Below are 144,179 nucleotides of genomic sequence, written 5' to 3' on the forward strand. Positions count from 1 at the left end.
AAGAGAAATCTAAATCGCATCAATATTTGGTGTGGCCAGCAAAGGAGGCAGGTACGTTGTTCCAAACATCTTGGAGAAATAACCACAGATCTTCTGTGGATGTCGGCTTCCTCACATCCTTCTGTCTCTTCGTGTAATCCTGACACACTCGATGATGCTGAGATCCGGGCTCTGTGGGGGCCGGACCATCACTTCCAGTACTTCAGTGACTTTGGCTGTATGTTTGGGGCCGTTGTCCTGCTTCAGAATACATGTGGGGCCAGTAAACAATCATTTATATTTCTGAAAGCTTTCTTTCATGCCTGCCTGAAACCTTTGCACAGTACTGTACATCAGCCATGTAGTTCATATGACGCAGCAGTAAACTGATGTAAGTCAGTGATTCCCTGTAAATCTGAGCTTTGCACTGATGAATGACTTATTGTGCAGTCATTTGTGGACATGAACGGCTAGTCCTGTTTTCTTTCACAGCTCTACTCTTTCAGGATGTGAAACACAAAGATATTTAAACCCAAATGCAGCATTTACGTCTTCATCTCAGCCTAACTCCACTGACTGTGAAAACATCATTTTGTCCGTATGTGGATTCTTTTAGGACTTGAGATGAATTTCGAGGTGGGATCTGTGCCCACCTGCCCAGGGTGGCTGTAGGAGGTAGAGCAGGTCATCTACTGATCGCAAGGTTCGTGGTTCGATCCCTGGTTCCTCAGTTTGCATGCCAAGTATCCTTGGGCAACATACTAACCCTAAATTGCTCTCCGATGTGTCCACGAGTGTGAATGGTAGTTAGGAAGCACTAAGAAACTTGGTTGTGTGAATGGGTGTGACTGGGTGAATGTGGCATGTTGTGTACATGTAAGAATGAGTCCATTTACCCATCGCATACAATCATCCAACATTAGCCTGCAGTGTCGGCAGACGGCGTCTTTCACGTTGAAGGTTCACTGAAGTTTTGTCTTCATATTTGTTTTTGTGCGAAGGTTTTTTTCCCTCCTCAGACTCGATGCAGCTTCATCAGATGTTTGCTGGAACGAGGAGTTGCCTTGAAGGTGAAAGTCAGAGGTCAACCTCACTGTGCAGTTTATATTCTGATACTCATCTGCGACTGCTTTTTAGATAATTACACACCTGCAGATGTGCATAAATGCACTGTGTACGCGTCTGCCCTGCAGGTGTGCACTCTAAAACTAACGTCACGCACAGAGAATCATCAGTTTTAAAGCAGAAAGCAGTCGACAGTTTCATCTTCAGTGTGGGTTTAATTTATTAGAACATGGCATGGATGGAAAGAAAACAGTCACAAACACATCAGGCTGATATACAAAGAGCAAAACATCCTGTCTTTACAGGAAGCAGAAATGAAAACCAAAAAGATGGAAGAATATGTCGTCATAATGGATTTTTCATGTTCGAGTGCAATACAATATTCACAACCGTTCAGCCGTGGGTTCAGGGCGAGCGAGCGTGTCGCCGTGTGTGTTTGTCGTACAGCCTCCAACGAGAGCATTTTTATGAAGCGAGCTTCATCTGGACAAAGTCTCGGAGCACGTCGCAGGAACGTCCGCCTCCACGGTCTGAGTGTCCAACACATTCACCCCGAAGAGCAAGAACTTGACTCTGTTTTGTTTCCCAGGAGACCTGACGACGTGATTTTTCTCTCTGGAAAAACGTCACAGACTTTGAATTTTAATAAGAGTGAAAAATGTGTTTCGATAAAGAATGTGTTGTTAATGTTCACTTCAGAGCAGAAGTGGAATTAAGTCTCCCTCAAAGGATGGATGCTCGGCTAAAATCTGCATCGGTGTTCCTGAAAATAAATCTTTTTTTGTTAATCTAAGGAGCTGCTGTGGATTCTGGTCTTTGTGTTTAAGACTCCAGGACTCAACACGTCTGCTCCTGATGTTCTTCCAAAACATTTTGTTTCTAATTATTACTGCAAAAATGAGTTTTTTGTTAAAGGAAAAATTAATCTGGCACAAATTATTCTTCAGCTCAGTCTCTTTTAATGTGTCTTAAAATGATGTCTGGAGAGTTTTTTTATATATATATTTTTGTTATGGGCCAAGAGCTGATTCATATTCATGCAAATTGAATAATTTTTGGTTCCATCTGTTTTTTTAGTTGATGAGGAAATATGAGGATACAATTAAAAATAAAAATAAAAGTTTGTGCATTTTTAAATGAAAGTGGTTAAAATTCTTACTTTAAAGAAAAGATCAGCCAAATTCAAATCGAGGGCGGTTCACGAGTTTCATGTTCTCAGAACTTTTTGATTCCGCCTTGTTTACGGTGCACTGAGGAATATGTCCTGTTTTTCCCTGCACATCCCTCGTCTACTTCTACTTGGTGCCCCAAATGTAAAGAACCCCTCCAGACCAGGGTTTTAATAGTTTTGCAATTTTCATTAGTTTTTATTTTTATTTAGTTTTGACTTCAGATTTTCAATTTTATATCAGTTTTAATTAGTTTTTATCATTTGTTTGCTAGTTTAGTTTTTATTTTTTTTGAAAATCCTTAGTTTCAGTTTAGTTTTGATTAGTTTCAGTTATAGTTTTAGTTGTGTTTGCAATAATTAAGTGCAACAAAATCCCAGTGTCATCATAGCAGTCATGCTCTTCTGCTCATCCTTGGGTATGTTGCTATTCCAGCTACCATACCCTGCACCCTGCACAGGTCGCCTGTCTGCTGCAGGGCTAACACGCAGAGACAGACATCACGCTGCCTTGCCTGGGTTAGCTTCTGTTTCTGGGATTGAGGGTTGAGTGTGCTCCCTTCTCAAGGTAAGCTAGGTTAGCCTTCTTGTGTGAGCTTTTCAAGTGCACTTTAAGGTTTGTGGGATTTTTTTCCCTTTAGAAATGTCCCTCATAATTTGTCTCTTTCCACTACAAGACACTTGCTTTATCCAAAACACAGTCATATTCAAAGTAATCCCAAATTGGACTCTGGCGCTTTCTCCCGACTTTTCCTGACATGATTCTGCGCGTGGACGCAGCAACACAGACGACTCGACTAACGTGCTGCCACCTGCTGGCATGATGAGACACAGCAAGAAAAAATCTGGAAACTAAACTTCATTTTCACCCTTGACTATTGTAGGACACGCACACATCAATGAAACTAAACACATTTTTGCTATAAATTCAGTTAATTTTAGTTAGTTTTGTGAACACTCATTACAGTTTTAGTTAGTTTTCCTTTTTTTGTTTTTATTTTTATTTCCGTTAACGAAAATGTTTTTTCACTTCTAGTTTTCGTTATTTCGGTAGTTTTCGTTAACGATAATGACCTTGCTCCAGACATCATTCAGAGTACCAGAGTCTGTCAGTTACTCTTCAGGGCGGGTGCGTTGCCAGTCAGAGCCGTAGTCTGCTGTAGCCCTTTCACTTCAGCTGCACGTTACCAGCACGGCGTCTGCGTGAACCCACGCAGGGTTCAGCGCTGAACCGCACAGAGATGAGTTTGCATAGACATCAATTCAAGTCAGACTCATGCAAATGGATGAAGGACACGTGGACGATGAAAAGCAAGGACGACGAAAGTTAAAGAAAAAAGTGGTGTCGAGAGGACGAATGTGAGGAGACGGGTGTCCACAGTTCAGTTCATCAACATTATTTATAAAAATAAGTGAGCTTGTTAAATATACCACATCATCATCGTCATCAGTCTTTTTAGAAACAAACAGAAAGAACAGGGAAGCGTCGACACCCCATCGAGTTGAACGTTGATGTATTTGTTACAGCTGGAAAGTACACACACCCAGATTAGCCGCTGCTGTTGCTCTGCAATGTGTAGCTACTTGTACGGCTCTGTTTAGTATTGCTTTGAGTTCACACTGCCAGTGCAAAGACCGAGGCCTGTGTGTGTTACACTAATTTCTTGGTCATATTTGTGTGTATTTACATGTTTGTGTGCGTGTTAGTGAGGCCAGTCAAACATGCAGCATTAGTCTCTGACACTCTGGGCGTCAGTTTAATCTGAACAAAATAAATTAAAATCAAATAAACTCTTTAAAAATTGCACAAGCTCTGCTACAGAACTACAAAAAGCACACTCACACATTTCTAACAGATCTCATCAGCCGCTGCCACAGACTAGCATAAAAGATGCACCGTATAATGTCCAGCAGGGGGCGACTGCTCTCATACTGTCGTGACTTCAGACTTCCCCAACGACTCGATGGCCTGAACATTAATCTGAAATGGGATTTAACACATGATGTTCATTTTGTAAACTGGTGTCCAGACCGATGTTAAACTATCCGGTTTCAAAACACCGACTTGGTGAAAACGTTCAGCTTCATGCTTTAGGTGGCTACGTCCATCTCTGATAAACAGCCTCTGATCATCTAAATGTTTGTGGATGGATGACCTTACACTTCAATATTTTTGGTCATCGGTACTGATTAGCTTCCTGGAAACGCGTCTGCAGACTTTGTAGTTGATCATCAGAGTAAAACTAATGACTGACTTCTGCTTTAATCACAAGTTTGTCTATAACACGCCTGCTCGTTGTAGAGAACCTCACAGCCAGCGTAGCATCTTTACTCTGACTCGGCTCTGATGGTGTTTTGGTTACAACAGGAAGCTGTTCTCAGAGGTAACACAGTAATACATGAAGGAATCTGTTCCAACTTCTGGATCCAGATTCAGAATTCAGATTTGGTAAAAATCTAATTTCTCTCTCATATACTTCTGTTCCAGAGGCGGGCGTTCATTCAAACACGATCATGAGGTCAGTGTATGGACAGTAATCTCTGAGAGCCCACAGCTCGGCTGCAGACTGCCTGTGATGTCATACAGGGGTGTGTCCTTACATGATCTGTTCACACATTCTGTTTCAGAGGGGCAACCAATGGGAGAGGAGCTAACACAGACAGTTGATGAGATGAGGTGATGCCATAGCTGGACTGGTGGTGGATTGACCAGATGCTGGTCAATGTGTAAAAATAACTCAGTTGTTTGGTGGTGGCTATGGTGGAGCTTCCACAGAGGCCAGCAGGTGGATGAGGGAAAGGGGAGGCAGGAGGAGGAGAGACCCGAGGCAGCCGCCGGTCCGAGTGTCAGGTGAACTGAACTTCAGGTAAGAAGTTATGACCTGCAGTGTATCTGGGTCAGATATAAACCAAGTTTAGGTGGAGTTTATTTTCGTTGTGCTGACTTTTTACTGTCAGTTACAATAACTCGTACTGCGTGCTAGCTAGCATGACGGAGTTTCTGGGCTGGGCGGGTGCTATGATGTTACTGATAGTAAAGTTCTCTAACTAACCTTATGAATAAAATAGTTGCCAACCGTCCCGTAAAAAACAAAATCGTCTCTTATTCAGAGAAAATATTACGCGTTTCGTATTGAGGTGAAAAGAAACAGTTTGTCCCGAACTTCAGCTAGAATGGAAAAGACACAAAGATGGAGTTATTCTGTGTCTTTACTGCACAGCTGCCTCTTCTTCTCCCATTCTCCCCCCTCCCTCTCCTGTTGCTACTTCAATCATGAAACTGATCAATGATCAGCTTTTCTCTCTTGTTTATCTCTCACTTTGTGCCAGAAAGAGGAAACCGCCGGATGTCGCGTTAAACAACAGCAGCACGTTTAAGCTTGATCAGCTGTTGTTAGAATTTATTTAATATTAATTTCTAGTATCAGCTGATGTTTGCTGGAGCCACAGCTGTGAAGCTGCTGGTCATGATGTCGGTTTGGATTTGTGGTGAGAGGGAAACATGAGGATGAAACCAGGAGATGTCCTTACTGAATCATCAGAGCTGAACAGGTGATGGAGAAACAGGTTTACCTTTTAGGTGACATGAATGAGTTGAAGTTATGAACTGTTTCTGAGAGACAAATAACACCAGGATCCTTTTCTAAGTAGCTGACAGCTGGTAACTGTGCAGGGGCGGATCTAGCAAAGTTTTGCCAGGGGGGCAGGTAGGGCATTAACAGGGAGAGGGGGCACAAAGAAATACTTTTCTTTCTTATTCTCATTTAAAAACGTCTCACTTTTATTAAATAATTATCTAAATCTTACAACCAAAGATTGTTGAAGATCATTCAAAGGCTTTATGGGTTTTCCTATAATTTTTTGTCCCAGTCCAGCCCTGGGTGATGCACCAAGTATGAAGTAAACCAGGATTATTTTGAACTTTGAATCATGCAAAGCTAGTCTGGCAGAGTCCAAGAATAAAAACGCTGCTCTGTTGTCTACCTTCAAGCCATCTTTCTTCTAATTGGTTCACAGACAGTTACTGTGAAATGACTACATTAGGGACATCGACTCTAAATGACATCACAGAGAGCCAAGAGTGTTCAGAGCACTCTGAGCCTGAGCTTTTGGCCCACAGGGATTAGATACAGTTGTACTCACACTGAGCTCATCATTAGAGACTCTGGTCATGTTTTATATGAGCATCCACCACAGGAACAGGAGATGAGCAAAAGTGCACAACAGGTCCACTTAAAACTCAACTGCATGTGACAAAATGTTGACTCGGTACTTTCTGACGGATGGATCGACTCCTGGTGCCGAGCTGGATTTTGGCCTGCTTATCAGAGCGTGTCCCCGATATATCTGCTTAGAGCTGCCAGGGTTATCGATCTGTGGTACTCACCCAGTAATGACTTCAAACGTGTGGCTATCAGAAACTGGCTTTTCCAAAGCTCCTCACTGTACACGTTCAAAGATTGCCCATTTTAAAAAACAGTTCTTTTATTCTAGTTCTGTGGATGCTGAAAGGTGAGAAGCAGGGCAGACATTTATAAACAGATATCCCAGTTAGAAAGTGTGTGTGTGTGTGTGTGTGTGTGTGTGTGTGTGTGTGTGTGTGAGAGAGAGAGAGACATAAAATGGCCAGTTGGAGCTCACAAGTGAAAACACTACTCTTCTAACAAAACACCTGGTTATTAGCAATAATGGTACAGTGATATTTTTTTTATCCCCCAAAAAGAAAATAATCAGTTTTGTTCACTCTACATACAGAACATACAGAAACTAAAATACAGTTTTACAGTCTTTACCTGCAGCCATGTTGGGAAATGAACTCTTCTAAAACTGTAATACTCCTCTCAATAAGTTAAAAAATCATTTAAACAACACATTTTGAAAGAGAACATATGCAAAAAACAAAAAAAGAACCCTTTTATCTGTTGTATGTCTTTAAAAAAAACTACACAACAAATACTGAAGGAAAACCAGACAGGAAGCAAACACAAAATAGTCATTTACAAGTCGACATCATCGTATACAAAAGCAGAGTTTTCAGCTCAGTGTTAGTGACCAGTGATTATAAACTCTGAGGGAATATTCCACAATAGTTAATAAATATGCGAGTATACAATAGGACGAAGAGCAGGGGACAAAAAGAGCAGGACACAGACTAGGAGGGGAAAGCAGAATAGTCTCTATGGCTTTTACAGGCTTTGTGGCCCAAATGACCTTAAATATCAGGGGCTGCAAACACCCACCAACCCTCTGAACTCGGAAAAGGGCCGAGCTGCAAAAAGACGCGAGGAAAAATAAAGTCGGGGTGGACTTTTAGAAGTGGGATTGTTGGAAAATGATGACTCAGACCTGCTGATCCTGACTTTTAATTTTAAAAATCAGACAAATAGATGAATTTCTGTTAATGTCTCAAATTATTTAACAAGAAGAAGAACACTTCCACATCAAGGAGCAGACTGGAACATCCTTAAAGCTGTTTTTATGTGGTCGGATGTGGAATAACGACGAGCCAAGTAAGAGTCTCGCTTTCAAAATCCATAAAGTATTATCACATCCAAAGTATCTGAAGTAAAAGTTCTGCTTCTGCAGTGGTGCCCACAAACAATCAGTGGATGAATTTAAAGTTTGCACTGTTCTCTCATCTTTGCTTGGTTTTCTATTGAAATAACAACTGTCCTCCATCCACTGGGAAAACTAACGTTTGGGGGCTTGTCCGGGATCCGGGCTGGGACAGAGACATTAAAGCATCCATAGGTTTGTCTGACTGTATAGCAAATTTTTTTTCCTGAACTTTTTCCAGCTGTGTCTGTGTTTGAGTGACAGGTGAAGTATTGAGGAGCCATTGACCCTGAGTCGTTTGTACGTGGTGAGCCATCAGCCTTAGAGAGCTGCTGTACAGGATTGTCCTATTTTGCTTTTGGTGTTTTTCATTCTGGTCCTACATGCCTCGCTTTGAGGTGTTCAAAGGTTCTGAAACTTTGTTTTTAAAAGTGCTACTCAAAGAAAGAAAAAGCTGTTGGGTATATAAAAAGGTTAAAGAAGCAAGGTGAAGAGTGTTATTCGTCATCCTGTATTTGTTTTTCTTTAATTTATTTCCCACTCTGTGGAGTTGAGACGGATATCTGCATGAAAATCAGAAATCCTCCTTTATTTGATTTCTGAAAGCCGTGACTGGAGCCGCTGCAGTCTGTCAGAGTCCCTCAGCAGGTTCTGAGTTAATTATTCAGCGTTTATGATTCAATAAGAAACTTTTGAATTTACAGAGAGCATGCAGCTCTGTTTTGGGGATTTTTCCTATTAGCTCGAGGTGTAGTTGAGTTAGCCTTTGCAATAGTGCTCAGTTATATTTGTAAAAGTGATCTTGTTGCTGCATTGTCACCTTGGTAGCATGACACTGGTTGCAAACTTACACATACATCATGTTTGGCAGTGGGTTTTGGTCTAATTGCACAAACATGCTGTCTGACATGCAAGTCGTCAGTGCTTTGGGGAAACTGGGCGAAATCTGCTGAGAGACCGTCGTCCTCCCGATCCTTTCATGACAGTAAATAAGACCCTCAGTCGTGGTTTTTAGTTATGCAGCTAACTTTACACTGGTCTGTTTATTTGGTCTATAGCTGCTGATCCACACAAACAGCAGAATGATTTTAACCCAGAAACACTGTTTGAGGAAACTTGTGTTAAAATTGTTATTTTTCCCCTTGATTTCCAAGACTTTGTCAAATCGGTTTATCCTGGGAATACACCCAACCTGGTTGCACAATGTTCCAATACCAGGGTAGCAACCAGAGCTACTTGCGGTCACTCAGGACAATGATTGCAATCCCAGTAAATCCACCGTGGAGTGGTTCACAAGTGTCCGAGAAGCAGGTCTCTGCTCCACATCACTCAGAATAGCACCAGGTCTTTTTATTTCTTGACAGAAGCCACATCAAGCTGCAGAAAGCATATGAGGAGGGCAGGAAGTCAGACACAGGACAGCCGGTAAAGAGCTGGGTCCAAAATAAAAGACCCGGCACCGACTAAACACTTTGAACTGCTCGCAATGTGAAGACGTGATGGAACAAAAACTTGTCCAAGACACGAACCTGCTGTACCCCTGGTTTAGGGTTTGGTTATGACCACAGCGCAGAGACACGGTTAGCTGAACTGCAAGCTTTAAACTTTTGACGTCACTAACCCCACAGCCAAAGAGAAAAGCTTGTTTGCTGCCGTGCACGCCTTCCATGGATGATTCAACATCATTCATGTTCCAACGATCCCACTTTGATTCTTTTAGGCAGTCAGAAAAAAAAAGAAGAAGAAGAGGAAGAAGTGGAGAGGCAAACAAGTCAATGAGTAATGTGCTAAAAGAAAAACCAAAAACGGCCCTTAACGTCTAAACCCGGCCAGGAGCTACCTCTTTGTTTAGTACGGCGCAAACTTCTGTCTCTCCGGCTTCTTCATTCCATTGGTTGAGGACGAGATCTTGGCTGTGTAGGACGCCAGGGCCGCCGCCGCGTGAGCTTGAACCGGAACGGCTGCCGTCGCCGCTGCCGTCTGCACTGACGCTGGTAGCATTGGAGCCCCGATGGCCGCTGCGGCCGCCGCCGCTGCTGCCGCTGCTGAGGCGGGAGGGGTGGAGAGTGCCAGGTAGGGGATGGATTTCACTCCCAGGAGGCTGGAGAGGGGGAAGGCGTAGGGAGCGCCCAGGATTTGAGCATGGGGCAGTGCGGCGCCCATCGCTGCCAGGGGGGAGGAGGAGGAGGACGAGGCGGAGACAGGGGGGGAGGGCTGGGTGAAGCTCATGGTCAGATCAACGGGAGACGGCATGGAGGAGGACTGGGCGGTGGATTTGGCGGTCTCTAAACTGGAGGGGGAGGGGGAGGTGGAGGGGAGGGAAGGGGGGGAAGGAGGGTGGAGGAGGGGAGGGGGTCAAGGAGAGGGAATTTTGGATGGAGAAGGGTTAGAGGGTTAAATAAAAGACATGTTAAAAAAAAATCAGAGTAAAAACGGGAAAAAAAAACAAAAAAAAAACAGGATCTGTAAAAATGAACAAACGGAAATCTGACAAAACTCAAATCATAAGACGGGCGTGTTTGGCTGGAGGTTGCAACAGATTATTGTAGGGGAGTTCGCTGTACAGATGGGGGGTGTGCTGTATAAGTTGGGGTGATGGCTTGGGAGGGGGCTTAGGGAGGAGGGAACAAAACCATCAGAAAAATTAGCATGGACGCTCCGTCAGACAGGACGCTGCTTCAAAAACAGGAAAGAAATCCTTTGTGCGGGTCTGTGCTCATCTCTGTGGGAGCTTCTCACCTCATGTTTTAACTAAAAGAAATGTTCTGCACATTTTAGCATCAATCACCATAAAACAGTGAGAGGTGGGCGGGCACGCAGCCCCGCGTCCTCTTCATATTTCCTAAATCAGTGCAACCAGCTGAAAACATAATCCAATCAGCTGTTTGAATCACTAACAAGCATGATTCAAAGGCAGGACTTTCACTTAAAATCTTATTTAAAATGACATGAACTGTAAATAAGTGTGTGTGTGTGTGTGTGTGTGTGTCAGTATTTTTAAAGGTTTTTATTTCCTCGCATGTTGAATACTCGAGTTTTTCTTGTAGTTGCCTTGGGGCAACGCTGCACGGCAACTGTTCCTGTCTTTGTGTTTGAATGTTATCGCATGTATTTGCACAGCTGAGACTCTAAATGTGATTCAAACTGTAGCTTTTCTGCTTTTAACACAATTATTTCACTGGTTATTAAATGTAAATGGTAAATGGCCTGTATTTGTATAGCGCTTTTACTAGTCCCCCCCCCTAGGAACCCCAAAGCGCTTTACACACCCAGTCGTCCACCCATTCACACACACAATGTAAATGTGTTCATGAAACTATCAGACAGCAGGTCAAACATGAAGCTGGAGTGTTCCCGGCATTAGAAACGTACTGTTAAACATTCCCGAGTGCACAGGAACACCAACAAAGGCCAAAACGTCTGCTCACTCTAAAGCAGGGGTCTCAAACTCCAGTCCTCGAGGGCCGGTGTCCTGCAACTTTTCCATGTGTCCCTGTTGCAACACACCTGAATACAATTAGTAGGTCACTAGAAAGACTCTATAGAACTTGACTGCATGCTGAGGTGGCAATTCAGCCATTTGATTCATGTTACAGCAGCTCATGAGTGAATGAACACGGTGCAATAAAAGTACTTTTAGGAGTACATTTTTCAAACACTTACGAACTTACATTTACTTGAGAAGGGTTAGGGGTTACCACTTCAGCATGCTAATTGTATTCAGGTGTACTGCACCAGGGGCACATGGAAAAGTTGCAGGACACCGGCCCTCGAGGATTGGAGTTTGAGACCCCTGCTCTAAAGTTTCTTGAAGGTGTATGGGTGACACTTTCAGTTAAACGACTAAACGAAGTAATGAAGTGGAATCGAGTACTATTAAACGAAGAATGCTGTGAAGAGTTTGCTTTTGAAGGCTTATGTTACACTCCCTGTTTGAAAGTCAGCAGTGGTTCATGTCACCGGGAGGAAAACTCCCAGGTCACTGAGACCTTATCCTCTGAAAGACTTCCTTCAATGCACAGCTCCATCAATAGGTGATGCCCCCCATTTAAACACTACAGTTAAGGCAACATGTCGATGTTAAACTGAGAACTGCTCATTTTGAACTCGATTCAGAAAAGTTTGACAGGAACATGTTTGCCTCTGAGTTGCATCATCACTTCCTCGTTTAACAACACTGAGCGTCCTCAGGAGAGCAGCGGCTGTAGTTTCCTGTTCTTGCTTGATGTGAGACAACTTTCAGCTGCTTAACACGCAGAGGCCTCCTCTGCCGCTTTAGGACGCTCCAGCTGTTTTTAATAGGCGGACACCCGTTACATTACATTAGCTCCTCTTGTACTGCAGATTCAGCTGCAGGAGTTCAGACTGTGTTTGGCATCGTGTTCGCTTCGGCAAGACCAGCCACAAAAAAGACAGCCGGGTCTCATGGCGTAAACAATCTGTCTGTGCTCACGGACACATTCTGTCTTTGTATTTACTTGGATGGATTTTCCATTCTGTGTGTTGTTGTGTCTCTGTTATTTAAAAAGTGTAGTCATGCAGTGGAAACCTAAAAAGTAGTGCTAGGCCTCACAGGAGGCAGAACAAAGCAGTGATTTCATATTCTCTAACGTCGCCCACATATGAAACTGATTCATGTTTACACATATTTCACTGCAGAAGTGGTTACAACGACAGATATTGTACAATTACAAGTTCAATCTGTAAAGGTTGTTGCTCATGGTGTGGTCCCGATTAGAACCTGACAGCGTTATAAAAAGGGCAGGGATAGCTCAGTAGGTAGAGTGGTGGCCCCATGATCGGAAGGTCGGGGGTTCGATTCCCCTGAACAACTACCCTGAGGTACCCCTGAGCAAGGTACCGTCCCTACACACTGCTCCCCGGGCGCCCAGTGGCTGCCCACTGCTTCACTGAGTGAATGGGTTCAATGCAGAGAGGGATTTTCCCCACGGGGATCAATAAAGTACACTTTCTTTCTTTCTTTCTTTCTTTCTAAAAGCTTAAAGTTGATCACACTCAGGCAGTGACCGTGTCCGTTACAGAGACTCAATATCAAGCTGTGCAGGAAGCATTGTTTCAATGTGACTTCACTACTGTGTAAGTGAAACAATCGGAGGGTAGATCATTTGACAAATGCACCCCTGTCACACCTTTTTACTGCAGAGCTCTGATCGTACCTGATACCCTCACATATCTATATACCGTATTTTTCAGACCATAAGGCACATTAAGCGAAACAAAACAGTCAGATAAGTCAAACTTTACTCAGCTCATTCTTCTTGCTTCCTCCACTTCTGTACCATTGATTCATTAATGTTGAATTCTCTCACGGCTGCTCTGTTCCCATATTGTTGCAGTATATTAATGACTAACCTCGTATTGTGGATGGATTATCTCAGTTGTTCTCCTGACTGAAGGTTGGGCCATTTACAGCATCCTGCCATGCGATTGCATTTGTCCCCAACCATCAGGAACCTTCACGTTAACTTTTATCGAGTGGAAAAAAGTTAGCGTTCATCCTCCAGCTTTACTGTGTTTATGCTAACATAGCTGTTAGCTAGCCACCACGTAGCACATCATTATATACCAGCTAGTCCAACTTCAGTAACCCTACAAACATCACTGCTGTTTAGTTTTCTGTCTTCATTTATGTTGGAAGTGATAGCAGAGCTGTACGTTTTAATGTTTCAGAAATCTCTCAGTCAGAACATGCTATATCATGTTTAGGTGGAAACTAGTGAGCTAACTTCCTGCTAACTTCTAACTCTGTTAAATGTAATAAATCCTGTTTTCATGGATGCCTGGATGTTAAACTTCATTGTTACACCTGGTAAAGCAGCAACGCTGATCATTTTATTAAAGATGAAAGAATTTAGACAGTTTTTAACTCTGTAATGCTCCAACAATCCATCAAGCGGTGCGGCTTCGTAGCTTACCAAAGTCGTACTAAAACATTTTTGACAGATTTCTGAGCGCCGTGTAGCACATAAAATCGGTTTCAAGGTCAGTAAGTACAACCAGAGTTCATACATAAGGCACACCGGATTATAAGGCACACTGTCGATTTTTGAGAAAATTAAAGGATTTTAAGTGCGCCTTATAGTGCGGAAAATACAGTATATATAGACATATATGTCTATATTGCTGGATTCACACAGTCTGACAGGCTGATGTTTCTGGGATGCAGCCGGCTATCTGTATAGACAGGGGTGCACATAAGTGATCCACAGGTGTCAAAATAAAAGACACGCACCAGATAAGAAGCATGTTTGAGTACATATAAAAGGCACTGTTTTTGTCCGCTAGAGTGGGATTTTCACGGCACATTCTGCACCACATCTCTGTGCGTTCATCATTTGTTTGAAGCCAGCTCACCTCCTGCAACCACTTTTCCGAGAATACGTGCTTCTTTTGCGGTTTGGACTCCTTTTGAGTTCATGTGTACTGTCTTTTAGTTTATGGGACGTTCCACAATATCTGTCAGTTTAACTACTTTGGTTTTTTTAAAGAATCCATTTCATATCTAAGGAACCTTGGAGGATATGAAATATTTTGTTCTCCCTCCTGCCAAGGTTTTACTGCTCATAAAGACAATATTCAGATATACTGTAATGTAAGCATCAAAGTTTGTATCTCTGCGTTTGTTAATATTTGAATAAGGCTTCATTATTTGCTGGCAGCCATCTTGAAAGCATCAGCTGACTGAACATAGGGACGGAAACACTTGTTGTGTCTCGTTGGGTTCATGTTCGGCGGGTTTTCTGATTGCATAAGAGGTCCATAGGGAGCGCGCTCCAAGGCGTGAGCGATCGAGTCCCGTTCACATCAGAGCGATCATCCTCCGTTCAGCACAAAACAAAGACGTAGGGTGGAGCGCCGTGACCGCGTCGCGCAGTGCAATCTACAGCTTTTCCATGTGATGCAGCAATTTAAATAAACGCAGGAGGTGAACGTGATCCTGACCTGGTTAACTGTTCAAGGAGCTCCACATCCCCCCCTCCCTGTCCCGTGAAAGCACAAAGATGCGTTTCTCCCACAGACTGGAGAAACTCAGGTTTACCATAAAGCTTCAGAATTCTTCTACAGAAGAAAACTCCAAAAAAGAAGCGCAGGAACTGCTCAGGTGGGAGACGACGGCTTATAAAGGTGCGGGTTGTGTTGGAAGAAAAGCTCCACAGAGAAGCCGGAGTCTGAGTTCCATCTTTTTCCCGTCAACCTGCGAGCGACCGGCTGAAGGAGGACGGAGATTGGATGAGCTCGGGCAGATCGCCGTGTCCGTGTGTAACCGATTAAAGAAATAATAGAAAAGAGCAAATTTGTCAGGGATTCTCCAGCGACTGCTCTCACCTTCTCTGACCTGACATTTCAGACTGACCGAGGCTGACCCGTGCGTGCGTGCGCGTGTGTGTGTGTGTGTGTGTGTGAGCTGTCAGTATTTATGTGTGTGTCACTTGCCTATTCTCCCCGCTGTCGGTGGCAGGCTGAGTGGTAAGTCAAATATCAATTTCATCCAGAGTCCAATGACCAATTTGCATATTCATGCTGGTGGTTACTTGTATTAAAGCGAGCTGGCGGTGCGTACCACATGTCGCTTATATTTCTGATTAAATGGCGAGGAGAAGGCGAGACCGACGTGTCCGCTGCGTTCGATATAGAGCTCGATTTCTTTCTTATCAGGCAGTAATTGTCATGTGATGCATCCTGCAGATGTACCTGACGGTGCATGCACGGCAGAGGAGGAGAGAACACTGCGACGCTGCTCTAACTGGCGAGAGGATCAAACTCATTTACATTTGCTCGACTGCTGCACTTCCTGTGAGAGTGCTGCTCGCCTTTTGCCATTTACCCACCAAACATTAAGGTATATAATGACACACCTCTCTCTGTGGCGTGACAACAGCCTGACTCTTGTACCTACAGCTGCTGTTAATAAAGCAGCGAATCAAAGTGCTGATTTGGGGAAGAAGGAGCGGTCTAATGTGAGGCGTTTGTCTACAGCCTCGTGCTCTCCTGCAGCACTCGTTGCTTCTCATACCCGCCTCTTCCTCCGGATGCTTACCATGAAGTGATTAAATACTGAGCCAGGTTGATGGCGATCGGCGTGCCGCTGATGGTGACGTGGCGGTCGCTGGTGCTGTCGATCTGACTGCCGATCTTGATCTGAGCCCCCGATACCTGCCGGATCTCGTTTATCTTGGTGCCCTGGCGGCCGATGATTGAGCCAATCAGCTGTGAGGAGGGAGACACGGAGAGGATTAGAGGCTTTTACAGGTGGACCGTGGCTTCAGTGAACTCTGACGGTGGCAAATGCAAAGACTTTCAAAGCACTTGGTTGTCTGTGAGCCTTAATGTGATGATTTTCTCACTTGTTGACAGCATGTAACTGGAAGCTCAGCTTACTTACCAGTTTGAGGTCTGTTTTTTGTTTCCCTGCACTTGCTGTCAGACCCTCAGTCTGCCTTTACATCTGGTGTGACGGGTTAAAAAACTCACGGCTCGTAGACCTTCTAACTTCCCCACATGAACCTCCAGCCTTCGTTCTCTGCCTTCAGTTTATTTTCCATCCTTCCATCTTGTTATCTGCTGGTGTCTAATAATATGGGACAGCACCAGGCGGTGAACTCTGACTCATCTGCCTGCCGTGAGCTGGGCGAGGGTCCCGGTGTGAGCTATCCTGGTCTCAGCGGGGGTTTGTCACACAGTAGGTGTCACAGCAACCACAGACAGGTAGTTACTGAGCTCACCTCTGTGTCAGTAAATGTGTCTCATTATTTTTTTTTAAGACGGCAGGCTTGTCAGGTGGCAGCATGTCTGCACGGTGCCAGCTATGCATCTGGAGCTAAATTTATAAGAAATGAAACTGTTCTGTCTGATGCATTTTTGCAGTTAAGAAGGCAAAAAAAGTTGGGAGGTAACTGAAAGATTTTGTAATTACAAGACTTGTTTATCCTAATTATAAGACGAGGACTGAGAGGTCAGGGCTGGAACAGACGGGGGGGTTTCCAGCTATAAAAGTTTGTTCCAGAGGAGGAAACACGGCTGGCTAGGTAAAAGTGCAGCTCTGAACAGATGAACAACGAGCGCTACCCTCAGTAAGTAAAGAGGACTCACATTTCACAAATGTGAAAACTTTGCCATCACTTCTTTCTTCAACTCTCGTGTAAAGTATCTATAAAGTTCCTCTGAGCCATTAAACAGAAGCTCCCCGGACCTGTGACAATCCCAGATCACCTGCTTCCTTTTAAGGAACAGATAAAAAAGATCAAACCAAAGCCTGGCTCTGAATATTTTTAGACAAAGCATTTTAAAGACTTGTTCTTCCTGCTGATATTTTCTCTTTCAGCTCTAAAAATGAGGAGCAGACGAGGTCAGGCGTATTTGGAGGATATAAAAGTTATGCAAAGGAGATAATGAAGACTAATGTCAGCGTGCAGGCTGTTGGTGTCATCCAATTAAAAACATAACACCAATATGATGCCCACTGTGGAAACTGGTAAAGAATGAGCCAATTAACCCTCGGCACAGCTGATTGGCCTGAAATTGATCACAGCAGAAGATGTATAATTGATTAACTTTATCATCTGCAGTGAATTGTTTGCTCATATATTACAGATTATGTATATGTGTCATTTCAGGTTAATGACTTGTTATGACAGGAAGTTTCTTCTGAAGTCCTGACTTCAGCGAACTCGTTTTGACGGGAACGACGGCGGCACGCGAAGGAGCGTTTCCTGTCGTGTTCCTCCCGTTCCAGAGCGCATCTTCAAAACCAGCTAAAGCCATAAGACGCGATTCTGGTCAATCTATGAAATGGAGAAATGCTGTCTGAAAAATAAGGTCTGTTGTTGCTGCAGACTCAACTGGGAACAATTATTCTTTAAAAGCATCACTTGTATCAGCTCACTGAAAATGGGCAGAATTGATATGGGATGCATTTCTATGTAATTTAAAGTTTGGGTTATTACTTGAAGCACTGATGAACCATCAGGAGCATCTCCTTTAATGCCTCGGATTAAAGCAGCCCTCTGTTTGACATGTGGACAGAAGCTCCTCTCTCTGCTGAGCCACCACCATCCTCTTCTTTTTAAAGCATGACTCATCGCTGCTCTCGGCTTCTCACTTTAATCCACCAACGACCCCGAGCTTCCCTTTAGTCACTTTTTGCCTTCATCTCATTCGTTGCTTTATTGCCTCCCTGTAACGGCCTCTTTCTGTTCCTCTGTGCACGAAAGAGTGAGTAGATCTGCACTGTAGAGAGGTATTCTCAGAAAGGTCTTTGATAATTTAAGTGTGTGTCTGTGTGCGTGCGCATTAGAGACACTGACAAACAAAGTGCTGGCCAATGACAACCGGGTTACAACCATTTGCATGAGATCCCTCTTAGCTGCTGTTTGACCTCACAAACGTGCTCATTGAATAATTACCGTCCTCCTGTGAGTCACCACCAGCAGACTGGCAGATATCCAGGGAAACAAAGATGTACACACACACTAACCTTTAAATGTCTCCATCTCTGATTGCTGAACAAGTATTAACACAGTTTAAAGTCATACAGGTGCGTGACTACCTGTGGATGAAGACGTCTGTGCACAGACTCACTGAATACTGGTTAAATATGTTCGTACATCAGGGGTCATCAGTCAGCATGAAGACACGCAGAAAATTTTCACTTTTATTTTGAAAAACTGCAAAAAGTTTCTTATTGGTGAGACTGTAGCACTTTTTCTAGCTCAGGTTTTTTTTTATTTTGCTGGCTAACCTGAGAGTTGCTATCAGCCTGCTTCCCTTGAGTTTAGCTTAAATTCAGTTTTTATTATATAGCACCAACAACAATCCGGTCGTTAAGTCTGACGTCACTAGCCGTGTCTGGACCTAAACTCCGCTGCAGGTCCATATATCAAACGATCACTATGGCATTACTGAGAGTTAAAAACTGTCTAAAGTCTTTCATCTTTAATAAAATGATCAGCGTTCTGCTCTACCAGGTGTAACAATTGAGTTTAACATCCAGGCATCCATGAAAACGGAATGTATGACATTTAACGAAGTTAGAAGTTAGCAGGGAGTTAGCTCGCTAGCTTCTATCTAAATACAATATAGCATGTCCTGACTGCGGGGTTTTGGAAACAAATTCAAACGTACAGCTCTGTTATCACTTCCAGCATAAATGAAGACAGAAAACTAAACAGCAGTGACGTTTGTAGGGTTACTGAAGTTGGGCTAGCTGGTATATAATGATGTGCTACGTGACCGCTAGCGACACAGCTATGTTAGCATAATATAAACAAGCTAACTTTTTTTCCACTCGATAAAAGTTAACGTGAGTGTTGTCGGTGGTCAGGAACAAATGTAATCGCATGGCAGGATGCTGTAAAAGGACCAAACTTCAGCCAGGAGAACAACTGAGATAATCCATCCACAATACGAGGTTAGTCATTCATATACTGCTGCATGGGCTGGGCTGTAGTTACATCGTAAGGTTTTAAAAACTGAGCTTAAATAAATGATTAGCGGTAATAAAAGCCGAGGGAGGTCAACAGTGATCACTGACTGTTTTAGGAGCTTTTTGAGATTAAATAGAAGAAAATACAAAACATTAAACATGTTAACAACACAAAAGCCATATTAAACGCAGACTACTTTAGGCCCGCAAGTAGGATTCGTCGCGTCATCACTTAACGACCAGATAGTTGGCCTATGGTGCTTTACACTGTGAGGTAAAGACAATAATGCAGAGAAAACCCCAACCATCAGACTATGGTTATGAACAAGCACTTGGCGACAGTGGGAAGGAAAAACCCCCTTTTAACAACCTCGAGTGGAGCCAGGCTCTACACTCGCACGCTCTGTGACAGCCTTCAGTGATGTGATGACTCACTTAGTAAGAACTAAAATCACTGCATTTTGTTCTTTGTAGCTTTCAGCACTTGTAGACTTGGACCTAAAAACCAGCTGCTTAGCTTCGTCTAGATTAAAGTCTAGCTCTTCACACCAGAAACTCGAGACCATCTGCTCGTCTGAAGGTGACGGAGACGCCCGTGTCTATTACATAAACCTCCTCGTCAGATTCGGAGACGGCTTTTCACACTGGATAATACACCTTATGTTTTCTGTTTGGTTTGTGTTATTTTCATGTTTGTCATTACTTGGCCTTCATCCTGCGAGGCTCTTTGGTCATGTCTTCCATGCCAAAAGTAAATCCAAGAATTCTGGCATTATGGATAACATGGAGAATTTACATGAATGCTTCAGCTCGCCGACAGCCCGCCAAGCAGCTCATGCAGCTCCTGGTAGAAGCAGTGAACAACAAAGTGGATGCAAACCATGGTTCTGGCGGTCACGCACGCCTCAACTTGAAACAAAGCAATTTCTTTGCATGTGGCTTTGACGTCTCCTCCTCTTATATCTGCACTGATGAAGAACCTTGAACCTTGATGTGAAAGTGTTGACGATGCCTGTCGTTCAGGCGAATACTACCTGCGCCATAATGCCGAACCTTAATGAATGTGGCAGTGATGAGGTGACCAGCACGGTGAGTATACTGGTGGCTAAAGACCTGCTGTTATTTTCAGGAATGAGATGATCCTGGGATTTCCTTCTTTCATGCCAAAACTCTGGACTAAATGAAGACGTCGAATGATTGGGGAGTGGAAAGCCTCCTGTCTGGTACGGTGCCCGAACCACTGATAACACCTAACTCACGAACTAAGTACTTAAAATATTGCTCATATTTGATCTTCAATGTAAATAAAAATGACGTGACGGGAAGGATGAGCGCGGGACGACTGGGGAGACGAGGTTTGTTTTTTGCTCCGTCTCTAAGGTTGGTTGCTCTGGAAATGTGTGGTTTTCACAGGATGCCGTGTTCCCCAGCGAGCAGCTTTGTGTAAGAGCTGGTGGGTAAAATCAGCTTGAAGCCGAAGCGCAGGGGAGGACGAGGACAGGGCGAGGGCTATTTTTGGGCGATTCCCTGCTGCCCCTGTAATTTGGAGAGGTTTACTGAAGGAGAGAGGGGGGAGACTGCTGTTGTTAAATCGCTAACTGTGAGCTATAGGATGTCATTAAGCTGCTCTGCTTGGCTCTGCTCAGTGACTCACAAACATATCACACACTTGCATGCGCCGGGTCTTAAGCTCCTCTCTGCTGTGTGCTTTTGTGCGTCTTATTCTCTCCGGCCAGTCGTCAACGCACACGAGCGGGGCTGCACGTCTGATGCGTTTCTCTGCACGAGTCTGTCCACGCTAACGGCACACAAAGGCATGAATGGAGGCCCCGAGAGGCCTCGAAACTGCGACTTCATTTAAACCTGGAAGGTGACGGCACCTGCGGAGGTGTTGATTATCTTGTCAGAATGGAGATGGAGAGTTTCCGGGAAAGAAATGACCTCGCGCTGCTGTTTTTCTTTTCTCGAGCTGAAGCCACAGAGAGGCCAGTGTGACTGAACACGACTGTGTGAATTCCTCAGGAGAAATCAAGTCTCCTGTTAGGCAATGAGGCATGGATAAAGATAGTGTTATTTCTTTACTAACGCCGGCCCTCATCACAGACTATTATCCAGGTGCAGAAACATCTCATCTTTAACCCTCCTCACTAATAATTACTGCTTTGAATGAACCTGCTGCTCCTTTGCTCCTTTGGCACATCTTTGTATTCACAAGCAGATATTAAAGATCTTCTCTTGATAAACAGATCACAGCAGGCTGATAGCAGCTACACATCAGCCTTTTTCAGAAGCACTGACGAGGACAAAAATATCGAGAGAGCGAAGTGCCATCTGCAGGTTTATACTGTAGTTTGCTCGACCTCTCAGTCACCGGCCAAGGAGCAACCTCTAGAGCTGCAAAACTGAGCCAAGGCACTAGTGCCAAAAACTGCAGTTCCTCTAACGTCCACTCGAGGCTCCAGCAGTGAGTCAGTGCCCAAAGTCTCCTGCGTTAAAACCCTGAACTTCAGAGCAGACACAGGCGGCAGTAGCTGCTAGCCTCCCTCAGTTACTGGAGTCCCTGAGCTGGACCTCTGGACCTTCTGGAGCATTTTTAATCCAATTATCTGATCAATAATATGGCTGCTGTGGAGTTAACGGTACTAAGAGACAATCTCAGAAGTCTGAGCTCCAGTTTCAGGGAGTGAAATTCAAGGATTTCATTTGGATGTTGCTGAATACTGATTGGCAGATATCAGGTCATTCATGGCTCCAAAAAGCTGACGTGTTAGTGACGGTCCAGAAACGTCCGTCCGGCCATGTGAACGTTGCCGTCTCAGTATGCACACTATGAATATGAATGATTCGTGCAGGGAAATGTAAACTGGAGTTCGTTTGAACAGTGATGCATTCACTTGTTTAAAAAAAATCACTTTTTAAACTGAAGTTAATAAAGTTATTTAAAGTGATCCAGCTGCTGACAGGATGTCAGACATTTAAAATGAAGCACTGTGAAGACCCAGAGCCTGTTTCCTGTTAATCATCCCTGACACCCAGTGGATGTAAAGGGTTCGCTTGAATTTGTTGTCCTCATATTAGTTAGTGTGTGTGTGTGTGTGTGTGTGTGTGTGTGTGCGCGCGCAGACAGAGCCGACGGCAGCTCTAAGCAGCTGATGTGTGACAGACTGAATGACTGGCTAACACTCGCTGATGGATGCCGAGAGAGGCAAAGTGGAGGAAGAGTCAAGTGAGGCAGAAAGAGGGAATATATATACTCTCACTGTGTCAATGGGAAAAACACACTGTCTGGCTGTGCTCGGGCTCCTCCCGCTCACATTCTCCTATTTAGCACCGTGTACGTGCAGATAGTCAGTGAACCACATCTAAACCAGCGTTTGGTGCTTTTTATGAACGTTCATGCTGAGCACACACAGTCAGCTTGTTGCTGCTGGTCAACAGCCTTAAACCCGTGAAGTGGACAAGAGTAAAGTGAAGGTAGCTCGCAGGTCAGGAGGTAGAGCAGGTCATCTACCAATCAGAAGGGCAGTGGCTCAATCCTGGGGGACGTAGGTCACGGAAGAACAAAAACATCTTGTGTGTCCTCAGATTTGAGTAGAAAAGTCCAAAAACTAATAGTTAAAAAATGGAAATAAAGACATTTCAAAGTAAAACCAACATGTCCCCATTTCCCGTTTGTGTTGCATTTTTCACAGTTTCACTACAACTCGGAGAGTAGCAGGAAAGTGTCTGTAGACACGTCCATCACTTCTGTTCATTCAGTCTCTTCAGCATACATTGTTACCGTGATTGTCCAAAATCATGGACAATCTCACATGGTCTATAAAACATCAATATTGATTAAAAACAATGCAAATATTTTAAAAGCTTAATATTAATATACAGCCTGGCTTCACGTTTTCAGAAAACGTCCATTATGAGGCACCAACTTCATCTCAGGCAGCAGACTTCAAAGGATTTAACAGGAATAACTAGTCAGCCGTTGGTTCTCCAGTTTCCACAACAGGTTACATTCGAGGCTTTAGCCTCCCTACAGGTACGCTCTAGCTGCAAGCCTCTTTGCAACCCACCTCGATGTGCATAGAAAAGGCAGTGAGGTCGCAGAAACAGACCCATGCCACCAAATATAAGAGATGCAAACAGCAGTCAGAAAACTGTCGTGATCGGACTAAATGAGCAACGTTAATGTCTGAGGTCACAGACTCTGATCTTGGCTCATGTGATTAGGTAGAGGATCATCAGGGGGTCCTTTGTCCCTCTTTGGGGGGAAACTCCCACTGGGTTTAAATCTGGGACTCTCCACCATTTGACCTTAGAACTGAAGAAGCTTCTCGGATGAAGGTGAAACGTCTTCAAGCAACTCAAACAAGTCCAGACGCTTTTCTTTGCAAGCTCCTTAGACGACTCTGACCTTTGAGCACCAAATTCTAATGAGCTCATTGCTGAGACAGACGGACAGACATTTCATCCAGGTGCTTAAAACACTGTGTTTGAGTAAGTTAATCCTGACCTGCTAACCACAGAGAGAGCTCCACAGCTCAGTGTGAGTCACGTTATGTTGTCATAATTTTCCTTTTATCATGCGAGTTTGAACACTCACACAAAGTACATGTCAGCTGTAAGCCAATGATCGGGCATGGAGTCCTATTACAGAAGCATGTAAACAGCTTAATGAGCTGGATCATGGTGTGTAAACACAGCCAAACCAAAGAGAGGGCGAAGCATCAAACGGCTGAGCTCAGGCTGAGGGGGGAGGGGGGGGAGGCTGGGTGGCCAGAAGCTGTCACAGGAACAAAAGGTCGCCGCTTTGACCTCGAAACAGTCGACACGTCCATCAAACGTCACACGTCCTTGAGCACGATACTGAACTGTTAAGTGTCTGAAAAAAAGCCACTGGGAGCTCTGCAGGGCTGCTCACAGAGAGGAACCGGGCGGGGGCGGGGCCAGCAGTCGGGGGGGTGGGGGTTGTGGGAGAACACAGCTGATGATATACTGCAACACCCCTCCAGGTCCAGGTGCTGATTACACTCACAAAACATGATATAAAATCTAAACGCAACCTTGAACTGAACACACGTTTTCTAATGATGGGAAAATATCAACTCGTTAGCTTAATTAAAGCTGAGAAGAAGCTGTGACTGAAGCCAGCGTGTGCCACACATCTGCCCACTGAAACCACTAAAACCATTCATTTGCACTCTGTGTTATCTGCAGCACTTCACAGCAACCAAAAACTGCAGCCGCACAATTTCAGACTCAAATCTCTGAAAAGTTTGGAGCTGCATGTTTACATCTGACAAAGCAGCAGAAATATAAATGTATGAAGAGGCAGAGGAGCAGCATTGATTTCATTTTTCAGACGAAGCTTCATCTCCGCGGCTGGAGGTTGGCGTGGAGTTTGAATGTAAAATGGGGAATGCAAACACACCGACCGACTTCAGCATCACGTTCGCGCTAACATCGTTACACACTGTAAAGCTGCTGTTCTAGCTCAATAAAGGAGGAGGAGGAGCTGCTCTCGATAAGATCAGCAGTTCAAAACCACAGAAAGCCGGAGTGGGCTGAGAGGAGGAGAAACGCTGAAGAGGAGGAGGAAGCTCGTGTAGGAGTGAGCACGAGCTGACCTGTAGGCATGTGTTTTTGTGTAGGTAGAAGGAGATTAGCGGCCGGAGTCACGCTACACTTTCACTCACAAACTTAGAACAGCAAACACGCCTCCTCTGGAGCTGAGCTCTCTCTTACTCACATCGTTGGGAATGAGCAACTCCTGAGACGTGGTTTGGGAATTAGCCTCCATCCCTCCTGGGAGAGAGAGAAGAAAGAGAAAATTCATTTTGAATGATTAGAAAACGTCCAAATCATCAGGGATCAAAACACAACAAACCCCCAATGGCTTCTTTTTCATCACCGTCCTCCACAAACGGGGACTTAGTTTGACTTTGATAAGAGCAAAGTGGGAGGAAAACTGAAAGAAGGGCAAAGCTAGAACAAAGAAGGAAAAACGTTTCAACAAATCATATTTTTATTTTACCCCATTAATAGAAAATGAAGGAATCTCTGTTTGCGCTTTAATAACACTGTTTCTGATTTGGTGAGCACAGCTGGAGTCAGGATGGGTGGTCAGCGTTACTTACTGTACATACATACTCTCCTTTCTTCCTGCTGCTTTCATGACTTTACTTTCAGAAGGAAAGTTTCTGTCAGGGTTAAAACTTCCTGCTGTCCAGTTTATCGTCCCTGCGATCAGGACTCGCTGACCACGGTTTGCAGTACCGATATATTTGTGCCCTGGATGATTCTATCCAACCGGCTAACGAGGAGCCAAAAAACTGATACGCTTTACCCGGACCTTCCCCTCGTTTACGTCCTTTGCTGCAGAAAGGTTTGATCGCTCTGAAACTCTGTGTGTGAGTGTGTGAGACACCCGTCCAACCACGTCTGATGAGTTTTCTACCTGGACTGGGTTGAAATAATCAGTCGCCCCCACGTGACGACTCTCTCGTCGATGGTTCTTTTTGCTGCTTCCGCTTTTCTTTCTTTCCTTTTTCTTCATCCTTTCTCATCTTTTCCTCCCTCCCTGCCTTAGTTTTCATTCTTAAATCTCTTTCATTTTCCTTGTTCCCCATGCCTCACGCACTCATGTTTTCCATCTGTTTCCTCTCTGGTTCTTCTGTTCTTTCTCTCATTTCCTTCTTTCCATTTTCTCCTTTTCTTTATCTTCGTTGTACATGTACACTGACAAAAAACTGGCTATTTTATTCTATTCTATTCTTCTTCTCTGTCCTTTTGTCTTTTTTCTCCTACCTCTTTTCTGTCTTTCACTTCTGTCCTCTGGTCCCTTGTCCTCTTATATAGTTGCTGCTTTCCCTCCTTGAGGAACGTCAGAACCTGATTGGCTCCTCTGAAGAGGTGGAGGTGGAGTTCTCTCCTTTGCTACAAAAACCGCATCTGTGACAAATTATTCAATTTCCTGAATTGAATTGTTTTAACGATGCCATCTCTGCGGTCTTATTATTAACGAGGCCAACACAATCAGCTGTTTGCTCAGTCACACCTTTGATTTCCACCTTTTAGTCGATTAGCAGAGCCGTTCTGCAGAGCGGCGTGGAGCCTCACCGATGCAGCCAGAAATCTGCCGGCCAGGTTCGAGTACAGAGAGCTGCTCTGCAGTCGGCCTGTAAGCTCAGCTGGATGCTCCAAATCAAAGCCACCAGGCACAGATTCAAATTCAGAGCCGCGCTGCAGAATGAAGCTCGTGCAGCATTCATTACCTCATTATGTACTTGAAAAGTTGTCCCACAAACAGAGACGCAGACAGGAGAGAGAGCATTGTGCATTTTAAAGGCTGAACTCGGAGGATGTCTGATAACATTCACACATTTTTACAAACATCTCTGTTGTTTTTGATAAAGAGAATGATGAAACTCGACGTAATGACTTTTCCAAAATGAAAATAAGGTTTTTGAATAAATCCGTCTGTTTTTTTTAAGAGGCTGCAGACTTTGACGTCTGTTTTTAGTCCTTTGATTCAAAGTCGAATGTGTGCAGACTGAACACGTATGCGTCTGCTGACAGCTCGTCTCTCTCGCGCTCACGTGCACGTCACCAACATGTGCTGCATGCACACGACGGTCAAATCGCTCAGAGTTCCCAGAATCTCGAGTGGCTGTTTGAGGTTTTAGGCTCAGGTTTGCAGCAGTGTTATGGTTTTATTGTACGCTTTGTGTGACTGCATCAGTGAGCTGGGCTCTTAATTTCCTTTGGAATGACAGAGGGAACCATTATCACACTCTGACTCCTGAGTCTTTAGCGCTCAGCCTCAGAGAGCAGACGTTATCGCGTCAGAGGGAGGTGGGAATCGTCTGGCAACACAGGACACATGGAGGCGTATAGATTAAAGGCAGTTCCTGTTAAATGGACGTTTTCCAGGAAGCACAGTGGTTTGCAGGGTTTCAGGTTTCACTGAGGAGATCAGTCAATAATGAAACTACAGTGAGCACAAAAGCCTCTGTGGCTCTTTTATTTCACAGATCACAAACCGCTCTGTGGCAACACAAACTTATTTTGTTAACCTCTCTGTGGAGTCTGATTTATTATACGACATATTGAACTATTAATCCGAGCCGGACACCGAGACTGTGAGTCGCTCTTTGTCTTGACTTGTAAACACCTGCAGATTCAGACATGCGGGGGAAAAGAGATGTTAACGAGCAGATCGCTCTGAGGCTAAATATTTACTACAGGTATATGTTTATCTAACACAGATATCAGGTTTACACAGGTCGTACTTCTTTGTAATAAATCCAGCTGTCAGATTCACCCAGAGAACATCTGCTAAAGCAGCTCCATCAGTGTGTGGGAGAAAAGCTCTTATATCAGAAGTTAATGACTCTTGGAATGTGTTTGATCAGTAGATTAGTTTGTGGTAGACTCCGATCAGAAGAGAGTCGGGCTAAGGATGGAGGGGGAAGCCCCAGTGTCAGATAAAGAAGGATTATTTTGAACTGGGACTCATGCAAAGCTGCTCGAGCAGAATCTAAGAATCCAAATATTGAGCTGGAAATAAGAGGTTACCTGTAATTCCTTGTGTGTGTGTGTGCGTGCGTGTGCGTGTGTGCGTGTGCGTGCGTGTGTGTGTGTGTGTGTGTGTGTGTGTGTGTGCGTGCGCATACCAGGCAGTACTTGTGTAGCTGACTGGCTGATGGGGGCCAGGCCTTGCTGCTGCATCGACAGCTGGTGCAGCTTTGCTAACTGACAGGAACAGAGATGGAAATCAGACAGAAACAAGCGACGATATCAAAGATGAGCAGAGTGAATAAAGCAGCTGTTTACCTCTGAGTGAGGAATGCCGTAGTGGCTCTGTACTGCATACGTCTGAAACAGAAAAATACAGAAGGTTGATGTTATCACCTCATTATCCATCCAGCCTGGAGTTCATCATGAGGTTCAGTTTGATCAAAAGTCCAACAGACAGACAAGAAAAGACAGGAGAGGCTTTAAAATGTGGAAAAGTTTGGTGCGGCTGCTTTAAGGTCATTTAGAGCGATCAGACATCTTCCCTCTGATTAGTGAAAGCTGCAGATAAAGTAGATGAAGAGAGTTCTGCAGCAACTGTGTTGAAACATATCGTGCATCATTTATGATTTTCCTTAAAAGTTGTAAGAAAATTGTAACACTTTTTTTAAGGTCTCTCTTTGGAAATGAAGTATTCCCGCCGGCTTGGGAACGCTTCAGTATCTCTGCCGATGAGCTGCAGGTGATGGTCAAGGATGGGAAGGTTTGGACTTCTCTGCTGACAATGCTGGTTCCCCGACCCGGACCCGGATAAGCAGCAAGGCGCTCCGTACCTTCTGCATTTGATCCATCTTTCAGATCTCCATTTGTTTTCAAAGGCGACCGTGGTTCAGGGGGTTGGGGAGCTCATCTGTGACCAGAAGGTCGCCAGTTCGATCCCCCAACTCTTCCTGTCCTGGTTGTTGTGTCCTTGGGCAAGACACTTCACCTACTGCCTACTGGTGATGGTCAGAGGGGCCAGTGGTGCGATATGGCAGCCTCACTTCTGTCAGTCTGCCCCAGGGCAGCTGTGGTTTGCCTGCACCAGTGTGTGAATGAATAGTGGAACTGTAAAGCGCTTTGGGTGCCTAAAAAAGCGCTATTATTAAAGTTGATACTTTTGCCGTGATTATAAATTCCTTCGTCGCACGAGTTTCTGTATTTTCTGTGCCTGAAACCAAACCTTCACTCTCACCTGCACCTGTGTCACCTTTTATTTTTAAATCCTTGAAGATTTTTAATATAGATACAGCGAAGCTTTTGCTCATAATAAAAAGTAGTTGATGAAAAACGTTGACATTTTCCAATCTCTCCGGAGCTTCGGATACAAAGCCCATAAACCAATTCAAAGACCCCGAAAAGCCCGTCAGTTAAAGGTCTTTTCCTCCGTCTTCTGCGAGTACAGAGGGAAACGCCGTCAGGATTAATGCTCCGTGATGCTCGGAGTTACTGAAAACACGACTATGAAAACGAGTTTCCCTCGATCATCCAGTCCATGTTTTATCTGTCCAACATCATGACTCGAGGAGTTTGCAGACGGCTTCCCAAATCCCTCGCTGAACTTCAAAGAGGAGCAGCGCGTCCACAGGCGAAGCATGAGACGGCTGCAGGGGAGGTGGTGTGTGTGTGTGTGTGTGTGTGTGTGCATGAGCAGCGGGACAAAGTTGGTGTGGATGCATTCGAGACACTGCAGAGACGCTTGTGTGTCTCCCCGAGGTTGACCAACCTTATATAAGAGATCTCAGACTGTGCTGCTGAACTTTTGACTCCTTTTGGCAGCACTCCGGGATGTGGAGGATCCACAGAATCCAGCTCCAAAGACTCTGACTCTATAAGAGTAACGGACCCGTGTGAGCTCTGCTTGATATTTATGCACCGTTGTGAACCTGAAAGTCTACCTAATGCAAATGGTCCGTGCGGGGTCCAACACGGAAAGCACCATATAAATATTTATGCGCGGTTTAATGCATCATGAATGAGAGACGCAGCAGAAAGAGTCTGCTCCCGCACGTCTGGGATTCTCCGAGCAGGAGACGACAGCAGAGAATGTCAGACTGACGAACTTTGTTCCTCCTTTTAGGAACGACCGTCTGATGTCGGCGCCGATATTTAAGAAGCTCCTCAGTCAGCCGCTGATGCTCTGCTGGAGCGCTCCGTGGACGCCCACAGAGCCTCGTCCACGAACCTCACTGTAAACCAGAATAGCTGCTGTAACCACGGTAACATGTTTCTCCAATCAGAAACGGTTTTTAGGAATAAAAGCTTATCTTTGGATGGGCTTCGTTTTTCTTCTGCTGTCTAAAGTTTAGGCGAGTTGAGGCTACAGATGGACTGAGTCATGTGACTCCATGCAAGCAGCTCATTCGTCAGTGTAGGAATACTTAAAAAATACAACATCGGACACAAAGGTACATTTAAAATGGACGTGTTATAGGCGTGTGCATTAAGGTTGAGCGATTGGACGCATTTATCGACCATCAGTTTGCTAATGATGTTGTTTGAAGCTAAGAGAAGAAGTCAATGGAGCAAACTAATAGTGCTGCATTATATGATTAAATATTTCCGTCCTGGAAGCATGTGCTGCTCGACAAAAGTTTTCAGCACCTCGACGAATGGCTCCTTTTCCACGGTATGAAACGACATCACTTCCTTTGACAGATATTCAGCGTGCGCTGTGTCCACCTGGGGCTGTCCTTTTCATATTTAACCATTTTAGTAAAAGCACTTTGGATATTCTGCTGGTGAAAAGCTTTTCTTGAGCTTGTTGATGGAAAGCTGGTGATAGCCGAGCATACTCAGCTGGACGGCGAACACTTAAATGCTCATGCGAGTTAGTCGTGTTCGAGTCCTTTGCTGCTGCCGTACGTCTGCACAGCGGCAGCTTTGCCTCTTTCATCCGGTTTAGTGCCAAAGAAATCCCAAACTGACGACTTTGGGGGTTTTTGGCAACTAGTTCCTCCATGTTTGGACTTCTTTGTTCTAAATAGGTAAATCGGTCCATGCACGATTACATTGCTTCTCCCATCAAAAAGTCACCTGCATGAATAAATCACCTATCGTTGTTTCTTGGACCGATGAATGTTGGCTGGAAAAATTTGACATATCGCCCGACTTTAGGGCAACTGTAAGTCTTTGTAATGCTATAGCCCTTTGTTTTTAGTAAAGACTCATTGTACTGAAGTGTATTAGTACTTATTGCACAAATGCAAATATGCTCACTACACTTCAAATACACAAACTAAAACTGATGCTAGTCTCCCCCGCACAAACAGCCGGAGCCTCCGACTGTATGGAAGCAAATTAAGAGTAGCGCTGTGGTCACATCTTTCAAGGCTGTCAGCATGTCTTTCACATAATAATCCTGCTTCGCTTCAGGCTGTTTCAGAGCGTGAAGTTCAACCTTTGACGAAAAAAAGCTCCTCTGACAGCCGATCACTCAGAAGCGGAGCAGTGACACCTGTCATCTCCAGTAAAGACAGCCAAGAAAGGGAAAGGTCACACTGGAGTAGACACACGTTACTCGTCTAAATCTGATGGATCGTTTGAACAAAGTGGGACGGCGCTCATTTCCACTGTGACGGGATACACTGCTGCCTCCTGAAGACCCCTCCCTGTGCAATCACGCCACCTATTAACTTCATTTACCGATGAAGCGTTCCTGTTGAGGTGCAGGAACAGTCCCCTCAATTATAAGGCAATGACTCTACAATCAGACACAGTTTTTATTTTTCAGTGGGGATGACTCCGGCTCCTCAGCCAACGTCTTTCACTGGTTTCCAGTGCCACTGAGCGCTGAGGATCCAACGCACATCATCACGAAGGGAAACTCGACTAAAGTGTCTTCTACGCGACTGGACTTCTTCAGTCCATGAATGTTCAGACCACCATTTCTCAGATGAGAGGTGAAACGTCTCAGAGGTGACGTGGTTTTCTTTCCAAGCTCCTTAGACTATCGACCTGCACAGAAACACTAAACTGTCTTCTTCTCTTTGACACCTAAGCTAAAATCTGACGATGGCACATTTTAGCCATTCTGGTAACATCGACTTCAGGCTCCACGATGAACACACGGAAATCCAGATTTCACTGCTTTAAGCACCTCTTTTCCAAACAGCCTGCGTTACCTGCATTTAGTTAAAAGCTTCGTACTAATTTCCTCTAAAAACTCGTTGTTTACTCTCACTGAAACATGCTTAATGCCATTTCAAACACGTTATCACAGCTAATTATCCCACCGGAGAAATCCTCACAGCTGCAATCTCGAAATAAAGATTAACGTTTAATCCCAGAAATGACTCCATGACTACTGCAGATGAGTTTGTCACCAGAGCGAGAGACGCAATCATGATGTGACTCGTCACAAACGCAGTATACGAATCCTCTTCGTCTCTCAGTCGCTGCCTCCTCTTCCTCTCTCTGCAGCCTTAATAATGAATTAAAGGCGTTAATCTCCTCACGCTGTCACTGAACTCTGCATTAACCCTCCCTCCATTGCTTCTTCCATCACAGCTCTTTTCTCTAAAACCTCTTCGTTTCAAACATTCCTTCACATCCTTTTCTGCGTCTTTCTTCGTGCTCTCCTGCCATCTCTTCCCTACAGTCACGTGATGAGTACCAGCAGCTTCCTGGTTCTTCTGAGTGATTTGTGGCCACATCTTAACCAGTAATGATCACTTTCTCTGATTAAAACAAAAATCAAGTCATGCTTTTGAGTGCTGAGGTGATTCCTGTCTGACACAAAACTCTGCAGGACAAGTCCACAGTTACTGTTCAACTCTTCACTGTGTGGTGATTAAAACTTTGTCACTTTACTTTGACATCCTGAGCCTGCAGAAAACTCTGAAATAACGTGAGGACGGAGACGATTCAAGAGTTTCGGAGCTGAGACTGAGACTGTCCGGTCATTCGTACGAGCCAATCGGGAAGCTGCTGATCAGTGGACCTAACTGTCATGAGAGGAGTGTAAAAGATCTGATCGATCATCAATCCCATATGTAAGTAACAATATTCTGATAATATTCTTCACAGCAAAACTGACACTGATGTCACTCCAAAGCAGAGCGACCGATCCTCCGATGTTAAACGTCTTTTTATCGATTTGTTACCAAAGACGAGGTTTTTCTACATTTCTCTTCATTTCTCCTCCCCCAGTCTCCTCGTCTCACCCCCACCTGTCACTTCAACCCTCCGTCTCTCCTCCCATCCGTCCCATGGAGCCTCCGCTAGCTAGTGTTGTTTGAACTGACGTTCCCAAGGCTGTGAGCCTGACAAACAATATGCATTTACACACACACACACACACACACACACACACACACACACACACACACACACACACACACACACACACCCCCCACTTAGCTATAGTTGGCGTGCAGGCCTGTCAGTGTGATGGAGTAAAGTGCTCTTCTGTTCTACTTCGCACACTTGTGTTGTTTCTAGAGTCCTATTTGTCATCCTGTCTGTGAGCCACGCTGTCTCTGTGTCTCTGAGGACAAACAGCTGATCTGCAGCGAAGTCAGTGAGCTTAGTTTGGCTAACTTGGATCATGTAAAGCTTTTATCCCATTTAACCTGTGTGTGTTGCTGCCAGCGTGGATCTGTCTCCAGATCAGTGGCTCACAAAGATTCTCTGTTTTGGTTTCTGCTTCTTTATAATCGTCCGTTTACTTACTGCAGTTTTAGTACAATCACACAGCCGGGATGATGAACGGGAGCTGTGGCGAAGCTCCAACACAACAACGTGTCAAAGACGCTGTTTTAAAACATTTACAGGGAGTTTTACTTTCAGAACAACAGACATGCAGTTGGTGAGCGTCTGCTAGCTGTTGCTAGCTGTTGCTAGGTGAAACTGCTGTCAAAACCCTCCTTGTGACTGCTTTGGTCACTAACAGGTTGCCATGGTTACCTCTAGTTTATATGGAAGACGCAGACTCGTCTGCAAACATTTGCCACCTACTCGTTCAGCAAACGAAGAACGTGATGCCAACTGGAAACAGAGACGACTTATCTTCAAAGTAAAAGTTGCTCCTTTTGAAATGTGTTGGTTTTAGGCTGAGGCCCGAGCTTTTACTTTGAAGGCAAACCTTCTCCACGTCCTCTCTGTGACAAGCTGCCGCTCGGTCGTTAGTTAGCAAAGCGAGTTAGTGTCTGGTGATCAAAAACAACCACACAGAGGTTTTTGGTGCAGCATCCTCACTGTGACCAGTTTCACTCGGCCAATTTCTGTGACTCAGGCAAGCTCTTTTAGCTCCTCCCCCTTAATGCAAACTTTCTTCTGATTGGTTGCCCCTCACAAGCTCAAGGTCTGACCCACAGGTGGGCTGAGCTGTTGTTGTCTCAGCCTCCTGACGCACTTATGGTTCATCAACTTTAAAATCCAGGTGACTTTCTTCTCAAGTTATTTCATTCACAAACTTGGGCGTCCAAGCTGAATAAATCCACTTTAATATCAGATTTAAACATTTCTTATAGTGTGAATAAGACACGCAAAGAACAACAATGGTAAATTCTAACACACAACACGACCTGCTGAGTGACTTCATGCTTCGCGCTGATCCCAGAGACTTTATTCTAAATGTTTCACGGCTTAATTACGATTGATTTTGGCTTGAATCCTTTTCCCGATTAAGAAACAAGGAGATCATTCACCATTTGCTAAAGATGTAGCACTTTCACACCACCAGCAGTTTCTTCGGACTAAAATCTGAAATACTGGATGTCGAGAAGCCCGAGAATATAAAAATCATATTTGAAAATAAAAACTAATTTATTGTGGTAATCATTTCAATTTACCTCGAGTCAGAAGAACATTTTACAGTGAAGCAGCCGAGCTTGTATTCACTCCATTCAGCTCAAACAAGAAAAGAGAAGTTCATTCCTCTAAATTGCTTTTCCGAGGTTACCGTGTGTTTGTCTCTGCTTTTCTCCACGAGGTTTTCAGCTTCGTCGGGCAGACGCTGCCGACTGTGGATCTGGGTTTCAAAGGCAAAGGTGACGACGGGAAAAACACCGTTTAAAAACGCTGAGAGGGGATGTGTGCATCTTTTATGAAGCCATGAGCCGCTGCAGTCACACCCTCAGATGATCACTCACAGAGGCTCTGCTGGATGAAAGAATTTTAAATGTAGAAGCAACGTGGCCCGAGGCCGCTTTTAAACCAACACGACGCAGCGATGGCGGGTTCAGCGTCTGGCTGAAGGACGTTTGGCTAATGACGGCGACACACAACCTGACCTCAGACCGTTACGTCTGGTCTGAACACCCGCGCCCTTGACATGAAGCTATTTATGCACCAGCGCTCACCGGGGGAAAAAAACCTCGTAGAAGAGGCGCAAAATTTTATCAGATTGTAGGTTTGATTCATGCACGAGTACACGTGAGATATGTGAGAAAATCTGGATACACTTCAAGACGATAAGAGCTCAGAAATTATTCCCAGATCAGTAAGTCACATAATTTCAGTTACAGTCACACAACACACACAACAAACCCAAACACATTAAAGTGGATTTAACATACGTGCATAAACCTGACCTACAGGCTGATGTACTGCCAGCTCGCAGACTATTCATCACGCTGTCCTAAAACAGCTTAGGAGAGATTAATGGCCAAAATCTGCTATCTGCTCACTTCCTGCATGGTGCAGGTGCTGTTAGCAAAACATGAAGTCAAGAATAACGTGAACTCCTGGGCCATGAGGCGGGTTCAACACAGCAACAACGAGGCTCAGCGGTCAAACAAATACGGTTACTAAAAACGGTAAATAGAAGCAGAGTCTGTCACATGACAGTGATGGTGTAACCCGCCTACGGCCAGCAGAGCGACTTACAAAAGCTGTACGATATATGAAATACAAAGAGGTTAAACAACATACTGCAGCAGTGTGTGTGTGTGTGTGTGTGCACGCTGGTCAGTGAGGCGGGGAAAGGTGTGTTACAGTTACAAAGCCTGTCTGAAGGTCCTGAGCCTTCACACCGCGCTGTCATAGAACAGCCATTTACTCCATCAAATTAATATCCACACCTGTGTTTTTAACCAAGGATAAATATAAAACTAGAATTCAAATCTATCCTCGGACTACTACAAATATGACATCAGGTCCAGAGCAGTTTTAAAATTACTTGCAGCCAACGGGGAAAACAAAGAAAACCCCCCAAACTATATTAACTCTGAGAAAGGCTCCGTTCCCGACGCGACCCCAATATGGATAAGCGGACGAGAACGGAAGGATGGATATATTAAATCTATAAAACCAGATTTCTTGATCTTTCTTACTGATAAGAAGGACAGACAAAGCCTGTCTGTGCTCACAGGTCTGTAAAAGGAAACTGACAACGATTTCACCCCCGCTGGTCTCTGCTCTCAAACGCAGTCCGCTCCAGAGCAGGTTAGCTGCATAAGTTACCATGGTGATGTGCACGCAGGGTTAACCCTGAAGTCCTGAAACCCGCTTCGATGCAAAGACCTCTGCTCGTTCAGGCAATGACCGCCGGTCACGAGGCACCGCTCATAATCTCCAAACCTCAGCCTCAACAACCAGCATCCAAGTAACATCGACTAGAATCACCATCCCCGATGGTGCTGCATCATTTCTTTTATTATTGTATGAATTATTAATACCTGTGTTTTTAAGGTATTTTGCTGGAGACATGATATTTTCCTGTAAATGTGATTAAACGTGCAGTTTTGTTGCAGGTGAGCTTCATGAGCTGCTTTAACGTGCCAGACTGCAGGTGTGTGTCTGTCTCCTAGAAACGACATTTAATTAGAGCTAATGTGCATCAGAAAACGCTCTTTGAGGGAACTCGGTGATGTTTGCATCGAGTTTACGAGTAACTTGATGAAGAAATGTTGTTAATTAACAACTCTGAGACTCCATTAGAGTCTCAAGGAAGTTTGTGGTACTCAACATATCCAGCACATCAACACACCGTGGAGCTCTGGTTCAGCTGCTGCAAAGCAGGACAGCTGTTATTGAGCATTAGAATAATGAGGCTGTATTGAGTGTTTGTGCTTTTGATAGCTTCCCACCTGCTGTACGTTTTGGATTCATTAAGCCACTTTTAAGCCTGTTTGAGGACTGTGAACATGATGGCAGCCCTCTAGGATACAAGCACATAAAAAATGACCCGTGCATTCCCCGATCCATCCTCGCAATTATAGCCAACGACTGTTTCACAGGCTCCACTCCTGCTTCATTTGTGTTTCAGAGCAAACAATGAGTCGGGGGAAAATTCGTTAACGGATGCGTTTCCTGGGAGGTGAAAGCACCGAGAGCGAGGAGGCCGACCCCTCTCAGCTTTTAACGGCGATTAAACTGGCCAGGAGGAGCTGCTCGGCATCCCCGCTCGTCTCTTCATCTTTCCCTCTCCTTCCCTGCACTTACTTTTTCCCGTCTCGATTCGTCACGTCTCTTTTCCTCCTCGATTCCGTGTTTTTCTTTGCCTGTTTTGTACTTTTTCTCCACGGCATTCGTCTTCGCTCAGCCTCGGCTATCGTGCGCCTGCATTTTGTTTGCTTTTAATGTGAAAAAGAAGATTCATGTTTACTGAGCTCCTCTGTGCAGAGGTGTTAATCTGGCATCCTTGACCGCACTGACCATCTGTTTTTACGATGCCAGTGTCGGCTGCAGCGCAGCAGCAGCATGATTGAATTCGGGTCCTTTGGCTCGCTCCCCGGCCCGAGGGAGGCGGTTGTTTACCTGCCTCACACGACCGACCGAAACAAAAAGATCTGTTGATTTAGAGCGAAAACTGAAACAAAGCACTGGCGTGTGTTGGCGATGAACCATTTAAGCAAAAAATCTGAATAAATAGGAGGCGAGCTTTTGCATTGTGTGGGGAATGAGGACCGAATGGGAAGAAAGGGTTTGATCTGCAAATTGAGTGCAGCTGAAAAACGACATAATTATCCTGAGAAAAATTCGAGTTATGTGAATAGAATTGCATAAAACAGCAAACTGAGGACTTTGCAAATAAAGACACTTGAAAGAGTTTTTCAGGAACTTTTATATTGTTCTATGAACTTTTGCCAAACACGTCACGTTTGAAACTTTGTCAAATCTTTTAGTTTAGTCAGATTTTTCTACTCCTTTCTACTAGTATTTGCAGCCAAACCCAAGGTTTGGGACCTTATTTGTCTTGATCCTCCAATGACAGGTCATCTCTCATGAGTAGCACTGGGTGCTCCAAAAGAAGCAGGCTCAGGGAGGGGCAGCCAGTAGGCGTTCTCCCAAAATGGCCCAAAGATTGTGGGACACGGCTGCAGGTTCAACCGTGCAGAAACAGGATGAGCCCAAGAAAATGAACTCCAGCAGGCCACCGGTGTGAACGTCTCTGACCAAACAATCAGACACAGACTTCATGAAGGTGTGTCTTGTGTCTTGAGGGCCATCAGTAGGCCCTGTGCTCTCAGCCCGGGACTACGGAGCCCCGTTGGCCGTAGAATACCAGCAGTGGCAGGTCCACAGCAGATGCCCTGAGTTTCTCAGAAATGAGAGCAGGTTCACCCTGAGCACACGTGACAGACGTGGAACGCTCTCATGGAGAACGTTATGTCTGTAAGATCGCTCAGCGTGAGTGTTTGGTGGTCAATCAGCGATGGACGCACAGGCCTGTACAGGCCAGGCAGCAGCACCCTGACTGCCATCAGGTATGGCGCTGGTGCAGTGTGTCCTGGGTTCCTCCTGGTGTACGACATGTGGTGAGAGCGTGCAGGCAGTTCCTGGAGGATGAAGGAATCGATGCCACCGATGGTCCTCGGGCTCGTCTGATCTAAATCTAATAGGAGACCTCTTGGATGTCACCAGGTTGCCCCTCAGACTGTCCTGATCTAGGAGGACATCCCCCAGGACACCGTTCATCGTATTAGGAGCGTGCGCCGCCATTTTCAGACAAGCATACAAGACAAGCACGTGGACAAACTGCTGAGTACCGTTTGGAGTTGCTGCAGTGGCTAGCCTGATGCATCATCACTTTGATTTTCAGAGCTGTGCAGGTCCTTTCATTCCTAACGCTGAGTCCATATCAGTGCTGATAGATGTGTTTTCAGTGTGTTCTCTAATCTTTTGAGCAGTGCATATATTTGTACTCGCAAAATTAAATCATTAAACTTTTACAAATGTTTGCAGGGCTTCTCATTACATCGTATAGTGAACACATTTCAGTCTGGAGCAGCTGACTGCAGCTCTAAATGTTTCCATCTTTCCAGCCCAGCTTCCAGTCAAAGCAGCTCGTTGGTAGATGGAAACAAAGGCAGTGATGCAGTGACCTTTGACCCTCGACCCTTGCCCCCAGGCGGCCATACTCACTTGCTGCAGGTCCACTCCTCCCTGTGCCACTGAGAACAGGGGGTGAGAGCCAAAGTCTGAAGCCTCGAACACCTTCAGCCGGCACAGAGAGACACAAGCAGAGTCAACGCCACGGTTAGAGCTCAGAACTGATCAAACATGAACAACCTGGTCACTGCAGAGCGGCTCGGGATCCTTCATCGCCACAGCTGTTCGACGTACAGCTAAACCTGTGTGAGGCATGCAGCGTGGACACTGTTACACACTAACTAATGTCAAGCTGGGTCAAATCTCCCCTAGAAATTAAAGTCATGCACAGTCACCTCATGAGACTATTAAACTTGAGTTAGTAAGACTACGTAAAGGAACTGAAACTGATCCCAGCTTTTACCTTATAAAGAAACAATTATTATCATACTTATGAAAGCATTATACCAACAATGTCTCACTAACTGTAAAAGCAGCAATAATTGTGTTAATTTAATAAGAAAAATGTGGCCTTTAATTTTACGAGTGTCCTTAAAAACTATTTTCTTTATGTCACTGAATCGGCTGTAAGTTGCTTTAACCTCATGTGAGCAGTGTTACTCAGCTGATTACATAAGTGTTTCCTCTGCTGCTGCAAGAGCTCAGAGTCATTGTGTATTTATTTGTAAGACATTTTGAAAAGCAAAGGTAAAGCCAGCAAAGACCAGACGCACAGAACAAGTAACAAAAACAGGTTTTCCATGTGATTCTGCAATGAGAAGCAGAAATCAGTAAGAAACCATCAAGAGTTCATTTAGTTTCCCATTTACTGCTAGATGAGAAGATGAAGTGGAGCAGAATAAATACTTTATCATTCTCTGAAAGAAAACTGCCACGTGGCAGCGTGAAGGCAGCGTGACGCCAAAGGTGTGCCGATGCTGTCGGACCGCTGAGACCGTCTCCAAAGGCCAAACTGCCTGGAGATGCACTGAAATGACTTGTTTTAACAAGTCATTTGTTTTAACAAGATGGCTGAGATTCAATTTGCATCAGTCTTATTTTTATAGCCCCCCCCCCACACCAACGGCCGGCTCAAGGTGGCGACGCTGAAAACCAGAGAAGGAACGCATGAAACGGAACAGCGACGTCACGCTTTAGTGACGTGTGCGATCGGCCAACTAGACGTTTCAATGTTACTCCTCTGCTACGCAGCACTAATAACGCCATTCGTTTAAAATATTAATATTTCACGCCAGCTAGTGATTGGTTCTTGGCTCTTATACAGCGCCCCGGCCTCTTTCTGTTGTAAATGAGGTGGAAAGTGAAGCAGATGGTTCTGCAGTACTTTGCTAATGTCATGTAGACTGTAGTGAAATAAAGTGGCATGTACTGAAGCATTAACGCGTCCTGCACACGCATGTGTACAAACAACCAAAAACGCTGCAGTCTGAGGTTCTGTGTCTGAAGTTACTCACAGTTCCACACTTTTAAACATGTTTTGGTTATTGAAGGCTGTGATTAATGGAGTATTTGTAAAATGATTTGATTCCATTATTCTCAAATGTTTTCTTTACAACTAATCTTGATTTTTCCATCTAATTTATTCATCTGGTAAACGAACCATCTCTGTCTCAATGTTTTTATTATTCGTTTCTTGTTAAAAGGGATGTTTTTCCTCTCTACTGTTACCTTGTTGGGCTTCCATCATTTTTGTCTTTGCAGGTATAAAAAATAAAACTGAATGAACGTAATGTTGTGACCGGAGGTCCGACAAGCTAATCTAAGATGTCATAATTGTGTCTAAAGTTTGCAACCTGCCACTCACTGGAAATCAGTGTAGGAAGCATCAGTGCAGTAGTAATCTCACTGATCTTGGCTTATAGTAAACTAGCTTTCCCCAAACGTTAAACTGAGGACATGAAAGGGTTTCTTTAGACTCCGTCTAGCTTGAGCTTTTGTTCAAATATGCAGCTCTGCAGAATAACAAGCAAACACAACGACTGATTTCTGTCTCTGTCACTTAAACTAAAGTGCTGGTGGAAAACTTTGATGCACTAAAGTTATAAAGGACCTTGTTTTATTGAATCTTCTTCAGCATTGATTTTACTTTACATGAGATTTTAGGGTTTCGAGTTGATGAAATACAAACTGTCCCACCGCTGACTGCAGCAGCGCCTCAGAGTTCATCCACAAATAACCAAATGCCCCAGACAACTACGCAGAGAGACGTCCAAGTCAATCTCCAAACAATCTGTGCTGCAGTCCCTTTCAACATGTAAATTAATCAGAATGTTTTTTTGTATGTAATTTGTATAGTATATTTTTTTTCTCTCATTTCTTTTCTAAATGTACTTGTATATTGTTCACATGTTGAAATAAATTACCAATCAATCAATCAATCAAGTACAGACAGATCTCAGTTGTGCCACTCTCTTAGGGAAAAATAAAAATCATGCAGGTCTCGGACTGACCAAATGACAACCTGCGCGCTGCTAAGCTCCGATGCACCGTCGAGCCTGAGCGCACACGGCAAGATTTCTGCAACCAATTAAGCATCAGAGTTTTCAAAGCAAACTTTTCAGAATTCAAGGTACTTTGAAAACCCTACAGGGAGAAATCGTGCAGGATTTTTCTACTTTGGTTTTGTTATGCGTGAGCAGAAAGTGCTAATTGGGGGCAAACGAGGTCAGAATATTTGGATCATTCAGCTTTCATTCAGTTCAATTCTCTGGTTTACAAAAACAACACCAGGGTGACAAATATCAGGCTCATAACAGTTAATATCCACATTTAGTATTCAATGATATCAGTGAACTTATTATTTCTGTGGCTCTTAAAGTATGCAAGCATGAGATGAGCATACAGGGAGTGCAGAATTATTAGGCAAGTTGTATTTTTGAGGAATAATGTTATTATTGAACAACAACCATGTTCTCAATGAACCCAAAAAACTCATTAATATCAAAGCTGAATGTTTTTGGAAGTAGTTTTTAGTTTGTTTTTAGTTTTAGCTATTTTAGGGGGATATTTGTGTGTGCAGGTGACTATTACTGTGCATAATTATTAGGCAACTTAACAAAAAACAAATATATATTTATATATATATATATATATATATATATATATATATATATATATATATATTTATTTGTTTTATATATATATATATATATATATATATATATATATATATATTTATTTGTTTTATATATATATATATATATATATATATATATATATATATTTATTTGTTTTATATATATATATATATATATATATATATATATATATATATATATTTATTTGTTTTATATATATATATATATATATATATATATATATATATATATATATATATATATATATATATATATATATATTTATTTGTTTTATATATATATATATATATATATAAAACAAATATATATATATATATATTTATTTGTTTTATATATATATATATATATATATATATTTGTTTTATATATATTATATAAAACAAATATATATATATATATATATTTGTTTTATATATATATATATATATATGTTTTATATATATTATATATATATAAAACAAATATATACCCATTTCAATTATTTATTTTTACCAGTGAAACCAATATCACATCTCCACATTCACAAATATACATTTCTGACATTCAAAAACAAAACAAATCAGCGACCAATATAGCCACCTTTCTTTGCAAGGACACTCAAAAGCCTGCCATCCATGGATTCTGTCAGTGTTTTGATCTGTTCACCATCAACATTGCGTGCAGCAGCAACCACAGCCTCCCAGACACTGTTCAGAGAGGTGTACTGTTTTCCCTCCTTGTAAATCTCACATTTGATGATGGACCACAGGTTCTCAATGGGGTTCAGATCAGGTGAACAAGGAGGCCATGTCATTAGTTTTTCTTCTTTTATACCCTTTCTTGCAGCCACGCTGTGGAGTACTTGGACGCGTGTGATGGAGCATTGTCCTGCATGAAAATCATGTTTTTCTTGAAGGATGCAGACTTCTTCCTGTACCACTGCTTGAAGAAGGTGTCTTCCAGAAACTGGCAGTAGGACTGGGAGTTGAGCTTGACTCCATCCTCAACCCGAAAAGGCCCCACAAGCTCATCTTTGATGATACCAGCCCAAACCAGTACTCCACCTCCACCTTGCTGGCGTCTGAGTGGGACTGGAGCTCTCTGCCCTTTACCAATCCAGCCACGGGCCCATCCATCTGGCCCATCAAGACTCACTTTCATTTCATCAGTCCATAAAACCTTAGAAAAACCAGTCTTGAGATGTTTCTTGGCCCAGTCTTGACGTTTCAGCTTGTGTGTCTTGTTCAGTGGTGGTCGTCTTTCAGCCTTTCTTACCTTGGCCATGTCTCTGAGTATTGCACACCTTGTGCTTTTGGGCACTCCAGTGATGTTGCAGCTCTGAAATATGGCCAAACTGGTGGCAAGTGGCATCTTGGCAGCTGCACGCTTGACTTTTCTCAGTTCATGGGCAGTTATTTGGCGCCTTGGTTTTTCCACACGCTTCTTGCGACCCTGTTGACTATTTTGAATGAAACGCTTGATTGTTCGATGATCACGCTTCAGAAGCTTTGCAATTTTGAGACTGCTGCATCCCTCTGCAAGATATCTCACTATTTTTGACTTTTCTGAGCCTGTCAAGTCCTTCTTTTGACCCATTTTGCCAAAGGAAAGGACGTTGCCTAATAATTATGCACACCTGATATAGGGTGTTGATGTCATTAGACCACACCCCTTCTCAGTACAGAGATGCACATCACCTAATATGCTTAATTGGTAGTAGGCTTTTGAGCCTATACAGCTTGGAGTAAGACAACATGCATGAAGAGGATGATGTGGACAAAATACTCATTTGCCTAATAATTCTGCACTCCCTGTACTCAGTGCAAAATGATCTTGCTCGCAATTCTGAGGCTGTTTCAATTTTAACAATCACGTCGATTATCATGAAGTCTTTTTCTGTTTTATATTCATAAATCACCAAATGCTACAAACCATGAAGCTGTTCTTTGTCACTAAGCCAAATCAACCTATCAGCACACAGGAAGGCTGCATTCATGCTAACTGGGTCTCTAGAAGGAGAGATGTTTGTTGTCACCACCGCCTGACCTGTGAGCTTTTAGCCCCAACTCAGCATCTTCAGGCTGTCTTCCTCTGGTGTGTTGGGTTTGATGAAAAATTAAATGTAGCAGAATCTGGATGATTCTGAGGAACGAAACATGCTGCTTGTGCTTCTGTAGCTTCAGTTTCTTTAGAAATCTGGACGACCACATTTCCAGTTTGTGCCTTGTCGATAAGAGTCAATAACAGTGGTGTAATCCAAGCTCAACAAGAACAACTTTACAAGGTCAACGGGTTAAACGGGAAGGATGTGACTGCGGTACGCTGGGAATCTCTGGGGTTACGCTTAAAGAAACACACAGAGAGATTTTGTAGCACAGCCGTAACACAGTGACTCACAAAGGGCCATAAATGTGTTTCTACTGACTGTCAAAGGGCCAAGAGACTCCCAGACTTAAGCTAGCAGAGGCACAAAGAGTCTTAACAGCAGCTTCTCGTGCTTCTAGCTGTCATTTCACTGCAGGGACTTTCCCCAGGACTAAGAAACTTAGAAAGATATAAAATCCTCTACCTGTGTTTACACTGGAGCAGCCTTGGGCTAAATGTTGAGCCACTTCTACCCAGAACATGTTTTTCTCTGTCGATTAATACTTTCTGTAAATGCAGGAACGTTTAGGTTGGGGTTTATGGCGCTCAGCATCACTGAGCATTTATTTTAGTAGATGTCACAGTTTCATTTGTAAACTCTGCAAATGCAAACAAGTAAAATATGTGCTGTTTTTGTTCAATAACACTTGGAGAAACATTATTAGGCTGTGTGGAGATCAGGGAAATTATTTTGCTGCTATTGTCCAGATTAATAATATAATCTACAGTATTGATATTGCATTCAGATGTTTAAACAGTGTGTGTCTTTCAGAAAGCCACAGGCTGACAGGAAATTGCAGGTTTGCAGAGTGTGCCTGTTGCAGAACTGAAACCGAAAGCAGGGTCTAAGTGCAGGTTATTCTGAGGATTACATGTAAGGATGAGCCTCTGTTCTGGTGAAAAGTCAGAAGTGCAGTTAGAGAGAATCATTTATAGGTGAGAGGTTAATCATGTTGTCTTGTAACTGCGGGTTTGGAGAAGCGGGTTGACAGGAAACATCTGCCATGAAGACAGAGACAATGTTCCTTTTCAAACTGTGTTAAAAGTCATTGTGGTTTTGAATTGACGTATGCAAATATTGTATCTGATGACGCATGAGCGGGCGTCATTAAATTCAAACCCTGATGGTATAAAAAATCTGTTTACGCTTTGATTGGTTGGAAATCAGCGCTGTCTGCGAACGGAGCTGGTCTTCCCACGCGTGTATTTAATTAAAATCAATTGTTTGACCAAGCTCTTGGACCATGGTTGTTTGTACTCTCCTTCCTCAATATTTGAACCTTAACATTTGGGGGCTTCGTCCGGTGGTTGAGGAGGGAGAGAACTGGAGGTGTAGACGGAGAAATTCGGTGGTCCGTGGTGGTCAGACAGACAGGCGTGAGACCCGGCAACCAAACTGAGTGGACAGGCGCCTTTATAAAAGAAGTAGGCACAGGCCTGTTGATTTTATCAATAAATAATCTAGATTTTCCTTTCCAACCTTGACTATAATCCTCTAACACCATGATACAATTACCTAAATCAGTTCCACATGGTGATCTATTACAATGAGTTATTGGTTTAATCTGAAGATCCCCAATAGACAGTGTAATCGTCAGAAATGGGACTTGATGTGATTATACTGACAATCAATCCCTGCAGCCTGAAGAGCATCTTGGCAGAATAAGTGGTAAGAAGGCAAAAAGCATCGTTTCTTATTATATCTTTACTTTAAATTATCTTTAAGACAGCAAATCCATTGTTTTGTTTTTACTACGAGGTGGCTTCCCACTGATTACCTTCGAATCTGCAGACAAACATCTAATTTCATTTTTCAGGTTTTCTACATCGATTGCAGATTGCATCCTATTTGTGCAACCTTGTTTTTCTTACCTGAATAAAAGATGTCACAACAAAATAAAGTGTTTCATGCACATTTTGTAAAAAATATTAAGACCTTTGAAGGAAAATCTAAGTTAATTTTGAGATCACCGATCATGTAATATGCACCAGGGCACCAGCCCAAACATGTCTAAGGCAAATTTATAGAAACTACAAGATAGTTTTAAGTTGAACTCAAATATATTTGACACCAGTGTCTTTCCATTATGAGGTGTTCCAAACAAGGAAAAGTTCAGCTACAAACAAACAATATCTTAATCGTAGCCTTGGATGGGTCACCAATGACCTGATAGATGTCCATCTGATCTTACATGATGCAAAGTTTTGCCCTATTTTGGAACAAAAACCATTTTCCACAAATTCCTGGTTATAGAATCAGATTGTATCTAAAAGTGAATCAAGTTCAACCAGTCCCCATATTTGTTCAAATCCGTCCCCAGCCTTTCAAGGATGCTATCAAATGGATGATCACATGACTTCCCTGGAAGAGATAACAATCTGGTCTGGAAATAAAAATCATATATAGTAGAATTTGGTGAAAACGTTCCAATCCAACAAATTCATTCACAGAAACACAGACAAACCAAGGTTTCCTCTCCAGCAGCGACAAATGTTTTCTCTAGTGAATACTTAAGAATTGTGAGTCGTCATAAAAAAGCATCATTTTATCATACTGAACTGGTGTGACAGGAGCCGCCTACACCCTACAACTTAGCAAGTGGACTGTGTGTGTGTACACATCCATACTTGTATTACTGATGTTGTGGGGACATAAATCTATTTAATGACTTGCGGGGACCTCGGTTTTTTGTGAGGACCAAAAGTTGCCTGTTGAGCCATTTGAAGGAAATTGCTGTTCTAGATTAAGTTTAGTCTACATCCAGGAAATTAAAGTAAGGCAGTTTGATCTCCTCTGAAAAGATGGAAACATGACTGTGTCTGTGCATGGAAAAAACATAAGAGGGTAAGCGACCATGTGGGTATTCTGTCTGACACTGAAATTGCAAACCAAAGCATATTCTTGAATAATAAATTATGTATCGACTCACTCATCCGTCCACTCCTCCATCTCTTCCTCAGTACTCCCATACATCCATCATTTCTTCATACCTCCCTAAATCCCCTTCATCTACGCGTCTATCTGACCCATTAATCCGTCCGCCCGTGCCTCTCTCACCAACATCTCTGCCTCTCCTCCTTTCATGCTTCCTTCTGTTACCTGATTTTCTTCCGTCTATAAATCTGTTTGTTCTGCTTTCATTAATCATTTCCTTTATTCTGCCACTCTCATACTACTTTCATCACCGGATACCTGCATTATTTTGTTCTGTCTGCTCCATCTATCATTTTCCTGCCGTCTTGCATATTTTATGTTTTGCTCCCTGTTACGGTTCATCTGAAGGACCTTTACAGTGGTACATGATTTCCAGCAGGATGTTAATTACCATCATTCTCCAACAGCTTACCTGGTTTCCTGCCAGCAGTACAGTTCCCGGAGTCGGGCTGGGTCGGTATGGAATAGTCGCTCCTTTTGGTGGAGACTACAGATAAAGAAAAGACAGTCAGAGGTGAGGTTATAGGCACAAACATATGAAGAATCTTAAGGTGGTGGTGGCAAATAATGGGGTCCAATTATGTGCTGGCATCAGCGTTGGGAAGGTTACCTCTAAAATGTATTCCACTACAGATTATATGACGAATATTCTGAATACTTTGGATTACTTTATGTATATATATACTTTATATATTTACTTTTTATATTATCATGCTTTTTACAACTACATTAATGTCCTATTGCTGTGTGATTTATTACTATTACTGAAGGTTACTCTCCACACCAACACCAACCAGATGTTTAAATCTTAATATAAATGAGTAACAGTAGGTGGACATTAGGTAAGGCTGCACTTTTTGCAGCGATCTCGTGTAGAAAACTATTCTGGAACTTATTATTTCGGAGGAAAACACAAACGCAGCGTACAGTCGAGTCTTAACAGCTTACTTACAGCTGGGCTCGTCAGGCTCTCTGTTTGGCTGCAGTGGTTATTATTATATTTACATGCTTCCAGCTCCCGTTTCTGCTCCGTGACAGCTCGTACTTTCTTTAGGGCGATGCCTGTAACACTCTGCCTATTGCCTTCATATTAAATCATTTTTTGAATAATAATTTTTAAAAATATTTCTTCACATCACTATTCGGGGCACAAGTAGAGGAGACATGGGCCATGAGATTGAGACACAGACATCAGAGCCTCTTAATGTGTGTTTTGTTTGGGTTTCCACCAGCCTGGAATTACCAAAAACAGAGAGGACACAGCCGAGCATATGAAACAGGAAAAGACCGCCGTGTAATCCATTTATTTCAACAAAGTAACTGTATTCTGAATACCACCTTTTTAAACGGTAACTGTAACGGAATACAGTTACTCATATTTTGTATTTTAAGTATGTAATGCTGGTACATGTACTCCGTTACTCCCCAACACTGGCTGGCATCTGTGAAAGCAACGTCAATAGAAAGTCAATTGTAGTGCTGAGCTGTGTTTTACCATTGTGTGTGTGTCTCACTGTTATTCAAGGGCAAAACCAGCTGCTTTATATCTTTAGCATGAAATCAGTGTTGAAACATTGGAAGGCGAGTGTTGGAATAATAACTTACAAATCTGACTCCCCATTGAGGCGCTTGTGTTTAATAGATTGGGTTTAACACTAAAAACTACTTGGTTAGTTTAGGGATGAGCTTGCGATATGGGTTAAAGGTACTTTTTGTCATTACCCTGTTTAAATTTTAACCACCAAGGCAACATTTTACCAGCGTTGTGATGAAACATTTTTGGATGTGTCCTGTGGTTTCCTTGACTTTTGAGGTGGGAGATATCATCAGCCCTACCCTCTGAGACTGGACACCAAACCCCAAGAACAACTGGTGCGTTGAAGGCCTTGAGTGCGAGAGCGGCTGACCTGAGATAATGGATAACAGCTCTACCCTGGATCCTCCTGGCCGATTACGAAGACTACGTGAAGCATCCTCTGAAAGTCTACTAGAAGATGTGACATCTGGACAGTCCCTACTACCACTAGAGCAGGGCGATATGACCAAAAATATTTATCACGATATACATTTGAAAATTTGCAATAACGATATAACTGATGATATAATTAATGATGGATTGCATTTCTATAGTGCTTTTCGAGACCCTCAAAGCGCTTCACAATTCCACTATTCATTTACACTCACATTCACACACTGGTGGAGGCAGCTACAGGTACAGCTGCCCTGGGGCAGACTGACAGAAGCGAGGCTGCCATATCGCACCATCGGCCCCTCTGGCCAACACCAGTAGGCGGTAGGTGAAATGTCTTGCCCAAGGACACAGTGACCAAGACTGTACGAGCCGGGGCTCGAACCGGCAACCTTCCAATCACAAGACGAACTGTAGTGTAGTAGTGAACCAGCAGAGGAAGAGACCCGTAGTGATAGATGTAGCGATACCGAGTGATAGCAACATCAAGAAGAAGGAACATGAGAACCTGGGAAGTACCAATGGCTGAAAGAGCAGCTCAAGAAGATGCGGAGGGTGAAGGTAACCGTTGTAATCGCAGCACTCGGTGCAGTGACCCCAAAGCTAGGGGAGTGGCTCCTGCAGATCCCAGGAACAACATCCGAGATCTCTGTCCAGTAGAGCTCCCAGGCCTCTGGCTGAGGACCCGAGCTTGCAGTGGGGGATTTTTTTTTGGACATACACATTAATACACAGTAGTGACGACATCGGAGTGGTAGGTCCACTTCACTGATGCCATAATCTAAGCAAAAACCATCAGTGGTTATATAGTAAGGGCACTAAATTGATTGATTGCTGATAGTTGCACCAACTGTGGTCACCCAAAAAATAGTGGATGGCAGTTCTGGCTGCAGGAGAACAGCAGAACCTCTAACATTACAGATATGCTTTTATGTTTTTCCAACTTGGAAGGATTTAGTTAAAAAGACTACGAGATAGATCTTTAAATGCATAAAGCTCATCATTTAATATGTGATAAGTTTTGCTGCTGAAAACTATCATTTTTTATAGAAGCAGAAGGGGGTTCAATACTTCAGAGGCTGGGAAACAACCGTGCTTTATATTTAATTTGGGATATTAAGCCTATTAAGCCTGTACAGTACATTCTCTGAGTGACTGATCATCAAGTGTCGGCTAATGTTTCATCCATTTTTATCTTATTGTGTGTTTGGTGCAACAGGGAGACATCAAAGGGACATTAAGCAGCAACATGAGTTTATTTCATTATTGCTACACAACATCATAAAAGCCAAGCGGCTCTTATTTAAACTTGCTGTGCTGCTGGATTGTTGTGTTTGTCTGAATTGCTGATGCGGTTGAAATGAGGGAATCACGGCTTTTCCTGCTGCATGCTGAGCGCTTTTATTACACAGGCACTCTACTAATGTCATATTCATCATGCTGCGATCCACTGCAGCTCATTAAGTTCTGGTTGTAGGATACACCCAGAGAGTCTAGGCTAATTGTTTTAGCTGATGAGATTCTTAATGATGACCTGTCAGCGCTCAATTTAAATATGAATACGTAATCAAATGAAACAAGTTTTCACATATTCTGCAAAACATTTGGCTTTGCAGAACAGGATTCCCCCTCACACTCATTCACAGTTTGCACAGAGGTGGGGGGTGGGGGGGGGGGGGGGTGACCGGTAGACCCCAGAGACTGGGATTTCTCACATCACGGGCCCTGCATGTTGATAATTCATATTTACTTCAGCCTTTATATTTTTCATTTATGTGTGCATTTTATAAATGCTTTCTCTTATAGTTTTTATGGTAATAGTAGGGCATTAAGATACAAGAAGGTAATCTGTGGAAATCGCTTACTTTCCAAAGTAATGTCCAATATCCATCCCACTCTTGTATCAACTAGGGCTGCCACAAACGATTATTTTGATAGTCGACTAGTCTAATCGACTAATCAGATCATGCATCCATTGGACGTAAAACTACAGCTTATTGCACCAGCATGCATCTGATCTTATATAACTATCATTAGCTTACAGCTGGAAGTGTTTAAGGTATGTGCTAACTAAAAATAAAGACAAGATGATAGTTTATTAAACCTTTAGTGAAATTTGCAGATTGTAGCAACAAACCGAAAGGCCCCCAAATTGTGTGCCGATGTGTGCAAGTTGTTGGTGACAAAGTCCATTGAAGACGAACATATTTTTTTGCAGTACTGTAACGTAACATTTACAGCTATCAATATGAGTAAGTAGCTCGCTGTTTACGCTAATGTTAGCAGCTAACTAGCCAATTCGCTTACTGAGATGACTGTACCACTTCGTCATCAGAAGCCATGACGTGCTTCCTTTTCAGATGCTCGTGCATCGCCGTCGTGCCGCCATGGAAGGCAAGTTCCATTGTGCAGATTTTGCATTGGACATTATTCTTCTTTATGCTCCCAGACTTAACTTTGGCATCCTTGTAGATGCATTGCTGCCATCTTCTGTTTCAGTCTGTTATTACCCTCTTAAATCCTACTACTTATTCCAGCGTCTTTCAGGATCTTACAAGGTTCAAACGACGCATCGACTATTGAATTAGTCTTCAACGATTTTGTCGACAAATCGTGGCAGCCCTAGTATCAACAGCACTCAAATATAAGTAAGTGGGTAACAAGAGGCTAGAACTGGGGTAAAAATGTGCAAACACACACGTCTGTGAGGCAGACAGAAATATATCCTGGTAACAATGTGATAACCTGCCATTATAATGACGCAATGCTGATTAATGCTTTAATATATGAGGATATTGTTCCTACCTCAGTACCCCACTATTACTTTACAGTTTAAGTGATACATATATTTTGTCTTCATGGATTGAGTTTTTACAATAAAAAGGGAAAAAAAAGGAAGTTTAAAAGTACAAAAACAATGCAGTTCCTGTAATGTCCACTTGAGGCAGTGCTAACTGACTCTCGTGCTAAAACATCCAAAATTTCACCAGAAAACAAACAAACAAACAAACATATTTACACTTTATAATATAACAACTGTACGTGGGATAGTTTGTCTTTCTCTTTTTTATTTTTAAATGTATTAAGGCTTAAAGTTGGGGACATGGGCGCTTTGGCTGAGAGCTGGCTGTCTGAGCAGTTCAGGTACTTTATATAAGGTTGGGAAAACCTGCAGTCAGCTGAGACTGAAAACACTACGTCCAGATGAACAGAATCAATTTTTTTCCGTCTACATTGGCATTTTTGTTGAGTTCTGAGATTTCGTTCCCTCTAAATTCACCGTGGAATAAAGTGAAGCTGCAGCAGAAACCTCTACTCTACGTCCGACAACAGGACTTCACAGAAAAATAGATTTCTCATTCATTTATCCCAACATGCTGTTTGGATGCATCACTTCCAAGCATGCACAGGGTGGATGGCAGGGAGACAACAGTCCATCAGAGGACCAAAGTACATCAAAAGATTTCTTACTGAGATCAAACAAAGTGTGAATGGAGGCATGCAACTTCACATTGACAATAAGTACCAGCACTTGAAAGTGAATGAAGTTTAAATAAGGTCAGCATTTTTATTTCTTTTCTGCTCCTCCTTTCTCATCGCAGATTAAGGTGCTTGGAATACCAATGAGCTCCTGAAGCCTTTGATTTCTCAGTTTCTGCTTCTAATCCTCGAGACGTGCTCTCCTTAATGACTGCAGTCTCTGATTAATTATAATACAATCATGAATTATAAATTTTACTGTTTCCATTTTGAAGATTATTGGAAAGGAGCACGAAATCTCACAAAAATGTAATGTAGTGGTAATAAAGCGCAGACGAGTGTGCATCATTACAGAGCCGCTGCATAAATTTTTAAAAGAATCACTCCTGCGGCTCTGTTATTTCAAAATTAGCATCAGGTTGCATCAGATGAAGAAAAAAGCTTTGTGTCTTGAGTGTCACGAGTGTGATGGTAATAATAGATCAGGGAAGGATGGCGATGATGCTCGTGTCACAAAATGACAAATCTAGAAATACCGATACGAAGAGAAAGCCTTGAACTAATCACGTAAGATGATGTCAGACATTTTGACTAATTATTAAGGTGTAAAGGTTAGCTTAGAAAAGGATGAAGGCACATAAGGCTGTTGTCATAGCAACCACCCACCAGATAATGCACACATCCAAAAAACAAAAACTTGCACTGAGGAGAAATGTGCACCAAAGCAGCTGCAATGTGTGAAAACAGGAATGCTGAAAAAGCAGCGTTAAAGGTGTTTGAGGCAGTGATGAACCTGCAGAGCATCAGCCACAGACTGTATGCAATGAATGGAGACACTCTGATGTCACCAACTAGTATTTTAAAACCTCAACGTTAGTATTTTAGCTAACGTAATATCATGTTTAATGGAGCCAGAAGGTTCATCACTGCCTCAAACACCTTTAACGCCTTGCTTTTTCACACCTTGCATTTCATTTCTCTGCAGATAAAAGGTTTTTTAGGGTCTGCTAAGTCATCAGGTTAGCAAGCAACATCAATAGACTGCATGCTTCCCTCACACAAACACAGACACCATGTAAAAATATAAAATCCTAGAAGGAGGTCACACTTTTTGGACGATCTGTTAATACAACTAGCCCCACAGCAGCCATATCATTGGTCAGATAATTAAAAATCCTCTAAAAGGCTCCACAAACACGTTCGCTGACTCCAGTTAGTTGAGGTGAAGCCTAGCAGACAGCTAGCAGCTATGACCGCCTGTGTCACCATTCACCTCTTAGTCAGAGAGGCCACGCCCCTAATGATGTTATGAAGAGGGAAAATCTCCATAGAGACCAAAATGGTTTTTGTACCAGGTTGTAAACATGTTTATTTCTGCTGTAAAGTTTTAACACGGGAGTCTATGGGGACTGACTCACTGCTGGAGCCACCCCCGAGTGGCCTTTAGCGGAACTGCAGCTGTTGGAGTTTCCACACAGGCTCTGGTTTTCAGCCCCAAACTTCACAGCTTTGTGGAAACCAGGCATTTGAACATTTTCTACAGTACTTTCTCGTTAATTTCACTCAGTTTTCCTGTTTGGCCTCACTCACGTACCTCGAGGATTACAGTGCAGATGAGTTTAACACACTGGATGATGGCGTCCTGGCTCCCTGATATCGTCACTTCTCTCTCTGTGGAGTTGGGGAGGAGGTCACCTGCCACCTGAACCTGCGCACCTGTCGTCTGTACACACAAAGAAACACACACAGCAGTGATTCTGTACCCTAAAAATATAAGCAGAGAGAATGCTGTCAGATGCTACATGAGGCCCCAAAAAGTGTTTTTTGACAACTCAGAAGGTCACGTGTCAGATTGTATATTAATAGACATGAAGTTCACGCACTCAAAGTTAAGCAAAGACTATTCAAAGTGGTAGTTTCAGGATATTTAGTAAGAAAGCCAAAGCGAAATGAATAAAAGTTTCAGCGCTTGTGGAATTCAGATCTAGTAAAGCGCTGTACAAATACAGGCCATTTACCATTTTCCCTTAATTAGCTGGCTCATGCTGCGGCGGATGCTGTCAGATGTGCGACCCAACATTCACACTGAAGCCTTTGTGAAGTTTTCAAGGTCTTGTTTCACACTGTGTGTGTTCACATTATTGCACAAGGTTTCAGTCTGACAAGCATCCAGTCGGGGTCAAAGTTAGTATCTAAATATGGGAGCTCATGTTTGAGTCTTCCTGTCTGCTGGATTGATGTTTATGACCTTTGAGTCAAACTTGCACAGAAGCCAGTCACGGTATACTAAAATAACATTCATTTGCATTCTCTCCACTGTGCCCAGGTTGTAAACAGAGCTGCCCATTAAAGCCTGTTACAAACAGGGTCTGCTCTGTCAGACAAGCCCAAGCAGCTTCTGCTCAGTAAAATGCAGATTAACTTTCTGCTGGTTAAATCTCAAACAGACTATTAGAGACAGCGAGTCAGTTCCACGCCGGTGCTGGGTTTATATCCTAAATTAAACAGGACAAGACTCAACAGCTCCCTCTCTCTGACATCTGGGGTCATGGGTGACAGACTGAACGGGGCTTTTAGAGCTCAAAAATGTAAATTTTACTCGGTAAACATTTTTGTTAAGGATATCTTTATCATCAGATGTAGTTTTGTTTTTTGTATCTTCACAAGTTTTGATTAGAATAAAATAGCGTTCTGTGAGTAGAGCACCACGAACAACTTTCAGGCATTCACCATTTCATTGGAGATAATTTATCTGAATTTATCTTGCCAAAGGATATTAGCCAATCAGACTGCAGCAGACAGGGACAGAACCACCAACCTCCTGACTGCAGCCACAAAACTTTCATGGCTCTGTTCTGCGTCATCAGACGCTTCACAGTTCGTGTAAATGACACCGGACCTGATGTGAGGCACCAACCAAGCCCTTCATCTCACTACAGGACTTGGAGAGTCAAACCTTCTCTGGCATGAACATCAGCACAGAAACTGCAGGCTGGGAGCTTCACAGTGGGTTTCCATGGCCAGCAGCTCCTGTAGGCCTCATGTGTCGGTGGCCCAGCACTTATGCTCCCACAGTGTGTATGGATTTTTAAAAATCTAAAATAAAGTGTGTATTTTTTTTTCCAGAAGCAGGAGCCAATATTTAAGTCGTTTAGGTCTTTCACTCTTGTTCATCGAGCACTAGCTAATCAGCAGTTAATCAGCAGTAACTCATATCTGGTTTGATGTCTTCTTGGAAAGTGGAAAACGTTCCTGCAATGCCCGATTTTACGACAGAGACTTCATCTTGTCGAGCGGCTCACCTCTCTGATCTCCTTGATCTTAGACCCGCCTTTGCCGATGAGGGAACCGCACTGGCTCGCTGGGATGACCAACCGTAAAGTGACGGGAGGCTTGCTGGTCACCGTGCCGTTGGCTACCAAGGCCGTCAGGTCCTGAGATTAAGAGAAAAGAAACAGATGGATTTAGTCGTTAAAGGGCTCGAGGTATTTCCGTTCGATGGATACATCCATCAGTGTGCCTGGAGAACAGCATGCAGCTGCTGAGCTGCCTTCCACCGTCTGTCAGCGCGAGCCCTTTAACATCTGAGCTGTAGGAAAACAAAGCTCTTATTAAACAAACAGTATTTCTAATGTTTGCTTTTGAGCGTAGAATGAATGCAGCCCATTGGATATGCATACCAAAACATGTAAGCAAACAAAGATGATCAGAGATGAACCTTTTTATCCTTCCTAACCACGTCTCAGTCCTCGTATTGATTTATTTCTAAAGAGCTGGATTTCAGGAGTTAAGCTTTGGAACAGACGAGGCTGTTATGGCAGTTAGATCAGAGCTGGAGCTCCAGTTTCACTCAGCTTTTCATGACATCTGGTAATCCCAAAAATACATTTTCTGTTTCTTCCCAGTGTTGGGATTCAAGTCAGATAAAAACTAAAAACAACAGAAGTTGAGCTTTAAAAGGAATGACCCCCCCCCCCCCCCCCCCCAAAAAAAAAAAACAAACACCACTAAACATGTTTCTTGTCATTAAAAATATAAAAAGAAGCTTGACACACAAAAATAATCACTACTGAAACTTGTAGTGTTGAATAAATGAGACAGTGTTACTTCAGACTGGCTCTGCAGCTCTGTGGATAAACCCACATCAGCTGATCCCTCAGTGGCCTGAACCTGCTTTCTGCAAGCCACTTTGCAACCCACCTCCAGCACACCACTACTTCCACATCCAAAAATCTATTTAGTTACTTAGAAAATGAACAGATGTAAATTAAAATGATATGCCATGATTACTGAAGTACATTAAAGGTAATCTGTGGATTGCGTTGTCACAGCTGTAGTGGCACAGTACGTGAGATGCACTTCTGCATAGCACACATTTTTATGTAAGAGGCCATTTGCAAACAGAAGGCTCCTGACTGTTACGTTAGGACAGCACTGAACTCGCTCTCCAGTAGTTAAAGGAATGACGATTACCAAAACCTGAGGCTAAAGCAGCTTCAGAAAAATATTCAAGTCCAATGCAACCAAGATCTGCAATGAGACAAACGCTGGCAGCTCATGAAAGAAAAAACTGATTGTGATTTTCATCAGGAGGGGCTCAGAGTAGAGCTGCTACACCTACGGGCATCTGTGCGTCTCCTGAACTGCTTCCTCTGTGACTTAGACCATGATGAGTGGATGGATGGACCATGTGATAAATGCCCTAGTCATTCCTGTTTCAGATGACCCCGTATATCGTCATATCATGGCGAAATTAATCGTGAATTTAGTTGCTGCACTTGGTTATATGATAACCTTCCTGCTGTGTACCTACAGTGTCGGTCGGCTTGCTGATGTTAGCCCGTGGCTAGCTGTGGTCTCAGGCTTGTAAAGGAACACTGTGCCTCTAAGAGTTGCAACTATTCTCTTCAAACTGGCTCCAGTACAAACAACCAGGTGGTGCCAAACCTCTGCACAGTCTGTCTCCATGTAAGTGTATTATTTGCTTCTTTTGCAGCACAGACCAGCAAACCAAATTAATCTAATTTATGTAACTAAAAAAAAAAAAGTCTATTACTGGACATTTTTTAATGCTCATAATAAATATTTGCATTTAATGTCTGTGAGCTCAGTCTGTGAAAGGTTAGCGCTGATTGGAAAGACAACTTCCACACTTGTCTGTTGTGCCTTTAATTCCGATGCAGATCACAGACTATATTTGCCCTGGTCAAACGTCTCTGTCTCCCCCTCTCTGCCACCGACTCCCCTCTCCGACTTTGACTTTCTCTGTTTATACTTCTGCCTTCCACACACACACACACACACACACACACACACACACACACACACACACACACACAGAGCGCTCTCTACTCCCAGTCAAGGTCCGTGAAGTTTGATGAATAGGCGGCATTCAAGTCGGGATAATAGCAGATCACGTTCCGTACGCTCTGATTGGTTTGGTTTCATTTCATCAAAAGCCAGCAGACGTTTAAAAGTGGGCTTTCTTTTCAACACAGTAACCACATTTTGTAAAAGAATTGCTACATTATCATTGGAAAAATTACTTCTTGTAACCCAGATTGTCAAACACAGGCTGGAAATTCTGTAGCTAATAAATTACAGTTCAGCTGAATCACTGCTGGTTTCCACTAGAGAAGCTAATAGGATTCCTTCCCAAGGTCTCCAGCCTCGAAATACATCCTAGAAACATATGCAATCACACGCAACAGTTAAACAAGAAAATGTAAAGCTATAAATAAAGTCGTTCTAAAACAAGCTGCTGGAAGTTATTCACTGAGATGGATTTGCACATTTTGTAAAGGTCACGATTTGATCTGACTGCTGATTTGAAGACAATTTTACTCAAAATGAGCAAAACATTTCTTTTTGTCTTTTAATTGACGTGTTTATAAGCTCGACTAATCTTTCAGATGATTTGTTTCATCCAGCGTCCGATGAATGCGCTTCGTCCGCGTTTGCTTCATCTTTCCAGAAGCTCTCATGTGTGCGTTTGAAGACTTCCCAGAAATATTTGAATCTTTCTGCCAATCACAGTGAAGCAGTGCACCTCTAGGCTCTGTGCTTTCTGTATATATCTGGTATATTGTTATTATAATGGTTGCACTTGGCAGGCTTTACACAGTCTGACCGGCCTGATGTGGATGTGAGTGTAAGCTCCTGATTTCCAGTCCTCTGCTCAGACTTCAGTTGTGAAATCAAAATATTATCACATTAAAAAAGTTAAAGCGCATCTGGGTGGTGCCTCAGGTCTCCTTTAAATAAATGAAAGTAAAACATATAGAGCTCGTGTGGGGTGAAAATCTTGACAGTTTGCACTCCAGAACCAGACCATATCTGTTAGAATAACACAAGTCATCTCCATCTGTGAAGCCTGCATGTAGCACATGCACCGATAACGCTGCCTGGTACAACTATGACTACAATCGATGCTGCACTCTTTAGCTCCTCTCTTGCATCAGATGCAGCTGAGGTTTTTGGAACAGGTCCAGTAATATCACTGACTTGTTGCTATGACTTGTTATTCCATCTTACCCAGAGTTATTGTATTTCCATATTCACCCAGCCTTATAGTGAATTCATCGGCCCCGGGGTCTCCACTCTGCTCTTACACTTCTGCAGCTGCTTCTGACAAAATCTGATGATGTTCTTTCAGGTGGAAATTAAGAAGCAGCCCGGGGCGACTCTGGCAGGCTTATTCGGAAATAGCCGAATTCTGTCAAGGCAGCAGACCACGTGTCGTCTAAAACACCGCACTGTGCAAAACTCTTGAGCCAGACGCAGACAATTCAGTTGAAATCAAACAGAAGCTGCAAAAAACCGTGTAGATCAGTAAAGGAGCGAGTAAATCTGACAGCTCAGGTGCGAGGCCAGGATTTATCCAGATAGAGCAGCGTTCATTACAAACAAGTCTGTCCTGTAAGTGTGGAGTCCACCCGTCACAGACGACCACCAAACTTTCTTTACTGTCAGATCCTGACCGATCCACTGTGGAAATGTGCTAATGGTTTTTTTCCCTGCATGCAAAGCTGCAGGTATTTATTCAAGAAAAGGAAAGTTTGTGACTCACAGCCACCTGTGGACAACAAACAAAAGGTTTCTGCAAACGCCTGAATTACATCCAGGGACGGGAAATGTTCTTTTCTACCTGAGCACACAAAACACTTTATACAGCTTACCTCATTCATACTATTTCAATGTATTTATTTACTTATTATTTTTTCATACAAGCACTTTTTCTATGCTTTTTTTTTTATCTAAGACTCACGCACATTTATACCCCGATGGATGCATCAGAGAGCAACTTGGGGTCAGCATCTTGCTTTAGGATATGTGGCGTGCACTCTTAGGAGATGACCTGATCTGCCTCCTGAACCAGACCGTGTGGCGGTGGCAGATTTCTGTGCTGTTTCGCTCCGTTTTCTTTGATGGCCCGAACATATCTGAGCAGTTCTTACTACACCTGCTCGCCCCTCGGCAGCCCCTGCCCGCTGCCCTCTTTGGTGAAGTCAGACTCTGATTATCTCTGGGCACAGTTGGTGGCTTCCCACAGTTGGAGGCGGCGACTCTGTTGTGTTTTGTACAGTTGGTAGGTGAGCTGCCATCTTTGTCTTTTATTAATGAGAAGAAGCAGTGTTCAGGAAACAGGTTCAAATATTTTATTTTTCACAAGACTAAATACTTTTAACAGGTTAGAAAAGCTTTTACATCAGCTCATGACAACATTATGTTTGTTCTAATGTCAGGAAGTAATTATCTGTCATTTGTATTGAATCTGACTCTTTGAATGAAAGTCCAGGACAGTCTCAGGAGTGTTTCCCGCTCACCCATCCAGCCCTGAACTTCACAACTCTTCCACCTCCTAAACTGCTGTTAGAAAGGCTTCACTCATTCACTCACTTTTTAATTGCATCTCCTCTTTTCAGCAGCTCTTCCCAACTTTCTCCCCCTTTTCTCATTACATACTATCTCTGCGTATGGCAGCTTAAATCCTCCTTTTCTCTCTGTATTGCTCCTCCATCCTTTACCAAATCTCCCTCCGTCCCCTCGTTCTGTATGACTCTCCCTCTCCGACTTTAATTAACTCAGGTAATAAATAGCAGTCCAAATCACCTGGTCCTAATACGATTGGTTCAATCAATTAAGGCCGAGCTGCACTCGGAGCCTCGTTGCATGTGAAATGTAAATAACAGAGCGCCGTCTTGTCTGGGCTGCCCATCAGATGAACGTGGTCTGAATGAAATCACTCCAATCCCTCCTCTGCAGGAACACATATTTATTTATATCATCAAAAATCTCTTACAGAAGCCTTCGCTGCCTCTTCTCCTCCTTCTGTGCGCGCTCTCGCATGCAGAGCTGGTAATTGACAGCCAGCTCTGCATGCAGAAAGTGGTTCATGAAGCAGAAATGGGGTAAGGCACCAACGGTTTTGGTTATTTTGGACACATGTTCCTTAAACCAGGAGGTTTTTCTTTGGAGATGAAGTTTGTTGTTCTTCCTGTTTGTCCTGATGCTCAGTGTAAAGGAGATGGTTTTTTAAATCCCTCCCTGATGTGTTTCATGAAGCTGAATTTCTGCGCTACATTTTTAGCCACATTTTAAAACAAATTGCAGTAGAAGGTTTCACATCCATAAACAAGTTCTAATAGTTCTCTCTGATTATATTTGTCCTCCATCCTCAACTCTTCCATCTGTCCATCATCACAGACGTTCTTGTCATGGTCCTGGATCTTGGACTGAGGGTTTTTGAGTTTGGGGACTTGTTAAAGTAAACTCTTGACTGATGCTTATATTGTTAACTCCTTGGATTTTCCTTCGTATTTTTCCTTAACAATGAGCCTTTAGTTCCAAGTTCGGTTTCTCTGTGTTCGTTGTTGTGTGACTCTCTATCTGCCTCTGGTTTGGATGTTCTGGACTTTATCCTCACAGGAGCCAGGACCCCTCAGTGCCTTGCTTATGGGTTCTGGCTCCTGTGACTCTTGTCAGAATGATACAACCAGCAATGGACCCAGCGCTCAGTAAGACTTTTGAATGGCGGTGGATGGCTCTCTCCTTTTTAAAGAGGACCGTTGAACTGAAGCCATGGCTCACCCCTGAGCGTGAGCCCATCTTCAGGCAAACTCGCCTGCCCATATGTGGCACGTTGTGGTCCTGGGGTCCCATGGCTCCTGGGCACCACATCCTCAGGTAAGTTTGGAGCCATTCGACTGCTGCAATGCATACTATATCCTCCAAATCATCACCCACTCCTAAGAGGAAGCACGGTCCCTGTAGATGCTGTTAATCACCGCCTCTGCAGTCACGTTTGATGGAGACATCAATGTTCGCCACCCTAGCCAGCTGCACATCAGTTCTCCTTGGCTGACACCTTCATTCCTGTCTTTAGGATGAAGGTCGCAGAGACCCAGCCTGTCTCTCCACCCAGGGATGACTCAGGCCACCAGGGGCCTCACCAGGGACTTGGGGGATACCGCCTGCTCCTTTAGAGGTGCTTCTCCCTGAACCTGAGCTAATTACAGGTCAGCTTCCCTGCACTTCACAACCCTGAGCCACCAGATCCTGTTCTTTGTGAACTAGCACCGCCAAATCCAAGCCCAGGAGCCCCGTGCAGCCTAAACATATTGCTTGGGATGGGCCCCATCTGGACCATCTGCCATCGACTAAGCTTCCCGAGGGGTCCCATGTCCTTCACTATCGGTGACCGCCTGCGAGGCCTCCGTCTCCACTGTTGCCTTTCCCCCTCTTAGGCTACCAGGTAGGCTCTGCCTCCTTGGCCACTGGTCCTCTACCTCCTCCACTATCCCATCTGGTCACCAGAGGCATCTTGCCTTCATCACCTTGTTTTCCAGTTCCATCTCCATTCCTGGGCAGCGTTTCCTGCTCCAGCCCCTTTCTCAGTACCATCTCTCAGCTCTGCCCCACCCCCTTCCCTGCTCTATGGACTCTCCTCCTCATTGGTTTTAATTTTCTATTTGTTTTTTACTTTTTAAAATCCTCTCTGCTCTTCTTTCTAATGCTGTGTTAATTTATCCGCACGTCTATAACGTTCATTTCTCTTTTCAGCATTTTTTAGCAATGGCATCTCACATTTAATATCCCAGTTTAACTACACACACGTCCATCAGCCATTCTAATTTTCTTTTACGTTCACATTCCTTTAATTTCTCTCTGTTCTGTGTTAGCAGAGGTGCACACACATCTGCCTGAGGTGGTTCAACGCAATCTTGTGATATCAGGCTGCACGGCTATGAAATACAGACCATCTTTCAGTATGAAATGGTTACACAACGAGCCCACTGAACCAAATGCTGTTTGTGTGTACACATGGGCAAGAAATCAACATTTTTCTGTCAGTTTTTTGTCTATAAACATCTCAGCGCATTAGTATCATGGGATATATCATATAATGTTGTAAGGGAACAGGAACAAAGCACTGGCACCCTGCAGCTTTGATCTGCTTTCTGGAAAAAACAAACCTTAAGTGCATTTTGGGTAAACTTTCAAGAGTCGGATCACTGAGGCAGCTGCTCAGAACAAATGATAGCATATGGTCTCATTACACCTACCGTTTGATACCAGGCTCATCTTCCTGCTGTGTGAAAACATATTTTTGAATTGAAGGAACTCTTCCCAAAGATCCAGAAATAACTAAGACATCCTCTATCCTGAGGTCAGGCCTAACCACTTCCTGCCTGCTCAGGCCTGGGTGATGAAGCCTGGTTTTTGGTCTCAGTTTGAAGCCCAGCCCTCCAGCATCATATTGTCCCTACGGCAGAGATGCTGCACGCCATGGGAAACACTCATCCCCTCAGAATGATGCTGGAGGCAGCGGGATGCCGTGTTAGGTAACAACCGTCCCAGACACACACCTGAACCTGTGCAGGTCCTAAGACTAAGGCTGTGCATGATCTCCCCGATTACAGCCTTTATTTAATCCCTCGGTGACACTTTTCATGCCTCTTTCTTATATTCTCTGCTTTCCAGCTTCATTAATTCTTCATAGGACCCCCTCCTCCCTCCTCCCTCATCTCTTTATCTCTTCCAATTCTTTTTTAAACCCTCTCTGCCCTCTCTCTCTCACTCCTTCCTCATTTCACAGCTTTTTAAAATCCCTTCAGCGACCCGTCCACCACTCTCTAAATCACCGTCCACTCTCTGCCCCGATCCTCCCCCCCATCCCATCTTGTTATCTTCCATTAGGATTGCTAAGATTTAAATACCATCTGCCTGGATTTAATTTCTCAGCTTGCGTCATGTCTGTCAGACATTTCATTTCTCTGCAGCCAAAACCACTCTGCCGTGAACCGGCACGCGTGCAGCCAAACTCATTTCCTTCGTCTTACACTGTATGCGTGTGTTTAATGGGAAACATTTCTACATTTGTGGCTGAAATATTTTCCCCTGAATTCAGTGCTTTGGTCTCCACTTGTTCTGTGTTTGATTGCACAGCGAGAGCTTGTAACCAATAACCCGACAGCCGGGCGCGGCTTGTTTGTCAGAGTTCGCTCCACATCTACATCAACAAGACGTTTTGCTTTTCTCCTGATGTCATCCACACCTTTGAAAATGCAGAGTAATTACAGACACTTCACTGATTCGGCCGCTTGGCTTAAACAAAATCTGAACACAGCACGACATTTAGCCTGGAGTGTTCCTGTTTCCACTACTTTAAACTCTGATCTTCAGTTAAGAAAAGATTTGATCTTGTGGCTGATTAAAGATGATTGTTCTTAAAATCAGCCAAACCCTGTTTTTAATGCCTTTTACAATTAGTTGTTTTTTTTTTGCCTTCAGGTTGTTTGACCAATGATTAGTCATAAATTATCCATCCATCCATTCATTCGCTTCCGCTTATCCTTTTCAGGGTCGCGGGGGGCGCTGGAGCCTATCCCAGCTGTCATAGGGCGAAAGGCGGGGTACACCCTGGACAGGTCGCCAGTCTGTCGCAGGGCCAACACACAGGGACAGACAACCATTCGCACATTCACACCTAGCAGCAATTTGGATTAATCAATTAACCTATCCCCACAAGCTGCATGTCTTTGGATGGTGGGAGGAAGCCGGAGTACCCGGAGGGAACCCACGCAAACACGGGGAGAACATGCAAACTCCACACAGAAAGACCCCGGCCTGATGGTGGAATTGAACTCAGGACCTTCTTGCTGTGCGGCAACAGTGCTAACCACCGTGCCACCGTGCTGCCTTAGTCATAAATTATGTCCTTAATAATGTTCAAACCCACAGAAATCAGACTGACAAACAACAGAAAATACATTTTATGCTGCAGAGTAATAGTTTGAGACCCATCACCACTTCACCTGCATCCTGTGGGGTTTAACAAACTGACCGGGAAGCCTGGCTCTGTGATTGGACATCACTGTTATCCATCATGGATAATGCTATCACCCTCTATAATGCAATACAGCTGTCAGACAGAGAGGCATCTGGCAGATATCTTCCTCGTCTGCAGGGCCTCTACCTCACAATACGAAGCACCTTCAATCAGCTGTTGCTGCGATTTGTCTGAATAAAACGGAACGTTTTTATTCTTCATTTTTTTGATGTGTATGAACAGCTGTTTCTGCCATCTGACTATATGCAGTGATAAAGACCCAAAAACAGCACGATCAAATAACATACGTGTCTGCGCCAGTTCTTCCTCGTTGATAATCATCATCATCTCATTTAAAGGCCAAAATATTTGTGGATTACATTTTGCAGGCCTCAACTAAAGAAGGTAAATACACAGATGTTTAAAAATGTAATATATGTTTTATGTTTCCTGACTTCACCCACAGAAACATCTTTTATTCTGTTTAATGTGTCGCTGCCGTCACCTCCCTCGGCTGCTGTAACACAGCTAACAGGTCATGTTACAGTTAAATAAAACAGAGAATTTCAACACAAGGTTACCTTACCTTTCTTTTCTGTGTAACCTATTAGCAGTGGTGCTAAAGACGACTCACAGCACAGTACTTCACACCAACATCAAACTACGTCTTTTGCTGCTGGACTGATTGACTGAACCCAGCAGTGGCAGAAATTACATATTATGTTAATACCCGGACATTCATAAATGAGCTTTAAAAGCTCTTTTTGTAAAATCAAATAGACTCATGTAGGATTGGCCTCCCTCGGGGCGGGGAAATGAAAGCGGGGTGGAATGAATGACCTTCATGGACTCTTCTGTTAAAATATCCGACTTTAAAGCCTGGAACAACAAATAATCCTCCATGGATAGTTACTCCTTTATGATAACTCTGAAAGGTGCCAGGTGTGTCACGTGTGCTATGGAGTCACCTTGCTAACAAGCCAGCAAATGTTAGCATGTTAGCACGCCGCCTTTCCATCCAAATACGGTCTTCTAACCCCCAAAACATATCAAGGCGGGAAAATGAGTGGGTGGCATCACAGCTGATACGCCCGATGCTGCACAGTCCGGTTTCACAGCAGCAGCTCTGTCCTTTCAGCTGATATTGCTTTAACACAATATAACGATGCCTTTGAGATGACATCATAGCTGAAGGCTTTAAACTCTTTTTACACTTTAAAAGCACAAGAAACTCACAGGAAAGACTGACCTAAATAAGCCTCTTGTTTTTTTATGTTTGGTGCACAGAGACAGGAGGATGCTGCCATGGCAACGTCTGCCTAACTTAGAACCAACAGTACATCAATAAATGTGAATGTTTCATTTGGTGACGATTAGCAGCAAAGTTTAAATGACAAGATAAGAACTTAAAGTTTGTCAAAGACAAATGGAGCAAACCCGGTAACCATGTCAGAAAACACGTAACTAACTACTGTGTGTGTGTGTGTGTGCATGTGTGTGTGTGTGTGTGTGTGCGTGTGTGCGTGTGTGTGTGTGTGTGTGCATATGGGCTTGTACCAGTGTCTGTGAGGTCAGACAATCCCATTAGACATATCGTATAATAAATGGCTCCCTGCCAGGGAGCAGCCCCAGTGTAGAGGAAGTAAAGGTTACACACTTCAGTCAGAGCTGTGTGTGTGTGTGTGTGTGTGTGTGTGTGTGTGTGTGTCCAGTATCTACCTCCTCCAGTTTGAACGTGATCATGGTGAAGGCCCTGAACACACAGTCTGTCGGCCCTGTGATGGTGATGATCCTCTCTGGACAGGAACCCTCTGAGATGTTGATCCTTGCGCTGCTCTGTAGGTCCAGACAGAGGTGGAGGGGGAAGGGAGGGGGGAGGGAGGGATTGTGGGAAAATGTATTTTTGGGGGTGGGTGTGAGGAGGGGCCAAAAAGAAGGGGAAAGGGGAGGTAAGGAGTGGGAGAAAGGGAATGAGAGGATGATGGGAGGGAGGAGAATTTAGGAAAAACATTGGGAATGAGGGGAGGCAATTGGGCAGCAGAGAGGAGGTGAGTCGTGATGGGGGAGGAGAGGGAGATGGAGGTTAATGGAAAGAGGGTGGGGCAAAACAGAGGAGAGAGAAAACACATTAGTGGGGGGAAGGGACATGTGGGCCAAGACAGAGAAGAGGAGGAGAACCATTTTCGCCACTGCTCCTCGTTCCCTACGGGAGATTCACCTGTGATGCAGGAGAAGAGAGGGATTACAAGAAGGCTGGAAGAGGGAGGACAGGGGGAGGAGCGAGGGGAGGAGGAGGGGAGGCAAGCACATGAGAAGACCAGCGTACAGTAAATTGAAGATTTCTAGGAAAGGGTGGGTAGGAGGAGGAGCAGAGGAGGAAATGAAAAGGGGTGAAGGAGAAGAGGGAGATTTAGATGATTTGATGAGGAAGAGGTGGGAGGAAGGTGAGATTCAAGCCCAGGAAATGGAGAGGAGAGAGTGTGGGTAGAGATTTATTAAAGGTAGAAGAGGAAGGGCAGGAGGTGGAAGAGGAGGACAGGAAAGTGAGGGACAGGATCAAAAGGAGAAGAGAGAGACAAGGCGGTGCAAATATTTGAGGAGAAATAAGAAGAGAAGTTGAAGATATAGAGAAGGTGCAGTAATAACCGTACGGGGGTGGATGGCGAGGGCAGGTGTCAGGAGGAAATTGGAGTGTGAGTTGGGGGAGTATAGATAAACAGAGACGATTAGAATCAGAGCCCGGTGCTGGGTTTGTGGGGGAAGAGGAATCAACGCCCTGAAACCAGAGTAAATTTTTAATGTTCTTCAGAATTAGAAAACTTCCTCTGTGCTCTTAGCTTAGGTCAATATAAAGATCGATGACATGAAAATCTTCACATCTCCATCGCTTCCACCTCAAACTCTTTTCTTGACCCAGCTTCAACAGTTCTTTCCCATATCTTCATGCTGCAGCTCTGTAGTTACAGCTCTGTTCTTCATCTGGACCAACTCCTATTCTGTTCTTCATCCTCTTCATAGCTGACCTCACTTCCTCCTCACTAATCCTCTGCACTTCCTGATTCACTAACTGTTCCCCATCCGTCCATCTTTCTCTTCGCCCATCTCCATCTCCACTCTGCTGCACATCCTTTCCAGCGCGATTTCTCTGCCAATCAGTACAAATCATTTCCTCTGTTCTTTACATGTCACTAAAAGCCTTTTCCCGTGCCACTCTCTTTGCTGTACGCCCAGCCTCCCATTAACTCTTTAGATTGCACCTTCTGCATAAGCTCACCTGTCTGCACCTTGTTTTTGTCAGCCTTTGTTCCTCCCTCTTCTTGAATCACGTGTTATCAACTGTTAGCAGCAGGAATAAATGACAACCTGGAGAATCAGGGATGTGAAACTAAATGTTCATCAGTCTGTACATACACTGACCTCATTATCCACCATTAGAACAGGATACTGAAAAGGTGCCCTTTAATTAAAACACTCAAATATTTTTACATTTGAATTGAATTCTTTAATTTGTGTAAATAATGTTGTTCTTTTCTTCTGAATCCCATCTGATTACCTACACTTTAAATCAACTTACAAAAATATGCAGGTAAGAGTCTGGACTGTGTGTGTGTGTGTGTGTGTGTGTGAGTGTGTGAGAGAGACACAGAGAGAGAGAGACAGCGTGTATTCATATCTTTGTGGGGACCCAAAATTGAAAGTTGAAGGTATTTTTGAGACTCAAAATGTGGTTTTAGTGTCAGGGTTACAGTTGGGTTATGGTTAGGGTCACTCAGCCAATGAAATGTCCCCACAAGATATGAATACCTGACTAAGAGAGAGAGAGAGAGAGGGGAGAGAGAGGGGGAGAGAGAGGGAGAGAGAGTCTTTCCCACATGTGACTCGTGTCTGTATCCGGGTCAGGATCCTGCCCTCACAGCTCTTCCTGCGTCATGCTGGAGCTGAAAGTGAAAGAGTGCATGTAGCACAGTGCTAACGATGACCTACATCCTTTCATCCGGCCTTTAGTCACATTTCGACCATCACGTTTCTATTTTAATCTATTCTGGCCGACTGTTTCTCACTGTTACTTTTTTAATTAACTTTCTTCTTCACGTTCACGTCCACTTGATTCTTTAATTAAGTTGTCATTTCTTTTCTGTCAGATTAGTTAGGCGATTCTTTCCATCGAACCGCACCCACTGGGAACACTGGGCCCTCACTGGTCCTCACTGCTGTAAAGAACGTACGTGTAACGAACACACAACATTCACATAAACGTGTTTCAGTGTCGTGCGGTCATGAAACTAAATCAAATGTGCGCTAAACTAAATCCCTTTTTTTCACCATCCACCAAGAAATCGAGCTGTGGGGGTTATCCTCACAGAGAGGAAGTGCAGGAATCAGCTGTTCCACTCACAGCTGATCTCTCCATCACTGAACACACAGACAGACACAGACTGACGGACGCTCAGCTGTGTGTGTTTGATGTCAGCTCGCCACGAACCATCTCAGCGTACATCAGCTGTGCAACATTTTTTTCTGCATGTTTCGCAAGAAAAACACCTGCCACGTGTTGGGACTGTGCCGAGTGCATCTACAGCATGTCGACGCATGTGCAGCCACTATATCTTATATAATACTATACATGACTGACCTATTATTAGTTCTTAAAGAGCTTCCATGTGTGACGTGCAAACCAGTCCAAGCAGCAGCCTGACAGTGTACGAGAGCCCTGCGTGCAGGTACACGCCGAGCATGGAACAATGACAGCCGGTAGCTTCACAGATCTTTTAGTTTAAGCTTAAATACCTGAAACGTCAGTAATCTCAGCACTAACGCTAAGTGTAAAGTTGTTGGGCGTATCCCAAATGTTAGTGTGCAAACAGAAACATTATATTTGTCTGAACTGATCTATGTGCCGAAGCTGCGTTCAGGTCATAGCAGAGTTTTAAAAATGACTGTAAATGTTTAGTAGTGTGGGCTAACGGAGCAGTGAGGAGAGATCACTTCTCTCCTTCCACAGTCATGACTGAGCTGCACCTGGCTGGACAAACACCCGTCTGAGGTCACCTGCTCACGTTTTCTGCACATATGAGGAGAGAAATAAACCACGAGTCTGGCTCAACAAAGATTCTAAAGATTTTCAGGAGTTTCCAGAGGAGTCGTGTCACAGCAGCCCCTGATTTGCATAAAGTAGCTCAGGGCTCGACTTTATGCAAACAAGGATCGAGGGCCTCGACTCATCATCCACAACACAACACGTTGATATCAGAATGCTCTGAATGACTGAATACGTACACGATGAAAGAGTCTGTGGACACAAAAGTCACAGATACAAGTACGTTCTGGAACTCGTGGCGCTGCAAAGCCCCAAAGTGCCATCAAAAATAAACTATTAAAGTACATTAACTACATATATATCTCCATATATATAGATATACACACACACACATATTTAAAAAACACTAAGAAGGAGCCTCTGAAAGTCAAACTGATTCCAGTTCAGCCGATCGCCCAGGCCATCTTCTCCTGCACTGAGCTAAAAAAGCTCACTCTGAGGGAGCTGCTCCTTCGTGCTGCTCGTCTCGCTCCTCACCTGACACAGCTGCCTTCAGACTTTGGAGACTGAAGACTGAAAACTAAAGCAGACGTAGTTCAGCTCCAGCTATCAGCAGCAGCAACAATAATTCACACAAAACCGAAGCTGAGATTCGCCCTCTGACATTCAGGTACTGAAAGTACAGCCCACCCTCATGGCGGAGCACAGGACAGTAACGAGCAGTCGATCCATTTGTCACAATGACACTGAAACTGAGTCTTACTAGAAAGAGTGTTTCGTGTCTGCAGCACTGCGGTTTAACAAATATACTTTGTTTACTGTGGTCTGAACCAGGTGAAACTCGGAGCTTTTTCCTGTGGTTTGGTTTCTTTTCATACAGAGAAAAATCCAAGTGAACTCCACAGCAAAAGTAAATCCAGGAAGAATTTGCTGTGTGGGAAAACTGGGAATTGTTAGGCTCATTTCGCGGCTAGCTGCTAGCCCGTACAGACCTTTGCACATCTGTAGTACCTTCTCTCATAACCACAAAGCATTTGTGGCTGCGGGACGTTTTTCAGCTCAAACTTGTAACGTACACCTGGTAGTTGGTTGGTTTGGGGGTCAGTCCGCACCATTAACGAACCGCTCCGGACTTTGATTGGAACTGTACGTCCTCCACCTGCTGCTCAGGTCCACACTCGAGTGCGATTTGTTCATATCTGCACACGTGAGCCGTGCCGGGGGGGGAAACAGGCCAGACTTCGATTTAAACGCACTAAACAGCGCAGGTGTGAAAACGCCATTAGACTCTTAAGAGGAGACCTATCACCACGGTAACCATGAAAACTTTGAAACAAGTGGCAACTGTATGGGCTCAAAATGTGGTCATAAATATTTTGTACTTGTAAAAAAGATTTGTGTGTGGACTTAGAAAAAAAACCCTGCAAGTTACAACTACGAATTTTGACCCTATTTTTCTTCCTTTCATCTGATTGGTCAATGTCATGTCAATCACAAATGTAACAATCCAATCAGAGAACAGATGGGTTTGGCTGTCGAGGGGCGCTTTTTTTGAACTGCAGGTCTTTGAAGGGAATAAATGCCCTTTTACATGCCAACCCAGCGTTTTCCTTCATCACCACGAAGGAAAACAGTCTGTGGTCGTCCGAGTTTGGTGATTTTTGTGTCACAGGTCTACATGTTTAATACAGGGACTTCCACAGCCTTTTCAACAGCGCTGCGGACCGCGGGGTGGGGGCGGGCAGTGTTTTGGAAATGACAGTCTTCATTACAAAGCTTTCTTCGTTATGAATTAGCATACATGTTTTTATTGAACATTTGAGGAACCAGCAAAAAAAACAGAAACTCTTGTAGAGGACATAAAGTCAGAGATAGAAAAGACAAGGAGCAGGTGCATCTAGTACAGGTAGAGCTGCTGCAAAAACCCACAGAGCCCAGCAGCCAGCAACAAATTCTGGATCCTTTGCTTTTAGTTAGCAGTTAGCATTAGCAGCACATCCTGCGTCCGATGTGAAAGGACTTTTATGCTGCGCACTGTGACTCACAGCAATGGTCCCGGGTCAGCCCTGACTTTGTGTTAAACTAATCCTAAAGTAATAATGGTGTTTCTAACCACTGATATAGCACAGCTTTATCCTTTCAACAGCTACTGAAAGTTAGGGGACCTAGCTGCTATCGGATATTTATATAGCGATCCTCCAGCTTCAAACTGTATCACCCTTCAAGGACCTGCAGTTCAAAAAAGCGCCCCTCCGACAGCCAAACCCATCTGTCCTCTGATTGGATTGTTACATTTGTGATTGACATGACATTGACCAATCAGATGAAAGGAAGAAAAATAGGGTCAAAATCCGTACTTGTAACTTGCAGGGGTTTTTTTCTAAGTCCACACACAAATCTTTTTTACAAGTACAAAATATTTATGACCACATTTTGAGCCCATACAACTGTTCTAACCGACCAGTGTTGTGTTACTGTAACAAATATATAAACGTCATCGGTGGCACAGCGGTTAGAGCTGTCACCTCACATCCACAGGCCCAGTGGGCTCTGTGTGGAGCTGGGTACGACCTCCCACAGCCTGTTAGGTTAATTATTGATTCTACACCGAAGAGGACCACAGGCATGTTTGTCTGTGTTAGTCCTGCGATGGACTGTTCTCCTGTCCAGGCTCGACCCGCCTCTCCTCCTTACAAACAGCTGGCCAGCTGTTTGTTGTTTTCTCAGGACCTTTGGATCAGACCTGCTTTGTACAGGAGCATCAGAGGTTCAACGCTGCAGTAAAACAGTCACTTTACTGCATTCAGACAATCTCTCCATGGCGGCCCCAGTTGGCACAGTCTGTGTGAAGATCGTGGAAGAAATGAAGCTCAGACTTGTCTACTCATCGATTCTGACAGCAGCAATCTTCAGTAACGAGTGAGAAGCAGCAGCACAAGACTGACGGCTGCCGTCTCTCTGTGAACGTGCACGTGTCAGAAACGCGAGGCTCTTCCACGCCGGCGTCTTCCACACCACAGTCCCTTTCTGTAGTTGCTTTACTGTCTTGCACTGATTTGCATGACGCGATTTGCATGAACTGAGAAAAGAAGTTTCACGTCAAGCCGCCCTCCGCGGCGCCCGCGTCTGTGATGAAGTGCCGTTTGCTGCGGCTCACGTGCTGCTGCTTTGGGTGAAAGTGTGCGAGTGCGCATTTCATTTAGTGTGTTGTTTATCAGTTAGATCCCCCCCGTATCCTCAGCAGACTGCAGGCTCCTCTCATTGTTATGAAAATAGAACAAATATTCTCTGGGTGCGAGTGTGTGCTTCTGCGAGTGTGTGCTTCTGCGAGTGTGTGCTTCTGTGAGTGTGTGCTTCTGCGAGTGTGTGCTTCTGCGAGTGTGCACATGCACAGCTATTGGTAATAAAGCAATGATGGAATAATTCTCTCCCACTCTCACACCGTTTATTATCTCAATAAAAATACATTAGCTGCCGTCTCCCTCTCCTCAGTCTGTTTGTCTCTCACCCACCTCCATCCTTCTATCCTTTGCTTTTTATCCTCCAACTACAAGCAGCCCCTTCTCCCCCTCCTCCAAGATTGCCCCCTTATCATTCATCCCTCCACCCGTTATCCCCTCTTTCATCCATCTCCCTTTCTTTTATCCTTTCATCTAATCAGCATCGGGAATTTATCGATACCTCCTCCCCTCCATCTGCCTCACGGAGTTGCAGTCCTCTCCATCCATCACATCGGTATCCTCCTGCTTAACCCCGATCCTATCAGTTACCCTCTCTAACCTCCCTTTGGCCTCTTTATCTTTTCCTTCATCCCTTTGTTCCCTCTCTCTATCAAAACGTAGCTGAGCTGTTTGGAGGACCTGAGTTTCCCTGAGTGAGACATTATGACTGTTACCACTCAAGCTTACAGCTAATCGCAGCTGCAGCTCCACGTTTAAGGCAGGATGTTGGCATTTCTCATCTTCACCAGAATCCAAATAAAATCAACAGCCATTAGCATCACCGGCGTACCTGCCCAGTCTATTAGCCACATGCTACATTGGTGTATTTTGGCACCACAGGTTTCCTGTTAGAAGATTTTTCATTTTGGTGCAACCCTAAACTGTGCATGAACTACCAATGACCTCACTGATATTAGAGTTTAAACCCAACTCTTTATGTCGAGGAAAGAAAAGCATCTTTCTTAATCACAATATTTCCCAGTGTGTGTTCGTTAGGCTGATTATTTTTTGTCCCCTGACAAATTAGTAGAACTAAAAGTCCTGATAGCTCAGGGTTAGGGTTTAATATAACAGTGTTACAAATGCCCTGGTCATAAAGTGAAACGAGCACACTTTACACCACAAACCAAACAAATTACCACAGTGAAAGCTGCTTCTTCTTCATTCTCTCACAGACCCTCTTTTGGTTTATCTTCATCTCTAACCTTCATCAGAACAGCTGATCCCGTCACAGGAACCAGGAGAGCTGAACGCATGTTCCTTAAATCTTTACACCAGCTTCCTCTGAATGTAAGAACTGAAAAACCGATGAGCTGCTGCTGGTGTATAACTCAGACTCGTAGGTTGTCAGGAAGTGGTCAGCTGGTGGTACCGTGAGTCTGATCCAAACACAGCGATGATACTCTGAAAGGTCCGATTAACTGATTGGTTTATTTTTTGATACGGGGTTTACAAAACTGTAAGATAAAAAATCAACTGAAATGAAAAGAGATGCTACGAGATATGATGGAAAAGTTCCTGTTTGTTTTTTTTCTAGTGCTTTCCCGCATCTCAGAGACGAGGAGGAATACGAGTCGACTCGTAAACTGACAACTTTGCGTTCATGTTCAGGTCACAGAGAAACTGGGGAGTGATGAGCTCACTGGTGGATGCTGGGGCTGGTGGAGGGGTTGAAAGAGCAGAAGCGCTGACATATCCGAGGGGGATGAGGGGAATTCTGCAGCACAAAGGTGTGCATGAACCTCAAACTTATTAAATGAATGCAACCTCAGACCTCTCTGTGCACGTGCCTGCTTCACAACAGAACTAACATATACGAGCACATTCAAGGAGATAAAAATAAAATATTATACTGGCAGAAACAGAAGAAAGCATGCAGCGGTGTTTCTGGACTCATCTCCACTGAAGCTAAATCACACACACCTTTGAACGTGCACGTTCTCCCACTAGTGGGAATCTGGGCTGTCATTATTTTCCAGATCTTTCTATTTTTATTTTTTCACCCTTCCACCCATCTTCCTCACCCCTCTCCATCTCCTCCTCCTCACCCCTCATTCCTCCCCCTCCAGTCATAATAAGTGCAGCAGTGCGCCGTCTTGCTGTTGCAGCGTGGGACGGCTGTCTTCATTACTCTTCATTTGGAGCAGAGGAAGGATGGACAGCCATGTCATTCAACTGGATTAGTCTGCTCTGTTCTGCTTTATCAGGGAGGCATGCTCGCAGCATGTGAGCATCTGTGTGTGATAAAGGACAGGCTGTGTGTACTCGCGCGTTTGCATGCATGTCTAGGTATGTGTATGTTTGTGTGTGAAGCCATGATGAAGAGCAGCAGCCTGACATTAATGCTTTCACTGACATGATGAAAAGGGACTTCTTGCATGCAGAGTCGTCTCCGTCTGTGCCAGAAACCTCTTCACAAACACGCGATGTGTAAAAATGTAGCCTTGATACACTAGATTTCATACAGACTTCATCAGCACAAATGTACGACGGGCTGAGTGTGTTTGTGATCTGTCAGTTTGCATATACAGTGACTGAGAGTGAGGCAGCCGGTCAGGCAGTGAAAAAGAGTAATGAGAGGAAAACAGAGCTTGAATCCAGCCTAACTCTGTGTGGTTTGTCCTTGAGAGGCAAATATGGATGTAAATATTCATGCTTTCTCTTCCTTGCTCTGAGTTCCACCTTCAGACAGAAATGCTCCAGAACAACAATCAGATTTCTTTTCTCCTCATCTGCATCACTTTTCTGTCTTTTGTCCTTCAATCCTTCTGCAAAAGGTCAAATTAGGGGTCATCAAGTTTTATTTTGAATTTGAACTTTCATTTGTTGCTTAAATGCTGTTTTATTTTCACTTTGAGTACTTTTATTTTGAAAGGTTTCTCTAGGGCAGGGCTCTCCATGTTACTGCTGTTACACCTTTAACAGGTGATGCATGTTGGCAGTCCTGAACCTCTGTATTGTCATTAGTAATGATTCATTGATGGTGCATTTCTATCTAGTCTTTATTCATCTTTGCACACATATGAATAGAATGAATCTAACATGCAGGTCTTTGGAAAAAAGACGATTTGAATCCCAAACCTTCTAACCGCTGCACCATCGTGTCAACAGTATACTAAATATATACAGACATACTGAACTTGAACTTGGGGAGCCGCTACAACGAGTCTTCAACCTCAGTCTGCGACTGGGGAGAGTGCCCGCCCTATGGAAGACATCCTGCATCGTCCCGGTCCCCAAAAAGGAACCGGCCCAATGAGCTGAATGACTTCCGACCGGTGGCACTGACGTCACATCTTATGAAGACTCTAGAGCGGCTCTTCCTCAACTTCCTCCGACCACAGGTACAACATGCCCAGGACCCACTACAGTTTGCATACAAGGCGGGTGTCGGAGTGGAGGATGCCATCCTGTACCTCCTACACAGAGCCCACTCACACCTGGATGGGGGAAAAAGGCACGGTCAGGATCCTGTTTCTTGACTTTTCCAGTGCCTTTAATACCATCCGGCCCTGTATGCTTCAGGAAAAACTGAACAGGATGGAGGTGGACCCCTGCCTGGTGGCTTGGATCTCCGACTACCTCACCGACAGACCACAGTACGTCAGGCTGAAGGACATCACGTCTGACACAGTGGTCAGCAGCACAGGAGCACCACAGGGAACTGTGCTGTCCCCTCTTCTCTTCACCCTGTACACCTCTGACTTCTGCTACAACTCTGAATTATGCCATATTCAGAAGTTTGCAGATGACACGGCCATCGTGGGGTGTATCTGGGATGATCAGGAAGAGGAGTACAGAAGTCTGGTGAGGAACTTTGTCGCATGGAGTCACACAAACCACCTGCAACTCAACACCTCAAAGACTAAGGAACTGGTTGTGGACTTCGGGAGGTCCAGAGAAGGTCCACTGCCAGTTCAGATAGAGGGGGAGGAGGTGGAGGTGGTCAACAAGTACAAGTACCTCGGGCTGTGGGTGGACAATAAACTGGACTGGTCATGCAACACAGAGCACCTGTATAAAAAAGCCCAAAGCCGACTGTACTTCCTCAGGAGGCTGAGGTCTTTTAACATCTGCAGGAAGCTCCTGAGGATGTTTTACCAGTCGGTGGTTGCTGGAGTACTTTTCTATGCTGTGGTGTGCTGGGGGAGCAGCACAGCAAAGAGGGACTCATCCAGACTGGAGAAACTGATCAGGAGGGCTGGCTCTGTGGTCGGCATGAAGCTGGACACTCTGGTGACAGTGGCAGAGAAAAGGACACTAAAGAAACTGATGGACATTATGGACAATGCTGGGCATCCTCTGCACACGGCCATAAACAATCAGAAGAGTCTGTTCAGTGACAGGTTGCTTCTCCCCAAGACAAGAACTAACAGACTTAAAAACTCCTTTGTCCCACACGCCATCAGACTGTTTAACTCCTCTCTGGAGGGGAGAGGGAGGGGAAACAGGAGGACAAAGGAGGGGGGAACAACTAAGCTGTAGTGCCTCTTCACCTCACTGTACAATACCTTGTGCAATACTTTTTGTAAATAGTCAACAGTGCAATAGACTCAATACTTGAAATGTGCAATTCACTTGTATTTTTATTTTTTATTCCTATTTATTCTACTTATCCCCTTCGTATATTTTATTTATATTTGTCTCTGTATTTATATATGTGTGTGTGTGTGTGTGTATATATATATATAACAATTCTGTAACTGTAACTTCGGTCGGTGCTGTGCTTTTTGGAAGTCGAATTTCCCAGAGGAACCCACCCGAGGGATTAATAAAGTTCTATCTTATCTTATCTTATCTTACTGGACCTGGTCTTTTCCATTAAGTTAACAGAGTGAAGGAGCTGTGTTTCTGTCGATGAGCAGTGCGATGCATTGATCTTCTTATAGTGTGCCCACGTTTGGATCCAGTTTCTACAAAGTGTTTTGTAACGACACGCACTGGCCCCTTTAGAGACTCCCGACTCTCTTCAGTCTGAGCGAGGCTCTGTTTGCTCTCCTCCTTTTCCTCTGATGCCACGTTTCCCACAAGAATCGTTAGTCAGCATTGTTCTGCCAGAAACTCCAGGCACAGCCACATTTCAGCCATATTTGGCTGCAGGTTGTTTCAGCCAAACAAGCGGCTGATCAGTCAGTCAAACTCACATTAGTGTTGTCTGAGCACTGCTCGAGCGAGTGTGACCTTTGTACAGAGTTAACATGGTAAATGCCACTAATGCGCTTCAGGCTGCTGCGTGTTGTATTTCTAATCTGCTCTCTGGTTTTTGCATCATGCTGCATCTAAAAAAGAAAATATATCTGTAATTGATTACAAAGCCGAGTACCCATTCTGGGGCATGTTGAGCATCAGCACCATGGACAGAGCACCTCCTGCAGCATGATTTCATCACTTTTTCCTGCTCTTACTCATTATTAGACCAAACACTGCCCAAATGCCTTGTGTTTGCCTCATTCATCCTTTTCCTCAGAATGAAGCCTATAATTGTTCTATATATATCTCTAAAGGAACAGCTGTTAGTTTCTTTATCTCACAGAAATATCATGATGTAATTCAAGATTTCGTCAAGAATGTAGCTGTTATATTAGGGATGATGACAGATTAAACAAAAACCATTCGTCCATCCATCCATGTCCAGGATGCACAGAGTTAGAACTGCCCAGCCCTCCCACTTCCTGCCCACCTACTTTAGCTCCTCTGGGAGGCGCTCTCCAAAACAGCCAGGATGCTGACTGCACTCCAGCACAAACACAAGAAGCAAAGGCGCGAGTGCTCGGGTTATATGCAAGTATTAAATATTATCATATGCATAGCCTGTTTTGCATAAAATAATTTTCATCATCTCTTTTTCGCCTAAATTCACATTTTATTTTTGTGACATTTCACAAGTTAACTTAAAATTCCCCCGACACATAAATGAAAACTCTGCCCCCCCTCCTGCTCCCTCCCCCGTTTCTCGCCGGAGTCTTGATTCATGTGCAGTCATCTTCAAACCATTTCTCCTAACACACACTTTTCTAAAATCATTTCTCCCTCCAGAACAGATTTGTGGGTTAATATTTTACATTTTTCCAGACAAGCAGGGGACTGACTGAGTTCATGTAGACTCATTAAACTCCAGAAACATATTGTCGAAAAACACCGCAAGGTGTTGTGTGACCTAATTTGAAGCTCATTCTGTAGTTAAAGAGAATCTCAGTGTGATCATTTCTCACATAGTTCAGTCTGCGAGCTGCTGCTGATGAACCGACAGAGAAGCTTTTATTTTGCAGGGACTCGGGAGAGCTGTTCAACATGACGGTGAGGATTCAGGGACATAAAAACTCATCCTTGTTTCTCCAGTGTAATATATGAGGCAGACACACACACACACACTTCTCTCCGAGTCTTGTTTGCTCACGGATCATCTTCACAGCATCTCTCCTAGGAGGATCTTGGCATCTTTGTTCACTTATATAAAAAACTGCTGTGGAATACATTAAGCCACTGATATGGCCGTGTTCTGTTTTCAGTGAGATGAATGTGGAGCATTTGAACTTATAGATCCGTGTGTTTAAGTATTCATACAGCTGCTGCAAGTGACCTGATTGCAAATGAAGCCAGGAGAGGTAAGAGAAAGCAGACAGCATGGAGAGGCAGCAGATGATTAGACCGGCTCTCACGCTGGGTGCTGCTGGGATTCGGGTTTTGTCTTTATATGAAATATGAGTTCAGTTCTTCTCACTGTTAGTCATCCTGTCAACTTAAAGGTTCAGAGTGAACGTTCCCATCCGAGGGTGTCAGATAATGCTGTTTGTGCCTCAGCGCACCAACATCAGAGAGATTATGGTGCTACTCTACAGAGTCTGTCAGAGTTCAGAGGCGGGAGGAGCGCTGCTGTCAGAACGCCACGGTTCACGTGCCGTTTGGACCTTTTTGTTTTGCGCTTGGTTTTGCTTTCGTCCAGCTTCGGTTTAATCACTACAAACAACTTTGTTAGATTTGGTGGACGCACCTCTTCACAACAGTAATCCCACATGCTGGAAATTGAAGAGTGGGGGGGGGGGGTCACCGTAGTGTCCCCACCCCCACCGAGACACGCCAACAGCTTTGAGAATAAAGCATCGTTTCATGTGTTGGGAATGGGAACAGCAACATTGCACCACCAGACCGGAGCACCGTCCCGTCAGAGTTTCCCACAATGCTCAGCTGCTGAAGAAGCTATTACGGCATCTTTCCCGCACAATATAAAGCACCTTGAGGCAACTGTTGTTTTGATTTGCAGTTATATAAATACAATTGCATTGAAAACAGTGAGACATTGACTGGTTTCACACATTTCCACTGAACAAAGTCTTGCATCAGCATTGCACCAGAAAACTGTTGGTCCTGAAGTTTGAACCACCGATGTTAGCTTCTGATTTGCAGATGCTGCCGACAGATTCTGATTGGCACGATCCAGCGTCCTCGTCTCGGTTCCCCTCTTGCCTCACGTTTGTGTCTTTGTCACGCTCGATGTCTCCTCGAACAGACAGGAAGCCAGAGAGGTCCGATTGCAGGGGAACTCCTCCCCTGTACATTTTAAAGACTTTTGACAGCAAAGAGCAGCTAAATGTGCAAACTGCAACATCACAGGAGGCCGCCAAAAATACTAAACACACCTTCAGATGTTTGAGGTGGATTCTTGCTCACAGCTGTGGTGAAGATGAAAGCCCCTTTTTATTGTATTTACAGTTAAGTCTGAGCAGAAAGGAGCCCTAACAGGATATCATGACTCCTTATTTCTCACTGACACAGCGTCACAGTGCTTTACAGCCACGCTGCAGTTAGCAGGAGCTGCACTCAGAGGGCAGTCATGGTTAATGGGAGACAGAGGAGGATGACAGAAGAATGAACATGTGTGATGGGAGATGAGGTCAATCTTACCTCTTCTCGTATTCTCTTCACTGTTTCTCCTTTCTGTGGAGAGACACAGGAAGGACAGTCATCTCCGAGTGTACCGAGTCCTTAATGAAGATGTATTAGACAAGTATCTGAGCAACACGATCAAATACATACAAGTAGAGCTGGGCGATATGAGATTTTTTTCATATCACGATATGTTTTTTTCATTTCAGGCGATAACGATATCTATCACGATATCAGCCAAATAACTATATTTGTAAGATTTAAATGTGCCGTTGCTCACAAGTAAAATGTGAAATAATCAGCAGCTTGTTTTTATTTAAATATTTATTTCCCATAATAAGTTCAACAGGGTAGATGTACTTAAGGAACATGAGACTTTTTCAGATAAATAAAGGCAAATATTACAAACTACACAAAAGGCAGCCGCTAAAGCGTTTAAGTTTCAAAATAGAACAAACGAAACAGACTAAATTGTCAATTCCACTTAGAAACAAAATATTAATTCTAAAAATAAATCTTAGTTTGTTTTACAGAAGAACAGACAAAACTGACTAACTTTTGTCAATATCAAATAAACTGAGAACTAAAAGGAAATTCTCAATCTCTCCTTGTTGTATAGCTGAGCTTTTCAAACAGTTTTAACAGTTACTTTAGTCTGACAAAAGCCGAATGACGAATTAGCGCTTCCAGTCAGAGACTGAGGCTACGTCCACACGTACACGGGTATTTTTGAAAACGGAGATTTTCCGTTTTCGTTTTAAAAAATAATCCCGTCCACACATAAAGGCAGAAATGAAGGAAAACGCTGCTATGAACATGCCAAAGCAGCAGGTGGCGCTAGATTCCTAACCGTGCAGAAATGTTGGCCAATCAGAAGTCTAGAAGCCTCGGTGGGAAAAAGTAAACAAAGCTGGGGCATAGAAGCAGAACCGAGTCGTATGTGTGGACGGACAGTAACTGTGTGTATATGTAAGCATTTAAACACTGCAGAGAGTAGAATTAACAGTAACAGTATTGTAGAAATTCATTTCACCGAAACAATAACGTGGCGCACAGTGTGACGCATGCACCAGTTTATTGTATTTCCAGACTTGCTTTCGGCACATTTACAGTGCACGCTACTCTGTTTTTTGTCAGACTTGAAATAGCCGAAATACCTTCACACTACGGAGCTTCTATGGCTCTTCCGTTCGACAATCTCTCCGGCGTTGGAACCATCATCTGTTTTCTCTTCGGTCACGCTCGGTTGATTTTTCTAGTCGGTGCACTCATTTCCTCCATTACCCGCTGGCTGCTTCCCAAACAAACACACGTGTGGCTTGGCACTTGTGCTGTACGTAACAAGTCACGCGACGTGACGCTGCGGCTGTGATTGGTTCGGCTCTGCGCTACGTAATTTGGATCGGCTGACCTTTTTTTTTTTTTTTTTTGAGGACAAGAGCGGCGAGGTCTATCGCGATAGCTGAATTTTTCTATCGAGTAAAAGTTATATCGCGATACATATCGTTCTATCGCCCAGCTCTACATACAAGATCATTTTCCAGTGTTTTTAAATCGTTGAGGAGTAAGCTACTGCTACTGAAAGACTGACTGAAAAATCCAGGTGAGGAAAACGAATCAGCGACGCTCGCTGCCTACTAATCAACAGCCAGCGGGATGCCCCCGAGCAGCTTCACTGGTGGAGCTCCTCAGTGAGCTAGGCGGCTAACAGGTATGACAGTGCGATGCTGTGAGTGTGACACACGTTTGCTAATTCGCTCAGGAAAAACATCGGCGCGATAAACAAACGGGGCTAACACGGATCACATCTGCGCTCTGAGCTGCGTAACATTTATCTCTGCCGACACGCGTCCTCATTGGCCGAGCCTGCCCAAACCAGTCAACCTGGCAGGCTCGTGTAATGCTAGCAGGAGCCCCGGAGAGCAGCTCCTGCACCGTGACTACAGACTGGCACGATCCAACTAGAACCATCATGTAATTTAATGCCATCTTTGTGTCACAGTTAATAGGCCGCATACTGGAAGTGACTGGGTGGGTGGGGGGGTGAAGGATATCAGCCCCAATTGTGGGTTAGCGAATGTGCCGTGGGGGCCAGCGGTCATTATCGCGCCTCGCTCAGCTGTGATATACTTGGATAAAAATCCTACTGGGCTTTATTTAACACGTCCACGCTTAAACGGGCTCGCTTCCCCTGAGAGCAGCGCCTTTTCAGTAAGTACAGACTCGAATGACACGGCCTGACTGGAAATGTTACACACTGTTAATGCACATTTCACGGCAACTTCATATCATGTAGAAGGATTACGCCCAATGTTATCATGACAGGCGTGCAAATTTCAGAAAACTAAAGCCTGAAGTTGGCTCTGATGTTGGTTTTAGAGGATTTCTAATGTTTTTTAATTTCACTTAAAAGTTCATTTTAATGACTTTTTCACAGATTGAGTGATTTTTACTTCCTGGCAGATCAGATTTTTTCATACTGGGTAACACGATGATAGAAGGGAACGTTAGCTCACCTTTCCGATGATGCTTCCTACTTCCTGCAGAGAAAAAAACAAAACACAAACAAGAAAATCATTTCCTCAAATTTAAAAACAAGCAGACTCGTGTAGCCAATCAAACTTCACGTTTTGAACATGCATGCATACCTGCTTCAGGCGCAGCAGCATGACAGCGCTGAGATATGTTTATGCGCCAACATTTAATCGTGTTGACATTTTCATTTTCATAAAACATGAAGCATTTTTTTCTTTTGTGTCACCAGCTTCACATAGTTTACATAACACGAGCTCTAATAACACGAGCTCTAACAGGAGGTCAGCGGGGCGACCGTGTGCAGGAGGCGTTTGGGACGACAAGAGCCACGTGAAAGCAACAGTGTTCTCAGCAAGTGTGGAAGAGACATTTTAAAGAGTATAGAGTGAAGGTTTGGTAATCGTGGACTGTTCTTCTGGGGAACACGGGACGAGAGGAACGCTCTCAGGTTTCTGTGCTTTCTAAAACATGGAGTCCAGGAACACAGAGCAACGGCTGCGATCTGATGATTGAAGTTATGAAACCTTTGTTCATTCTGCCGTGTTGAATAGTGAACTTCAGGGAAACTTGGTGACTTCGGACAGGCTTACTACTTCCTGTTGGGATTCTCCGTGGCCGGGAGAAGAGAATTGACCTGGCCAGACAATTATGGTTTCCCTTTTCCCCAAATTCAGTTGTAGTTACTCAACTTGCTGGTTTAAAGATCGGTGAAGTGTTTTAATTTGATTGAGCTGCATGCTTCTTAAATGCTTAAATAAATATCTTGCCTGGATTTAAAGACAAAACTGTGGAAACTGGCTTTTGAATTCTTCATGTGCAGCACGGTGGTTAGCACTGCTGCCGCACAGCACGAAGGTCCAGAGCTCATTTCCTCATTTCCTCTGTGAGTGTGTGGGGATTCAGTCTGCGCTGGCCTCGTCCTCACCTGATCCTGCTTCCCCAGAAAATAATATTCTGTTTATTATGTTGGCAGTTTTTTCTCTATAAGTTAAATTTGGGAACCTTTTAAAGTTTCTGAATCGTTTCCATCTGAGATATGATGTTATTATAACGTAATTATTTATTGATGTCATGTTCTTTTCTCTGGCTGCTAGCAGCACAATAACCTGCAATCTCCTTTATTTCTCTCTAATTAACACGAGTAACAGTCTTGCTCACCTTTCCATGCATGAGGAGGCGCAGTGTGAGCGTGACTCCCATGGCGCCGTCTCCAAACTCCTGTTCACAGCTCATGGTAGAGGAGGTGGTGGTGTGGTGGGTGAAGGTGTGGGTGGACTCTGCTGCTGGGAGACGCATGAAGGTCTGAGGCCCCGAGGCGTATGGAGCTCTACAGAACACCACAGAGAACCCTTTGGAGAACCCAGAAAGGAACCCTCAGAGAGCCCTGGAGCTGCGAGAGGGGGAAGGGGAGGTCGAGGTTTGGGGTCGGACGGAGGGGCTGTACGGGCGGAGCTGGCGTCGGGGTGGGATCTATCCTTACTCCGGTTTCTGTGGAAAGAAAGACAAGAAAGTGATGTTTGAGTTTGTGACTGTTTCTACTTCACATCCCCTCAAAGTTAATGTCTGTATTTAGACCCGATGAGCCTAAAACCAGCATGTTGGGATCAGTCTGCTTTTTTGTAAGCCTCTCATAATCAGTATTTGCTGAGAACAGCCTTTATTGACTTTTTATTATTCTCTCACTCTGATGACTGTATCCAGAGCGTCTTACTAAACATAGCGCAACAGGAAACGAGTCATTTCAGCGCGTAAGAGCTGCTGTAATGGGTGTTGATAGATATGAGTCAGCAGCTACAGATGCAGAAATTCAGAGAAAAACACACAACAACAAAGGGAGCCTACGACCATGCAGCACTGTGTTAAACAGGATTTCCTCAAGAGGCTTCAAACTGAACTTCTTTGTCATTTCAGGCACACTTTTAACCCCAAATCCTGTTTTTAAAGCAATTTCCACAGATGTAGGAAAACCCTAAAATAGAGTGATAAATTGGGGCGTTTCTCTTCTCCGTGCTTAGTTTGACTCAGGTGCTGGACGCTCCACGTCACCTTCTTTGGTCCCCACAACAGATTATCCATCTGATCCTCCTCTATGACCAACCCTCTGCACGCCCTGCTGCATGCTGATGTCCACATCTACTCCTGACACAGCACAGGATCACCTGAGTTAGTGCACAGCAATACTATAGCAATGCAACATCCATATTTTATTACATAAATTAAAACACTATGAACAATAGGGCTCCATCCTGAGATACCCGTCCAACGCCGCACACACTCACTTTACTAAACTACTGCTTTACTCAGATGGCTCAGTCACATGGGTAAGAACAGGACAGACCTCCCTGCATCGACAAAAAGTTCTTTCACATTCTGCAGCTTGTCACGACTCGAGGGTGTTGCACACTCATGACTTTTCACTGCAAGGCGACTGCACAGGTTCTTCTTTCTTCTTTGTTGGACTGACTACAGTCACTCTCAGACAGACTGTCGAACATTCGTGAACAACTGCCGTCTAATTTATAAATGCAGACAGATTTCCTCATATCAAGAGTCAGTCAATGAGCAACACTCGAGGGTACCAGCTCAGCTGGCAGGTTCTGGTTATATTCGTACAGAACAGAAGGGTCGCTGAGACCAAACAGAATATTTAAATGTGAATTTCTGTCTTTCCTTTTGCATTAAAAGAATCTGAAGTGAGACAATTCTGTCAACATCTGTTTCATCCAATAATCTCAATTTTAACTTTGACATAATTTGCAGATAAACAGTCAACATTTACCACCTTAAAACGTCCTTTTATTGACCTCGTTATGCTAACCAGTACTTTTACAGAATAATTTAACTATTTATATTATTAACTGATGATAAAGGTTGCTGTAAAAATAAAAGTAGGTTGCAGTATTAAAAGTAAAGGTCAGAGTGTGAGGGCAGCGACTTTAAATCTTCCAACAAACGCTGTTACGCTCACGCTGTCGGAGCACAGCGCCGAGTGTGGCCCTGCAGCCACGAGGCCAACAAGGCGTTTCACTGATTCCACATCCTCAGCAGCACGGCGGGAGCGAGCCGGCTCCGGTGCCGTGCGAAGTGTGGAAATTAACATAATTTCTCAAGTGTCAGAAGCTGGTCAACAAGTCTGTGCTGTAATTTAAAAATTAATTGGGAACTCTGTTTAAAAAAAGCTTCGGGGGCTGAATTAAATAAGCTTCTGGCCGTGGAAGCGCCACTCAAGCGTGATGATACTTAAGCGTTTCCTTTTAACACAAAACTGAAAAGAAAACAGAGAAAGAGAGACCTCCTCCACGCCTGCATTCGCCTCGTTGTATTCAGATACGCAACTATGCGTGCTGCACACATGACTGCATGTACACGCTGCACTTTGATCATTTTTGAGTAAACATGTATGTTTTTTTAGCAGATTTTGCTGTTTGTGTCTGGAGAGCTCACACACACACACTCAGGCATCTGTCACTATGCCAACCAGCACTGTAGGTAACCCGAGGTATGCAGACGAATAAAAAGGTGCGTATAAATGATCGACATATGTTTGTGTGCGTGTGCTGATGGCTCGTTGTGCAGTTTAAAGTGTTTCTATGCAAACAGCGAGCCTCACGTCTCCATCTGCACGTCTGCATCCCCCACTCTCATAAAAAATACACACTCTGAGCCAAAGTAGGTCACAAATGTAATGCAGGCTGTTTGGCATGCAAAGCAAGCAGCATCTCATGACAATGCAACACTCATCCACACACACACACACACACGCACACTTGAGAAACAAATCAGAGGACAGAGGTGCTGAGAGAGAAAACGGTTAAAATAGTAGCGAGTGGCAGAAGCAGGTGGGGGGAGGGGAGAAATGGCAGGAGACGGCTTACACGACCTCCCGGGGAGCGAGAAGAGTGGCTGTCAAAACATCGTTTACACATGAATTCAGTCATTGGCGGCACAGGTCGAGTGTTTGCTTATCTGCGCATCCATTAAAACCTCTGTGTGGAAATTGTGCGTATTGTTGTGCAGCGTCGCGGATAGGCCGGGCACGCGTGTGGACTGGAGTGTGCAGCTGCATGAGTGCATGCATTTGAGAGGGCGGATTTAGTGTTTTATTTTCCTCTGAACAGTGTGTGTGTGTGTGTGTGTGTGTGTGTGTGTGTGTGTGCGTTGGTAAACATGTATTAGCTGGACATTTCGTCTGAATACACACCACACTAGAAGGACATTTTGAATTAACAGGACAGAGGCGGTGTCCTGCTAATTTTGACTGAAATCTAACAACGTAGAGTGGTTTCTATTGGTCCACTAACCCTAAAAAAACAAAAAAATCAAGATGTCGGTTTAATACATATAAACTTGATTTTGTGTTAAATCTGTGTATCACCAAGAGTGTCCCTGGTGGTAGCGTGTGTAATAGCAGGACCTCATGAATATTCACACATGTGTGAATAATAATGAGGCTTGTGTGTAGTTGTCCCGCCAATTCTTACACAGTCCTTCCAATTCACATGTGGGTTAGATAACTGGTAAATGTTCCAAAATGACCACACCAAATGAACCACTGTATGTTGAACTTAATTGTAATAAAAGCCTGCTTTACCTTGTTGGAAAGAAGACATATGAAGCTTTGCTTTTATATGAAACACTAAGGTTTTGTGTAATTATTCACAGTTATACTAAGTAAATACAGTTACGTACTTACAAAGTGGTATGAAAAAGTATTTGACTGATAAGTTATTTATTTTTTGGTTTGTTCTCTCATTTATCTGTTATCAGATTAGATGAAGAGAACCTGAGTGAATACAAATATAGGTTGTTTTCTATTATCTTATTTTTCAAGGGGAAATGCTTTCCTGGCCCTGTGTAAAGAGGATATTGCAATTCTAAAACAAATGTAAAAAAGAGTGACCTTTATTGGGTACACCTCGAACTGCTCGTTAACTACTCACTAATTGGGCAATCACATAGTGGCAACTCAATGCATTTAGGTGTCATGGTCCTGGGTCTCTCGACCCAGCATTTTGAGTTTGTGGTTATTTTTTATTCACTGTTTTAGGTCCTCTTGCCTTCACGTTTATCTGTGTTCCCTGGGTCTTGTGTTCACCCTTTCCCTTCACTGTGTGTTTTGTATTTATTGCTGTCTGTGTTTTGGTTTTTTGCTGCTCCATGCTTTGTTGTTCTGCTTTCTTAGTGTACAGTTTTGATTATTATTTTCCCATGTTTCGGTTATCATGGTTTGGTGTTCTGTCTCTGTGGCTGTATCCCAATTCAGGGTCTGCAGCCTTAAAATACGCAGCCTTAGCAGTCCACAAGGGCCGCGTACTCAAAGACCGCTAAGGTCGGAAGTGAGAGGCTTGTGAAATGGGACGGTCTAGGCTCCGTCGCACTGCTCAGGTTGCCTAGCAACCATGATACTCACCGCTGGAAACGTTTCTGTTGGATTGTGTGTCCACAGGTGTTTGTACTTTGCGTCACAATAAAATGACGGTAAAAGGCTCCGCCCACTTCCTATCCATGTCTCACCATGCAACGACTACTGTGAATGGACTGGAGAAGTGTAGTGGCAGAGTCCTCCATCAGAAATAAGATATGTGTGTTGACTTTTTATTCTCCCTCAAAAATATTATGCCATGACGTGGCCCAGAGCAGCTCTGCTAACAGGTTATGGGCCCAGCACGCTTCCGCTGCGCAAGTTACCGGCAGGTGTTAAAAGTTTGGCACGATTGAGTGAGTAAGCGTTTTTGTGCATCATGAGCAGACGCACGGCAGAGTCGGGCAGTCGATATTCCCGTTTGCAATTTGATGGAGATGAAAGGAAATATGAGATATGGGAAACGAAGTTCCTTGGTCATCTCAGACTACAAGGTTTGAAAGATGTCATCTTAAAGGCTGAGGGTGATGAAGAAGCCGATGGTGAAGATGATGACAAAAATGCAGAAGCATATGCAGAGTTGATACAATTTCTGGATGACAAAAGTTTATCGTTAGTTATGAGAGATGCAGTTGATGACGGACGGAAGGCCCTAAAAATTTTGAGAGGTCATTATGCAGGAGTGGGCAAGCCAAGGATCATAAGTCTGTACACCGAACTCACTTCTCTCACAAATGAAAAGAATGAAAGTGTGACGGACTATATTATCCGAGCAGAAGCAATTATCACAGCGTTAAAAAATGCGGGTGAGTCACTAACTGATGGACTTCTGATCGCAATGATAATGAAAGGTCTACCAGAGACGTTTAAACCCCTGATTGTGCACGTTACACAGAGTGAAGCAAAAATCACATTTTCAGATTTTAAAGTAAAACTCAGAAGTTATGAAGAAACCGAGCGAATGCGTGTGGCTATAACTAATGACAACGTAATGAGGACAAAAGTGCAATCAGACCAGGATTCTACTTCATGGCGAGCAGATGACCGAAGATCAAAGAATAATGAGATTGTGTGTTTTAAATTTTCGACTAAAGGGACACACTGCAAGAACGTGCCGATCTAGAGTATGGTGCAGTTTTTGCCGGAGTAGTACACACAAAGATGCGACCTGTAGAAGGAAGCTAAGACGGGATGAAGCGAGAGGGGTCGTGGAGAAGGACTACGCGTTCAAGACGGGCTCCAAACCCCAGAGGGTCCCGGACGGCGGCCAAGAGATGCTGAATAACCAGCTATTGGTGGATACGGGAGCGACGTCACATATCTTCACGAAGATCGAGAGTTTTAAGACTTTTGATGACACATTTCAACCCGAGGCTCATTGTGTAGAGTTGGCTGACGGAAGGCGGAGCAGAGGAGCTGCAAAGCGGCGAGGAGATGCTGAGATAAGTATGATCGACAGTAAAGGACGCAGCCACAAGGTAACATTGAAACAAGCACTCTACATTCCATCGTTCCCACAGGACATTTTGTCAGTAAAAGCAGCTACTAGTAACGGAGCCACTGTGGTTTTCAAACACGGGGACAGTTTTCTTAAACATGTTGATGGAACAAAATTCCCTATATATGAACACGAGAGACTGTTCTTTATAAACACTGTGCAAGAGTTTGAAGATAAATGTAATGGATGTTTTGATATGCAAACGTGGCATGAAATCCTAGGACACTGTAATTATGAGGATGTTCAAAATCTGCAAAATGTCGTTGATGGAATGGAAATTAAGGGTAAAATCAACAAAAATATGCAATGTGAAGCCTGTATACAAGGGAAGTTTATTCAAACTAGGAACCGAGAACCGGATGAAAAGGCCAGGGCAGCATTAGAGTTGGTACATACGGATTTGGCTGGTCCGATTACGCCAAACTCTAAAGAAGGGTTTAAGTTTGTTTTGTCGTTTGTTGATGATTATTCAGGTGCAACATTTGTATATAATCTGAAACACAAAAGTGATACAACTCAAGCAACTGAAAGATTTATTGCAGATGTGGCGTCATATGGGAAAATCAAGTGCATTCGTTCTGATAATGGAACTGAATTTACAAGCAGTCAGTTCAGAGATTTATTAAGTAGACACGGCATTAGGCAGGAAACTTCGGCGCCATATTCGCCTCATCAAAACCGAACAGCAGAGAGGAACTGGCGTACACTTTTTGACATGGCGAGATGCATGTTAGTTGAGAGCGAATTGCCAAAGTCTTTATGGCCATATGCAGTACAAACCGCGGGAGTGATTAGGAACCGATGTTTTAACAAACGCACAGGTCAGACAGCGTATAAGATGTTAACTGGAAAAAGACCTGATCTTTCTAGAATGAAAAAATTCGGATCATTGTGCTATGCTTATAAACAAAATAGGGGAAAGCTGGATCCAAGATGCGACAAAGGTGTTTTCTTGGGATATGACAAAAATAGTCCAGCATATTTGATCTATTTCCCAAAAACCGGGAAGGTTGAAAAGCACAGATTGATAAAAATACTAAATCCCGCGACAATGGATCAACAAACACAGAGTGATCAGATGTATGAAGATGAGGTTTATGAATCCAGAAAAGATGGTGAACCCAAACAGACGAAGGATGAGGACATTCCAGATGGTAGTGAAAGCAGTCAAACTGAGTCCGAGGTTAAAACTGAGGATAAAGTAGATGCTGGAGCTACACGTTATCCATCCAGAATCAGAAAGAGACCTGATTATTTGAGTGATTATATCACGGATGTGAAAGAGTGTGAAAATGAACAGATGCAAACTAGTGTTGATTATTGCTACAGATTGTTGTGTGAAATACCCACATCATTTAGTGAAGCTATTGTGTCAAGTGAGTCAAAAGAATGGGAAAAAGCGATGAATGAAGAAATTCAATCCCTTAAGGAGAATGACACATTTACTTTAACCACTTTACCAGAGGGTAAGAAAGCAGTGGGGGGTAAATGGGTTTATGCCGTTAAAAAGAACTCAGACGGATCAGACAGATATAAAGCTCGATTTGTGGCTAAAGGTTTTAGTCAAACAAAAGGAGTTGATTATGAGGAGACTTTTTCACCGACTGCTAATTTATCGAGTGTGAGAGTTTTGATGCAGAAAGTGGTTCAGGATGATATGTTGGTTCACCAGATGGATGTAAAAACCGCCTATCTACACGCACCAATAAATGAAGAAATATATATACAACAACCAGAAGGTTTTGAGACAGAATCAAGTGAGACTAATAAACTGGTGTATAGACTAAAGAAATCACTTTATGGGCTGAAGCAATCGGGTCGTAACTGGAACCAAACCTTACATGACTATATTTGACACAGAGTTCACTCACATGAATTTCACTCACATGTGCTGTAGAAGTGATTTGATTTGAGAGTTCAAACTCACTGCTGTAATGGCTTATGATGATTAATATAATAACTATAATATTGGCCATATCATATTTACACTGACTTTAGTCTCATGAACAACATTAGCTAATTGTTATTTACTAGCTAATCTTAAATGACTGCAGTACAAATATGAAGGCCAACAATCATGTTTTACAGTCCTGTGGTCTCAGCCTCAGATACTTATTAAATCACACAAAGCTCGTGTAGAAACAAACACACAAACAAAATATGTTCTCTTTCATTTCTGTCAAACAAAACTGTATGAAACGTTTGGTTGCTAGGCAACCTGGGCAGCGCGATGGAGGCTAGACCGTCCCATTTCACAAGCCTCTTACTTCCGGCCTTAGCGGTCTTTGAGTACGCAGCCTTTGAGGATCGTTGAGGCTGCGTACTTTAAGGCTGCAGACCCTGAATTGGGATACAGCCTTTGTCTCATGTCAGTGTTTTCAGTTTTGCTTCCTTGGTCTCGTTAGCCCTGATGTCTCCCACCAGTGTTCACCTCCTGCCTCTCATTCCCCTCGTTATGCCCTGTGTATTTTAGCCCTGTATTTTCTGTGCTCCCTGTCGCGTCGTAAACGGCACTAATCCTGTGCTGTGTGTCTCCCCGTGGATTAGTTTTGTATTGTCTCTTATTTTCCAACCAGCAATAAAGCTGCCGTTTTTGAGTTTCACTCCAGTCTTCCGAGAGTCTGCATTTTGGGTCCTTTTCCTCGTTCCTGCCTGCACACAGCTGAACTATGACATTTAGGTATGTAGACATGGTCTACATACATACCTGCATGTTAGACCTAATCCCGAACCAAACTATTTAAAGCGGTATTTCCTTTAATTGTTGCTCCAGTTTTGGATATAATGAATTTATTTTTAGAAAATGGATACGTACCATAGGATTTTAAGGTTGCTGTAATTAAACCTCTATTTAAGAAACCCTCTTTTAATCAAGACAACTTAATGAACTATAGACCTATATCTAATCTTCCCTTCATATCTAAAATTCTTGAGGTAATAGTTGCCAATCAGGTGTGTTAGCACTTAAACAATAACGACCTGTTTGAAGAGTTTCAATCTGGCTTTAGAGCTCATCATAGCACTGAAACAGCTCTGGTGAAAGTTACTAATGATATTCTCATGGCCTCAGATAATGGACTGGTGACCATTCTGGTTCTACTGGACCTCAGTGCTGTTTTTGACACATTCAATCACAATATTCTCATAGAAAGGTTTGAAAATGTTGCAGGGATCAAAGGAACAGCACTAGGCTGGTTTAAATCTTACTTGTCCAACAGACTCAAGGTTTGTTTACGTAAATGATAAATCCTCTTCAACCTCTATGGTTACTTGTGGCGTACACCACAGGGTTCTGTACTTGGACTGATCCTTTTTACTATATATATGTTCCCTATTGGTAAAATCATTAGACAGCATGGGATACATTTCCATAGCTATGCACACCTAAATCCTGATGAACCTAATCAGTTATAAAGATTACGGGCATGCTTGGAAGACATAAAAACCTGGATGTCTTCAAACTTCCTCCTTTTGAATTCCGACAAGACAGAAGTTGTCTTTGGACCAGAAGCTCAGAAAAACAAATTACTTGGTCAGTCCCTTCATCTGGATGGCATTAAATTAGCCTCCAGTAATAAAGCAAAGAACCTCTGTGTTATTTTTTGACAAAGACATGTCATTTAGATCTGACATGAAAGAGGTTTCTAGGGTCTCCTCCTTCCACCTCCGTAATATTGCTAAAATTAGAAACATCCCATCCAGGAGTGATGCTGAAAAACTAGTTGATGCCTTTGTTACTTCAAGGCTGCATTACTATAACTCTTAACTATCAGGAAGTCCACATAATGCAACTAAAAGTCTTCAGCTGATCCAAAATGCTGCAGCCAGGGTTCTGATGAATATCAAAAGAACAGATGACATCTCCTCCCGTGTTTTAAATGCACTTTAGAACAGCACGCAGCAACACTACATATGAGCGAGCGGAGGGAGGCATGGGGTCTTCACAGAGCCCCACTCTCTGCCAGCCGTCAGGGCGGGGGGGCCTGAAGGTGGAATTGGCCATCTGATCGAGGCCTGGGTTGCAGCGGCCCCCTGCCACTGCGGAGCCGGGGACGGTCTGCTTGATTTCCACCTCAGGGAGGAGGGCAACATCTGGGTCTGGGTATGAGTTCCCCCTCCGGGGCAAGAATACCTGGACCTGGGATGTAGAGAATGTTTGGGGAGTGTGATTGTGTGTACAGTGTCCATTTATGTCTGTGTCCACGTTGGGTGAGGGCCGAGTGTTTGTGGTTGTGTGTATGAGGGTGGGAAGGTATGTTTGTGTCTGCCGTACACATCACCACAAACAACACCACAAGCAGAGCACAAGTTTTAAGCCAGCGTGGTGTGATTATAGATGCCGTGCAGGTGGGTCCATCTCACATGCAGCGGCATCGCAGAACACGCCCCGCCACATACCCTCTTCCCCCGACTAAGACCGAGGAGCCACCCCCCCCCCCTCCATGAGCAAGCGAGGGAATAGGCCTGGAGCATCAGCGCCCCAGCCCAGCCACGGGGAAGTGACTACCTGGGCGTTCGCCTGTAGATCTAGCGGCGCTGGTGACGAGGTGGTTCCAGGGACCGCCCACGCTTCCAGCGGCACCCCCATCCCGCTAGCGCACCAGCCTGTGGCTCACCTGAGCCGGTCGTTCCCTCGCGCTGTCCAACAATTACAATAATTATACGGTTGCTGTAACAGATTGTAGATACAATGCAGGTGAGTCCATCTCACCTGCAGCAGCATCCCAGACCAGCCACAATAATAAAGATTTTTCTATTTCATTATAAACTTTGTCCTAATTATGTCATGAGTTTTTACTATTTAAAAAGAAAAAGAAAGCATCACAAAAACACTTAAGGTCATGAAAATTAATTGTATTGCTGCAATACTTAAATATCTGTGGTCTAATCTATTTTTATTCACCAATCTCATTGTAGCAATAATATGCCTTTTTGGTCCAAGTTAATTATTTGAATTTTAAAACTCTTTTAGCCAAATAACTTTGAAGTTGTTACTAAAACTCATCATCCCCATTTACTACTTTTGTTTCATTCTTTAAAAATTTAGAAGCATAAATATCAGTCTTTTGGAAAAATTACATTTTATACAGTATTATTAAGTCTACATATTCCAAGTGAGTTATGTCAGAATGCACTAGAGCAATTTAACTCTATTACATCATAGCATTCTATTTGCAAGAATCCCAGTGTTAATCCACTGTTCTTGGCCAATGATATCCACTCCTCAGCACTATGGGGGCGCTAATGTACATCTACGCTGGTTGCCAACCACCATGAACATTTAAAGAGCAGAAGAAGAAGAAGAGGACACTAAAGAGTTCAGGTGCACGACATGAGGATTTAATGAGACAGCTTTTATCTTACTGCTTTCGTGGAAGATCAGGTGAGAACCATACAAATTCCCTTACACATGATGTTTATATAAATATATTCATCCAATAAAGCAAAGTAATATAGGTTATTATATTACGTTCGGATACACCAAAGCATCTAATTTTTGACAGTTTAGCTAGCCAGCATGCTAGTAGCAAAAGTTTGACATTCTGTTGCTGTTGGTTTGATTAATTTTGGTTTTAGCATCACAAAACTTGTGGTTTTAAAACTAGTGAGATCTGTTTTCAGAAAATATTTTACAAATGAAACAAAAACTGTAGGACAAATATGCTTATTGTTCAACCATACTAAATCATTATTTTAATTTATAACTTTAAGAAATATAAAAGGTTAAGGAAATGTGGATATGAAAATTAACTCATTAAGATTTGCAGTAACCTTAGACCAAATAAAATATACGAAACAGAACTTCCACAGGTAGGGCATGCAGCCTCTGACACACAGTGATACAAGATAGGAGGAACACAGATATTTGGAACCTTTAGGGGAGCTCTCCCCAACATAAATAGATTTTTCGATCTGTTTATTTCTATGTCTACATACATTTTGTAGTATAATGTGTTATTTCTAAAGTCATTAATACCTGATCTTTGCAGGGGATGGCGGCAACAAGGCCACGGAGAGCTAAAATAAATCCCATACAAAATGCTAGGTATTACTGCTCCTTAGGTGAAGACAAGGCAGGATTTGATGTGAGGTATATTGATTCATTTAAAGGTGAGTTGATTCCAAAGAATGCAGTCAGCTTCTCAAAATAGAAATTTTTATGTTTTTTGTAGTTTTTTTGTAGCATACCATGCATGAGAAAATTAATAATCACGAATATAATTATACTTGTTTTATTATTATTATTATTATATTTCTATTTTTTCCTTGTCTTTCCCCAAGGAATTATGAACATGTTACATGTTCCAAAATAAATAATACAATATAATCAAATAAAAAACATATTTAAAAACAAGAAGGATTTTAATTAAATGGTTTATAGTTTATTGCCCAATTTGTTTTTGATGTGTGTCTTTAGGTCGCGGTGTGTTCAGCTGTCGGTCATTTCAAAAGGGAGATTTTCTTTTTGAGTACAGAGGACAAATCATAACTAAAGAGGAACAAGAAAACCGAATGAAACTTTACCATGATGCACTCAAGGTTTTCATATTTGATTTCAAGTTCAATGGAAAACAGTTATGGTATGTAACTGCTTTGATAAAGGATAAAATACATGAGGTTTACAAATTATAATATTCAAATAATATTTTGAATTGAATATTAAAATGTTATTCAGACGTTCTACAACCTAATATACTTAATGACTTTCTTTACAGAGTGTAATTGTTATTGTATACTTTTTGTTTTAGTGTTGATGCTACCAGAGAGGACGGCTCACTTGGCAGACTTGTAAATGACGATAATGTGAATCCAAACAGTAAAATGACAGTTACCAGAGTGGATGGAAGGCCCCATCTCTGTTTGTTTGCAATCAAAGATATTGGTCCAGGAGAAGAAATCACCTATAACTATGGTGATTCCAACTGGCCATGGAGAAGCAAGGTATAATGTAAATAGTACAGTATAAGTATAAATAGTATTAAATGAATAAAGGCTATACTGAAAAGTATGCATACACACACGGGTCCTGTGTAATACTCAACTGGACAGGTCCAGACATTAGGAGGACTGTATTCATCTTGGCTAGACCCAAAGACTGCCATTCATTATTCATGCTTCTTCCTTAGAAATCCAACATGGTGGCATCTCAGGCTGTGGATGAGATTGCAGCCAGTTCCTCTCCTAACGACGCAACAAAGGTAAATTGGAGTTTCAGTGTCAGATTGTTTTAGTTGTAGACTGAGGTGCTAGTTATTAGGCAGTATTGAGGTATGTGGGTCCTTGGTTATCTTGACCAAGTAAGATGCACGCATTAGGAGGACTGAGATTTGAAACAGGAAGTATAAACAACTGAGTTCTACCTACAAGTGCGCCCACACACACGGGTCCTGTGTATTACTCAACTGGACAGGTCCAGACATTAGGAGGACTGAGTTTAGAAATGAATTCAGATCAATGAGAGTTACTCTGGCAATTGTGCATACACACACGGGTCCTGTGTAATACTCAACTGGACAGGTCCAGACATTAGGAGGACTGTATTCATCTTGGCTAGACCCAAAGACTGCCATTCATTATTCACGCTTCTTCTTTAGAAATCCAACATGGTGCCATCTCAGGCTGTGGATGAGAATGCAGCCAGTTCCTCTCCTAACGACACAACAAAGGTAAATTGGAGTTTCAGTGTCAGATTGTTTTAGTTGTAGACTGAGGTGCTAGTTATTAGGCAGTATTGAGGTATGTGGGTCCTTGGTTATCTTGACCAAGTAAGATGCACGCATTAGGAGGACTGAGATTTGAAACAGGAAGTATAAACAACTGAGTTCTACCTACAAGTGCGCCCACACACACGGGTCCTGTGTATTACTCAACTGGACAGGTCCAGACATTAGGAGGACTGTATTCATCTTGGCTAGACCCAAAGACTGCCATTCATTATTCACGCTTCTTCCTTAGAAATCCAACATGGTGCCATCTCAGGCTGTGGATGAGAATGCAGCCAGTTCCTCTCCTAACGACGCAACAAAGGTAAATTGGAGTTTCAGTGTCAGATTGTTTTAGTTGTAGACTGAGGTGCTAGTTATTAGGCAGTATTGAGGTATGTGGGTCCTTGGTTATCTTGACCAAGTAAGATGCACGCATTAGGAGGACTGAGATTTGAAACAGGAAGTATAAACAACTGAGTTCTACCTACAAGTGCGCCCACACACACGGGTCCTGTGTATTACTCAACTGGACAGGTCCAGACATTAGGAGGACTGAGTTTAGAAATGAATTCAGATCAATGAGAGTTACTCTGGCAATTGTGCATACACACACGGGTCCTGTGTAATACTCAACTGGACAGGTCCAGACATTAGGAGGACTGTATTCATCTTGGCTAGACCCAAAGACTGCCATTCATTATTCACGCTTCTTCTTTAGAAATCCAACATGGTGCCATCTCAGGCTGTGGATGAGAATGCAGCCAGTTCCTCTCCTAACGACGCAACAAAGGTAAATTGGAGTTTCAGTGTCAGATTGTTTTAGTTGTAGACTGAGGTGCTAGTTATTAGGCAGTATTGAGGTATGTGGGTCCTTGGTTATCTTGACCAAGTAAGATGCACGCATTAGGAGGACTGAGATTTGAAACAAGAAGTATGAAACCCCAACCCTAAATCTGGTTTGCATAAAGACGTAGTTCTCGGCTTGGTTGAAATGAACTCTGATGTAGTTAGATCGCATATTTGAATTTCAGCTGATCAAGGAGCAAGAATGAAGCTTACTATAGGAAGGAGCATGTAAATACAACCGAAACAATCGCTAAACTCTTTCCTGTTAATGCTAAGCACATTTATGTAACATTGTTGTGTAAAGGCCATCCGTTATGTCTTGATGGATTCATGACTTCATGATTTAATTATACTTTTTTACACTCCCAGTCAAAACTTTGGACACATCTTCTCATTTCAGAAAGAACAAATTGTAAGTCTAATCTTTTTTGGGTGTTGTGGGTCCACAATGAATTTTCTTTTCATTGTGGTTTTGTAATATATACCATAATATAAAACCTAGAAGAACAAATTGTTTTGAAAATTGATCTATATACAGCAGGTATTTTTCCCTTTAAATTTTGCATTGCAAAAGTTACAAAAATTGATTTAATAGTTTTAGTAACACTTGAACCTGTTTTTTTTTTTTTCTTCCGTCCTTAACTCCTTTTTAAAGAGGAACCAAAACAACTATTTGGTTGTGATATTTTACATCACAAAAGTATGAATTTTGTTTTTGATTACACTGTTTTTTTTTTTTGTTTTTTTTTTACCAAACAGGACTGCGATCATGATCTAGTCCCTGACGAAATGTCAAGTTTAGAAAAATGTTTTGCATGTGGAGGACCTTTTTCGCCTCTGAAATGGAGTGGTGTGAGATGTGAAGGTAATTATTTAATTATGGAAGGTTGGGTACATTAGAATATCTTAAATATGATCCATAAGGAACACTATAAAAACTAATCCATAAGTAAATATGATATATGTTCATAATGAACCTTTTACATCTGCACTTTTTACATATTTACTTACCATGTCATTATTAAAGCTGCTATACCCAATTTGCAAAAACAAGTTAGCTTAACATATTTTTTTTTCATGTTCATAACAACATTTTAACAAAGCATAGCTATAAATGTTGTTTGGAGATTAAAGAAAAAAAATGAAGTGGTTCTGTTGCATTTGTCTAAAACCATCAGCCAATAACATGGCTCAGTCCAGAAAAACGATAGAACAGTCTTTCCTGACTCCTTAAATTCTACATTAACATGGCTCCACCACACTATGCACTGGCCTGTTTAGCAGCAAAGCACACCAGGGGGTGTGGCCTATGGATAATATCCAATGGGAGGGGGGAGCCTTCTTGACTGTGTTTATGCTTCCATCTAGCCTGTTTTTTTAAATTGGGGAAAGCGGCTTTAACTACCTTTCTTTTATTAACTTAATTTTTCTCTGTCTAGTTTGCTACCAGTCCTGGCACAAAAGATGTTATGTTAGCCACAAGGTGAACCTCACTGAACCTCTTCCAGAGGTAAGTGTTTTTGCAGAATTCTTCTCAGTAAAATATGTAAGGTAAACAAAGTCTTACTTTGTGTTTTTGATTGTTATTAGGTCTTTAGTGAAGATAGTTCAAGTGAGGGGGCTTCATCAGAAGAGGAATATGTGCCAGATTCTATAGCTGACTCAGACAGCTCATGGGACAACAAATCAGAGCCTTTAAATATAAGTTGCAAACAAGTACAGAACTCTGAGATCTCCAGCAGTCAATCTGCTTGCAAAACGAAAAGACCTCGCCTAGAAAGTTTTTTAGAGAGAGTAGGACAAAGAATTTCAGAAGATGCCGAATCAATATCTGAAGATGGAATTGGCACAAGACAGCTCGACGTATCAGGGGTTATTGCCACAGCAGAAAAGTCTGATGCTGAAGGCATTGTTGATGACTCTAATACTACGGCTGAAGATTCCTTAAAAACATCCTCCTCACTAAGAAACAAAACATACTGCTACATTTGTGGAAAACTACAGACAAAGTTTACACGTCATTTAAAAACTCATGAGAAATCACATGCAGATGTTGCTCGAGTTTTAAGTCTTCCCAAGAAGTCCAAAGACCGTTTGAAAATGCTTTCTAAGCTGCGAAACAAAGGAAACCACAGACATAACTCGGAGGTCATCGCAAGTGGGATTGGATCATTAAAAACCAGACGCACATCAAAAAAACCCTACAAAGGAAAAGACTATATTCACTGCATTTATTGCGAGGCATTATATCTTAAAAGAGATCTTTGGAGACATGTTCGTAAATGTTCTTCAAAACCAGTGGAGGCCAATTCAGAGGGGGGACGAAAAAAGGTCTTGTCCCTGGCCTGTATGAGTGAGTCAGCTCTGTGTCAGCAAGTTTCCCCCGGTGTTTGGAAGATATTAGCTGTCATGAAAGATGATGAAATAACTTCTACTGTGCGAAGTGACTTCTCTATTCTTCAGCTTGCTCAATCATTCTTTAACAAACATGGGAAAGATCCCACCAAATTTGACTACATTCGCCAGACACTCCGAGAATGTGGAAGACTTCTGCTCACACTTCGGAAAGAATGCTCAATACACACTTTTGAGGATGCTGTAAGACCTGCAAATTTCAATGTGGTTATCAAAGCTGTTAAGAAGGTGTGTGGGTATGATGAAGAAAAGAACTGCTACTCGACTCCAAGCCTTGCTTTAAAGTTGGGACACTCACTGCAGAAAGTCTGTGATATTATACATTGCAGAGCACTGATGGCAGAAGACAGTGCACTGATAAAGTCAACCCAGAGTTTCAAAACCCTTTATGCTACAAAGTGGTCAGAACTCATCTCCCATACTGCATTAACCACACTAAACGAGCGGCACTTCAACAAGCCTTCCACACTTCCTTTCACAGAAGATGTTCAGCGTCTTCATAGACATCTGGAGAAGACTACAGAACAAGCACTGAAGGACTTGGAAGAGCATAGTTCACCAAAATCATACAGTGAACTTTGTAAAGCTACCATGGCAAATGTAATACTATTTAACAGGAGAAGAGGGGGAGAAATTTCAAAGATGACACTGAATGGCTTCCAGGAGAGAGACACTAGTACCCTGCACAAGGATGTTGCAATTGGACTGACAAAATTTGAACTTTACCTTTGTCAACACTTCAGTCGTGTAGAATTGAGGGGTAAACGAGGACGCAAGGTTGCAGTGCTACTTTCACCAGACATGGTGAATGCCATAACACGGCTGACAGAGAAAAGACAAGACTGTGGTGTTCTGGCAGAAAACATATTCCTGTTTGCCAGACCTCATTGTCTGACTCCCTACAGAGGACAGGACTGTTTGAGGATTTATGCGACTGAATGTGGGGCTGAAAACCCTGAACACCTACGTTCAACGCAGTTGCGCAAACATGTCGCAACTTTGTCTCAGATCTTAAACCTCAAGAATCACGAGTTAGACCAAGTTGCCAACTTCCTAGGTCATGATATTCGTGTTCATCGCGAATATTATAGACTTCCAGAGGCTACTACCCAGCTTGCCAAAATATCCAAACTACTGATTGCCATGGAGAAAGGGTCTCTCAAAAGCCTTCAAGGCAAAACACTTGAAGAGATTGAAATCGAAGGTAAAGTGGTGTTAAGGTTAAGAATTATACACGTTTCCTGCACTATAACCTTATAATTCATTAAGACAATCTTTTATTTTGTTAGATAACCTACAGTTGACAGATTCAAGTGAAGAAAGTGAGGTCGGAGCGGAGCGTGAGGAGGTCGGAGCGGAGCGTGAGGAGGTCGGAGCGGAGCGTGAGGAGGTCGGAGCGGAGCGTGAGGAGGTCGGAGCGGAGCGTGAGGAGGTCGGAGCGGAGCGTGAGGAGGTCGGAGCGGAGCGTGAGGAGGTCGGAGCGGAGCGTGAGGAGGTCGGAGCGGAGCGTGAGGAGGTCGGAGCGGAGCGTGAGGTCAATGAAGGAAATCTTGTATATCCACAGATTGGTAAGTACAATGTGATTAGTCTCAACTTTGTTCAATTTATGAAATCACATGACTAATAGACTTTATTACAGATTCTAGAATGATGAAGAAAGTTGTCAAGGAACCTCCAGGTATGTGTTTGTCATCATTTATTGAAGCTCTTACCTTTGTAACTACTTCCTAGACACTTTTGCTATCTTTGCTATCTTTATGTAAAAAAAAAAAAGATAATTCATTACTATCATTTTTCCAGTGATTGTTACCTTTGTCCAAATGGTAATTTAAAGAAAGTCAAGGATCTTTCTAAAGACCAGCTCAACAGAATAGAAAGGTCAGTTTTGGAGGATGGTCAGGTAGGAAATGCTAGTTTTGAACAGGTGATTTTGAGCTGTGATTTAAAGTTCTAGAGAGAATCTAATGAGCAGAGGAAGTTCCAGAGGGTGCAATTAGCAGTGGCAAAGGATTGTACCCTCAGATTTATGATTTTGATGATGGGGGTAAGGAGGTTAGTGTTAGCAGTGTTGTGGGAGAGTGACAGTAAAGACAATCCCTCAGGGTGGCGGGGGCGAGGTTGTTGAAGGCTTAAAAGTTGATTAGGAGTTTGCACTCAATACTATAGTCAGTGTGCAGCCAGTAATGTTCTTTTTAGGATGTGGTGATATAGTCTCTAGAGTGAGTGCAGTAGAGTAAGGGGGCAGCAGAGTTCTTAATAGATTGCAGTTCTTGGAGGTGAGTTTGGGGAAAGCAAAGATGCTGGGATTCTTTTTGAGGGTGGAGAGAATGGATAGGATTAGGAAGAACAATATCATTGGGACTGCACATGTTGGAAAAAATGTCTACATTGTTCTACATTGGCCAGGTTGAGGTTGTGTTGGGCATGTGCAAACAAGGGACAGTGAGGAAGGTTTGTTGAAGGATGTTAGAAAGGAAGCTGCCCTGCAGGAGACAGGAGATGAGATTAATCAAGAGAGATGAAAATAGTTGGTGTGTGGAGGGCTGATCTACTACTCTTTATTTACCTGGTTTGCGCTTCTGAAGTATTCCCTCTACGCTCTCATCCTCTTTCTACAGTAAATCAGTGGTGAGTGGAAAGTTGACCAGTCACCGGAGTAGTGATGGGTCGTTCGCGAACGAAATGGCTCTTAGAGCTGGTTCTTTGAAGTGAACGATGCGAGCCGGCTCCTTATTGGGAGCCGTGGATTTTTTTTTTTTACTTTCTCTTGCCCTCTCTCTCACTTTTTTCGCTGCACGTCAGCCTTGTGTTTGCGCTGAGTAGAGACGGGAGGGGCGCAAACAGAGCCTTGCGTTTGCACCCCTCCCGCCTCTGAGCAGAGGGAGGAGCTAGGGGCGGTAGTTACACTCGCAACAGCAGTAGCACACGAAAAGAGCAGCAGGGAGAGAGAGAGAAAGAGAGCCGGGAGCAACAACAAGAGACAATGTCGTCACATTAGAAAGGTGGAGTAAAGAAAATGAGTGACACCAAGAAAAGAAGCAAAATCTAGAACCATTTAAATTTTACTGACAATACATAGGCAGAGTGTAGAGTCTGCAAGAAAAGGATATCATATAGAGCCGGTGCACGGGCACCTGAAAACTGTCCACTCATCAGTGCGATGGGAAGATAAAACACAGTGAATTAAGTGTGATATAAGTGAAGCTGCCAGTGTGTCTACCCACTGAGCTGAGCACTGGGCACTTGGTATTTTTAAATTTAAAGTTTAAATTTTAAAAGTTAAATTGTAAATGGTAGGTTTTTGTATTTTATAATTTATTTTTTAAATTTTATGTGGAGTGAATAAATAAAAGCAGATTTATATAATGAACATATATACATAGAAAACACGTTTTTAAACATTAGTAATTCATTTTGTGCATAATTTTATATTGTTGTTAATAATAAATGAATGAAAGCAACAAAATAACCTGAAGAGCCGGTTCGGGAGCCGAAAGAGCCGGCTCTTTTTAGTGAGCCGAGCCGAGAGAGCCGGATCTCTAAAAAGAGCCGGAAATCCCATCACTACACCGGAGTCTTGTTTGGAGAAAAATTCAGCCTTGTATCTTTTAATATCAGCTGTAATAGCTCTAGCCATATTCCACATTCACATGTGTCACCTTAAACTAAAAGTCATAGTTGCGACTCTGGATTTATCTTAGAAACCATATTCAAGATTTCAAGGTCCATTAGTTGCTTGACCACATTCAGGAGCATTTGACATTACATTATAAGAGATTTAATACAACAAATATATGCTTACTGTTTTGTTTTGTTTTTCAGCACAAAGTAAAAATGGAGCGGGTAAGGTCATTGAACCCAACAGAATACTAAACAAGGAGATGAAGCCAAGCAGTAAGAAGAAAACAAATGAACAATCTGGTAAATGGTGACATGCATACAAAAGTCACTTAAGCACAAATGTAAACTTCATGCATTTTTGAACCCAGTTATCCACACCACCCAAGCCAGTATGGTGACTATGCTCATCTTTCTGCCAGGGACCGTACCATAATTCTACAACTTGGTTAGACAATTATATTAACCTACTTGGTAAGGTAAAACATAAATCACATTCAATGTGGAACAATACCTTGTATTAAGTAATGGGATAAATGTTTAAATTACTTTCCCTATGCCTGTTTTAATCTGTAATACATTTAAATACTTATCATTTTCAAAACAGCAATGCACCAAAACAATTAATAAACAAAGCAATGAGAACATATTATGATTTGGGTTTTTAATTTTGAGGATTCCTCAACCATTGGGCTTCTACATTATCTCCATACTCTGAACATCATCTTATTCCCATAGGCAGAATCTGGATAATATTGGAAAATTTGGGCTGGTTTGGCTAATTGTGGGCTGTAACCTGAACGTCTTGAAGAAAATTATGTTCACTGAAAAAACCTGAAGGCCCACCTCATGGTCAGGCAGGGTCCACCCTTGTTTTTAAATAAACATTTGAGTCAGACAGTTATATATGAAATGTTTGAGTATATGTTATACATTTCAAATTATTACAATATCATGCTATACATGTTTTTTGTTGTATAACGGTGTGTGGAATAAAATGCTCTCCATCCATAGTGATTTGCCATAGCTATTTATTGGAATTCTGACTTAATGTGGGCTACCTTTCAGAATTTTACATTTAAATAAATGTATTCATCCATTGTAATAAGTATTTAAACAGTCAGCATTACAGGATTTATACCAAAGAAACACTGTTACAACAAATTCACCTTAAAGGGGACATATTATGCAAAACCCACTTTTTTTTGTTGCTTTTGTATGTATATTTGGTTATGAATTGCCTCCCGACTCCTTAAGTGTAGGTTTTCAACAACTAAAAAAGGAGCTCTTTTAGGTCCCAGGTAGTGTATTTTGCACAATCCAGCATAATCACAGCCTCAGCACCTGTCCTCGTGGACAATGCAAAGGCCGTCTTTGGGCTGTGTAGACTAAACACTAACTGTTCTTAGCAGGGCTGTAAAACTAGTGTGTGCAGAACTCAATTCTTCGGCTTATTTGAAGGAAGCCGATTATCGCCATTATATTTTTGCATCCTACAACCATGTCAACTCACACAATTGAGCATAATACGTCCCCTTTAATTTAAAAATTGTTTAAAAAGTAGTTTGTTTACATTTATTTTTTTCTGCTTCTAGCTTCTCTGGAAAATGCAAGGAGGGTCAAAAAGCATCCTTGGTCTCCCACGGAGGTTGCTGCGATAATGAAGTATTTTGGCGAACATATCAAAAAAGGAAAACTGGCCACTATTATCGAATGCCAGCAATGCAAAACTGCAGAAGATCCTGCTCTGGCTGGTCGTTCTATTCAAAACATCAGAGATTTTGTGAGGAATCGGGGCGTGTCGTTGAAGAAAAAAGAAAATCCTATGTAGAGGAGTCTACATAACTCCAAAGTACTTCTTGGAGGAGTTACAAAAGATATTTTGTATGTTTTGGTTTCTCATTTATTTATTTTAGAATTTTACTATTAGAAGATTGGTAAATTCATTTTGTTGACACTGTTTTAGTGCATCTGATCTAAGAGGACATATAATTTTATATTGCCAGTTATTTTCATTTCTGTTAACAAAACAATCCTGTTTTTGTAAAATGCACTCAATTTGTTCCTTTTATTCACCTGTTGCCCTTTTAATACACACAAAATACATGTTTGTGTATGTGTATGGCCTTTGTCCTGTTAATAAAGTTAGCCCTGACAATTACTGTTCATGTCAGGGGGAGGAGCCAAGTTACCTAATTAGTGTTGTCCTCTTATTACACCATGTTGTCAGGTTCTTATATTTTGAGTTCTGGTGTGTTTTTCACAATTTTGAAGTGAGATTTGTGTTGTACAACTCAAATGGGATTTTTAAAGATGCACTTCATCTATCTAGCACAAGCGGAAAGGGGGGTCCGTTTAGTGTTGCAAAAATCTTGTTTGAAAAAATTGTCCTTCCAATTCACCTTTACCAGTATGTGTGTGTGTGTGTGAGAGAGAGAGAGAGAGAGAGGAAGAACACAGAACATATGAATTATTAAAGTCCTTTCAGATGCTTCAGTACCGGGTTAAAACCAGGCCTACCCATCCCCCTCCGAGTCATGTTTGCCCCCCCCCCCCCCCCCCACACACTCGGGGGAATAAGCCATGAATCAGCCATGCATGAGCTCAGAACTGAGAGAGTGTGTGTATGATTTTACTTGTTTTGCTGACATTGTGGGGACGATGGTCACACAGTAACCTTTTAGGGACTCAACTCTGAGTTTAACCGGATGTCCAGGAGGAAAATTGTTCATATTTATTTTCTGTGGCAGAGTATATGCTGTACTTTATCTCTATGAAACTACAGGACACCGAATACACAGATTTCCTTAAATATAGTGCTGGGTGATACTGCGTAGATGCATTCATTAGGGATGTTACACAGCACAAGGATGTTACGCCTTCATACGGTTTAAAAAATAAGTGTCAGTTTAATTCCTTCTCTGCTTTTCTATTTGTATTTTTATTTATTGATGATCCATTCATTGGCACCAGCCTGGACTGCAGCAGCTGCCAGAAACAAGCACCGACACACAAACAGATTCTCCAAGCTGCAAACAGGAAGGCGCAAGCAGCAAAGTAGTGACCAGCATCCATGGAATGAACTCCTGTGAGCAAAATATCTGCTAGCAAAGCGAGTGAGCATGTACCAGTTTAAACTACTGTCAATGAAACTGCTGACTGGTGTGAGAAGAATAGCAAATAAATACATGCAGGCATAACTACGACAAAACATCAACTTTGTTTGTGGCAGTGACTTTAAACTCTTTAAACACAAGAGCTTGTTGGTTTGGGTTTCCACCAAATGTTGTTACATCATTATTATAAATATATAATCAATAAAGACGTAACGACAACGTCAATGCAGCAGTAACATCTAAAAACAGCATATTTGAGTAAAAAACACAGGAAACATATTTTGGTCCTTTAAGTAGATTCATTTGATAACGTGTCTTTTACCTGTAACCCTGTAAATGCAGGACTGTCACATTTACAGTGAGCTACTGCTTCTTTTACTTAAACGGTCCTGTTATCTCCATTTTCAGCATCACAAGAGGAACTCTGCCTCACTGCCAACATCATCTTTTAACTCACCGATAGACTCGTTTTATCGTAGCGTATCGTATGAGCTTTAAGGCTACCACACCTGTATGCCAAACGTCTCGCGGCTCACAAACTACAAGTGGGTGGAGCCTCTTTGCTCACAGCCGGAGTTGTACACCCGAAATGATCACATTTATGAAAATCCATGGCTGTGACGTCACACATGTATAAAGTGTGAGTCTGAGCGTTTAAAGAGTTTCCAGCTACAAACACAAACACGAGCATGCGGCGCTGGAGCAGGAGACACAGCAGGAAACAAAGGACTGAACAGCATGTGGATACAACAACTGTCCAAAATAAATAACACTGTGAAAGTAGATCTTGCAGGTAAATGTGAAAGACAAAAATCACATGATTGATGGCGAGCGATGATGATGGTCAGTCACATGCATCCTTTTGTACATCCTGTCATAATGTGAGAGGAGGAAGAAGATTTTGCTCTGCTTTCTTCCTCCGTTACACAAACACAGCCTCCACAGCCGGCGCGCTCTGCAGTGCTGCTGAACTTTGGCCTTGTAGACACACAGTTTGTGCTGCAGCTACAATAGCTGGAGCTCTGCAATCACAGAGCAAAGTAATAATTTTGATTAGTGTGTTTGTTCCTATTGTGGAACTGATGCCGAAATGCAACAATCTGTCTTTATATGCTTTTCAAGACAAAGAAGCCAGACACAGAAACGGGCCAAGAGATTTGTTTGGAAGGACAAACTAAAAGATGGGTGCTTGAAATACATAACAAAATGTTTACTGCAACTTTAATTGTACTTATATCAGGAAAAAATGTATTTGCTGTGTGAAACATGTTCAAGTGTGCTGAGAATGTGTTTATACTTTTATTTATATTCGAGATTAACGACTATGTTTCAAAAATAAATCCATTTGTATCCTGATAAACCCACTTTGTTATTACTTAAACAGAGTTGTAAGACACGACAACCCGCTGAAAATATCAAAACACACAAAACAAGACGGCAGAGTCATAAAGCCGCTCAAACAGAACGCACATTAACAACAGATTTAAAATGATTACATTTACAGGGATTAGTTACTCTAATGGTCGCTGCTGATTGATCCACTCGAGTGGGGTTCAGGAATTAAAAGCCAGTTTTCCAGCTTCAGTATTTATGGGATGACTTTGAAGGATGAAGGAAAACCGTTTCAGGCCTTTTTGACTTGATCTGCATTAAAAAGTTTGCGGATAAAGAAACTGCATTTCTTCTCTCGGCCGATGGATCAGCAGAGATGTAATGCATCAGTTTGATTTCTACTTCACGCTGCACATTATTCAAATTCTCCCAAATAGGGCTGCCACGATTAGTCAACTAGTCACGATTACGTCGACTATCAAAATCGTCGATGACTAATTTAATAGTCGACGCGTCGTTTGAAGCTTTGTAAGATCCCAAGAGACGCAGGAATAAGTAGCAGGATTTAAGGGTGTAATAACGGACTGAAACAGAAGATGGCAGCACTGCATGTACAAGGATGCCAGCTGCCGTTAAACCCCGAAGAAGAAGAAGCTGTGTCCCAGAATTCATAGCGCAGCCCAGCTCAGTTTCCAACAATGGCGGCAGCTAGTTAGTTTTAATGTTACTCTTATTATTCTTTCTGGGTCACAAAATAAACGTTTAACATATTTTCATGGAGAATGTAGCTGTGTAAACCTCAAATATCTGCTCAGTTTATCAGGACACCGCATATTTTCAAAAGCGCTCCGACGTTTTCTGAGACGTCTGTTACCCACTAGCTTGATAGCGAGCCGGGGGCTAGGTCACTAGAGCCGTGAGAACACCGGACTCCCAGCAGATCGTTTTCAAACCATCGCCGTCTTTCGCTACTCAGGTTAAACATGATATATGAGTCACTTAGATAACTTCAAAATGTTATTGTTTGTCTTTTTTTAGTATTTTATTTGTTCCTGAGTAAATCGGTTTGTCTGAGATTAAAGTTATAGTTTTTACACAGCTGAATAAACGTCAAGCAGACAGCTGATTATCAGAAGTGTGAGATGCTCCAGAATATACTCCGGTGTCCTGTTATATTTTAGATAGCAAGGAGTTTATTAAACTTCACCGAAACAATCTGCAAATGTCATTAAAATTTAATAAACTATCATCTTGTCTTTATTTTTAGTTAGCACAGACCTTAAACACTTAAAGCTGTAAGCTAATGATAGTTATATAAGAGCAGATGCTGCTGGTGCAATAAGCTGTAGTTTTACATCCAATGGATGATGATCTGATTAGTCGACTAATCGCAAAAAATAATCTGTGACTAGTCGACTATCAAAATAATCGTTTGTGGCAGCCCTACTCCCAAATATACAAAATGTAATCTCATTACTGAATTGTTATTCTCTGGGGAACTAACTCAAATGCCCGACAGCACAGCCAGAGCCAGAAGGACACGAGGGTGCGGTCGCAGTCCATCCCATGGCATGTGCACACTGGCTGCATTAAGTCAAACAGATTGTAAAAGTTTCATCATATGTTTAAATCGAGGTTCTACTTTGTGAACAAAAGCATCATTTTAAATGCAGAGAACATTTTCCCTGTGAGCTTTATTTTAGTTGCAAACATATACTCAGTCATTTTGTAAAAATAAGCTCTGACGGCTCTGCTGGGAAGCACATTATTGTACTTCCTGACCTTTGCCCTCTGTCACGTGAAGACGTGCTGCAGCTGCTGTCCATGGTGCTGATTTAAACCTGGATTATTGCTGCTTTAGCACTTACACAGTGTGTATGAGTGAGAGACAGTGAGCTAGAGAGAGAGAGGCTTGGGCATGCCATGGTAGTAAAGGTAAAATAATAATGTTCCCCAGAGCCAATAGGAGATGTTACACCTGTGGAGAAGCCAGTTAAATGCAAATAAAACCATCTTGTGGTTTTGCAGGAGTCTCCTTCTCTGGCTGACGTCGTTCAGTGCTGAAATTTCAACAATATTTTTCTGTCTTGTCCAATTGTTGCAGAACTTTATGATGTAAAACACCTCGAGCAGACGGATGTTATTGGAGCTATATAAATAAAACCGAACTGAAAGTTCAGGCTGGCATGAATGTGAGTGAAAATTCAACAAACTTGTCAAAACCAAGCAACAATCTCCTGATTCCAACACAAAAGTTTCAATAACTGCAGTTCTTCTAATGCTGGCTCCAAAACGGAGTCGGTCCTCACACACTCGTGGTTAACATTACAGCCTTTATAACTCACCTGCTGCAATTAAAGCTTATAATTAGGGGCGTGGCCTTTGACTAACAGATGGATGGTGGCGCAGGCGGTCGTAGCTGCTAGCGGTCTGCTAAGCTTCACCTCAGATGACTGAAGTCCCTGAACTGGACTGTTTGTGCCAACAATATGGCTGCTGTGAGGTTATTTGCATTAAAATCATCCCAGAAGAAGAAATTTCAGCATTTTTTCGGTTTGTATGGTGCAGCCACAGAGGTCACAGATGATGCCAGCTAGCATTAGTTGATCTCTGTTGTCAAAATGTGGTCATTTCTGGCTAAAGCAACATGGTGACACTGAGATTTCAAAATATAAACATACATAAGCCAACAGATAACACTGTTAGCAACATAAATGGTAGAGCTTCAGCACAGATGATTAATGTGAGCTCTGCTTGTTTTGAATAACTGTTGCCTCGTCTCTCAGTTAAGTTTGGCAGGCGGGTCGTATTTTTCTTGGATTGTACAGATTTAATTTGGATGTTGGAAACAAAACCACCATCACCGTTTTCCCCTTTTTAGAAAAACGAAAACATTTCTTCCAATAAGAACTGGAACAAAGACCACGAGTCTGTCAAAAACCTTGCAAATGCCAAAGATGAGATTTATCGTGACTGCGATCATATTTGTGCAACATCATATACACATGTAGTGGACTCTTCCCTCTCTGCTGAGTGTGACTGCACTATTGTTTCAGAACAATACTGCAGATGAAATCCAGGACTTGTCTCTCAAATTATACCCTGATACATCAACACGCTGCCCTCCTTTTCTCCTCCGACTGCTTTCCCACTGGACTCATCAGGCAAAGCCGCCTTTCATATCAGTCTCCAACACAAGAAAAGGAAATTGTTCCGAAAGAAACAAATAGGGAGAAACAGGAAGTCGACGTGTGCATGAACACACACACACACACACACACACACACACACACACACACACACACACACACACAGAAAAGAAAGAAAAAGTGACGAAAAAGGAGGAAACGGGAAGAAAAGCACTCAAACAAATCCTGGGGGAGGAAATCAGAGACAAAACGAGGAGGCAGAACACTCTGAATACATTTCAGGGACATGAGCTAAATCACTGTATTGAATTTGATTATCAGGTGGGCAGGCCTGATTGATTCTGGCCAGCAACAACTCATTTCTAAATACTGATTGGATTAAACGCTGAGCTCGCGACTCATTCCTTAAAGCTGATTGGATTAAAGCAGCAGCCGGCTGATTTAAATCACATCGTTGGTCAACTGCAACGTCAAGGACGAGCTGCTTGTAAAACCAGAGAAGAGACAGAAAAACTGCCTCTCCCTGTGACTGTGTATCTTTGTGTGGTTTTGTTGCTGAAGTCATGGACTCACTTCCTCAAACACACACACACACACACACACACACACACACACACACACACCCTGCCTCTCCAAGGCTCGGACAGGCTCCCTCGACCCTGATCTGGATGCACAGAAGCAAACGGATGGATGGTCTTTGTTACCTTGATGACATAGAAAAATGTTCCCATGTCAGCAGATATCAATATTTTGAACTTAGCCAGTTAATCCAGTTTAGTTCAACCACCCTTCTAGTCCAGTAGCTTCTGTAATGTAAAGAAAAAGAAGAGAAGCAACAGGACCCTGAGTCAGGACCCTGCAGCAGGTTTATGGTAAGAATGAATCCTGTCACTCCTGTGAGGCTTAGTAACACTTCCTATCACGCAGGGTTAAAGTCGGGCTTGTATCTTCTTCTGCTGCCTCCTGATTTCTTTCCTTCTGCGTCCTGACAAATCTTCTCTCTCTGTCATCAAGGACGATCTTTCATCAAGAGGATGAGGTATAATGTAAACAAAGAGACAAGGAGGTCAACATGTGCACATTTGAGAGAAGACGAGTAAATAACTGGTCCACAGAGTCACAGTACACAAACAGCACGAATCAAGAGCAACATTATTACAGTTGTCGTTTTATTTAATGTTACTTGTATCAGTTTGCACACTAATCTGCATGTTACTGCGCCCACAGAGGCAGCTGCTGCATTTTTATACAGAAAATTGTTTGGTGGCACCAGAAGATGATGTCATGGTTGGGATGGTCAAGTAGTGACATCATTACCAGTGTGTGTGTGTGTGTGTCAGAGAGAGGCTGACATCATTGCCTTCCTATGTGAGTGCGGGTGACACCAGTCTCTATTTACAGACCACAGAATCTATGGAGAGGAGGAGAGCTCTCCCCCCGACACCCCGCCACCCCCGGGGGGCAGAGAGCAAAAGGAGGGCGGGGCTTTGAGACAGGAGGAGGACCAACCACGAAGATTTAAATTTCAGCTGTTCACTCAAACTGAGGAGGAGAGGAAGTGGGCGAGCAGCAGCGAGAGAGGTCATTTTGTGCCATAAGTCTCTTGTGTTGATAATCACTGTGATTACAAGGACGGGGTAATGCTAGGATGCTCCTGCTAACACTGTAATAAACAGCGCAGCCAGGATGCTGCAGCCGCGCTGCGATCGTACCACAAACCCTAAAATAGAATCTGCAGACAGCTGCCACAAGAAAGACAAATTCCCCCCTTATTTAATGCGTTCTGCATCTGTGACTCACGTTTGGTTAAAATTCTTGGCAGGGTTAGCGGTTTGATTGCTAAAAATACAACTGCAGAGGCCACGTTTGCTCAGGTTTTAGGGTAAAAGTGACACGTAGAGTCACAGCACATGGCTACAAATAAAACCGGCTTTTACAGCTCAGGAAATGATTTCCATCAGTAATGGTGAGGTGAGCGTTTGATCCCCTGCTCCAACTACAGGCCAGAGTCTCCTGATGCACCGAGTGTGGGTGCTGGATAAAAACACAGCAACTTGAAGTTCATTTCAGGGAAGAGGAGGAAGTTGACGTGAGCCAAATCCGGCAGGCAGGGTGAGCGGGGAACGACAACTGTGTCGGTGTGGGCTTAAAGCGAGTGGGCACATGTTGGCACGCGCCACGGTTCAGGTGCTCTCTGTGTTCTCTCTCAGATACTTCGTCAGCGCCGATAGCCTCATCCCGAAACAACCGCCTCGCGATTCCTGAAGAAACATCAAGCGTTCTCCTCGTCGCTCCGCTGCACTGGGGCGTGGCCTTCAGGCTGCGACGCTGCACACTTTTAGGCTACGTTCACACTGCAGGCGAAAGCACATCAAATCCGATTTTTTTGACCCTATGTGACCCATATCCGATCCTGGTGTGACAGTGTGAACGGCACAAATCCGATATTTTCAAATCTGATCTGGGTCACTTTCGTATGTGGTCCTGAATCCGATACATATTCAATGTAGGGATAGCTCAGTAGGTAGAGTGGTGGCCCCATGATCGGAAGGTCGGGGGTTCGACTCCACTGAACGGCTACCCTGAGGTACCCCTGAGCAAGGTACCGTCCCTACACGCTGCTCCCCGGGCGCTGCACTGGTGGCTGCCCACTGCTTCACTGGGTGAATGGGTTAAATGCAGAGGAACTATTTCCCTATGGGGACTAACACGCACACTTTACTTTACTAATGTTTCAGAAAGCGACTGCTGTTTGATGGTCACGTCGCATTAAATCCGTCTTTTACGTCACCGACACAAGACAGACGCCAATTATCAGCGCCCGAGAAGACATCGCGAACGCTTCCTGGACATCCGGCGTAGATGTTAGTGAGTCTAAACAGAGCGCGTTGTGTGTGACGTCTTCTTTTGCGCATGCGGCCGCTTTGAGCGTTCGCACTAGAGCGCGTTTGTGTGAACGAGCAGACAAAAAAAATCGGATTTGATCAAAAATCTGAATTGAGCATTAAGACCTGCAGAGTGAACGCAGCCTCTGTCTTTGAGTTGGAGTTGTGTGTTTTTGTGTGTATTTGTTTGATCAGGTTCACATCTGCTGACCTTTATTTCTTTTTATTGCTGTATCAAAAAGTCATTTTAAAAGGTTTAAATTAAACAAGAAAAACACTCATGTGCATGCTTTCTCGCTCTCCTTTTCTGTCTTTTCTAAATGTTTCCATCTACAAAACGATCTGTGAGTCTGCACAACAAAGGAGGCAGTGATGACAGCTGAGGGTTTGGTTCAATCAGGGTTTTCGTGGCTGGGTCTCACAAACAAATCCACCCTAAAGAGTATTTACATAGTGAGCTTAACATTTACATGCTGTGTGTGTGTGTGTGTGTGTGTGTGTGTGAGAGAGAGAGAGAGACAGGTAAATGACAGCAGTGACCTTGTCATATTTAGTTAATGTTTAGCAGAAACACACACACACACCCATCATCCTTGGATGCATGAACACACACACGTGTATATGCAGAAGATCGAAAGCAAAATGTGTGCAGATGCTTACAATAACATGCACGCTCATGCAAACACACAAACTCAGACACAAATAGAGCAGAAAACGTGCTGCCTGCATACACAGGCTGCCAAAGCCACTTACACTCAGCTAGGCTTAGGGAAAACACACACACACACACACACACACACACACACACACACACACACACAGCAGATCTAAAACACAAACTTGATCTTCTGTCAGTGTGATTATAATTTGAAAGAAGGAAGAGTTCGCAGATACTGAGACACGAGGGGAAATAAGCGTATTTGTTTCACGGCGGCATAAGTCAGCAGCCGTTCATCTTTAAAAGTCTCCTCCTGAATTAGACGTTGAAATAATCCCGGACAACTTTCAGCCGTGTGCGCAGCCCTCGGACCTTGAAAGCTGATCCAAATCCTCAGCGCAACTGTGAACGAGCCGCGGCGCCCGGCTGACATCGGCGCTGCTCCCTTTAAACAGATACGCGCTTTGTTTTTTTTCCTGGGCCACGAGTCTTATATTACAAAGGCTGGCAGCAGCCTGCGAGGCTTACACATAAATCTCCCCCGACCGTGAGGATACATTTACTCTGCTCTGTAATTGTGAGCTGAAGAGAGCGGCGTGGCTTCTGTGAGACGATGTGAGGAATGGCATAATTTGTCTGTTAATGTACGTGATGATTGCAGGGAGCGAAGGAGGAACGCAGGTCACAGTATGAGAGAGAAAATGGTGCTGCTGACTCGCACAGCAAGTGAAACAGCCCCAATCGCGTTTCTGAGGAGTTTCTACAAAGGCGAGCAGCAACTCCACGGATATGATGCCGAGGGGAGTGACAGCAATCACTGCAGCGATTGTGCATGTGCTCCGGGGGTGCGACAGAAACACAGGACACTGGGAAGACGCACAAAAAGACTGAATAAGAGGAGCGCAGACCGACTGCAAACAGAAACACGAGGGATCTGCAGCAGAACAGTGTTTCAGAGGAGAGTCGGGTTATCACTGCATCTCTGCACAGCTGCTGACACCCTCATATCTGCTCTTCGGAAAGAATGGCTGACTTAATATGTAAATAAGGGCCGCAAGTAGGGGTGACCTGGGCTGTGAGAGGCCCCCGGGCCAGGAGTTTGAAACCCCTGTTCAAGATAAAAGAAAAACGAGGGAGCTTCAAGCAAGGAGCTGTAACTGCCCACTGTTCCCTACTGTTCCCTACTGTTCCCTACAGCTCACCATCCCAACATGCCTGTAATGCAATTAGTGAACAAAAACTATGGCTTGGTGTTTATTTAACTCATTGCATGCGATGCATCTTCCAAAGTAAACATTAACCCTTTAGAGCCGGTCGGAGCAGCACGCTCCATTTTGCGTAACTATTTTTAAATCTCGGTAGCTCTGCAACCACGTGAGCTAGCGCAATAATTTTTTTTTTTTGCATATGAAACCGGAGGAGTTGTACTTACATCTGATGCCATCAGCTTGTCCTCGGTCACAGTTTCCTTCCACATATAGCTTTGCAAAAACTGCATAAAAAGCACTTGCAGCAACAAAAACATAATATTCCAGAAACACGCTTTGCCGATCCAATCAGCTGTTTGCAACACTTCCTACGTTGGAATAGACGTCAGCACGAACTTTCGCATGTCCGCCATGACCTGCCCGAAACCGGAAGTGACGTCATTTTGCAGAAATGTATTTTTTTTACCATCAGGGCCTCATGAGCCTATACTGGTGTTTTTGAAAGTTATCTTTGACTTTCTGACTTTCTGTGTCGTTTCTGGGATGCTGAGGACTCATATTGCACTGATGAAATAGTTTATTTTGATGCAGATGCTGCTTTTTTGCAAATTTGCATCATAATATTTATTTTCGTTTTTCCTGCAGTATATAAAAATTGGTGTATTTCAAAAATAAAACTATGAAGACACTTAAAATAAATTTCCTGTGGTGGGAAACTATTTTGTGCAACTTTTTTGTATTTACAGTTTTGAGGGATAAGCCTCTTAAATTTCTCTAACTACAAATATATGTTAAAAAAACAAAAACGATTTTCAATTTTTTTGTAGTTTATTGCACTTTTTTGCAATTTATGTAATTACTATGCACTTAATGAATACATATTATTAAAATCTGGGCTGTAATGGTTGTATTGATGTATATCAACTTGAAATGCTCCCAAAAATGGCTCCACAGCATGTAAAAATATAATATAAGCTCTGGCGGACTTGGTTCTATGGTAGGTCTTAAAGGGTTAAACCATAAGAGCAGTTTTTTTGGCTTCCAAAAAGATTTAAAGATGAGGATGCAACAGACCGAAGCGCAGCAGCTGCCATCAGGGTGTGGCACTGACTCTAGGCTGTGTTTGGTGGCGCAGCACACGCGCAGCAGAACAATGCAATGTTTTAGTCGATGAGTGCGTTGACGCAGCGCTGCAATAAGTGAAAGCAGTGAGGTTTGTCTACAGATTCGTGAATGTGCTGCAGTGACGCACTTTACCCGATCACCGTGAAGGTTTCCTGTATTTATCCTCCATATGCATTAAGTACAAACACGTGCTTGCTGTGCACGCATGTTTACACTGTGTAGGACATTTATAAGAGTGAGGAAAACCCAAACACACAGCTAAAGTGGAATGAGCAACCGTTAGATGCCTGAGGCTGTGCTGTTGAAGCCTTGCAGCGAATTCATATTCAGAGCAAACAGAAAAATATAACTAATCTGCACAGCCGCAGAAACACGACGCAATCTTCTTCTTTCCTAATTCACAAAGTTGCACTGTGGGTGTGACTGACAACAGAGGGAAAACAAACCTCTGTGGAGGGATGATGAAAGACTCAGCTGTGACATTTTTGCTGTCTCTCAGGCCACTTAATGAGAAAAGGCAGGCAGACAGTCAGACTGTATTCAAATGTCACTCTCTGCCAACCGGAGGAGATTTGAATACCATAACAGGATATGCAGATCACCTGCTGCAAGCACAAAGAAGCACCAGACCTCTGACTCTAATACGGTAACGACCCGACCTGCAGTCTGCCTTTAATGACTGGATTTTCATCTGCTTTGTAAACAGCACACAGGTGTCAGGTGTTTCTTCACTGTTGTCTCCTCCTTTGTTTAATGAAAGAACAACTTTCGAAAAGAGAGAAAGTTGATTTTTTGTGTATATGTGCACTAAAGGCATTTTTATTTTGCCCCATATTTCATAATTGATAAACTGTCTACTTAAAAACACAGTAATCATTCCTGACACAACGATTTCATTTGAGAATCTTCAGGGTCTCAGTTAGGAACTCACACTCACGTCTTCATTTATTTTAAGGAGATGATGGCGAAGCATGAAGGAAGCAGAATCACTCACAGATGAGCGCTCTTTGTGTTGAGTCTGTTTAAATACAAAGAAACGTGCGCGGCTCTGTGAACCAACGCTGTCGATTGAAACGGCGAGTTTGTACAGTCGCAGTTATCAGCAGCAGGAACGTGCTTGTTTTAGTCACCATGTCTCGTTTTGATCCTCCACCCACCCGCTCTGTTCAGCGGATTTGTTCGCCCACTTTATATAACAGAATTACTGGCTGATTATTGCACAAGATTATTGAATTATTGAACTCGACATGAACTGCAGGAGGAGGTCGGGGTGGACGGAGGGTGAACGAAGCACTCGCCTCTCACGCCACAGCTAAAAGTTCACATCATTTCTGCAGTTTAAGGTCAGGAAATGTGGCCATGATGAGTACGTGGTAAATGGACTGCAGCTGTGCAACGTTACACAACATGTCTCGTAACCTTTTCTACCTTAGATATTAGAAAGAAATCACCTAACAACTCAGATGAACGCGTCAGGAGCAACTCTGCTTTACAGCACACGATAATCGTTGATAAACATCAACCTTATATAAAATCAACCTAATAAGGAAATAAACCTTATGCAGGGTGGATTTAGTCACAGCTCACCTTCCTCAGCTGTAATGACACTTCAAGTTAGCATCGTGACGCTCTGACTGACACGGGCGGCTGTTAGCAGTCAGCTAATTGCAGCCCCCCCACTGTGTGTTGGTTCTTTGTGCAGAGTTTTAATGCAGTTATTTGATAAATAACAGCTACAGACAGTCCAAGAACATCTGCCTCCAGTGAATGAAATTCAAACATCACCGAACCAGCAAATCGCACGTGCAGACATAAACACAGCAGCCAATCGAGCTCCTGCCTTTTATCGGCTTTCTCGCTGCTTAAATTAGCCTCAGAGCGAGCAGCCATCAATATCACACACAGACACAGAACCACACAGACAGAGAGCGAGGCACGTATGACGCAGATCCAGATATCTGAGTGTGTCGATGCGTGGGGCGACTTTTTGGAGGTTGCGTGGCAGGTCGCCCTCTAAGAGTCTCCGACCTTGGCTCAACGAACCGAAGACGCTGCAGCGTTCTCTCATTTTATGACATAAAAATATTTATTCTGCTGACATGTATAAATCATGAAGCCTCTGCTTAGAAGCCTGCTTGAAGGTCACAGAACCAAAATATCACGATTCTATTATCGTCTAATAAATATTTTCTCTTTTTGCTGAATGCCTGCAGGTTGATCCTCATCACACAAACTTTCATTTCTACAGAAGATTCAAAGTTTATTTGACATTTTAAAGGGAGACATTCTCCCAAATCCACCGAAACCATTCTCTTCAAGGTTTTAAGCCCTTTGAAGACGCTCGAAGAAATATTGAGGGACAGTCATGTCATCATAATCCTTTTCCTCATGTATCCACAGTGAGAGCTTTAGTTTTGGCAGCTGCAGAAATCAGTGGACTTGAGCACCACTATGGACCGGACAAACCCTCGATAGGTCTCTCACCCTCGTGCTGATGAGTCCTCTGTGACCAAAAATCATTTGGGTATTTATTTCACTAAATAACAAACATACCAGTGATGTCAGGGGCTAACAAGATTGTGGGAGGAGACACAAGTCCAGTTGGGCTTTCGTCAGGAGGAGCATCTACAGAATCTACCCCCCTGTGGCGGCCTGCGCGAGCGGTGAAAATAGCAATCAAATGTCAACCTAAAAGTAAGAAATGCTGGTCAAGTGGACAAGGTGGTCCCAGCAAAGATGTGTCGGCTTTGACACCAACTGTCTCCTCTGGTCAGGAGCTCAGGGTAGAAAGAACGAGGCAGCTGATGCACGTGGCTGAAATGAGCTTCACACAAGCGTCCTGCTGCTTTGCTGTGTCTCAAAGTTTGATTAAGTTCAGGTAACAAAACTGCTCACTTTGGTTTCTTTGGTTGGGTTAAAAAATCCACCCATCACTAACCCTCACACTGAAACGCTGACAGCACAGAGGTCCATGATTCACTGTTGAAGCCTCATAACAGAAAGATTCAGCTACATAAACGGTGTCAGCACACCCACACATCAGACGGTGCTCTCTGGTTCTGCCTCGTTTGCTTTATATGAAAATGAAGCCCAGACTTTTTTCACTGTTTGCAGCTGGAGAGTTGCTCTCAACTGCCTCCTTAACTCGAGAGCCACTTCTCTCATGTCTGAGTGCGCGTGGATATCATCTCTCAATTTCCTCTTTTTTACGAGGCCGCTGGGAAATGTAAAGCGTATTAGAGAGAGGAGAAGAGGAGCGCGGGGCAGATTTGAATGGAAAGCAAACAACAAACAACAACAGAGCAGAAGAAGCAGCGTGTGAGCGCGAACTGACACGGCTCAGAGAAGGAGGCGTGACCAAACGCCTGGCGTCACATGTTTAATACAAACTGAGCTTTTCAGACTAGTAGATCATCCGTCTGATGAAAACCTAAATAAAGCGTACAATACATTTTGAAGCAATTAAAAAAAAAAAAGATAAATATGGCAAGTACAATAGAACTGTCGTGTTTCTGTCAATGATGTCATATTTCAGGCTTTAAGGGGTTAAAGGTTGGCTGGCAAACATGAAGCTCCCCACTTGGCCTTATCCGGTCTTTAAGTGATGACGTGACGAAACCTACTTGCGGGCCTAAAGTAGTCTGCGTTTAGGGTTGCCAACCGTCCCTTAAAATACGGAATCGTCCCGTATTTAGAAACAAAAGTACACGTCCCGTATTGAGCTAATAAGGGACGCACTTTGTCCCGTAATACAGTGAGAATCAAAAGTAGTCTATAAATGTTAATGGGATTAACGCTTTGTTTGAAAACACAATTCCCAGCCCCTCTCCTGCTTTGTGACCAATGAGCTGACAGCACACTTATGACAATTCGAGTATGACAATTCAGATTACCGCTCATCTCATTGGTCGAGGAAAGGTCGCTTACGGAGAAAATACCGGAAGACAACAGATGACCACAACAAGAAGCATGGCCAACAGGGAAACAAACGCCGTCACTGCGGTGCAAGTCTCGGACGACAGTACACCTAAAGCTGGGCAGACACTGTGCGATTTTTTCAGTCGCGTTATTCAGCTCCTGCTCAAACTGCACGATTGACTCGCAGGGGTTAGAAGTTGGTAGGTCACGATGCAGGGTCACACTATACGGCCCGATGCTCTGATGCGACCTGAGTGCTCACACTGTGCCTCCATAACATGAAGGTTATAACAGAAAATCTGTCGCTCGCTCTCTCTGTCTCTCACTCACACAGACACACCACCACCATCAACTTTGCTAAATTGCTAATGAAAAACATGATCAGGCAGCTGTGATTGAGCAGCATGTAAATCCAACTATTTTCACGGTTGTTGTGGTCGTGATAATTTTGTGATGCCACATCGAAAAGGCTTGGATGAGCTTTTCAAAGTTCTACAAGTTGTGCCTCCATCGCTTGTGTCCAGATCACACGCTGCACAGCCGTGCTGCTCCGTCTTTTTCACGGCGTTTACGTGTTTGCGCGCGAGCAGTGTGAGCGGCTCACGAGCGATTGATGATCGGGAGCTGGTCGTGAGGTGTTAATCACTTCTTGTTACCCCACGTATACTACACGATGCACGATGAAGGCCAAAATCGGGCCGATCACTCAAAAATCGGCTCAAAATGGGCCTAAAACCGCACAGTGTGAGCCCAGCATTAGAGCAGCAATGTTTGTTCCCCTCAGAGAAAGGGAAGAATGGGAAAAGGAAAACACCTGGCTGGAAAACGTTAATATGGGCATGTGCAATGAATATCAGCGCTATGTGGCCAGAAGTGTGATAATATAATTTATTTTGTGTAATAAACAACTGCAAGGATAGATGATTACAACAAATAGATGACTAATACATAAAAGTAATACATAGATGAATAATGATGATGAGTTAAGATGCGTAATCATGGGAACAAGTGGGTTTACAAACAGGAGCAGCTGATTAGCTTTAGAAAAGCTGAAATAATACCTCAGCTGAAGCCAATTGTACTAAATGCACTAAATGTGCACTGTTACAAGAATATTTTTCTTTCTATTGTTTTCTATTATTTTAAGTTAAGCAGGACAGAGTTCTTTTAAAGAAAGATTTACTTATATTCTCAAAAGTTAAGCATGACAGGCTTCTGTTTAAGAAAGAGACCTGTTTTATGTGTTAATGTTGTCATTTTGAGCTAAAAATAAATGGCTAAATGATCATTTGTTTCCCATGTGTTCATATCACAAAGAATAGAATATGCATCTACTTAAATCAACTTCAAGTCAAAGGGTTAAAAAAAATAATTTCACACACAAAAAAAGAGCTAGAAAATTCACCACACTGGGAAGGGTGAAGACAACTGGGTCGCCCGGCCCTGGCCACGAGGTGTCCCTTATTTATTTTTCAGGGAGTTGGCAACCCTATCTGCGTTTAATATGGCTTTTGTGTTGTTAACATGTTTAATGTTTTGTATTTTCTTCTATTTAATCTCAAAAAGCTCCTAAAACAGTCAGTGATCACTGTTGACCTCCCTCGGCTTTTATTACCGCTAATCATTTATTTAAGCTCAGTTTTTAAAACCTTAGGATGTAACTACAGCCCAGCCCATGCTGCAGTATATGAATGACTAACCTGGTATTGTGGATGGATTATCTCAGTTTGTCTGTGAAGGTTCTCAGTCATCCAGGTCATCTTAGTCAAAGGAGCTTGCAAAGTCTTCAAGCAACTTAAAGAAGTCCAGACGCTTTTCTTTGCAAGCTCCTTTGATTATCTCAGTTGTTCTCCTGGCTGAAGTTTGGTCCTTTTACAGCATCCTGCCATGTGATTACATTTGTTCCTGACCACCGAGAACACTCACGTTAACTTTTATCCAGTGGAAAAAAAGTTAGCTTGTTTATATTATGCTAACATAGCTGTGTCGCTAGCGGTCACGTAGCACATCATTATATACCAGCTAGCCCAACTTCAGTAACCCTACAAACGTCACTGCTGTTTAGTTTTCTGTCTTCATTTATGTTGGAAGTGATAACAAAGCTGTACGTTTGAATCTGTTTCCAAAACCCCGCAGTCAGGACATGCTATATTGTATTTAGATGGAAGCTAGCGAGCTAACTTCCTGCTAACTTCTAACTCCGTTAAATGTCATAAATTCCGTTTTCATGGATGCCTGGATGTTAAACTCAATTGTTACACCTGGTAGATCAGAACGCTGATCATTTTATTAAAGATGAAAGACTTTAGACAGTTTTTCAACTCTCAGTAATGCCATAGTGATCGTTTGATATATGGACCTGCAGCGGAGTTTAGTCCCAGACACGGCTAGTGACGTCAGACTTAACGACCGGATTATGAAATCACTGGGCAGGTAAAAATGCAGCAGATAGATTTGTGCAACTTGTGCACAGGTTCCACCTGAGAAACATGAATCTGCATTTCAAGAATTTGAAACTGAGGTCAGAGAGATTTTGCATTTTTAGCTAAACCCTGAAAGAAACAGAGACAAAGAGAGAAGCTCCAAAGTAATTGGACCAACATTAGCCACCTCACATGACGATGACAGACCAGCCTGTGCAGAACACGTAGCTGGATCCAAGTCTACTAATCAGCAGTGGAAAGACAGCTAAGCCCCGAGAGCACGGGGTGGGCGGTGGTGCAGCGCATCAAAATGCAAAGGCTTTAAAGTTCCTCCAGCTGGCCGACTCCACCTGCCAGTGACTCACCTCCACAGCCCGGCTATACGATCATCTACAGAGCATTTGACAGTAAAAACGAGGAAATCAGTGCACAAGTCATGAAACAGGAAAGTTTCCTAAAAGCTTTTAGTTCATTTCAGGCCAACAAACAAGAAAAACAAGAATTCTGCTCGTTTCCAGCTTCAGGTTCTGGTTTGTGGATTTTACGAGAGCAGCTTTGAATAATTGAGAGTCCTACATCATCATCTGTCTGAAACAAATCACGCCTGCTCCTCCTCCTTCAAGCTGAACCTCCTGATTGGCTGCCCCAGTAAACACGATGTTACAGGTGGGTGGGGCTTGTGAGACTGAGATGACGTTATAAAGATATGCTCATTCCTTGACAGCACACAGATTAAAAAAGATGAAAAAAAAATCACATGTGCACACTTGTATATTGATCTGATTATTTATTCTTTTGATCTTCATTATCTCAGTGTATATAGTAAGATGGTAAAACGTTTTTGATTGTTCTTCTTCTTTGAAAGCTACATATGCACCTTATAAGAGAAAGTAATCAGTTACCATTTGTGTCACTGTTTGATGAACACTTATTTTATAATAATACACAGCAGTGATGCCTTGAGATCAGCTACTAAAGATTTTGTGAGGATTTGATTGATCTAAAAGTCGGTGCTGTGCTTTTGGAAACCGAATTTCCCAGAGGAACCCACCCGAGGGATTAATAAAGTTTTATCTTATCTTATCTTAAAACAAATTATTCCTAAAAGCTATCCCAGTTTATACAGGAAGTTTTATCCGGTTGATTAATGTGTGTAGGAGCAGCAGAGGAACAGACCTGCAGTATGAGCATTTTAGTAAGTGGACGTCTTGAGGTGACCAGTGGATGCTGTATTCAAGCTATACTGAGTTTAAAAAGCTAATTCTTTCACGCTGTATCTTAGCAAGCTGTTTATGCTTAGGCAGTATGGTTTCTTAATTAACACTCACACTCCTTTAAAGCCGGTCTGCGCGGGCACGCTCCGTTTTGCATAACTATTTTTAAATCCCTGTAGAACCGGAACCACGTAAGTTAGGGCAATAATCTTTTTTGTGAAACCGGAGGAGTTGTACTTACATCTTATGCCATCAGCTTGTCCTCGGTCACGGTTTCCTTCCACATAAAGCTTTGCAAATATTGCATAAAAAGTGCTTGCAGGAACAAAAACATAATATTCCAGAAACACGCTTTGTCGATCCGATCAGCTGTTCATAACACTTCCCACATTGAAAAAGACGTCAGCGCGAACTATCGCATGTCCGCCATTACCTGCTCGAAACCGGAAGTGACGTCATTTTCGCAGAAAATGTAGTTTTTTACTTGTAGGCCTTAAAAGCCTATACTACGGAGCCCCGCAGGAGACATGGGAGAAAAAAAAATTAAGACGGACTTTTGCGGGATCTCGCAAAAGTTTTAGCCGCATTCTTCGGAGGCCGCCAGCTCGAAGCCGACCGGGAGGTTGAGGCACGATGTGCCGGGAAAGCGGTGTTCCTCCCGGCTGTAGTAGGTCTCGACCTCCCGTTAGCTTCGCGATGGTGGGTGTCAGATCTTTTGCCCTTTTGCAAATATGTGATGTCTTGTAAACCGAGCAGGTATCTGACGTTTACACAACTACATTCACGCCTCAAAATATCTTAAAAGTGTATTTTGTGACCCAGAAAGAGTAATATTACAACTAAGTAGCTGCCGCCATTGTTGGAATTCAACTTTTGCGAGATCCCGAGTTAGTTTTGCGAGATCTCACAAAAGTCTGTCTTAATTTTTTTTCTCCCATGTCCCCTGCGGGGCTCCGTACTATACTGGTGTTTTTATAAGTCATGTTTGACTTTATGCTTTTCTGAATAGTTGCTGGGATGCTTAGGACTCGAATTGCACTGCTGGAAATAGTTTATTTTGATGCACCTGCTGTTTTCTCTGCAAATTTGCATCATAGGATTGTTTTTCGTTTTTCCTGCAGTATATAAAAATTGCTGTATCTCAAAAATAAAACTATGAAGACACTCAAAATAAATGTCCTGTTGTTGTAAATTATTTTTTGGAAATTTTTTGTATTTAAAGTTTTGAGGGATAAACCTCTTAAATTTCTCCAAGTAGAAATATATGTAAAAAACCCAAAAACGATTTTCAATTTTTTTGTAGTTTATTGCACTTTTTTGCAATTTATGTAGCTACTATGGACTTAATGCATACATATTATTAAAATATGGGCTATAACAGTTGTATAGCAACTTGAAATGCTCCCAAAAATGGCACTACAACATGTAAAAATATAAAGTAAGCTCTGGCCTTGGTTCTATGGTAGGACTTAAAGGGTTAAAGTAATTTAATCCTTAGAAATGAGTGGCAGACCAACATCCAAAGACAGTCGCTGACGTGAAGGAGGAGAGCCGCGGAGGCAGGGAGCACGGGCTCCCTGGGGCTAACAGGCAGGAAGTAATGGACTCTTTATTGAATTAGATGCTCCGCAAAACCAGAGCAGTCATTATTATCCAGCTGAGATCCTGACACAACCACCAATAACAGGATCCATTAACCCCATTGGCTCCGCGCCCATTAATCACAATTAAAATCTTTATGTAATTTCTCTTGTTTTACCAGGATGTTTTACCAGTCGGTGGTTGCTGGAGTACTTTTCTATGCTGTGGTGTGCTGGGGGAGCAGCACAGCAAAGAAGGACTCATCCAGGCTGGAGAAACTGATCAGGAGGGCTAGCTCTGTGGTCGGCATGAAGCTGGACACTCTGGTGACAGTGGCAGAGAAAAGGACATTAAAGAAACTGATGGACATTATGAACAATGCTGGGCATCCTCTGCACACGGCCATAAACAATCAGAAGAGTCTGTTCAGTGACAGGTTGCTTCTCCCCAAGACAAGAACCAACAGACTTAAAAACTCCTTTGTCCCACACGCCATCAGACTGTTTAACTCCTCTCTGGAGGGGAGAGGGAGGGGAAACAGGAGGACAAAGGAGGGGGGAACAACTAAGCTGTAGTGCCTCTGCACCTCACTGTGCAATACCTTGTGCAATACTTTTTGTAAATAGTCAACAGTGCAATAGACTCAATACTTGAAATGTGCAATTCACTTGTATTTTTATTTTTTATTCCTATTTATTCTATTTATCCCCTTTGTATATTTTATTTATATTGTCTCTGTATTTATATATGTGTGTGTGTGTGTGTGTGTATATATATATATATATATATAACAATTCTGTAACTGTAACTTCGGTCGTTGCTGTGCTTTTTGGAAGTCGAATTTCCCAGAGGAACCCACCCGAGGGATTAATAAAGTTCTATCTTATCTTATCTTATCTTATCTTGCAGTTTTATGCTCACTTGTCGTTTGTAGCCAGAGTTTGGGTCGCGCTGGCTCTGAAGGCTGTTCGTGCATTTGCTTCATTGCAGCTACTTTTATGATTTTTCATGACTTACTGAGTAAAAAGATGCATTCAAGAGCAGCCGACACCAAAGGCCTCGAGGAGGTAATATTACAGTGACTCCAGGCGGGGTGGACAAAGGAGTTTCTGAATGAACAAATGACTTGAGCTCAGTGACGTCAAACACTCCAACCCAGCAAAGGCACATTGAAAACTGATTTGATACGGGTATGTAAACTGCATGTACAAATAATCCCTGTGAGGCTTCAAACTGTTCCTAGAGTATTTAAAAGTAGAATGGGAGGCAGAGCCTTCAGTTTTCAGGCCCCTCTTCTGTGGAACCAGCTTCCAGTTTGGATTCAGGAGACAGACACTATCTCTACTTTTAAGATTAGGTCAAGGTCGAATTTATTTATATAGCACAGACGATGCTGCACATAGTGCTTAACAATATAAAAATGCCACTAAAAAGAAACAATGTAAAGCAATAATAACAATATAAAACAATGATAGGACAATAAAAGAATTAAAGCAATAACTAAGACTATTAAAATGTTTGGGTCATAGTGTGTTAAAAGCCAGGGCATAAAAATGTGTCTTTAGTAATGATTTAAATCGATCAAGTGTTTGTGCAGATCTAATATTATGGGGGAGACTATTCCAAAGTCTGGGACCTGCCACAGAGACGGATCTATCACCACGAGATGTGAGATCAGTCCGTGGGATGGACAGCATTAATTTTGAGCTAGACCTCGTGGTTTTTCCTGGAGCATAAACAGGAAGGAGCTCAGACAGGTAAGAAGAGCTCGGGTATTAAGCGACTTAAAAACAAAAAGTAAACGTTTAAATTGGATCCTGTAGGAGACAGGAAGCCAGTGTAAAGAAGCTAAAACTGGGGTTATAAGCTCTCTCCGTTTGGTACCAGTTAGCAGGCGAGCAGCTGCATTTTGGACCATCTGAAGATGATGGATGGAGGCCTGGACGAGACCAAAATACAATGAATTGCAGTAGTCCAACCTGCAAGTAAGGAAAAGGTGAATAACACGTTCAAATACATTCTCCGGGAGGTATGACTTTACCTTAGCCAGCTGTCTTAACTGAACGAAGCAGGACCGAACTACTGCACTCACCTGCTTATTCAATTTAAAAGAACCATCAAGGTAGACACCGAGGTTTTTGACACATACTGTAAAACATTACAGTAGGAGGAAAAGTGGCCCAGAGTGCTGACAACTTCAGTTTTATCTTCATTGAGCTTTAGAAAATTTAACAACATCCACTGGCTTCAAACTTTCCTTTTTGCTAAAGCATATAGTTAGGGCTGGACCAGGTGACCCTGAATCCTCCCTTAGTTATACTGCAAAAGGTGTAGGCTGCTGGGGGATTCCCATGATGCACTGGGTGTTTCTTCTTCACGCACTGTGTTAACAGACCTCTCTGCACTGAATCATATCTGTTATTAACCTCTGTCTCTCTTCCACAGCATGTCTTTATCCTGTCTTCCTTCTCTCTCCCAACCAATCACAGCAGATGGCCCCGCCCCTCCCTGAGCCTGGTTGTGCTGGAGGTTTCTTCTTGTTAAAAGGGAGTTTTTCCTTCCCACTGTTGCCAAAGTGCTTGCAGATAGGGGGTCATATGATTGTTGGGTTTTCTCTGTATGTATTATTGTAGGGTCTACCTTACAGTATAAAGCGCCCTGAGGCGACTCCTGTTGTGATTTGGCGCTGTATAAATAAAATTCAAGTTAGTTGAATTTAAACACTCAAAGCTGCTCCAGTGAAGCGCAAGATTAAACATAAGGATATGAAACGAGGCTGCACTCAGAAATGTTCCTGCACACCAAGAGAGATGAGCCAGGGCACAGTTGCTTGTGCAGCAGGTTGCAGGAGAAAATAGAATAATATGAAGCAACCTTGTACAAAAAGATGTGAGGTTCACTCAACTTCTTTCTTCAGTTTAGCACATGCTAAATATGTACACGTGCACATTACTGCTGTTAGTGTTACTGCTGACGGTAGCTACAGAACAGCGCAGTGATAACTTCCATCCATCTGCACTTAGTTCAGATCGTTGGTTGGGCTGGAACCTATCCCAGCTATCACAGGGCCAATTAAATGAATTATATATCATCATTTCTTTGAAAAAGCATATCCCATTTATGCAGCACAGGGCAGTCTTTGTGTCACTGACTCCTGGAGTTTCAGACATACAAGGTGAAGAAAGAAAACAGGCGCTGGAAAGATCTCCTTCATCCTAATCAGAATCAGAGACTTCTTGCACCACTTTAATATGAAGGCTGGACTTCCGTGTTGTGGTGTGAGGACAACAGTATTCTGCACTTCCTTCTTCTAAGAGATGAATGGATGGATGAACAGACACAACACGACATGAAAAAGCAGAATAAACATGTTCTTAATGCTGTCTGTGTGTCATGTGCTTGATTGTCCCAGCAGCTGTTCCACACGGCCTCATCGCTCGTTTCTCATATTTGTTGAACCGTCATCGGTCGTCGTGGAGGGGAAGCTTTACAGGCCAACTGACAGCCAGTAAAAGTTACAACCACAGGCAGTGCAGAGATGGCAGCTCAACGGGGAGCGAATAAAAATATCTCCACGGCATCAGCACATTCCTTACAGCGGGCCGAGAACACTCAGGACGTGACTCATGGTGAAGATTTGGAGGAACAACACAACCGCTGGCAGGACTGGAGATTAGATGTGGACTGATTTGTCTCAGCGGGACTTCCTCTGGCGACTGAGCGGTTCCACTTGATGTAGTAGGAATGTAGCAGCGCACTCGATAGCCCCTCCGCCACGGAGCCGGTCTGTTAAAACTGCGATTACCTCACTGGGTGTGTGAGTGCATACGTGCTATATCTCTGTGTGTTTGGATTTGGCCACCCTCAGAGTCGTGCTCCAACCGCTCTCTCTCCTCTACCTCTGCTCTGTTTCTCGTCAGAGAGAGAGCGGCGTGTGTGCGGCTACTCGTCGGGGAAACTGCTTGCACATCAGCTCCTCTCCGTCCACTCGCTTTGACTCAACATCACCGTCCTGCTCTCTTTCTGACGGGGACATTTCTTTCCTTCAACCGCACAGTTTGGTCAGAGTCCCGCCAGAAGCATAACACGTGCACAGAAGGACAGTAAAACCACAAAGATACACGATTTGCATCCATACTAGGGCTGCCACAAACGATTATTTTGATAGTCGACTAGTCAGTGATTATTTTTGCGATTAGTCGACTAATCAGATCATCATCCATTGGACATAAAACGTACAGCTTATTGCACCGGCAGCATCTGCTTTTATATAACTATCATTAGCTTACAGCTTTAAGTGTGTAAGGTCTGTGCTAACTAAAAATAAAGACAAGATGATAGTTTATTACATTTTAATGACATTTGCAGATTGTTTCGGTGAAGTTTAATAAACTCCTTGCTATCTAAAATATAACAGGACACTAGAGCTGGGCGATAGAACGATAACGATATGTATCGCGATATAACTTTTTCTCGATAGAAAAATTAAACTATCGCGATAGACCTCGCCGCTCTTGTCCTCTTAAAAAAAAAAAAGAAAAAGAAAAAAAGAACAGCCAATCCAAATTACGTAGCGCAGAGCCAAACCAATCACAGCCGCAGCGTCACGTCGCGTGACTTGTTACGTACAGCACAAGTGCCAAGCCGCACATGTGTATTTGTTTGGGAAGCAGCCAGCCACCGTACCGCCCGGGTAATGGAGGAAATGAGTGTGCCGACTAGAAAAATCAACCGAGCGTGACCGAAGGGAAAACAGATGATGGTTCCAATACCGGAGAGATTGTCGAACGGAAGAGCCACAGAAGTTCCGTAGTGTGAAGGTATTTCGGATATTTCAAGTCTGACAAAAAACAGAGTAGCGTGCACTGTAAATGTGCCGAAAGCAAGTCTGGAAATATAATAAACTGGTTCATGCTCAGGCTACGTCCACACGTACCCGGGTATTTTTGAAAACGCAGATTTTTCTATGCATTTGCACCTTTCGTCCACACGTAAACGGCGTTTTTGGTCACTGGAGATTTTTGAAAACTCCATTTTTGCATTTACCGGACTAGAAAAACGGAGAAAACGCAGTGTCAAAGGTGTGCGCATTTTTTGACGTCACACTGTGCGCCACGTTATTGTTTCGGTGAAATGAATTTCTACAATACTGTTAATTCTACTCTCTGCAGTGTTTAAATGCTTACATATACACACAGTTACTGTCCCTCCACACATACGACTCGGTTCTGCTTCTATGCCCCAGCTTTGTTTACTTTTTCCCACCGAGGCTTCTAGACTTCTGATTGGCCAACATTTCTGCACGGTTAGGAATCTAGCGCCACCTGCTGCTTTGGCATGTTCATAGCAGCGTTTTCCTTCATTTCTGCCTTTATGTGTGGACGGGATTATTTTTTAAAACGAAAACGGAAAATCTCCGTTTTCAAAAATACCCGTGTACGTGTGGACGTAGCCTCAGTCTCTGACTGGAAGCGCTAATTCGTCATTCGGCTTTTGTCAGACTAAAGTAACTGTTAAAACTGTTTGAAAAGCTCAGCTATACAACAAGGAGAGATTGAGAATTTCCTTTTAGTTCTCAGTTTATTTGATATTGACAAAAGTTAGTCAATTTTGTCTGTTCTTCTGTAAAACAAACTAAGATTTATTTTTAGAATTAATATTTTGTTTCTAAGTGGAATTGACAATTTAGTCTGTTTTGTTTGTTCTATTTTGAAACTTAAACGCTTTAGCGGCTGCCTTTTGTGTAGTTTGTAATATTTGCCTTTATTTATCTGAAAAAGTCTCGTGTTTCTTAAGTACATCTACCCTGTTGAACTTATTATGGGAAATAAATATTTAAATAAAAACAAGCTGCTGATTATTTCACATTTTCCTTGTGAGCAACGGCACATTTAAATCTTACAAATATAGTTATTTGGCTTATATCGTGATAGATATCGTTATCGCCTGAAATGAAAAAAACATATCGTGATATGAAAAAATCTCATATCGCCCAGCTCTACAGGACACCGGAGTAAATTCTGGAGCATCTCACACTTCTGATAATCAGCTGTCTGCTTGACTTTTATTCAGCTGTGTAAAAACTATAACTTTAATCTCAGCCAAACCGATTTACTCAGGAACAAATAAAATACTGAAAAAAGCCAAACAATAACATTTTAAAGTTATCTAAGTGACTCATATATATTTAACCTGAGTAGCGAAAGACGGCGGTGGGTTTGAAAACAATTTGCCGGGAGTCCGGTGTTCTCACGGCTCTAGTTAGCCTCGCCCCCGGCTAGCTATCGAGCTAGTGGGTAACAGACGTCTCCGAAAACGTCGGAGCGCTTTTGAAAATATGCGGTGTCCTGATAAACTGAGCCGATATTTGAGGTTTACACAGCTACATTCTCGCCTGAAAATATGTTAAACGTTTATTTTGTGACCCAGAAAGAATAATAAGAGTAATATTAAAACTAACTAGCTGCCGCCATTGTTGGAAACTGAGCTGGGCTGCGCTATGAATTCTGGGACACAGCTTCTTCTTCTTCTTCGGGGTTTAACGGCAGCTGGCATCCTTGTACATGCAGTGCTGCCATCTTCTGTTTCAGTCCGTTATTACACTCTTAAATCCTCCTACTTATTCCTGCGTCTTTTGTGATCTTACAAAGCTTCAAACGACGCGTCGACTATTAAATCAGTCGTCGACGATTTTGATAGTCTACGTAATCGTGACTAGTCGAATAATCGTGGCAGCCCTAATCCATACTGTACAAGATATTTGACATGAGGCCTCATCTGATGATGAAACAATCATCGATGTGTCCATAGACTGCACAAATGTCCAGATCTATTGTTGAGGAGCTCCACTCCTGGACGTGTGCAGCCTGCAGTGGCTGTTGTGGCCGCCTCTGATGAATACGTCAACCCAGAACATCCCATTCAATAAGTGGCATACTGGGACTAAATGCTGGCCAAGGAGCTGTGTGGATATGCTCCTGATTGAGAAAAGCCTGTTCTCCTCTGGCAGAGTGGAGGCAGGCATTGTTCTGCTGAAACAGCCGCGGGGCGACGTGCTGCTGCAAGAACGGCACAAGTAGCACCTCACCCAGGTGCTGCCGTCCACTCTAATTTCCACCAAAACAATGCAATGACATGGACACGCAAGCCTCAAGCAACAATGTGGAAATGTCTGTACAATTATTAACCAAACCAAACCTTCATGTTACAATTATTAATGAGTTATTACTATTAGTACATCTCCAAAAGTTGATTCAGTTCATCTGGACGTAGTGTTTTGTGTTGTTGTGGTTGTTGATCAATGGTCATGAGAATTTCCGTCCTGATGAACAGAATCAGATTTTGGAGATGTACTTACCTGGATGACTGGATGCATCAAGACGATACTATTAGTACAATTTGAGAGTCGTGCAAATTACATGTTTTACCTGCAAGAAACCAAAATGGGAGAAACCCAAGAAAACGTAGTGTTAGCAGGTTTGTGCTCCGAGTCCTTTCTTACTATGACCAGATCTCAGCTTTTGCCGCCGTTCTCGTGTTCTTTGTTCCAAAGCGTTACTGCTGTATTCAACATTTGAAGAGCCGTCCTGAAGATGAATGCTGGGCAAACATTACAGGAGTCTCTAGAAAACATCAAACATCCACTGCAATCAAGTCTTTACGTAACACAGCTGAAAGAACCAACATGGCCACATTAATCATTTAACCTTAAACCTTCAGAAGCTCAGCGTACGAGCTGCCTCCTCGGGTTACCAGCGAGCGACACTTGATGTAGACGGTTGTGCACAGGTAAGTTACGCCAATTCAAGCAACAGAGCGAGACTCAGTTGTGCCTTAAACGAAAATAAAATAATATTGTATTAACCTGAGAGATTGTACAGTAGGCTGTGGGTAATATTTTTACTCCTCAAAGTCTCCAGTGTATTCGCACAAACAAAGAAGAAGCACATTACCGTACAAATCCCGTCTTTTAAAACCAATATCTGTCAGTAAACCTCTGGGAGCCAAAATGTCTGGAAGAAAAATCCATCCAACATTTTGAGGCATTTGAATAACAAACTGTCAGCCGCTCAGTACGAGTGGAAGAATGACGGCAATGTCACACCGAGCATTCATCTGGGAGCCGTGAATATCTGTGTGAGCCAACCAGCAGCCGTCTCGTGCCAGTAGAACCAGTACGATTCAGCCTCTGGAGACTGTGCATTTAAAATCCCATAAAAATTCATCCAGTAGTTACACTGAATGAGACATTCAACCTCCACAAAGACAGACTCCAGCTGCACTGCCACACCTACAACTACGGGAAACATCCAGTTCAGGTTTATTAATATAACCTCAATTCACAACAACAGTCACCACAAGGTGTTTTATACAGAAAGGTAAAGACTGGGACACCAGCAGCGCTTACTCAGGAGAGAGAATAAAGTTAGAATAAAGTTTCCTAGAGAACAGGTTAAAATGTGTCTCCATGCTGAAGAATGGCTACATTTACACGTTTATAAAAGCTGAAGAAAAGAAAATGTTTCCATACAAATTAGGGCTGCTCAATGAATCGAATTTTAATCACGATTACGATCTGGGCTTTCAACAATCATTAAAAATGACTGAGCCGATTATTAGCCCCTCGCCCCGTGCTTTCAGGGCGACCGTGGCTCAGGGGGTTGGGAAGCGTATCTGTAACCGGAAGGTCGCTGATTCGATCCCCGGGCTCTCTGTCCTGGTCGTTGTGTCCTTGGGCAAGACACCTACCGCCCTCTGGTGTTGGCCAGAGGGGCCGATGGCGCGATATGGCAGCCTCGCTTCTGTCAGTCTGCGCCAGGGCAGCTGTGGCTACAGCTGTAGCTGCCTCCACCAGTGTGTGAATGTGAGAGTGAATGAATAGTGGCTTTGTAAAGCGCTTTGGGTGCCTTGAAAAGCGCTATATAAATCCAATCCATTATTATTATTATTATTTACTCTCGCGCTGCTCCGTGTGGCAAATCAAGCGCACCTCTCTGCATTTCGAATACGTGTCACAACAATTAAGAGGACCCGAGGGAAGCTCGGAAAGCTAAGCAGAAGTTATTTGGAGAGGAGAGTGACTGCCGTTGGTTGAAAAGAGGTAAAACGACTTCAGTGGTGTGGAAACATTATGGGTTTGCGGAGTCAGACGTGGATCAAGTAGACATAGTGTGTAAACTTTGCTGCGGTGTCGTAGCTGCAAATTTATTCAATCATTTATTTCAATCAAAAGTTACTACTTTCAGTGTTTCATTTTATTTTTGTTCAGGCAGCAACTTTTTGATGCAATTGTGCATTGTGTGGCTACACAGCTCGCCTTGATGTTTGGTTATTTGTATGCATAAATATTATGCAGTATTTTGAAGTTCACTAAACATAGATGTTTACATTTTTCATTTATTTTTTATATTGCAAACATTTGCACTGTTATCAGTATTTGTACACTATTTTATATTATTTTTTTTACAATCTTTAAAGCCATTATTCAACACATTGTTATTGTTAAATAAATATCGTCAAATAATCGAGATCTCAATTTCAGTGAAAATAATCGTGATTATCATTTTTGCCATAATCGAGCCCTAATACAAATTTAAACCATCGGTGCAACAACGAGTGCCGCCTGTCAACTAAGAAAAGTGTCTCTAAAGCTGGGGTCCCAAACTCGTGGCCCGGGGACAGTACCAGCGGTGGCCCCGGAGACCCCTGCAGTAAAACGTGGACGTAGCTCCCAGCGCTAAAACGTAAAGCTGCATTCTTTCTAATGGCCAGCAGGAGGCGACTCAACTGTCTGGCCTCTGGTTTGGTCTGAGAAAAGAGCTTCACGCTCGCTCATTAGACACCTTCCTGATCAGCTCAGAGACTTGATCGCTCATTTCAAGTCTTACTGAGCACAACATCAAGTTCCTTTTGGTGGCAGAGCAGGTCAGCCACTTATCAGAAGGTCGGTGGTTCGATCCCAGGCTGCCTCCGGGCTGCGTGCCAAATATCCTTGGGCAAGATACTAACCCCATGTTTGCCTACTGGTGGTGGTCAGAGGGCCCGGTGGCGCCAGTGTCAGTGCGCCCCAGGGTGGCTGTGGTTACAATGTAGCTGCCATCACCAGTGTGTGAATGTGTGTGTGAATGGGTGGATGACTGAATGTAAAGCGCTTTGGGGTCCTTAGGGACCAAGTAAAGCGCTACACAGACCATTTACCATTTTCATTTTGTGAATTTGACCCCTGCTGGAGAGAAAAGGGGCTAAAACAAGGTGGTCACTGGTCCCTCAGTGTCACACCAAACATCAAAGCACCAAAAAAGGCCTAACCGCCAGCTCTCGTGGCTACATACATAGCCCTTTATACACAGCACGTTTGCCACACATCCACTGCAGCGCTGAACTTGTGGACATCACTTTCAGAGGCGATGTAAGAACACAATTACCCGACAGAGCGAGTCTGACTGCACTCATTTGCTCCAGTGTGAGAATAGAACAGGTAATAGCACAGATAATGCCCACTCGCTACGCACCAGGCTGCCTCACGCTCTGTCCAGGCAGCAGCCTCGCCCGACCACACTGAGCATTTCCAGCAGTGAGAATGTGACTGAAGTGGACCATTTCCTGTTGTGTTTCATGTGAGGAGGGAACATTGAAGAAACTATTCCAACCTGGGTTTTCCAAAACTGCTCAGAGGATATAAAAATAACTCAGTTTGAAGCTCAAACCGTTAAAAAAGCTCAAATGTAATGGAAGCGTGATATTTCTACTGATTTCACGTGTTAATGCTGCAGCTCTGTCACTGTTCATGACGACGACATCGCTCCAGCAGCACCAAAGCTGATGTGTGTGTCGTCATTTATGTCATCGTTGTATCATTTATTTAGATTTCAAAGGAACAAAGACACAAGACAATCTGACACACACACACACACACACACACACACACACACACACACACACACACACACACACATGGTCTGTAGCAAAGTCAGAAGGAATCGAGCTCCTACTGTGTAACTAAACTTTTCCAGTTTAGCCAAGCCTCAAGCATCTGCAGGATTTTCAGATTTTTCTGGATGGATGGTGTTTCCACTCAGTACGTTTTCCTTTTTTAGCCACAAAATCAAAAATGCATAAAACAAGTGGATGGAAGTTCACCTGGAGGATCTGAGAGAAACAAACACACAGGTCACACAGTGGCAAAGTCAGCAGGAAACGAGCTCATATTGCACAACTGATCCTTCACTTGACCCAGCGACCTCACGCCTCCTCACTGACGCTCCAGGTGATGTCTGAAAATTAAAGCCATGAAGCGAAGGGACCGGACGAATAAAATGTCAGGAATATGTTTAACACAGCAGCCGGGGAAAAAGAGAGTCTCATTTACCATGCATGGGTTATCAAATGCAAAGCTGGAAGTCAAAGTCACACGCTGCACTGGCCTCTCAAAGGCTAATCCCACCCCGCATGTCCCCAGTACGAACTCCAGCTTTAAGTGTACAGAAGTGGAGCAAAGACTTATTATTTCATTTATTGGACTTTTTGGGGTAATTGGAAATCTGTCCAACTTCTAAAAGTGTTTAATCCAAGTCTAATTCAATCCATTCACATTAGTTTATAATAAATAAGTACGTCTGTGAAAGATCACCAGTGGTGAATGTCAAATCTGGCAACGTTTTGGCATTAAAAATAAAACCAGGATGGAAATCTGAAGGATTTCTGAGGCTGTGAAAGCACCGATGACCCAAATCCATCTGATTTCTGCTTCCACGTTTTCTTTATATGCAGACACACAGGCCTTTTTAAGAGTTTGTATTTTACACACTAATTGGCATCTTGGCAGAGAGGACGAATGAGAGCAGGAGAGAAAACAAGCAGTCACGTTGATTTAAGCCAAAGATGGAGAGCGGGGCGGGGAGGCAACGAGCAGAGAGAGATGAAGAGAGATAAAAGTGGCAGAGGGACAGAGAGCGAGGACCGTCAACTCAAAAACGGCAGTGGCACTGATAAAAGCAGAGGGATGGATGGTGGGGCACAAAGAGGAGAGAAGAACAAAGAAGGTGGAGATAGACGAGGAGGAGGAGTCAGACAGACCCAGAAAATTTTGCTCAGGAAAGAAAAGGAAACGGAGACGAGGCCCAGATGATTCCTGATGTTGTTACAGCTCAGTTAGAAATCACCTCCACCCGTGTGTGGGAGCACACATCCACCGAGTCCATGTGGGGCTGACATGTTAAACACATGCTGAATCGGAGCAATTTTAAGTAAAACAAGCTCACCGATTGGACGGTTTTAGTGACATAATCAGCGTCAGAAGTCCAGGACCAGTGTTGATATATTCCATTCTTTACGTGGTTATCTGCTACAAAATGAACCTCCAGGAGTGAAGGATGAAACCAGAAACTGCAGTTCCTCTAACGTCCACTCGAGGCTCCAGCCCTGAGTCAGTCTCCAGATAGACTCAAATGAAAACGGGTATCAGCTTTGCTGATAATTGATCCATAATGCTGAGATTTTTCCTCTTGCTTGCACAGAACCACTTTGGTCCAGTTCTCCGATCAGCACCAGGTTCATCTGTTAGATTTGTGAGCAGCTCGGTGAAATGATCAGAGTGTGTTTTACATTAAACTGTTCAGGTGTGCAAACGGCCACGTTACACCGTGTGTAAACTGACAGATGTTATTTGCATGACTGGCCAAAGGGCAGTGAGACCAGAAGACAGATTCGGCTCCACGCAGCGTTTCCTTCATGTTCAGCAGGATGGCTGCTGCAGGCGCTGAAAACCGAAGTGACACGCAATTCACTCAGTTTGAAGAATCTCCTGCAAAAATGTGTCCACGGAGAAACTTTTAAAGGATTATTTGTATTTGTGGAGGTAATGATAATCAATCACAGCGGCGCATAAAGTTTATGAAGGTGTAATTCACTACAGATGACAGAAAAACTGCAAAAGTTCAGATATGGATGACGTGTTTGGAGGATATAATAATAATGATGTCATCAAATATGCTCACATGACCAAATCACACATTACTCCAAGTCTGCTGCAGGCAAAACAGGAGGAGCATTAAATCTGATGTGTGTACGCAAAAGTTAAATTTACCACATTGTAAAAAAAATAATACTACAATATACTTCAACTAGCAAAAGTAAAAATGCTGCTTCTTCAGTGGCTGAATGCATAATGTCTAATGTTGCAGTTCTAACAGAATTTAAACGCACTCTTCACATTTATCTCATGTATGTAAAACACTCCAGTTTATCTGTACACTTCTGCAGAGTGACTAATAAAGCTGTCAGAAAAATATAGCGCAGCAAAAAGTTCAATAATTCAGCTCGACGTGAAGTTCAGATGTAGAAGAAACAACCGGAACTACTTTATTGGAATCAGCCTGAGTACGTTTAAAATACAAACTATGATGACTCGAGAAACAAACAGATGAGAGATGATGAAAGAGTTCAATACAGGAATTATTCAGAGTAATGCTTGTGATTAATCATCTTAGTCACTAAAACAGGGAAAATAATGTGAACCACAAGCAGTGAACATGCATTTATTAGCTGACTCGGCTGCTGGAAGAAGAAGCAAAACTCTGTTTGGAGCTCGTAATATTGATTCCTGTTGGAAACCACACAAAACAAAAAGAGCTGTTTTTAATGTGACGTACCTGCTCCACTACAAACTACTGGGAATGAATGCTGCTATGTTAGAGCCTAGTGTAGAATATAAACATGTCACCATACTGTACTTAGTTCAGTAATGGAAGGCAAGAGACCACCAACCCATTTTTAACAGCAGGGCCCTGTTTCAGGAAGCCGGTTTAGTGGAAAAACTGAGTAAGTAAACCCTGAGTTAACGAAAACTCTGGGTTTTCGGTTTCACAAAGCGAGTTCAGATGAAGCCTCAGTGAGTCACTATGACGACACACTCCGTGAAGCTAACCTGCCCCCTAGCAGGTTTACTACAACTAACCCTGACTGTCTCCGCCCCTTTGTCGGAAACCTGACAGTAGGAAGTGTCAGACATGGCGTGTCCCTTCCTTGAAGAGCCAGTAGATGTTGAAGCCCAAATTCTCCGCAGAGCTCTCCGCCGGGAGAGAGTGATCAGAGCGCGTTTGGACATTTTATCATTTCCTGATGATTTCCTGTGTGAACGTTACCGTTTCTCAGCACAATCTATAATTTATTTGGATAACATCCTCAGGCCATATATTACGCATGTGACACATCGCGGACATGCTCTCAGTTCTGTGCATATTATTTGTATCGCACTTCGGTTTTTTGCAAACGGGAGCTTTCTGTATAATATTGGTGACGCTGAGCACGTTTCCAAGGCTACCGTCTGTCGGGCAGTCAGGAATGTTACAGTTGCACTGAAACGTCTCCTGTACTCGTCTGTGGTGTTCCCCGGTCATAGACCCACAAGATTTATCAAAGAGGGATGCCACAAAATTGCAGGTATCAGGATGACCAAAACTTAATTCATGATGTGGTGATACTTGAACTACTACTTAAATTTTACATTTATTTTCACGGTTCCCAGGCGTGATTGGCTGTATAGATGGCACTCACATTCCAATCATTGCTCCTTCAGTAAATGAAGGAGACTATGTGAACAGGAAGTCTTTCCACAGCATTAATGTACAGGTACATAGTTCCCTGTAGCATGTCAAACTAACAAATTATTTCATCATAGTAATGGATGCTAATTTGTGTTCTCTGCACTGTGAAGATCATATGTGATGCTGCCAACATTATCACAAATGTGGAAGCCAAGTGGCCAGGCTCTGTCCATGACTCACAAATATTCCGTGAATGTACACTGAGCACAAAATTTGGACATGGTGAGTTGAGAATACTTTAAAATATATAAAGACCAATTGCTTCAGGGACATTTGAACTGAAGTGTACCCTTCTGTCTTAGGAGAGTTCACTGGCTACTTGCTTGGTGATAGGGGGTATCCATGTTTACCCTATTTGCTTACCCCTTACCCTGACCCTGAACCGGGCCCACAGCAGCGATATAATCTGGCTAATTGCAGGACAAGAGCCAGAATTGAAATGACTATCGGAATGCTTAAGGCCCGGTTCCAGTGCCTGCAAAGACTCAGGGTCACCCCAGAAAGGGCATGTGACATTATTGTGGCATGTGTGATTCTTCACAACATTGCCACAATTAGAGGAGAACACTGTCCTTCTGAACCAAACATCAGCAGTGATCCAAACCATGAACATCCTGACCCTCCCACGGACATACAAGATGGAAGCGCAGTCAGAGACACCATATGTCACAATCATTTCCTTTGACCCATCACCTCAACATGTTGAAAGAAGAATAAACAGATTTTTTGTTCAACTGGCTTTATTGGTCGCCTGTATTTCCTGTACACAAAGTATTAAAAGATGTAAACCTCATAAAGTGTCTCTGTTGCTTCCTCCTCTGTAACAGCTGTCAATGTTTCTTCATTATTTTCCTGTAGTAAAGAAATTAACAACATTGCTGTTCTACTGTAAACTCATATAATCTGTGGAGTATTACTCACAACTGCATGTTGGTCTGGCTCAACAGGAGGCTGCACCAGATGCAGTACACCATCACCATCAACTGATAGAATATGAGGTTTATACAGGTCACTTATAACTTACAAGGGACCAAATGGCAATTAACAAACATACCAAGCACCTTACACTTCATTGTCATTATGCTCTCAAAGACAACCAAGACTGAGGGAAGGCAAAATCAGTAGGAAAATAACTTCACTACAAAATAATCCATTATGGTAAAGAGTTTATCAAATGAATGAGTAGCACTGCAAAGGTGACTGTGAAGAAAGGATGTATGCACATCATGTATTATTTTGAATTTACCCCTTATGTAGGCACTTGTGTCTTGCGGGGTTATTGACTCAGAGGATGTCCCCGCAGAGATGCCTTCGGCCACAGGGCGCCCACTGTTTTGGCTGAGGGCCAACTGCTCAGCCTCTGTGAGTGGTGGTGGTGGAGGACCCCCACCTGTTTTTCGGGCCTCCGCTTTTTTTCTGTTGGCTATAACGGGTCACATTTGAGCATACAGAGTAAGCAAATATGTACTTGTAATGTGCTCAGATAATTTCAATAAGTGCTTACAGAAAGAAAATTAATGTAGCCTCTAACTGCAATTGATTTACATCGGACAAACAGACCAAGCACTATGGCTCATAATACAATTACACCTCACCTGTTTGGACTATATTTTTATATTTCATTTTTACTTGCTGCCAGGCACGTTTGGGGCCTGTTGGGTTGCACCTGCGCTCACATCACGTCACAAAATCAAATGTATATAATAACAAATAAAATAACATATGATAAAATAACGTGTTAAATGGGTGGAAATCCCTCGATCAATGTTTAAATTAACACTCACGCATTGACTCTGTCGGCTATGTTTGCCATGCATGCTCCCTTTCTTTTGCAGCTGTGGCTGTGTTACTTTTTTCCGCGGAATTTGC

At 43.1% G+C, this 144,179-nt stretch overlaps 2 protein-coding genes across 2 annotated transcripts; one reads left to right on the plus strand and one right to left on the minus strand.

Annotated features, from left to right (window-relative positions):
- Window positions 1-9,616: 9,616 nt before the first annotated feature.
- Window positions 9,617-84,949, minus strand: pcbp4 (poly(rC) binding protein 4). The gene is made up of 13 exons (XM_085354772.1): window positions 84,812-84,949; window positions 83,635-83,658; window positions 81,137-81,169; window positions 66,695-66,811; window positions 55,947-56,078; window positions 54,239-54,367; window positions 47,608-47,682; window positions 39,072-39,143; window positions 28,041-28,082; window positions 27,881-27,959; window positions 24,955-25,010; window positions 15,828-15,997; window positions 9,617-10,058 (listed from the first exon to the last, which is right to left on the minus strand). The coding sequence occupies exons 1-13, from the start codon at window positions 84,947-84,949 to the stop codon at window positions 9,617-9,619; spliced, it is 1,509 nt and encodes a 502-aa protein (XP_085210898.1).
- An 11,616-nt stretch (window positions 84,950-96,565) lies between these two features.
- On the plus strand, window positions 96,566-106,960 carry LOC146632903 (uncharacterized). The gene is made up of 14 exons (XM_085353616.1): window positions 96,566-96,624; window positions 96,932-97,094; window positions 97,263-97,455; window positions 98,109-98,180; window positions 98,470-98,541; window positions 98,938-99,009; window positions 99,825-99,930; window positions 100,505-100,575; window positions 100,656-102,684; window positions 102,770-102,807; window positions 102,892-103,048; window positions 103,108-103,158; window positions 105,303-105,401; window positions 106,694-106,960. The coding sequence occupies exons 2-14, from the start codon at window positions 97,027-97,029 to the stop codon at window positions 106,927-106,929; spliced, it is 3,264 nt and encodes a 1,087-aa protein (XP_085209742.1). The 5' UTR covers window positions 96,566-96,624; window positions 96,932-97,026; the 3' UTR covers window positions 106,930-106,960.
- Window positions 106,961-144,179: the final 37,219 nt, after the last annotated feature.

This window comes from Diplotaxodon limnothrissa, linkage group LG5, assembly GCF_057381915.1.
Source record: "Diplotaxodon limnothrissa isolate DT_005_m linkage group LG5, D_limnothrissa_male_GT1.1, whole genome shotgun sequence".
NCBI lineage: Eukaryota > Metazoa > Chordata > Actinopteri > Cichliformes > Cichlidae > Diplotaxodon > Diplotaxodon limnothrissa.

Excerpts from the sequence above, each read along its gene's own strand:
- pcbp4 (XM_085354772.1), bottom strand. The coding sequence starts at position 84,949 with ATGCGTCTCCCAGCAGCAGAGTCCACCCACACCTTCACCCACCACACC. Across the intron at positions 39,144-47,607 it reads TACTGCTGGCAGGAAACCAG|GTGTTCGAGGCTTCAGACTT; the intron begins GTAAGCTGTTGG and ends TGCCGGCTGAAG. Across the intron at positions 27,960-28,040 it reads ACGGCATTCCTCACTCAGAG|TTAGCAAAGCTGCACCAGCT; the intron begins GTAAACAGCTGC and ends TGTTCCTGTCAG.
- LOC146632903 (XM_085353616.1), top strand. The coding sequence starts at position 97,027 with ATGAAACTTTACCATGATGCACTCAAGGTTTTCATATTTGATTTCAAG. Across the intron at positions 102,808-102,891 it reads ATTCAAGTGAAGAAAGTGAG|GTCGGAGCGGAGCGTGAGGA; the intron begins GTCGGAGCGGAG and ends GAGCGTGAGGAG. Across the intron at positions 105,402-106,693 it reads GAAAACAAATGAACAATCTG|CTTCTCTGGAAAATGCAAGG; the intron begins GTAAATGGTGAC and ends TTCTGCTTCTAG.